At 42.0% G+C, this 144,179-nt stretch overlaps 7 protein-coding genes and 1 non-coding gene across 10 annotated transcripts in view; 5 read left to right on the top strand and 3 right to left on the bottom strand.

Moving 5' to 3' along the window:
• Positions 1–13,247, top strand: part of alg2 (ALG2 alpha-1,3/1,6-mannosyltransferase) — a 78,089-nt gene extending 64,842 nt beyond the window's left edge. Inside the window, exons 3-7 of one of the 3 annotated variants that reach the window (XM_030394531.1) lie at positions 2,550–2,683; positions 9,449–9,620; positions 9,708–9,845; positions 10,469–10,636; positions 11,680–13,247. In XM_030394531.1, the coding sequence (XP_030250391.1) occupies positions 9,450–9,620; positions 9,708–9,845; positions 10,469–10,636; positions 11,680–12,420 (1,218 nt within the window). In that variant the 5' untranslated portion in view covers positions 2,550–2,683; position 9,449 and the 3' untranslated portion in view covers positions 12,421–13,247. Of the gene's footprint in view, positions 1–2,549; positions 2,684–8,595; positions 8,760–8,845; positions 8,902–9,448; positions 9,621–9,707; positions 9,846–10,468; positions 10,637–11,679 lie in introns of those variants that run through there. The other 2 variants (XM_030394530.1, XM_030394529.1) reach the window with 2 other exon arrangements.
• On the bottom strand, positions 4,881–8,326 carry sec61b (SEC61 translocon subunit beta). Its single transcript, XM_030394533.1, has 4 exons — positions 8,168–8,326; positions 7,535–7,632; positions 6,228–6,332; positions 4,881–5,359 (listed from the first exon to the last, which is right to left on the bottom strand). Exons 1-4 carry the CDS (start codon positions 8,168–8,170, stop codon positions 5,272–5,274), a joined length of 294 nt encoding a protein of 97 aa, XP_030250393.1. The 5' UTR covers positions 8,171–8,326; the 3' UTR covers positions 4,881–5,271.
• A 151-nt stretch (positions 13,248–13,398) lies between the features above and the next one.
• LOC115567697 (phospholipase A and acyltransferase 2-like) lies at positions 13,399–15,410 on the bottom strand. Its single transcript, XM_030394532.1, has 4 exons — positions 15,287–15,410; positions 14,738–14,861; positions 13,632–13,933; positions 13,399–13,543 (listed from the first exon to the last, which is right to left on the bottom strand). Exons 1-4 carry the CDS (start codon positions 15,338–15,340, stop codon positions 13,454–13,456), a joined length of 570 nt encoding a protein of 189 aa, XP_030250392.1. The 5' UTR covers positions 15,341–15,410; the 3' UTR covers positions 13,399–13,453.
• A 15,335-nt stretch (positions 15,411–30,745) lies between these two features.
• On the top strand, positions 30,746–37,569 carry frrs1l (ferric-chelate reductase 1-like). The gene is made up of 5 exons (XM_030394979.1): positions 30,746–31,362; positions 31,736–31,820; positions 32,150–32,288; positions 34,816–35,062; positions 35,143–37,569. Exons 1-5 carry the CDS (start codon positions 31,134–31,136, stop codon positions 35,313–35,315), a joined length of 873 nt encoding a protein of 290 aa, XP_030250839.1. The 5' UTR covers positions 30,746–31,133; the 3' UTR covers positions 35,316–37,569.
• Positions 37,570–39,002: 1,433 nt separating this feature from the next.
• tmem245 (transmembrane protein 245) lies at positions 39,003–54,832 on the top strand. The gene is given in 20 exon segments (XM_030392721.1): positions 39,003–39,026; positions 39,029–39,076; positions 39,079–39,699; positions 42,227–42,344; positions 43,040–43,135; positions 43,796–43,903; positions 44,768–44,971; positions 45,090–45,259; positions 46,398–46,421; positions 48,755–48,859; positions 48,942–49,024; positions 49,121–49,211; positions 50,613–50,711; positions 50,818–50,949; positions 51,278–51,400; positions 51,664–51,809; positions 51,943–52,043; positions 52,151–52,325; positions 53,522–53,716; positions 53,807–54,832. Coding segments are annotated over 20 exon segments (2,712 nt in total). The 3' UTR covers positions 53,856–54,832.
• A 3,834-nt stretch (positions 54,833–58,666) lies between these two features.
• On the bottom strand, positions 58,667–109,633 carry galnt1 (UDP-N-acetyl-alpha-D-galactosamine:polypeptide N-acetylgalactosaminyltransferase 1). Its single transcript, XM_030392722.1, has 14 exons — positions 109,113–109,633; positions 85,854–85,966; positions 75,954–76,093; positions 75,686–75,854; positions 69,052–69,218; positions 68,365–68,492; positions 68,197–68,276; positions 67,643–67,813; positions 64,661–64,778; positions 64,165–64,345; positions 62,556–62,695; positions 62,236–62,334; positions 61,919–62,053; positions 58,667–60,884 (listed from the first exon to the last, which is right to left on the bottom strand). Exons 3-14 carry the CDS (start codon positions 76,090–76,092, stop codon positions 60,738–60,740), a joined length of 1,674 nt encoding a protein of 557 aa, XP_030248582.1. The 5' UTR covers position 76,093; positions 85,854–85,966; positions 109,113–109,633; the 3' UTR covers positions 58,667–60,737.
• On the top strand, positions 66,729–66,801 carry trnat-ugu (transfer RNA threonine (anticodon UGU)). Its single transcript has one exon. It is a non-coding gene; the product is annotated as a tRNA-Thr (tRNA).
• Positions 109,634–118,525: 8,892 nt separating the features above from the next.
• LOC115566713 (INO80 complex subunit C-like) lies at positions 118,526–121,337 on the top strand. Its single transcript, XM_030392663.1, has 5 exons — positions 118,526–118,837; positions 119,900–120,016; positions 120,112–120,223; positions 120,417–120,484; positions 120,590–121,337. The coding sequence occupies exons 1-5, from the start codon at positions 118,649–118,651 to the stop codon at positions 120,719–120,721; spliced, it is 618 nt and encodes a 205-aa protein (XP_030248523.1). The 5' UTR covers positions 118,526–118,648; the 3' UTR covers positions 120,722–121,337.
• Positions 121,338–144,179: the final 22,842 nt, after the last annotated feature.

The raw sequence follows: 144,179 nt of genomic DNA, 5'->3' as shown, positions 1-144,179 counted from the left end.
ATTATATCTTCCCCTCTATGTTAAACCACACAGCAGCTATGTGCTATGTAGAACAGAAAATACATGTGACCTATTTACAAGTCTCCTCATGTGCGTGTGTGTGTGTGTGAGCACATGCGTGCGCACACCTCTCTTTATGTAAGGGACCATCCCTTGTAAAAGCATGTGGTTTTCTTCACAGGATATGGGTTTCTGGTGAAAAAGACACAGAGAGGAAGCGCACTAAAGAAAGCTTCTCTTCTTTCCTTTCTCTCTCCTCGCTCACTCACTCATCTCTTTATTTCTTTCCACGAGACAAACGTTGCTTCTCATGTGGATGTTCAGGATGATTTATGTAGAACGGAGATACAGAGTTTGCTCGTCGGGTGACTTAACAAGCACCTTGATGAAAGGTGTAAATTGTAAATCCAGTTTAAAGAAAGAAAAGTAGTGTTTCCTGTTAATGTAGACCATAAATGTTGTATTTAATCTTAAATGGTTATTTATAGTGGCAGCCTGTAGGACTCAGCAGCCGACAAAATACTGTACTTAAAACGTGTAGGGCCTTCTGTAGAGTCAGTGTTTGGGTTGTCCATTCTGGGCTCCTGTCGAAACACGGTGGTGCAACATGGTGGACTCAGTAAAAGAGGACCTGCTGCCAAAGACACGTTCTAAGCTAATGAAAACAGAATGGAATAGAATAATAGAAAAAATAATTATGAATTTTAAAGGGGACATATCATGCTCATTTTCAGGTTCATAATTTCATTTTGAGCTGCTACTAGAATAGGTTTACATGCTTAAATGCACGTAAAACATCAGTTTTCTCATTCTGTCCAATCCTGCAGCTCTGTATTTCCCCTCTGTCTGAAACGCTCCGTTTTAGCTCCTGTCTCTTTAAGGCCCACCTTCCAAAAACCCAGTCTCCTCTGATTGGTCAGCTCACACACACCTGACCCAAAACAACAACTGAGCAGCTGTGCTAAATCAATTCTTACGTGCCAAACAAGAAAACTATGCAAATGTGATACATGATATGGAATTGTGATGTCACAAAGTCACAGAATTAAAGGCAGGGCTACTAAGGAGGCGTTTCAGGAGCAGCTTTACTGAGGGAGAGAGGAGCTTCAGTTGTTGTGGACTCTGACCTGTTTAACTTTCAAGACCTTTTACATGCACAAGAGCATTATATAAAACACTAAAGGAAAGGAATAACAAAAGAGCACAATGGGTTTACTTTAAATTCCATTTCTGACAGTAGATCATCTTAAATCTCACACTCTGGACCTTTAGAGCTTTTTAATGCTACCTTGTGTGCATACCTATGAGTAAAGTCTTCCTCTTCACCACCTTGTATGAATAGTGTCTACCGAGTGATTGCTAATTAATTATTAAGAAAACACACACCTTTTTCAGTAAGGTGCATAAAAAAAAAAAAAAAAAAACTGTCACAACCTAAAGTCCCCCTACCGTCAAAAAATATGTGTTTCTTCCTGCTACGGTTGAATATTTGAGCTTCACTGTGTAGGGTGATGTATGTGCATATCCCTGTGCTCAATGAAAATCCGATTTTAAGAGGCAGGGCAGCCAGCATGATTTGTGACATCACAAACAGTTTGTAAGCCAATCCTGGTCCAGTGTGATGTGGAAACGTGAAGCCTCCAGTGCACATACACTGAGAATTGACTTTACAGGGGAGCAGGAGACATCTATTGTCTATTCTTATTTTACTGGAATTTTTAATGAGGGAGAAGGAATAAGCGACATTTCATTGGATTTAAATGTAATAATTATACTTATTTTTCTCCTGTCAGAAACACACAAGAGATTTTTTTGGATGTCTTTATGTGGGAAAGTGATCTTTAATGATTGATATCCCCCCTGGTGCTACCATGTTTGAAAGAACGCACCAGAAGTGCCCTCTTGGATGTCCATGCGGTAGATAAAACATGATGTCCTCTAGGTTGCCCTTCCAGTGGACAAACTGTGGTCAAGTGCCACTCTCTCCCTTCCCTGCATTCATGTGGTGCCCTTTATAGTTTTTTTCGCCCCTGCTCCTCAAATATACTGAGTCTGCCACTGGTCTGAGGATCACATTTTTGTCAAACTGCCATTATTAAGAATAAAATCCAGTGATCACCTAACCAACATCAAGACTAAGCGGGGCAGGTTTGTCAAATTAGAGCTCTCAAGTAAACAGAAAACATTTAAGTGCTGACAGAGTGATTTAAGAGCATTATGAATTCCTGTGCCTGTCCAAAACAAAAAGATTGAGGACTCTTGTCCCAGCATTAAGGAAATCTAAAAAACACTGAGTTGAATTATATAGACAGTGTCAGGAGGAGTTTGGAACTACAGGTTGCAGCAGAGTAGAGGGTCACAGCGCTCCACATGCTGCCAGTCTGACTCCTGAACAATGAGGGACCGCTCCGCCATGGCTCTTTCATATTTAATTGTAATGTTGAATTATTCTGTCTTCCTGCCGTGTTGTGCCACCATGAATTGGGCCGTGGAGTTTGTGAGTGTATCTTAGTTTTTCTCTCTCTCTCTTTCTGTGTGTGTGTGTGTAGGACAGGGGCGAGAGGGACAGAGTGATGTGGCAGGAGCCTGAGTTTGCCACGAACACTGGAAGCCTGTGGGAAAGCAGAGCCATAGCAACAGAATGAATTAATGAACAGGATCCAAATGCTACGTTTAACACAAGGTACAAGCTCACGCACACTCACACACACACACACACGCAGCGAGATTAGCCAGCTTGTGGTTTCATATTCAACACAGATGACCCCGTGATGCAGTTTGGGCCAAAACTACCTCTACAACCACAAAACACTCGGCCAAGAGCTCATAGCTTCACATACCGAACATCAAAATCTTATTTAGCTTAATTTAAATTAATCAAATCCAAAGCTCTCATTCCGCTCCAGTTATGTTGAAAAAGGATTGACATGGAGAAGTCGATTACCAAACAGGTGAATGATTACACTGTGGGAACTGAGTATGGTTATCCACTACAGTGTTATAAATCAACACACAGCACGTGTCTACCTCAGTGAAGACAAAGTTATATCTTGATGTCCTCCGAGCCAGTGTAGTCAGAAAATAGTCTGCAGCGCCCCCCTCAGGAAAAAGCAAATAACACCTGGAGGGGAAATTCACACAAAGCACATTTAGGGTCTCTGAGTTATTTTTACAAGGGAAACAGACACGTGTAGATACATGCACACAATCTTCCTTATATGCAAATAAGCCTTCAGATTACCATCAACGCAACTCTAAGGCCAGTTTGTGCCCCTGAGAAACAGTTTCAATTGAGTGTCTTAGAGAATGATTTAACTACTACTGTCTTTTCAGTTGGTTCAGAGCATCATTCAACACTGAAGCCACCAATGCGCACGCATCTTGGCCAAACAGTTAATAAGACAGCACCTTTTCATTTTCAACAAGAATGAATCAGAAATGCAGCAACTTGCTTCATATAGTTTTTCTATATCTTTGCATATATCAGTTAACTTAAAAGCTAAAAACAAAGAACGAGTCCTGAAAATCCAGGACTGCAATATGACACTCAGAAGAGTGCAAAAAACCTCTGTCAAATCCCAGCAGTCCCTTTTTGTTCTCACTCATAGATACCAGCAACCTGAATAAGATTTTTAAGATTTCTGATTTTCTTCATCAAGATCCATGAATTTTTCCCTGAGAGACTAATAAAAATGTGGAAAAACTCCCCATTCGTATTGTTAGAGAGAGTAAGAAATCAATTCCTGGATCTGTCCCTTTATTTGGATCAGCTAAAAGTTAATGGGGTCTATTCTGGGCTGAGATTCATCCTCCTTCCAAGTTTCAGTCGGAATTGTGTGAAAACATAACCTCCTTGTTCGAGATAAAAAAAACAAACAAAAAAACCCATCAACAATAAACACTAAAAAACTAAGAAAAGGACACCTTGGCAGGCTTTCAGCTGAAAATTGCTATCAGCTATGTTGAAGATTAAATGTTGTAAATATTTGCGAAGAAAGTTTCAATATGATGGCTGCAGGCAGTGGATAATATTTGTCATCACCCTGTTTTGTTTGCGTTTTGAATAGTTAAATAATAAAAAACATTTGAAACATAAAGCTGAAATTAAACATTAAAACAAAAAAAAAAATGCTTCAAAGATCTTGCCGTTTTCAGGTGGTGGACTCCAAATGAGAGAAGAGTTCGTGGAGCTTGGGGGATGTGGCTGTTTAATGAATTTTGTGTGAAAAGATTCACAGTTCACTGTCACTCATATTGCCTGTCTGCAATTATTGAGAGCGGCAGAAAAAAAGCTTCAGTTCGGGTAGTGATTACAAACCCCGGGGGAAGCTGATGCCTCTGAACCTTTGAAGCGGTATGGGTACTGAAAAGTCGACACTTTCATCCAGTCAACAAAGACAAGTCAGGACTCCTTACTCATATAGATAAGGTGCATGTGCTGAGTAATCCTGTTACATGGATGAGACCATAAAAACATGACATCAGTCAAATACTTGTAAGTAGCTGGAACGTGTTTAAACCAATAGCATTCGATGAACCGTCAGTCACACTGAAACAACACGTTTCTATGGTTCTCCTTACTGTTATTCCTGCTGCTCTGTCTAAAAGCACAACCATTCAGAATGCAGTTTTTGTTGCTTTTGGCAAAAGACAACTTTCAATAGCCTGGCTGTGTTTAGAGAAAGTGAGAATACTGCATCACTTGTCACTGAAAACATGGTTGAGAAACATCTTTTCTCTTTAAACGAATGGGCTTAACCAACACAAAATGTCCCAAACACAAAATGTTATTTCAGAATACAAAAATAAAAGATAAATATCACATGAATTGATTTTTACTTTTTTATTGTACAATAATACAATTACATTTGTACAAATGCTGTTAACAAAAAAAAAAGAAAGCAATTGAGGATACAAGAAGAAATGTTTGCTGGGGCCCGAAAAACAACAATGTCCTTGAGCACTAAACCTTCACGCAGCAGTGGCGAGAATGGCTACTGCTGCTGCTTGGAGAGACAACCACATACTGAGGAGGCCCAGCATGGCTTCCACCCGTTCACCCTGTCAGATCTTAAAGACGCAGGGTGAGCAAAAGCAACAAGTCAGTGCAGATGAAGATCATCTACTGAAACGGTTGCATAAAAATCCAGTTTGTAGTGATATTGGAGCAGGGAACTCGGGGAATAAGGATGTTGTTCATTTGTTGTTTGGTCCAGGTCCAATGTGTTAAGAAGAAGCCGAGGCGCAGGGTCAAAGGTCATCAGGAGAGGTTTAAGAGCGAGTGTACTTTCCCCAGATGTGCAGCATGAAGACTGACGCAATGAAGAGCAGACTCATCACCAGCACTGGCACCGGGCCGCTGTCACAACAAAGACAAACTGATTAATACACACAAGCACACACACAGGCACACACACAAAATCCCATCATTTGCTGTAACCCCAACCAGAGCGCGAGTCTTAGTGGAGAGGCTGATTTTATTGATGAGCTTCGGAAACAAGGAGGGGCTCTCATCGCTGAAGGAGGGGCTGAGTGGGGGGTGGGGGTAGAGGGCGCATCGCTAAGTAGCAGCATTGCCATGCCAACCATCTCTTCAGCGGCCCCCCTCCTCCCCCTGTCAGGAGGCTGTAATTGAGTTGACCTTTCAGAGTGGATCCTTTAATGAAGCTTTGAGGCCGACGTCTAACGCAGGAACAAACACGCACTCGATATACAACACTGTATGGCGAGTATGCCCTCCTTTGACTGCTGGAGAGATGCACTCAATAACCACCACAGCACCATCGATCAACCACGGCCGGGTATGGCCAGGAGACAGGACGTCTTCTCTAATATTAGGGGCCGAGGATGCAGCAGAGTACAAGTTTACGAAGTTGCGAGTTTTCTAAATGTACTTTTCTAACACACATCATTTTGTGTGTGTGTGTGTGTGTGTGTGTGTGTGTGTGTGTGTGTGTGTGTGTGTGTGTAGCTAGTCCATTGCTCATGAATGATTCGTTTCAACACAGAGGCACGTCTGCCCAATTTCCTGCCATTAAACACTCCTCCAATTCTACGTGATGAACATAAATAACACTGATGAAGGACTAGTGTCGGAAATCCTGAGAATTAGTTTGTGTTTGCCAGCGGATGAAAGTTACACAAAAATGTCAGAGGTTAAGTTTGTGAGTGTGTATGCTTCTGTGTTCTTGTGGGGATCATAACTGCTTTTTATAAACTGCACTTACACTTTGAGGCCTGGTGAGTCTTCTGTGTAGAAGCGCCACATGCCACCGGTGCCTGCCGATCCTGTGGTTCTCCCACCGCTGCGTGTACCGCTGCTGGTAGCTTTCCTGTGGAATACACACCAATCAAGAGTATATTGACGCTGCAAAGTATTTCAGCACGTAAACATATCTCATTATCAATCCTTATTTAATTAGGATTTATTTTCCCAATGGAGAAATTGTCATGTTATAGAGTGACAAACTTAACACTACTTTATAAAGATGCAACAACTAATGGATCATATTATAACTATTAAAAAAATTAAGAACTATTTTGATAATCAATTTCTCGGTTAAAAAGTTAAAAAGTTGAGAAACACTAATTCACATTTTCACTATTTTCTGACATTTAATAGAACAACTAACGATTAATCGACAATAAAAGTAAGCGTTTGTTGCAGTCCCACAAGTTTGTGACAATCTGATAACTTTTACTCATCTAGCAGTTTTCTAATACCACAAACATTTTGATTAAAAACCTTCACAGCCAAAAATAAGTTTAAAAAAAAAACATGTCCCTTTCTTGATACCCTGTATTCATAATATAACTAACTACAGTAGCTGGTGATGAAAGAGTGCAGTGATTCATGGCTGCTTCACTCATGTGATGAGATTAAACGGAGGTTAATGAGGTAATGAAGAGGGTGATAGTAATGGGTAATAATGAGAGAGGTAACAGTGAGCCTCTGATTACACACTGATTAAGTCCACAGCTCAACATCTATCTGCTGCTCTAATCTACTGAGGGCACACAAATAAATGTAGGGAAGGGCCATCTGAACATCATCAATCACTTTTTACAGTATGATGACACGAGCAGGCGGGGGGGCAATGCTATGGGTACTTGGAAAAATTATTATGGAGACTGTGTGCAGGCAGTGATGACAACATAACTTATCTATAATGTGTAATATATAATGGTCTTCTTTTTTACAGTGGAGGTCAACATACAGATGTGGGATAAATGAATGGAAAGACTGACGAAGTGTCTAGAAACAGTGTCACGGTTAACAATAGAGACAGAGAGTTGCCACAGCAGCTTGACTCTTGTCATGGTTTCTCAAAGTTTGTGTACTGTACTGGAGTGTTGAACTGTGGTGGTGCCTTTAGTCCTGTATGGAATAATCTTCATTCATTATGTTAATGCTACAGGGGTTTGCAGGGCTTTCCTTTAATATGTCACTCATCTGTATACACTTACAGTGAGTTTATGAATCGGTCTACAGAAGTGTATAGAAAAAAGTTTGGTAGATCCTATGTGTGTGTACCTCTGTCTGACTGTGGATCCTGCTGCACGGGGAGCCACTGTCTTGCTGGGGGAACGGCTAGACGCCCCAACATTGGTTGCACTTGCTGCTGGTCCAGGCTGAAGGGAAGAAATCACGATTAATAGATATGAACAGGATCCAACTCTATTATGCACTCTTCCTGACCATCTGTCTGATCTGTCACACACTTTTAGACACACACAACACAACATACAGCTAAAACTAAAATACAACAGTCAGATAGATATATTCAACATGATGCTTGAAAAGATGACTTGCATTTTATAACTGTACAGTCTGTTTATATCAGAGACTGGTGGTAAAGGCCTTAGCCATTGGTCCTCACAGCTCATTCATTGCTTTCAACCTCTACCTAAGTGTTAACACGCAGAATATGAACCAAATGTGTTCACGGGCATATATATTTATGAATTACTGCTGGGCCAGCTCTAAATGCGTGTTTTCGGACTGTCTGAGCTTCTGATGAACAGCCACGTCCACAAATGATGAGCTGACGTTAGCAAGCTAGCTAACACTTAGCAAAACGTTAGCCCTAGTCCCTCGTTAAATGTCTGCAGTAGAGCTGGTTAGCTTCCCTGTAGTAAGACTTTAAGATGAAGCAGAGAATCTTACCATTTTGTTTTATTTGTCCCGATGCGAGCTGAAACCCTGAGTCTCTCTTCAAACTGATGTCCACGTCAAATGAGCAGCAGACAGTCGGCGTGTGAATTGACCAAAACTTGAGAAGAGGTCCCACAAAGCTGACGCTTGTCTAAAAAGGACACGACTGCAAAACACAAGACCAGTGTAGGAGACTCAACAGAAGCCTGACCGGCTCACCGCCTTCACCACAAAACCAATGAATAGATAATCATTTTAAGAGGCTGTTTTTGTACTGCTATAATAAGAAGCATTTTTCACTCTTAGTTATTTTTTTACTGTGTTAATTTTAGATATGTAATTGTACTTTAATATACAGGCGAATCATTTTCGCGCCTGGAGTGTGAGGGAGACGTGTCTCACAGGAAGCACCACCGTTGCATCTAGGAAACTGGCCGCCATTGTGGTTCTATCAGAGGCGTGTGTAACTTGACTGCAATGGTTGATTCGAGCCAACATGGCGTCGAAGCGATAGAGTTTCTTGACAGTTTAGTTGCTGCTACGAGCGTCTGGACGAGCATAATCACAGGTTTCAAAACTTGGATAAGCTAGTCAAGAGATTCAGGTAAACATAACTGCATTAGTATTAAATTATACGGAGATGTAGCTCTGGGTTAAGTTACAAAGAGAACTGTCTCTATAGTTTGCTACGAGGTTTAATATCGATAGCTACACACCAGTAGGCTAGTATGCATAATGTTATCCTTGTAAGTTAGCTAACATTAAAGGAACTCACCTTCTAATACAGAAGCAGTATCTTGTGGTCCCTCTTTAGTGCCAGCTAGAGGTTTTCCTCATAGTAGATATGATAGTAGTTATTGTCAGCCAGGGTGTATTGCATGAACTGAGTTGTAACTTGGGTATATGGTGTGCAGTTTTACAGTCCTGACAGTGCTTCAAAGGGTAAAAGTTATACATTAGGTTACAAAACCACAAGGTCTGACTGTACAACTTTGTCAACAATGCAGCTCTAAGAAGTCTCTTATTCATATGGATTCATAAACATCTATTTCTTTCTGCCGGAGAGACGTTTGAGATTGTGTAAATTGAAAACTAGACTTCTCTTTTTATAAGCCATGATTATGGGACTATTTGCAAACTGATGAGCACAGGACTATCTGCTCATCAGTTTATTTCTACATGATATGATAATCTACATGGCGTTGAACTGTATTCAAACCCTGTCTGAAAACAAGCATTGTGTTTGAAAAATATTTCACATTCAGCTTGAACTTTTTCCATTCTTGTCTGCAGGATGGTGCGAGTGGTGTTCCTCCATCCAGACCTTGGCATTGGTGGAGCTGAGCGACTGGTGGTCGATGCTGCCGTCGCTCTGAAGTCTCAGGGATGTAGCGTTCAGATCTGGACAGCCCATTACGACCCAACACACTGCTTCTCTGAGACCCTGGACCCTGACCTACCTGTGGCACGTTAATTTAACATTCACCTTACTACATCATGTTATCCCTCAAAAGATTTTTTCATTTAATTGTTTCTCTTGTTTTTCTTACAGGTGTGTGTGGGTGACTGGCTACCCACCAGCGTGTTTGGCTACCTGCATGCTCTGTGTGCCTACCTGAGGATGATCTATGTGGCCCTCTACCTGGTCTTCCTGAGCGGGGTGGAGTACGATGTCATCTTCTGTGATCAAGTGAGTTGTGTGAAACAGGAACTGACTACCTGTCTGTTTGGTCATCACTCAATTGACTTCTTCTGAGGCGTCTGACTGTCTCGGTTATTCAGAGAGTCGCTTTCATTGTCCACAATTACCGGTCAATTTGCATTGTCACACCCTTTAACTATACCATGCTGTGAAATGTGCACTCCCTAGGTTATTCTCACGTCTATGTCTTTCACACAGACACACATAGCCATTGCCTCCTTTCTCATGCTCATAATTACAGTCCAGAGAATACTCATTATTTAGATTTACATAGACCAAGCCTCACTTCTAACATCATAAGATTGCAGTCAACCAAGACATTTAATGAAGACACAGAGCGTTTACAGGATTTGTTTTAGGATATGTATTTCAAAATCAGATTCATTGTTCAATATTAACACAGTATTTCATTTTTTATTATTATTATTTTATAGAACGTTTAGCATTGTTATATATTTTTATGTCCAGTATTAAGTCGTACATTCTTTACTTTTTTCTGTTTTGATTGGGTTTTATTCCACTGCTGTATTTCCTACGTACTTGCCAGAAAAGAAGAAACATTTCTTAGGAAAGACAAGCTTTTGGTTTTAACCCTTGTCATTCCACTCCAGGTGTCAGTGTGTATTCCAGTTCTGCGACTGTCTCGTCAGAAGAAGAATGTTTTGTTTTACTGTCACTTCCCGGATCAGCTGCTGACCCAGAGGAAGACGACCCTGAAGAAGCTTTACCGAGCTCCCATTGATTGGCTGGAGGAACGCACCACTGGCATGGCTGATATGGTACGTAAAGGCTGAGGGCTGTGTCATTCTCCAGGCTGTGATGGTCAGATTGCAGGACAGGATTATGTTACTTTTACCATTGTGTTTTTTATCCCGATGGAAAAGCATACTTTTAAGCACAGTGGTTAAAATGACTCAAAAGTTTTGAACAACAGTGTCAGACATGTATCAGATCAGGCTTAAAAATAACTATGAATAAATTACAGTAGTTGTAACTGAAATTCAAAAGGTACTTGTCATGTGACCCAAGTTTTTTGAGGGCCATGATGGTGAATGCTGTGTTGTTTCATGCACAGTCAACAACTGTCAGAGGGTCCTATGTTAGAATTTCAAGATGAAGGTCCAGAGGCTTAAACTACATGTCTTTTAAGAATATATATATTTTTACTAATAGAATTTATTCTTTTATTATTTTGAACCTTTGTTTCTGCATCTTACACAGTAAAGAAATGAATGAATTAAAAAATGGAAATATCTGAATTTAATTTCCACCTCATGCACAAGGTTGGTTTATTACCCCAGACATTAAATCTCAGATAAATGCAGATAAACAATGTCATGATGAATGAAACAGCAAATCATCTTTTCAATTATTGCACAGCAAACTGGTAGTGACAACAACATGTAGACCTAATTCATGATCAGGTCACCAAGTAGACAGTCTGCCATTATCAACTTTTCAGAGCAGTAATGTTTATATATATATATATATATATATATATATATATATAAGTTTCCAAAAAGATGTCTTTGTGATTTTGTCTTCCTTCATTGCGACTCTGTCTCACTAAAGGTTTTTTTTATTTTTTTTTAACAGCTTGAATAAACCAAAGTGATCATTTAAAATGTGATGGAGCCTGATCTCGGCAGGCAGGCTGTTGTAAAAGCTCAGGGCTCTGATAGAAAGAAAATTACATTCTGATTCTGGTCAGACTTCAGGATAATCAAAGGCCACAGGCTGTCATTCAACTCATTGGGAATTAAATTGGCTGTGATACATATGTGAGATCCTCATGAACTAATCTTTCTGTACTGCCTCATAGATTCTGGTAAACAGCCAGTTCACTGCGGGCATCTTCAGGGAGACCTTTCTTGGTCTAAGAGGAGTCCAGACAGATGTCCTATATCCCTCACTCAACACAAGCACCTTTGACCAGCCGTCCACTGAGGCACAAGGCCTGGAGGGGCTGCTCCCTGAGGGAACCTCCTGCCTGTTTCTCTCTCTGAACCGATACGAGAGGAAGAAGAACCTGGGGCTGGCTCTGGAGGCACTTGCAGTCCTGAGGACCAGCCTTCCTTCAGACCAGAGAACAGGCATTCACCTGGTGGTGGCTGGGGGCTACGATGACCGAGTTACTGAGAACGTTCAACATTACATTGAACTGAAAGAGCTGGCAGAACAGCTCCGCGTGGACGACTGTGTCACCTTCCTGCGCTCCCCCTCTGATTCACTGAAGGTGGCGCTGCTGCAGGGCAGTGCAGCAGTGCTTTACACCCCAAGCAAAGAGCATTTTGGGATAGTTCCCGTAGAGGCCATGTATTGCTGCTGCCCTGTTATCGCAGTAAACTCTGGGGGCCCCCTGGAGAGTGTGGCAGATGGGGAGACGGGCTTCCTGTGCGAGCCCACGGCGGAGGCCTTCTCTAAGGCCATGGAGAGGCTGGTTAGGGAGCCACAGCTCCGCAGGGACATGGGACAAGCTGGGAGGAGGAGGGTACGAGATAAATTCTCTCTTCAGGCCTTCTCAGACCAGCTGTATGGGTACATCGTCAGGCTGAGCCAGTGATGAGAAAGCTGGAGGAGAGGCAGGAGACAGGGTAACGGCAGGAAAATGATCCTCTACTGAACTTGGAATTGCCTCTGTACGTCTAGGGTGTGCAGAGGGTTGGAATGGATGTTTCCTTACAGAGAGTGTATGTGGGTGGGGAGGGGGGTATTATGAGGACTTAGAGGACAATCAATCAGCATTCCCCAGGAGGGGTTGCTGAGAGGAAAAAAAGGACGGAATCTCTATACCAATTAAGAAAAGAGTAACGAGTTTACCTCGCCTATCTCTGGAAAAATACCACCCCTGCAAGTGTGTGTGTGTGTGTAATGTTGTATGTGCAGCCATCAAGGGTCTAGCAAACGAGCGTACCGAAAGGATTGATTGTTGAAATGTGAAATGTTTTGCACTGTGTATGTTTTTTTCTTTTCTACAGTACTCTTTGTCTTTGTGTGTTTGCGGGATAAAGAAGAAGAAGAGGAATGTAGTTACTGCCACGTGCCATCAGGCAGTGAACAGTCCCAGATCGATAAACAGGATGCTTTCCGCTACTTCCTGTCCATCCAGAGCTTTGTTCCCCTGCTCGCATTCAGAAGATGCTGCTGGCTTGTCCATGACTCTAGCTGCTCCGCAGAGGTTATTAGCAGATGATAGAGAGTGTTTGGCTTTATTAGATGTCTGGCTGATGGCCAGTGTGTCTTTGTCTGGGTCATTATCAATGGGGAGAATAGCAGAAGGTCATTGTGTCTGCACGCTGCCCTCCTCAGCCCTCCTACTATATAGAAATGCTCTTATTGACATTCTTGAAGTCTTAATAAACAAGAGGACACATAGTTTCCTGACTCTTACGGTGTTTGCTTTGTTGGTAAGTTTTTTTGGCCTTTAATAGAGTTGGCTAAGGATTTTGTGGGTGAGCGTGGAGGCAGAGAATGTTGTGCCATCTCTTTTTTCTTTTCATCCGACCGATTTGATTGTAAAATGAAACATTCTCAGGCAAAGTAGCAGCAAATCCGATTTATTTAGTCTCATTAACAAACAGGCACCACAGACGATCTTAAGATTCTGTCTCCGTCCGTTGCTGCATTATCATCTGCAGAGTTTGAGTCGTATCCTTGTTCATGTCATTTTTTTTCTTGAAGGGAATCTGAAAAAGAGTTTAAAGAATAAATAAATTAAATTACATTTTACAGGCTGATAAGCTGTAGATTGAATATCGGTGTTGTTAAGCCCACCTGGTTGGACACAGCCTCGCCGTATCGAACAAACGTGGCGAAATGCTCGCTGTTGAAGTTGATCAAGTCGTATTTGAACTCCTGGTGCAGAAAAGTTTCCCAGCGGCTCCTCATCATCTCCTGGGAAGAAGGAACCAGGTTGTGCTTGTTGTTGTTCACTCTGATGGAAGTTCCTGGAGCCACTTTGATGTCAGTAATACGCTGAGCGCAGATTCTGGTCTTCCTCAGCATACCGTCAGCTTTTTTCTTTGGAGCCATTTGTTGAAGGAGGGTGCGACAGGCTTTCTGCGTCAGGTTCTCATCTTTGAATCATGGAAAAAATAAAGTGGGAGAGAGGATAGAAGAAATACACTATTAGTCAAATAAATCTGTTACACTTTTAAGAAAGCTCTACTACCCTGATTCCAAAGAAGTTGGGATACTGTGTGAAACAAAAATAAACAGAATGGCACTCAATTGAAAACAGTACAAAAAAACTATATATCATTATAGGTTGGCTGATATTATTGGCCGATATGGGCCCATTATAGATATACTAGTATCGGCATATATGTTTCAATATAGTTTGATATAAAATCATAATTGGTAAATCACCAAAAATAAGCACCAGTTTCAAAAAGGCCAACTTCCTGTTGGGTTTAGGGTCACCAAGAGACTTTTTCATAGGTCGAGGGGTCATACACATAGTGAGCTGTTTTAGCCCAAACCCATAAAAATAGATACATTTTCACCACCTGTGAATTATGTGAAAGGTTTTGTGCGTTTTGAACATGCTCACGCCCTCAAAAAATGCGCTTCTTTTGGAGGGAAAATAACAATTCCTTGCATTCCAATAGGGGCTTCACACCAGTTGTTGTGAAAAAGAGGATGTGGTAATTTATAATTATTACATCCTCTGTGAAGTTTATTGTTTCAGTGCACTGACGTCATGTAGTATAATAGATAGATTTTTGTAGATATATGCTTATTTCTGAACCGGACTGCAGCAACGCGTTGCAAACAACATAAGAAACCAGGGACCAGGAGTTTTTATACAGCTTTCCAACTTTTTTGTACCTTTTCTTTTCAACCTATGCATTTAAACCAAACACATTTCAGTTTCTTACCTCCCACTCCAAAATGGATGACATGGCCTTCTCCGACATACACAGCCCAGAGAGACACTCCTGCCCATGGATGCACAAACTCAATCAAGTCTCCGACTTCTGCTGTGGACACAGTCTGATCAATCTAAAGAAAAAAAGAGTGAAGTCAGAACAGCACACAGTATTTATTTATTTTTTTCATTCCATTTGATTTCCTCACTGAATTCAAATGAGAAGAAATTGATATTTATGATTGAAGTCTGGAAAATTAGAAGAGCATTGGCATAAAATCATTTAATTTGATTTTGGAGAGCGGAGGGAGGAGAATGAGTGAGACAATATTCAGCAAACAAAACTGAGCTGCAGCCTTAGTGATGATCGTAAAATAACTCGACTCAACATGAATTGAAAATACATTTTTACTGTATGGCGCAAAATACCTTCACTCTGGACAATATGCCTGTTTAGCCCACCTCTTAAAGAGGCAAAGAACTCAAGCCTGCACATACCTTGACTGTATTTACTGCTGAATCAAGATAAAAACATATAGATATATTAGATAATGCTCACCCGTTGGATTGTCATTGGGGACAGAAAGCTGATCCAGTTTCCCCAAAGGTCCATTGTTGGTGTGAGCTGAGGTCAAAAGACAGACTGAAGTGCACTTTCCAGTTATTAGGTTGCTATGACCAGGTTGTGTAACAAGGCCTTTATTAGTCGCCTCTGCATTTTTTCAAGATGATAGCCAACCTAATATGTTACCTATTAATCTAATAGGTGCTCTTTTCTCACATCACGTTGAGTCAGACACTGCGAGACAATCATTCAAAAATAAATTATTCTGATGTTTGTCTGAGTTTGTTGAAAATGTGTGTCCAACCTGCATTGAGTTTTCAATTCCCACGTCTCATTATTGAGTCAGATATTTTTCTTCCGAGTCAAGTTCAGAATCTGAATGCAAAGAAACCAACAGTGATACTTTTTGTTTTTCAGAGCTGAAAAGGATTTGTCCCTATAGGTCCAATTAGTTCAGGTGGCCTTGGTTTAATATGAAGTGAGGTTTGGTCGAGCATTTCTGATTTATCAAAGCGAGAGACCTCAGTCAGTTTATGTTTCTGATCCTGATATTTTGATATGTGTGAATACATTTAAAGCACATATACATATTTTTTTAATTTAATGTTCAGGATCTTTATAGACTCAGGAATCCCAGAATTGAGCCTATATTTATATATTGTATATGAATTATATATATTAATATTTATATATTAATAGCTTTTGCTGTGAGTGGTTTGATCTGTGGCTGCCTGGGCGACTGATGATAGTCACAGATACATTATGACTACACGATGATATGTCGCAGCAGAAAATGCTTACGTTTAAAGGAGTCATATTATACCCTATTTCTACAAGTTAATCCAGTTCCCTGGTGTCCTAATGAAATGTCTGTGACATGCTTTGGTCAAAATACCATAAGGATGAAGCACAATAGCAATTCATAACTGTTCAATAACCCTGCCAAAACAGCCCTGTTCAGAACAGTCGGTTCAGAATTAGCCGGCGTAATGTGGGAGGAGATATCCAGCATGAGGGTGGGAGTATTCAAATCACCCGCTCTGTTACGTAACAGCGCGGGTGAAATCCAACTGGCTCCTTTAGAGACACATTTTCTGACTGCGTCCGTTTACAAAACATTGACTTAGTAGTCAAAAATCATTCTTAAGGGGTGGGGAGGCACTCCGGATATGCAAATACACACACTAAAGCAACGAAAAAGTGAGTTTTGCATAATATGTCTCCTTTAATTAGAAACTAGGAGTTATTTTGCTTTACATAGTGGAGCTAAAACATTTCATCAGTCAGTCTAAAGAATCTACTACTATATAACTATCTTTAACATCAAAAAGCCTCTAGCAAAGAATCAAGAAACTAGTCTGTATATACATCAATGATGTTTATTTGTGAGTTTGAATAAAAATGAAACAACAAACCTCATGACCATACTTGAGATAAATAACATAATAATAAAAAAAAAAAATTAACACATTGAAAGAGTTATGCATAAAACATATTCTTTGATGATTTATTGACCTGGTTATTTCAAAGGTGCACTGTAATTTTGGGGAAGAAGATTTAAACAGAAGAGAAAGATTTTCATTCATTGATTTCTGATACTGTTTTACTTTATTTATACGAGGCGGACCCTGCCACCTCTCTAGTTTCAGACACTGTTCTGGGAACCTTAATATCCTCTGAGAACAGCTAGCTTATTCAGTCTCGAAAGAGATAGATATTTCTAAGTTTGTATTAGCACATCATTGATATCGTAACTATTAAAATTCTGAGTTTGAATTTCTCTTTCAAAACTACGTAGTGCCCCTTCTAGCGAGCTCTGCGGTCCACAGTTCATTAGAATGTGTGCCGCTTCCTTCATGACCCAATAAAATGCACACGGCTTTTTTAAATAAACAAACACAAAACATGTGATTTTCATATGTAACTTTTGTTTTAAAAAAGCAGTTTTTGATTACAAAGCCCTTTATGGTTGACAAATGATACTGTTACTGAGCTTTAGCAACACGAAACACTGTTATATATATATTTATACATTAATAAATGAATATATGTTGCTCAAGATGAAAATATGAGTTTCCAGTGCAGACGACATACAGAGTAGGCTGTAAGTTAAAAAACAAATGGGACCTCAGACTTTAACCCAATAAAACATCTATGGACATACATGTCTTTTCCCATATATTTTATTGGACATATTGCTCAAATATAAAACAGTCAGGTATTTTATTTTCCACTGAAGATTAATCGGCTCATACACTCTCTCGCCTCAACTCGGACCTATCCAATCCCATAGACCTCTTCATGAGCAGAGAGCAGCTAGAGGGAAAATAGAGCAAAAAAGAACAGTGGAAGGTTCTAAATGAAATAGGGTTGAATAGAATTTTAGTTAAACTGAAGAATCACGGAATTCGTTATAATGAGAGTATACCAAGGGATGATACACAAACGAGACAAAAGGCAACCAAACAAACAAACAAACAAACCAAAACATCCATGGACATTTTCATTAAGAATGCACAATTATAGAGCAAGGATCAAAAAGCAGCAGTGTGTGTGTGTGCGTGCTTGCGAGCGTGTGTGCGTGTGTGCATGTGTGCGTGGGTGTGTGTGTTACGTTACTGCAGTGTTCCCACATGCGGAGGTGTTAAGAGTAGATGATGAGGAGGGCGTCGCTGCAGTGATTTAGGGGCCCCGCGAGGGGAGATGATAAAAAGGCCCCGTGGAGCCGGTAAGGGAGGGAGCGATGCACAAACACAACCACACAGCAGCAGTAAACACTCATCAGACTCCATTCACTATAAATGTGTCCCACTTTACTGCCAACACCGGAAGATGGTGTCTGAAGACTCTTTTCCTTGCTCTTTACAGAAACTGTCTTTATACCTCAAAGTTGTGAAAGAGAATCTATGTCCCTCCCTCCCCCCCACTCTCCCCCTCACACCCTGCCTCCCACTCTCTCAGTGCCCTGTGGTGGGGTGGTTATTGAGATCACGGTGTGTCTGAGTGGCAGTGATAACCGGTACCCAGGTGCCACTGGCACATGGTGTTTAATTAATTAATGAGACCGCGGGGTTGGTTTTTTAATTCCACCTAGCCAGCACCGAGGTGTGGGGGGGAGATAGCCACAAAATGTTTAGGTATGTGTTTTCAGGCGAGGAAAAGGGAGAGATGTATGTAGGAGTGTGTGCGTGTTAAGGGTGTATATCTATTTTGTTGGCAGTTTGGGAGCTGGCTTCCTTGTTAGTGGAATATTAAGTATGTATGGAATATTTTTACTCAGACTTTTAATCACGCCGTGTGATTGGGAGTTAATCATGGGCTAAATGGAGCTGATGATGAGAGAAACATAGTGTTAATACATCAATCTGAACTCCGGCACACTAACCAGGTCATGGACTCATTGCCCTCAAACAGAGAAATGTACATGAGATTCAAACATAATGCAGGTATGCAGGATGTAGTGTGTGGTAGGCAGGTTTAGATATAATGAAGTGTTGGATGAAGGGTTAAAACTGTTTGAGGATATTTACAAAAAAAGTTATTTTTCTCTGATAGTTAGTCGGGGTAATGCGAGATTTTAACAAATGTAAATGTAAACAAGTTCATATGTTTGATTGCCCAAGTGTTTTCCATTATAATGCTTTCAGCGTGGTGTCTAAGGTTATTTCATTTTTTAAAATGTACATATACATATATATATATATATATATATATATATATATATATATATATATATATATATATATATATATATATATATATATATATATATATATAGCCATCAATTATTGATGTGACTTTACAGGACAAATATATTAATAAAAACTTTTGGAACTAAATGTAGATCTCTACTGTGTGGCTTAAAGAGAAACAACAAGAAATATAAAAAATGAAATAAGATGTGCAACATTACAGTCACCCATCTCAATATTTCTTACATGATAAAACAAATTTATTTTGAGATTTAAGAACTCAAAGCTCTTTTGTCAGAGTTTTAGGCTGCTGCCCTCTCTGATTGCCATCTATAGAACAGAAACACTTAAAACTTTAAAATGGAAGTTAGAAGAGGAGAACACAAACACACAAACAGGATGGGGTAGCGAAAGTCACTGGGTTCAATATAACATAAAAATGTCAAAACTGTGCAAGTCTGCTGGGCAGCAGTAGTAAAATGTATAATATATAATAATGTAATATACAGAGTATGCATGTGCCCAAAAATCAAATCAAAATTACGTATCTACTGTATATTTCACTGTGTATGATTGTTTATGCCGCAATAAACTTGATTGGATAATACCGTAGACCAGATGTGCAATTTAAACTCAATGGTGAGGTATGAAGTTCCTTTTTCTGGATGTGTGGCAGCAACGAAACATGTCCAGTGTGTGGCTGTAAATCTTTTCAAGTTCTGTGTTCTACTATTTTAACAAACAAAAACATACAAAAATGAAATTTCTCTTGGGTGTATTAAAAGGTGTTTTAATCAGCGATCAGTTAACAGAGCATCAAAACTTTAATCTGGAACTACAGGATTACGTTCTCCCTTTTCTGCTACGGCTCAGGATGCATTACTATAACGTCACCTTCCGTCTCGCTCCATATTTCCTGTTACGCAGGAGAGACAGGAGGAGTTTTACTGGATAAATGACACGCAGGGAGAGAGCCTTCCTGCTCATGAATGATAGAATCTGCTTAAACAATAGAGAATCTGCATTTGTATTCACAGCTCATCTTTAAGAGCTGTTTTACATGGTACATGTTAGCAAATTATGTATTTCACTCTTTACTGCTTCCATAAACTATTCAAATATATTAGCTTACACCTCATAAATGTTAACGCCGCACAACTCTTATACACACACAGGCAAACAGCCTCAGGAGCTGATATCAGAGAGGAGAGAAATGATTTACTAAAGCTACATAAAACTCTTCTCTCTGTGGGAGATCACAATAAAACTTCTATAATCTGCAATAGTGGAATATTATAGATAGCTGCTATAAAAATAGCTTTACGGCCCAGCGAAGAGAAGCGTTACGACTCGTTTTACACTGTGTGTTGTGGTTTAAACCATCTTATAGCTTGAAGATAAACGAGTCCATAGATTTCCAACATCAGACGTCATCTAATTCACAGTGGGCTTCTCCATAAAATGTAAGGAGCCTTGTTTCAGATGTAAAGTTATGAGGAAATGTCCAGCAGCACTGATGAGGCGCAGTCAGATAAGAAACAACACAAAGCCGGCGGAGAGATAAACACAAAAGATTTTTGCACACTCTGTCCTGATACACCGATATGGATAAGGTAGAGTCATTAAAGTTTCCGACAAGCACTGGAGGGGAAAAAAGTTTGTTGTGAATTGGGAACAACAGCTGGAGGCAATGACTTCTTGTTGGACATCTTGTTGGAATGTTCCAGCAGATGAGGCCATGCTGGATTGACAGATAAACTGACATTTGTGACATTTCTCCTTTACGAATGGATTAAACGAACACGAAACAACATTACGGACAACTTTAGAGGAGTCAAGATGGATGTGCTTTTACGTTTGGATGTAGCTGTTTCCACCTGCTTCCTCCCTTGGGTTAGGGTTAGGCATCCAGACTTCTAATAGTTTCCCAGATCTCAGATTTCTTAAGCAGCGTAATTGGCGTGGTGTGCCCGATGACAAATGTTGCTGGTGGTTGGAGAAACGATACACGCGAGATTAAAGCATAACTCAGAACGTCAATGCCATTTTTCCTACATTGCTAGCTGTATCATGTACCATTATTGTACAAGCAACCAAATCACAAAAAAAGCATTAACGTTAGGCTCTTAATTGTTATTCTGAGTTACTGATATCAGACATTTCTGACAGCTGTGGTATCTTCAACTTAGAGAAGAGAACTACGCCTACGTAAGTGACAAATTGGCTGCAAAGCCTCCATCGCTGGAATCCGATCTTAACACTGACTTTATTCACGTGGCGGCCATCTTCCTCCTGGATAATGTTAAGCTAACTATCATTTTACCACTTCTCGATTGATCGGCGGCTGAAAGGATGATGGATAATAAAAAACTGGAGGGGAATCGAGCAGTATTCCAATATAACGCACCATATTTGATAACCCAAGAAACCTTTGTGTATTGACGTCTTCCTGTCACATTTTCACTGTGAAAGACATCGGGCTAGCTGCTACGAGCAAGCGCTACTGCAGCTTCTTCACCAACTCAAATTGCCTTTGGTGGGACAGATATGATGCTCGCTACTCATTGGTCAGGACAAATAAGAAAAAAAAAAAAAATAGTACTCCGAACAAGAAATCAATTAACATGAGCACAATGTCAGGCTGACTTAATGAAGCGAAGCAAAATGGCAGTCCAGTCTGATTATTAGCTAAACCTATTTGCCCCCTGGCTCCAGTTCCATCCTTGACACACAGACATCACGGTGGCATTGATTGTTCATATAAAACTCACAAAAAGAAAGTGAATAAGCAAAATGTTGAACTTCTCCTCAACATGTTGAATAGTCTGCTTAATTCGGAAGGTATATCATGAACTTTCTGCTTTCGTTCATCTGCTCTCCTGAATTCGTGCCCCAAATCAGTGTCCTGTACGTGTGATCGCACAAAAGCACACACAGATATCCTGGCTCCCTGGTTGCCCTTCCTGGAGCAGCAGGGTAATGTGGGAAGAGGAGGAGGAGGAGGAATAGGAGGGGGAGCAGGGGGAAGAGAAAAGGAAGAGGCAACAGGAGAACAGACCTCCCATTGAACTTGGCTCTCTTCCAGCACTCATTCCGCCAGTAATCAGCTGTGAGTCAGTCAGTCATACTGGCTTTAAACAAACACATTAACATTTGAGTGCACATTACACGAGCGCTCACTTGCGCACGCACAAACGCATGCTGTCACCGCATTAAACACCCACCCACACACACACACACACACACACACATTCTGCTGCACTCTTACCTGCTGTATTTTTCTGATTTTTAAAGCTTTTTCCCTCAGAAGGTGTGTTTTTTTTTTTTTAAGATGTTGGCCTGTCCTAGCTTAGGGCAACCTCAGGAAGGAGTGTTGTGATAGACAAAGGAGTGGGCTGACGTACAGAGGTTGGCTTGGTGCACCCTGATCAAGGGGTACCATCGACCACCTTTGTCACAGAAGGAGCTCGCAGTTGCCTGCAGGTTTGACTCTACTGTGCTGCGCAGGAGACGCAGAGCAGACCCCCGCACAGCTGGGGAGGATAACCTCCGGTGATTACACTCACAGGGGTGAATGTCAATCACGCTGTCTGCCTGAATGTGTGTGTGTGTGTCTGCATGTGTGAGACAATGCCCCTTGATTGTTGATGCAAGTATGCTTTATGTACAACTATGCGATCTTTGTGTGTGTGTGTGTGTGTGTGTGTGTGTGTGTGTGTGTGTGTGTGTGCCCAGTGCCCAGTGATGGCCCGCTAGATTGAGCTGTCAGTCAGCAGGCAGGCGGATGAAGATTAATGGAGCGTGCAAACAATAAGAGGCTGGCAATGATCATAAATATGCTAATGAACATTATCAATACACACTCACTGACATGCATAAGAGTGTGTGTGTGTGTGTGTGTGTGTGTGTGCGTGTGTGTACAGTATTCATGCAGCGAAGATTTGGGATAGGAGGTGATTCAGGTTACTGAGTTAAAATCGTTCTCCCTCCCCTCGGGATTTACACACACACACGAGCGCACACACACAACACACAGACACACACAAAAACACACATATTTTTCGAGTGGCGGTGTGTTGGCTGACTGATGGACGGGAGAGACGGGCGTCCCATGTGTTATGTTTGTGTTGTGGGCCACGAGAGGGAGGGGGAGGCGAGCTCATTGAGTAGATGACATGATTGGTGTCGCATTAAAATGTGTTTATTTAGTGTTTGTGCTCGTGTGTGTGTGTGGGTGTGGGTGAGTGAGAAGGGCAGTGGATATAGCGATGATGTCTGTGCCAAGCCTCTGATTAAGACTACAGGTTCAGCTAATGGCACAATGAGAGGCTGATTAAGAGAGGAAGAGATGGTGGAGAAAAAAAAGCGGGAGCGGAGGGAGATAAAAGGGGTAGATGGACAGATCTATTCACTAAACTGATGATGGGGCTCTTTGTTGTCTCATCCCATTCTGTGGTTCTCTGGGGGTCCTTCCTGTGTCTGCAGCATACGCTCATTTTTTAAATGAAAAACCTCCTTCTTTATCTCCCTCTGCCTCCCCTCCCTCCTATTTTTCTCCCTCACGCCCATCTGGGTCACACGGCACATAAGAGCAACACAGGCGCCCCCCCAACTGAAACCTGGTCATCCACTTCATCACCGGAAAACACACTTCTTAACCTCCTTCTACCTACTTTCCACCTCTCCTTCTCCCCCTCTTTTTTTCTGCTCTATGAGGGTCTGCAAGGTCCACCGGGGAAATGTCTGGGGCTCAAGGGGGCTCTCCGACCTTCCTTGTCCTTTAAACACACTCCTGCGGTCACAGACGCGCACACACCATCCGCCCAGTCCTGATGGAGAGTGTAATTTGTGTGTGGCATGGTGGCGATGGATGGAGCATGTAACGTAGACACAGGGAAGTGGTTATGATTGGGGCTAATGAGCTCACAGGGGACACTGGGATAGAGGAGGCTGGCCAATGACAGGCTTGGCTCAGATGCACCTCTCTGGAGGGTCCCTGCTGAGCTGAGACCCTCTAGGCCTCATGGGAATTTGTTTGTGAATGAGTCTGGGTAGTTCCCGTTTGAAAACCCAGCAGTCCCTGTGGTCGTTACGCATTCATTCTGCTGAGCTGGTTATTACTGCGCTCCACGGACAGGGGTACTTAAGCATTTAGATGTCGAATCACATCGGTCGTTAAGTCAAGGTCACTGCTAACTGGTAAAAAACAGAGGGACTCTCTTGTTTTTGGAGCGATTGAAAGCCAGAGCAAACTCAGAGAAACTCAGCGATGATTACTAACACTGGATCAGTGTAAAGTGTGGGTGTGTGCGAACAGGTGTGTGTGACAGTGTGTCATTCTCTGTGTGTCTCATTACCATGCATCGTGTGTCAGTGTTGTCCAGGAGGCTGAGCCTCCGCGCTGTGCTCCAGGGGAGAGTTATAGATTACTGGCTGGAGCAGGCAGGGGCCAGGGGAGCCACTGGAGCCCAGAGCCGAGAACTGTAGGCTGGGCACGGCTCTCAGCTCATCAGCCCGTCTCTTGAGGCTGCGGAGCTTAACCTGGAGCAAGGCTCTGATTAACCAGACTAATGACGGTGTGGCCCCCAGCTCCCACTGCCCAACACCATAATCACTGCTTAAGGCCCCGGACAGTTGGCAAGTCTATATGGAGAGAGAGCGGTGTCACAGCTTAATGGATAAGTCGTCTGACAACAAGCATTTTAAGTCAGCTGTCAATACGAGCTCTGAGAGCCACTCACGCAGCAGGACGCCCGACGTCTGAGAGGCTGGAATGAGATCAAATACATTCAGAGCTTAAATACATTTTTCTGTTTGTCAGCTGAATGTTTTTCCCGTGGATGAGTGTGTGTGGAGGTGTTTAATGAGTGCTGATCGATGTCTCATCTGTGCCGCCTTATCTCTAAAGCAAACATTTCATCAGCACAGTGGAAGCTCTCAGCCTTTGGTACACACGGAGACCCCAACAGACAAACTGCGTAAACCAAACGACATATGCAAATAAGACAAAGACAGACATTCTTTTGTCCTACTGTTGGAGAGAATCACCAGTGAGGATGATTGTCTTTATGGGTGTGAAGGTGTGAAGGTGGAGCTGCATTTGCTCTGCAGACAGGAGACGACGCCAACAGTGCTTACTGTCCTCCGTGAGCGAAGCAATTTCTGACAACTCCTAAATGAAGCCCTGGGGGGTGACAAGACCTGCAGCTAGATCACAGCGCTGCTTTATGAGCGTGTGTGTGTGTTTAAGAGAGTCAGAGACAGAGGTAATAGCTTGGCGTTATAAGAGGAGTTGAGTCGATAAATGATCTCGCCTCTGTCCGACGGAGAACGTGTCTTCATTGAGTTGAGATGCCAAAGTAAGACAAAACCGAGACAGACTTTATTTCTGCAGCTCCGTGAGGGAATTCAGTGAATACGACTGCAATAGTTCTACACATACAGTACAAACCAAGGGCCAACAAAAAGTGACAGAACAAAGAGGAAGTAGACCTTTATCGAAGAATTAGTCTAACAAATCAGCGGCCATGTTCATGTTGAGTCACTCTTAAACATGTCATTTCCACACCAGGCTTTGGTGGCACGAACAAAACTGTTGGTCGGATCGATTACCATAGGTTTTGTTCCTATCACAGGATTTGTTAACATTAGGAGGAATGTGGATAACAGCCAGCTGCATCCTTAGGGGTGTCAGAGGGAGAGAAGAAGAAGCAGAGCAGATATGAGTATGCAGGACATACGTTCAATTGGCTGGACCTCACCGGTCTACCGGGGCTGTTATTGACTGACAGCCCTGACTAAGCAATCCACACCGCTGCTGATCCCTCCATAACGTCCAGGGCTTACCTTGTGTGTCCGGACGTACTGTCGTGACTGCACCAGCCATGCGTTTGTGTGTTCATATGTGTATATGTGTTTAGCTCTGCCTTTTACGAGTACTGGTAGGTGGCTAAGCAGAGGAAGGATCCAGGCACGGGCTCGTAGCAGCTGTGTTTCTGAATGGATCCAGCGGCCATTGTTCTCCTGTCACTAACTCGTCTCTCAGGCCCAGGAGACACACCGCTGACATTTACCAGACCCTCCCCACTCTCTCTCCCCCCCCCCCCCCCCCCCCCCCCCGGCTGTCTCAACCTCACCTCATCTCTTCCCTCCCGCCCTCCCCTGCCTCTCTTCTGTCTCGTTCCCTCTCTCTCTCCTATAGCTCCCGTCAGGTCCCTCGCTCATCCTCTCTTTCCGTCACTCCATCGCTCTCTGTGGCATGATGTGCGGGGACAGATGTGTGTGGATATGTGTGTGTGAGTGAGTGTGAGTGAGACAGTGAGTGTTTGTGTTAATGAGTGGCCCTTTAAGGCTATTAAGATAAGATTGGTACGCCCAGAGTCCCTCATTACCCAGCAAGCATTGCCCCCTACACAGAATGGTAATTGGGAAGGAGAGAGAAAGAGAGAGACAGAGAGAGAGAGGAGTGTGTGGGGATGAAGGTGGAAATAATAGGAGGATAAACGAGGGATAATTGGGTGGATCGGGAGCAAGAGGAGCGATTGATCAGGTTGATTTGTGTCTACGGAGAGAGGCGCCGTGTAGAGACGAAGGGTCAAAGGTCACGCACTCTTTGTATGTACACACACGTATGTTCACAAGCGCGATACAAGAAACACACGTGTTTTACATTCATGAGTGGAGCCTCTTCAGACCTGCAGAGATTCCAGTGTGAAACTAGAATGGCAATCAGTAGAGCGCATACCTCTGCTACTGAAATACGGCTGATTTTCTTCATCAATATCCATGCCTTATTAAGTTAAGTCGGCGAAAGTGTTGAAATATCTCCTTATCTCACAAAGTTAAAGAATGCGAGAGAAAAACCCCTGGATGGGTCTGTTCTGGGCTGAGAATCATCCACCTTCCAAGTTTTGTGTAAATCTGTTCAGAAGGTTTGATTCAATCCTGCTGACGAACCAACAAACCAACCAACACATAAACAACACACAGACCGGGCTGAAAACATAACCTCCTTGGCAGAGGTAATCAAACGTGTACATATATTCATCAGACATCAGGTGTTTTGGATTTTGAAAGACACATTTACATTGCCAGACGGTGAGTCTCAATATGTATGTCAGTCAGCCTTTAATCTCTCCAACGGTCCGCTGTTCCCTTGTGATATTTTCAGTCTGCTTCAGATTATGTGACAACAGCATCACCTACAGGACACAGACATGAACATCTTCATTTAAACCTCCCTCGCCTGCAATCCGACAAAAAAGAGGAAATATCAGAGGATTTTAAACACTTTGCTAACCACTTAAGCCAAATACTGAACCAAAGTAAATGGTTAAAGTAACTTGTTGCATAATGTATTCAATCACCTCAGGCAGTTTGAGCGATTTAGCAGTACAAACTTGCTTTATATGTAAATAAAGGTGTGTGATGAAACATTAGATATGGTCGTATACTGTCTGTAGAGCTGCTACAATAAATAGATTTATGAATTAATTGATTAGTTGTCTACTATTAAGTAACTCAGCAAGTAGTTTGATAACTGATAACTGATAATGTGAATATTTCCTGGATTCTTTTCTCCTCCATGACAGTGAGCTGATGAGCTTTGGTTTGTGGACAAAGAAAATACGTTTGAGGACATCATCTTGGGCTGTGGGAAACACTGATTGCAATAATTTCCCCATCTTGACCGATTAAACGCAAATTACCCATCGATGAATCGAGGTAATAATTGAATGATTAAGCGAGCAGTAGTATTTAATGTAGGGGTTGTTGTCGTCATTATGATGTCAAGATTTAGAATGATTTCCTTTGTTCTGTTTAGATGGCAAACCGTGTTAAACTTTCACAATTCGATGAGTGTAGACCAAATGGACTGACTCGTTAAATATCAGATCATTGAGGAAATAACATGATGATGAGGATGATGACTGGTCACACGTCAAGTGTAAAGATATTCATTTCACTGTCACCCTCATGTCTTCCTGAGTCATTGTTTCTACAAAGGGCACAGCGGTGATCCATCAAACAGCTACAGATGCTGCAGATTTCTTCTGTTTTTCCAAACTGTGGAGATTAAGTGGTGCACTCATAATTTACCAGGATTTCATCTTTTATAAGTAAAAACAACCCCACAGAGGTTTTATAAGAATAGCAAGTATTTTATTATCCTTTTTTTTCCAACGTAAGAGAGCAAAATAAGGATGTTAATGCGCTGTGTATTTCAAAAAGAAAAAATCCTTTTCTGGTCTGAAACAAAGAAAAGTCAAAGTGAAAAAGTTAGTAACCTAAGAGGAGACTCTCTGCTGGTGTGAATAGAGGTTCCAACTGTGACTTTATATCACCATCAAGTGGCAGAACTGTGCACAGCCTGATGAAGACAGATGAGCGCGAGGACGGTTAGATGATGCTTTCAAGAAGATTTTGGTTTCCATATTCATCCATTCACACTACGTACACAATCATGTCCGTCTGAGACTTCTGAATTAATAAATTACTCAGGACTGTACCTACAGGGTCACCTGGACTGCTGTGGTTCCACACATGAAACACTGTGAAACAAATCCATACATTAAACCTGAGATGCACATTTTAATTCCTACATAATATCTCCGAGAGGCTTCACAATCCTCTATAGATTTTTAAAGTACATCTAGACCTGCATATAAAACAAATTATTAGATTTGTTTTAATGCAAGAAATAGCAGTGGGAGGAGTACGATAATTTTAAGAAAGACGTTAACAATTAGACACATGGCAGGTATTTTATAGGCTGATATCAGTATTTTTGGACCACATGACAGTACATCTAAATGTAGTTTTGTTCAGGCGTACAAAAATAAAGAATTTCTCCAGCATTTTTCCTTGCGGTGTAGAGAGGGCCTTGAAAGAGGAACACAATATCTAAAAAGAAACTGTGCTTTAACAATTGAATGACAAAAAATATGAAGAAAAATACATTTACTCCAAAAACTAAAATCCTTTTGAATATGATAATAATGTCCCAGTATTGCCAACCGACTCTATTTCATGTTTTAAATGTTTTTATTTCCTTAAGCCTAGTTATACTTTTGTTTTGCTCACCAGTGGTCCGGCTTCTTAAGCATCAGGTGGAAACAGGTTTGGTCGTCACACTTTTTACCGTCATCCTTAAAGAGGAATTGCAGCATTGTTAAACCTGGGCATCGACATGTTTGGTTGTGTAAATGATTCACACCTAGTTTTCCACAATAGTTTCAGACACTGTCGGAATAACAACCTCAGCTGGTCAGTAACAAAAACAAGCACTTTTAAGTGGACCCAGCGTTCACAGCCAGAGTCGCCCCAAAGGGAATACTTTGCAGCCACTGCAGCTGTATCGCAGCTGCCGGCTGAGGTGATCTACTGGACTGATCTTAAAACTTTTACACACCCACATATAGGGCCCGGGTTTACCTTAAATAGGTTCTCTCTCAATGTGTAGCTGAAGGCTGTCAAGTGTCAGGTAGGAATGAAGGGGCTTTCACATATGTCTTGCGTGTCTTGTGACAACCATTGTCATTGTGAAGTCAGTGCTCATACACTTGGTTACTTTAATGAGGAAATTTTTTTAATGAGGGGGGTCTTGAAAGTGAATCTAAAAAGATGAAGTTTATGCAACAAACACATCAGCACTCAAACAACTCAAACATGAAAAGTAATTCCTTAAAGTGCTTATTTTTCATTATCTAGCAGAATAGAAATAATACAAAGAACAATAATACTCATCTCGTTCTTCTGTCAGTCACACACTGTCATATATGATGACAAACGCTGAGGAGAACATGACAAGCATCCTCAGCTGGGGATACTTGTCACTTGGCTTGGGGAGTAACAGAAGACAGTACATGTAATAGGATTAAGTAATTGGGATACAAATACAATGTAACTGTACTCTGTCCAAGTAACAAAAAAAGATGTTATTAGATTACAGATACATTTATCAAAAAAGGGTATTAAAAAAGGTATTACTAACAGGATTACAAGAATGAAATACTAGTCATCACAAGATGTGTTTATTAAGATAAAATAAAAGTTATCATGTTGTTTTTTTCTATCAACAATTTACTCAAACACAAGTACCTCTACGTTACTTGAGTATTTCCATTTTCTACTTATATGTATAATTTTAAGTGTACTCTTGATACTTGTGTACTTTTAATATCAAATACTTTAAGACTTTTACTCAAGTACTATTTGTATGGGCAACTTTAATTTTGAACCAAAGAAATATCTTTTTAATTTTACCCTACTATGGCTTCTGGGTACAACACTGTTTCATATTAGCATAGTCCAAAAGTAACAGATAGTTAAAAAGTTACATTACTTTAATATAGTGATTAGGTTGCTATCTATTTGATTACTGTATTGGACTACATTTTTAAAGTGGCCTGTCCAGTCTTGTTTATCAGAAACTCACTGTGGAGAGCTGAATATTTACATTTTTACGTGAAACACTAAAAGCCCTTTCACCTCACTCTTGAAATAACCCTTTAGGTGACCTCTGACCCCAATTCTGAAAACAGTACCAACATCTTCACCAGAGATGTGACGAATGTGACACCCAGCCCTGCTCTCCTCCACACGACGCCTTAAATCCACCAAATCTCTTAAAATGTGAGCGCGAACTGCTGTGGAAATACCTCTCCATCTCTCTCTGACTGTGGGGGCATTAATCCCCAATCGATTGATCCCGATAACAGCACGTAGCGGCTCCTCATTGGACGTCACCGTGATTGGCTGAGGAGGAAGGAGAGAGGGAGGCCGGGCGAAACCATTCATCCGGACGATGCTGCGACTGGAAAATGTGAAGATTAATGAGCTCTAGTGGGCATCTAGATTCGGATTTCCAAGAGGATTACGGGCGTGCGTCCGCATTAGATAGCGAGGTTACAAATCGGGGTAATTTCGTGTTGGATTAGCCTGTTAATCTCGCAGCGATCGGCGGTGGATCCCCCCAGTTCCGCCCCCCCTCCCGCACATCCCTGCGCACAAACAGTCGAACAGACGCTGAGGATGCGGGGATGATTGTGGTGACGCTGCGATGGGAAACCTGCGAAGATGGATGGCGAAATACAAGCAATAATGAGGATCCGGTTTGAGTTTCTTTTCTAATCGCTGATTTTTTATTTATGAATTTTTTCCCCCCCGGACACTATTTGGCGATGATGAGGCTCGTGCAGCTGTCGGTGCTGCTGATCCAGAGCGGGTGGTGGGGGGTCGCGCCGAGCCCCACCGATGAAGGAGCGCTCCGGGCCGGCCACGGGGAGCACGGAGAGCCGGGGCACCAGGAGCCTCACAAGGACTCCTACAGCACCTTCGCCTCCGAGTTCCTGGAGTCCAGATATCTGTCCGACGACGGTGAGTCCCAGCTGATGGATTTTTTTTTTTTTTAGTTTACATCTCGTGCGCCATGAGCACACTCGTACAAGCCTTGTGGCAGCAGAATCACAAACAAGAGCTGCAGCAGGAACTGAACACGAGCTGCATGTTTGTGTCCTGCATTCGACCTGTGCCCATTGTGAGAGGCCTTTCAGCACCCAGGCCAGCTCCCCTGGTGGTAGCTGTCCGGCCCCTCACGCACACACACACACACACACACACACACACACACACACACACACACACACACACACACACACACTAGGTGCAGATGGCCTCCCCATAGTTGGCTCTTTGACTGCCTCCAAAACAAGCATACAAATTGTTTTCTGCTGACGTTTGCATTTTGCAGGTTATCCCTTCCCCACCGCCCCACCAGTGGATCCCTTCGCCAAGATCAAAGTCAGCGACTGTGGAGTTACCAAAGGCTGCATCAGGTTAGAGAAGGATGCATGTTTTTTTTGTTGTTTTTTTTGCCAGCTCTCCCCCTTTTCCTGAAAACAGCTCCACTGCAGCCCTACCCCTAACCCCCCTGCCTCCCCCGGGCTGCGTTATCCTAGATGCTGCTGTGGCCTGACTTCAGAAAAAGCTGGAGCTCAACACTCTCCTCTGTCAAGTCTTCACGTTCTTGTCACATTCAGTTAAACAGTTGCCCCAGTTTGGCCGTCACATTATTATGAGTAATCTCTACCTCACATTCTCACTCGAAACTTGTGGTGCCTTAAAGTGACTGCGCCTGTGCTTCTATTCATTTGTGTCTGTACAGATATGGGAAGCCGGGGTGTGATGCAGAGTCGTGTGACTACTTCCTGAGTTACCGCCGCATCGGGACAGATGTGGAGTATGAGATGAGCGCAGACACAGACGGCTGGGTGGCCGTAGGTTTCTCCTCTGACAAGAAAATGGTGAGCTGCTGCGAAACCTGTGTCTAATTTTGGACAGATCAACATTTGTTTGGGTCCACACAACCAGTTTCTCTTCCATTTATTGCTTTTACAGACAGTTTCTGCACATGTATTGTGTATATAACACATGGATGTGTTGAAAATTATGCATCTTTTTAGGAGCTTACTGTCATTAAAAGAGCACTATGTAGTGGGGGAAGACATTTTAATCAGAAGATAAAGATCTTCATCGACAAACTAATAAACAAACTCTCTTTGTTTTTATGATGGAATAAACTGAATAAACAAGCTGACCTTAAAGGAGAACTTTAGCCGTTTTTAACCCATATCCCTGTTGATCAAGGTTACCAAGTGCTGTCATTAGGAAAAATAACGAGAACATTTGGCACAATATTTACCGAGTATCAGAACCTATGGGGGCAGACATAACCAAAAGTGAAACTTAAGGATGTCTGGATGCTCCAAGCTCACCTAAAATTTCATTCACGCTCGCTCCAAGCTGGCTCAAATTTAAAAGAGGGAGCAATTCCTTACGTTGCACCTATATGACCTGTCTGCTTGCTTTTTGAAATATTTTACTTGGAAGCACACGTGAGTCTGTGTGGACTTGTGCATGCCCTAGACTCGTGGAGAGTGGTATCGGAACGGAACTGGAGCGAAACTGAACCATCATTCTGGCCTTTGGATTAAAACCCGCTCTGCGCTCCGACTATGTTTCGCACGCTCCGCTCCCCGCTCGCTCCGCTCACGTGCTCTGGCCCCCATAGGTTCGCTTTAGCTGCCGTCCTGATATCTGTTCAATATTGTGCAAAAAATTCATGTTATTTTTCCTACTGACAGCACTCGGTAACCTCGATCAACAGGGATATGAGTTAAAAACGGCCGAAGTTCTCCCTTAAAGGACAACACAGTTTCATACTGTTTTACTTTGTTTATATGTGGCGGACCCTGCCAACTTTCTAGCTTCAAACAGTGCTCTGGGACCTTATTTTCCTCTGATGGAAAAAATAAATATCTCTGAATTTGTATTATTACCCCATTAATGTTGTTAATATTACTACATAGAGCCCCTTTAAGTTTGATGTTTTTTATTCCACATACGAGCATTCTTTGTTTACCTTCTTTTCTTCTAAATTGTTTGGCTCTGATATAAAAAAGCTTCCACGTGGACATTTAATGTTAGATTACCTTTAAGGCAGCAGGGATCCCAAGATAATACTACTTTGGTTGAGCACTTTCAAGACTATTAAGGCATAAAGTGGTGGAACAAAATATCAATACAGACTTATATCATATCACTTCCTCTTGCAAAATGATTATTGACATTCAGGCGCCAAATATCTGTATTTTTATTACAACATGCAGGTGCTCCGAACAGGTCACCCTGACAGTGTGACATACCAGAGTCACTGCTTCCTGACTTCTCGTGTGGAAACTTCTGTAAACTTGATTTACACAGACTGAAAAGAATTCAGTGTGACATTCTTTTAAACAGTTTAATTTCAGAATTGTTCTGCTTTCTGGCAGTTCGGCCTTGTGCCAGTTTAATGATATTTCACATGATTTTGTCATGACTTGTGTAAAAAGGGGCAGTAAGCTCAGACTATGCACTTTTTAAATGAATTGTTTATACTTAAAAAAAGCAAAAAGCAGTGAATGTTTAATGCAATTAGACAGATATTCTGATATATTATTAGATCATTGTCTTACAATGTATCGATTTTTGCAGAATCGCCATAGCGTGTGACTTTCTTTATTGTGGGCAATGCACCATGAACCATCTCTTAATCCACTCCTACTGTTGCCCAAAATGATGTTTACTTTACTATTCATTGTATTTATCTGGTGATGCATATGTTCTTGGAGAGGTTGAAAAAACTATTTTGTTGAAATTGTGGCACGATTATCAGCATTTACAAACATTAAGTACAATTAAATGTTTAGAGCCTTGTAATAAAGGCTGAGCTCTATGACAGTATTTGTCATTTATTCTCTGATGTACACATATTTGAAAACACATTTATTTCAAATTTACCCTGAAAATTCAAGGCATTTACAACACATCATCAGCTAACATACAGTCCTTTAAAGCAACATTATGTAGAAATGTGTGCGATTTGGTGCCCCGTGCACTTGTGTGTTAAAGTAAACATGTATGTAATGCTGTGATCCTACCCTCAGTGCAGAAACAGTGACAGAGACACTATTCATCCTATTACAAGACACTGTGACACCAAAATGATTTTGAAGCTGTTATTTAAAAACTTACATAATGTAGCTTTAAAGCAAAATTCACAGCTGACCTGGTGGATTGCATTAGACTATACAGGTGTAACTTATAAAGTGGCTACTGAGTCTCAAGTACCTCCAGCTATTATGTGACAGCTCTCTGGCTTACTGTCATGAACAATAATAGTGCTATCTGTCCCACTTACTTTATTTAATACCTTGTGTCAGATTTTTTTTTTCGAGTAATGAATGTGTTGCACTTTGGACTAAAGCTCTTCACTCCCTCCTGTTTCCTCAGGGAGGGGACGATGTCATGGGCTGTGTCCACGACGACAATGGGCGTGTGCGGATTCATCACTTCTACAATGTCGGCCAGTGGGCGAAGGAAATCAAGAGGAATCCTGCTAGAGATGAAGAGGGCGTTTTTGAAAACAACCGGGTGACCTGCCGTTTCAAACGGCCACTATACGTCCCCAGAGAGGAAACACTTGTGGACTTACACCTGTCGTGGTATTACCTGTTTGCATGGGGACCTGCTATACAAGGTGAGTATTGAAGCTTTAGCATCAAGTCTACTCTCTTTGTGTGTGCATGTCTTTTACATTGTCTTAACTTTTTCCTGCAGGTTCCATCACGAGGCATGACATCGACAGCCCGCCCGTCAGCGACCACATGATCAGTATCTATAAGTATGAGGACCTCTTCATGCCTTCCACAGCCTACCAGACCTTCAACTCGCCACTCTGCTTACTGCTCATAGTAGCACTCACCTTCTATTTACTAATGGGGACGCCGTAATGAAGCACAGCAGAGCACAAAGCAGAAAAAACAGGGAAGAGAGGGTGAAGCAGCAATAAAGATTAGTTGCCATTTTTGTCTGATGCCACATTGAAATGTGCGATTTGCACAAAGAGACACTGTATTAGATATGATAAACACAATAGAGAGTATATATTCATTACTCCAAGCTCATCTTGCTAAAGTATTAAGCCTATAATCTAGAGGTGTCATGTACTGGTGTCAGTACGAACAAGAGGTTTGATAAGAGTAGTGTTCTAGTATAAATAGGCCAGTTATTTTCAGTATTTACGATAGCTTCCAAGCATTTAAAAAGAATATGAGGATGACACACGGCAGTAAATAAACTTCACAAGTCTTCAGAATACTGCATGCACTGGGAAATCTGGGAATGATTTCCAAAACCCACTGTCCACTGGTGATGAGAACACAGTGCCTCATCTAGAACTTGGCTTAAACACGAAGGTTTTCTGGGGGACAAAAGGAGCAGCTCACAGCTGATTGCACACACACTTCCTGTCCCTCTACCCCGTTATGTTAAAGTGGACATGACCCATTGCAAAAAGAAAAAAGGTTTATTTGTTGGTTCTCACAATCACAAAATATTTTTTTTACACAAGGAACAGTATGTGTTTACCATGTTAATTTGAAAGAAACAAACTTTTGTCTGTTTCCACAATTTCCTTTTCCTTTTAATGCCCCCCCCCCCCCCCCCCCCCCCATCATTTATCAACCACAGTGGCTGTTGGGTTTGTTTATCAGTATGTGGCACTGTTACTGTGTTTAACAGACAGAGAGAGACTGTGACATGAGTTACTATTGCCTTCAGCAAGCAATAACACACTGAACAGGAGCGAACTGTCGACTGAAGGTCAGTTTGCTTGCCTGGACATGGACTTATTTTTCCCCCATGCTGTTATTGTAGCCTTTTGATCTGTATTAAAAATGGATGTATATGTTAAAACTCCACTGAAACAGTCTGGTACAGTTGTGTTTATTATCAAATACCTTTTAAGGAACACAGGGAAATACAGCGCTGTGCATGAGCAGTGTGTAACTTTAAATGTTGGTGGAAATCAGGTGTGGCAAAAGTCTTCCAGGGTAACCACCAGTGACAATCCTAATTTACAATGAATAAAAATCATTTTTTTTCCAAATTCAATAAAATCATCATTTTATTATAAATTTACCATCAATTGGGTTACAAGAGGCCTGCTTTCTTGGCTTCTATGCACACTTTTTCTGTAGCATGCATAAAAAAACTAGACATTCAAATTAAAATATGTCATGTATTGATCAAATATTGGCTTTAACAGTAAGCTACAAGACAAAATTCTTAAAAACACCTGATAAAAACAGCTATTATCCATCCGAGCCACATGGAGGACTCCTGACCTCAGCATTTCAGTCTCACTCTCAAATTTCATGTGATTATAGCATCTTCCTTGTTGTTCTGATGCCATAAGTGATGAGCGGTGCTGTCATCCACACTGTAGGTTCTGAACATTACCCCTGTGTGGCACCAAAGTCTGAAATGAGAAATGCTACACATCATAGTTTTTAAAACAATAGACTTAATATAAAAGAATAACATGGACAGTATGTGTTATATATATAATATAATATTATATAATAGTAGTTATTACAATAACTCGAGAAGGCAAGTTCTGAAGAACATGCGGTTGTGAATGCTCCCTGTTGGGAAGCTGAAGCCAAATGTGCGTTGTTGGCTGTGAAAACGTTTTAATGTGGCGTTTGTTGAAAAACTAAGGCCAAACTGAATTGCTGGCTTTAATTTATTTGAAGTCTTGTCTGAATAGAATGAAGCTTCCTAATAGTTGGGTAAGAATGAAGCACTGAAAATAGAATATAGGAAGATCTTTGCTACAAACTGCAATGCTGGCTTGAATTTTTTGTCGAAAGGCAGCTGATGGAGTATGAAGAGATGTTACTGTGAGAATGAAACAAATACTGAGAAATTCAATAAATCTCAATATATCGATGATTGGGAACATTTGAATATTTAGATGGAGTTTCTGGCTTGAATGAGTGAAAAGATAATAGTTAAATATAGTTAAAATGTTGGGAAATATACTGTGTGTGTTTGTATTTGTGCGCATGTGAGTGCGAACTTAAGCATGCATTTTTAGCAGTGTATGTGTGTACGTGTACATGTGTGGTCATGTGTGCATGGCTACATGTACATATTTGACTGCATTTGTGTGTGTGTCTATTAAACCGACTCATTGATAAATCTGTCTCAGTCTGTGTTGGCCCAGTTGATCTTGCTTACCAGTGATGGTAACCAGGTTGGTCGTGGTAATGGACTGTGAGAGTTGATTTAAAAGTGATTTTAGCTGAGGCTCACCTCACATTATCATGCTTCTCCCTCCAAAATAGTAACTGCTTTCACTCAAAGAATGATATGGTAGAATCTATGAGAGTCTTGTGAGCACTTTTTGTGTGTATGCGCCGCGGTCAAAAATGTGTCTTGTTGAGCAGTTTAGAGATGTGGATGTGTTTGCCTGCCTCCAGATATTTTCCCTCTCAGTTTAATGGGACTTAAAGGTCAAAGGTCAGAATATTGTAAATGGAGTTTATTCATATCGGAGGTCATTGACTGAAGCCAGTTTACCGCCTAAGTCCAACTATGTGAAACCTTCGGAAAAGTGTCACTGACAGTGGGTACCAGTGGATTCCAAATGGCCCGAAACATGCTCCTAAACACCTCCTAGAGGAGCTTGTTTGGAAATTGAACATTTGCCACAATGCCACAATGTCTTTGGTTACTAGTTGAATGAGACTCACTTGTTTTTATTGAATTTTGATGGAATTTCTATTTTTCAGTGGTGGTAGTTACAGGGGTTCTCTGAAGGCAATTGGACAAAAACATATGGCTTGATGGGCTTTTTAATGACAGGAACACTGACCAACTGCTGCATTAAGTCCTATTAAACTGAGAGGAAAAATGGATACTGTCAGTTTGCTAACTTCATTCAATGAATGTATTATTTATTATCATTATTATTATTATACATGCTGATGATGATGATGATGATGATGATGATGATAATAATAATATGATCAGTAGGCTAATAATAATAATAATAATAACTATTATCATAATAATAACTATTATTATTATTATTATTATTATTATTATTATAATAATAACTATTATTGTTATAGTTTTTATAGTTATTATTATTATTATTATTAATAATAATAATAACATTGTAATAATAATAACAATAATATTTATTATTATTATTATTATTAATAACAATAATGATGCTGATGATAATAATAATAATAATAATAATAATAATAATAATAATAATAATAATAGTGTTAACTGTAATAACGAAATAAAACAAACAAAAGAACAAAATAAAATTACAATTAATATATTTATTAAAGGAAATATTTCTACATTATTTAGGGCATTTAGCAGACGCTTTTGTCCAAAGTGACTTACAGTACTTCTGACGGCGGTGACTGCCATGCAAGGTACCGACCAGCACATCAGGAGGAGTTTGGGGTTCAGTATCTTGCCCAAGGACACTTCGACATGCAGACCAGCGGAATCGAAGCAGCGACCTTCCGATATCAAGGTGCTGGCTCTACTCCTGAGTCACAGCCACCGCAAATAATACGGCGTTTTATTTTACCTACACTACATTACCCATGATGCCCGTGGGCATTTCGCCCTTTGCTACGTCACATGTTTTCCTCCTTCACGCGGTGGGTATTCGGGTAGGATACCGAGGCGGAATCGGAGAACATGGCAGACGAGGAGGACTCGGCGCCGGATCCTGCCGCCGCCTCTCCCCCGGAGAGCCCTCGCCGTGAGCGGCCTCATACTGTCTCTTTCTCCGAGAGCGTCCAGCCAGCCGTCGGGATGGTGAGCCAGCTGCTGACCCAGCCGTCGTCCCTGAAGTTTGATAAAAACATCAAACAGGCCTTCTACAACACGGGGGCGATGATCTTCGTGGCTATCTGCTGCGGGGCGGCGGTGCTGGTCTACTTCATCCTGGAGGCCTTCCTCCGCCCGCTGCTCTGGGCAGTGCTCTGCGGGACCTTCCTCCACCCCTTCAAGCACTCCCTGGCCCGGCTCGGCCGCTCGTGGCTCAGCGGCCTGCAGGAAACCGGGACGCCCATCGTGGTGGGGACCCTGCTGGTGCCGGTGTGGTGTGTGAACTACGGAGTGGAGGCGATGGGCAGGCTGGTGCTGGAGAGGCTCACGGTGCTGCTGGTGATCGGGGCCGGGGCGCCGCTGGTTTACTTCTTCTACCTGTTCTGGAGCGTCATCGGCATGCAGGTGATCCTCGGGCACATCTGTGGGATCATCGGGGCCGTGCTGGACTGCTTCCACACTGTGTGGGTGAGTGACAACTGGCGACACCCCCCGAATGATAACAACGAGCCTCTGTGCCACTGTGTGGGCGCCTCTGGGGTCAGATCTGTCAACCCGGTGACCCCGGACGGGCTGCAGACAGCTCAGGGTGGGACACATGGATACAAAAAACAATATCTCAGTGTTCATAAGAATATTTTCAGTATTGATTATATAACTCTAATTAAAATGATGTAGTGCATGGATGTTGTCATATGTTATTAGATATGGAGGTAAAACAACATGAACATGAATCAGCAACAAGTCTGACACACAAGTTATCATTTAAGCCATGTTTTAAAGCAAACAATCCCAAAGTTCACTGGTGAACAGCTGCAACATCTGTCTTGTCACTTTTCACTTTCATCAAGGACTGTAATAGACCACATTGCTAAAATGGTATTTTACGGCGAATGATACTAAAAGTAATAGATTCTACTCAAACAAATGTTCCCAGGTTTGATGAAGATAAGTTCAGGATCAAGTTGTGCAAGTTAATCCTAACACAAATTTAATACTGAATTAAAGATACTGCAGGAGGACAAATAGCTGGAAAAAAATGTCTGAATTGCATGTTATCTCATTAACCCCGATGCAGGAAGTATCTTTCTGGGAATTTCTGCGTAAATTTGTACCCCAGCCGATGTAATCTCTTTTAGTTCCAGCGTCTGATCGTTCAGTACCTTATTATTCCTAAACAGCTCCGGGGGCCCAGAGTCCGGGCCGAGCTCTGACCAGATACAAATTGCATTAAATGTTCCTCCTCAGACAGTCTGTCCTTTCTCTAAACGATAGAGAAAGACTGTCACACGGCCCCTGTCTATAAATAGGACGGAGGACACTATATTAAATTACATCGAAAGATGTCTTTGTGTGCAGTGGAACCAGTTTAGTGACTGGCTGATGACGGACTGGGACACGACAATATTTGATGCTTTTCGTACCAAGCGGCAGCAGTCGGGTGGTGAACAGAGGCCGGGGCTGTTTCACAGTTTAGGAAAAAGATCAGTCACGTTACATTCAGAGATAGAAGCAGACACTCGTTTGAATGATAGATCCAGTGACATTTATTCATTTACTAATCATTAATAAATCATTAATCTATTAATCGAGGTATCGTCTGAGTGGTCTTGGTGACCATCAGTCTCTCCAGTGATCTTAATAGCTGTGTTTGGATCAATATCAGTGTTTACAAGAACATTCTTCAGATATGACGACGTGGCAAGTGAATGCAACATCACATGTTAAGTAGGATGTTGATATTCAGTGTAAGGTTTTGTTGTTATGCATTATATTAGACACAAGTCTTTAATATAGTGATCTAGTGATCATCTTCTTTATTGATTATTCATAGAAAAATAGTTTCCTCTATGAAATAGTGGAAAAAATTCGCCATCACAGTTTCCTAAATGTTCCAATTATTGCCTTGTTTTGTCCCAGAAATTTGAAGACGGTCCAAAACCGTGAGAAGTGAGTGATATCATTACATGTATTCAGGAGTGGTGCCACATCTAGAATGTGACTGCCACAGCTAGTTAAAATGGAAAATTGAACATCATGACCTAGATGACAAAACAAAACACCAACAAGCAACAAGCTGCAAGACACGTGGAGAGGAAACAGTCAATATTCAATTTGCAATATCAAAATATGATCTTTCCTCATATTTGAGAAGCTGGAACAAGAGAATGTCTCGCCTTTTTTGTGAGAAAATAGAAGTAAAATAGCTGCCAATTAGTTTTCTTTTGACGCTGTTGACTAATCCAATATGGAAAACTGAATAAGTGTTAGTTTTCCAGTTAAACTGGCAATAGACATTTTTTCTGCCCCAACATATCAGTATGAAGTAAATGTTGATTGTAATGGCTACAGTGTAATGAAACCTTCTGCGTTTACCTTGGGTTCGCTGTAAACCTCGCTATGCTGTTGTCTCTACCATCTGACACTTGGGAGAAGGAAGATTAATTGGCGACCTATTTCTGTTGCACACCATGATGATTAAATAAGCTAATGTTTTATCCTGTATGGTTTTTATTTGTCACTCTGGGGGAAAATGGCAGTGATCCAGTTGTCTTTGCGGAAGTGGCGCCAACAATTACGCCACTTGGATAAGCTAAAAGGGAAAAGTTGTCTGCTTCCACTTCAAATCTGCCCGGGACATTTTTTGTCAAATGATAACACTATTTTTTTATTTATTATTATTTTTATTTATTTGGCCAAGACGGTAGCACAAAACAACACAACACAACAATGAACAGAGAGACACTAGGATAAGGGCCTAGAATTACCGGGAAATACCTCCCGACTCGTTTGCTGTAGAGGTCTAAAATCAGGCTGCAGACCAAGTCCCTCAGTCAGTTCAATACCTGACTGTCATGACGCAAGTATTTAAGTATTAAGCTAATAAATCCTGCTACAATGTTTAAAGATTCTGGAATAATACTGTCTGTGGAAGAAGCATTGACCTCCTGTATCTGAATGCACCCTGTCTGTTTGTGGTCATGTCTTCTCTCAGGTGTGCACTGTGGTGATTGGCTACTTGTCGGCGGTGTGCTTCAAGTGGAGTCCCCACACCGAGCACTACCTGAGGGCTCTGGCTCTGCCGGTCTGGGCAGCCCTGCTCTTCTACATTGGTGAGTGTGTGTGTGAGGACGAGGAGGAGACGGAGGTGGAGCCTGCTCAGACATGCTGGCTGTCCTCTCATACTTCTATGCAAACACTGCTCTTTGCCCCCCGGGGGGGATTTCTGCACATTTCGCAGATAGTTGGAAGCAGGCTGCAGAGAACGAGGCTGAACACTGTGTTTTTCCGAAGGTGAGGGAGTGAAGTTAAGATATGGCACCGTCTCTGCCGGGTCCACAGGTTTTATTACACAGACCACATGCAGACCACATACGTAGTAAGATGAGGAAGTGTTCAGTATTTTTAGAACACTTAAGGCGTGGTAAGAAGAGGTGTTGACCTTAAGGCATTAAATGTTAAATGTAACTGTGAGCTATTAAGAAGAAGTTCTACTCAAGGAGGAAGGCAAATGTTCTCTGTCTGGCATGTTGCCTATATCAAAATGTTGTGTATAATCGGCAGAAATGAGCAATTTTATTACTTGGTTCCTCCTGACACATTTTCACTGTTTTATGCTAATAAAAATCCAGAAATATGTTTCTGCTGCTCGGACAAGACATGCTGTAGTAGTGCAGTCGGAGTCAACGTTGCTGCCAAGAAATAAGAAAAATTAACAAAAAATCTTTCAGTTAAAAGATCATCACGTTTCTCCACGATGACGGGAAAAATAGATATTCATCACCCTGATGTCTGGATCTGTTTTTAGTGTCTCTGACCGGCTCGTGGAGGGTACCCATATTTGTGGTCGTGGTTGCTCTCCTTATCGTGGGCTCCCAAGAGAAACCACCTGTCCCTGGCAGAGGTGAATATTTATGGACACACACACGCACGCACGCGCGCACACACACACACACACACATACACACACACACACACACACACAGGAAGAAGCCTCCACATCAGCTGGGCTTTCATAAATATACTAAAGTAATTCCAGTAAATGTTTTTTTTTAAGCTATAGAAGTGCCGGTGGGTAGATTTTGTTGCCTTCACTCAGACTTTGGCTAGTTCGTTTCCTTTGATCACAGTCTTCATGCTAAGCTAAACTAACCTGATGCTGGTTGTAGTTTCATATTTACTGTACATGAGAGCACCCTTGACCTTCTTATCTATCGCTTAGCAATAAAGTAAAACGGTGTACTTCATAAATGTTGAACCATTAGTTTAGAAGCCAACAGAACCAGAGAGAAATAATCTTGTGGAGCAGCTTTCATCCTAGTACATCCACTATAATAACAATTATAACTTTTCTTGTCGTTCCTTAAATTCACCCAGCTTTCAAATAAAGTAATAACCTTGTTTTTCTTTGTCCAGTTTAACCTAAAAAATAAGTATCTTGGTGGACAGTTTGTCCTTCAGACAGGTGTGACCCTTAGACACACACAAACACCCATATCAGTGTGTTGCTTTTTGCTCTGCTGTTATGTTTCACTGTTGTTCTCTGTCTCACGTATCTCCTCAGGAGAGCTGTCTGGGCAGGTGCTGTCATTCGCTGCTAACACTATTTACATGGCGATCTCCTGTAGCAACCTTCAGGTGAAAAGTGAGCCCAGTGAAAACTCTACTTCAGGTGAGATACTGCCAGCTCTGTTTGTCACAGAGGAAGTTCGTTATGGATACGATTTGTATGCTGTAATATTTTCTTTTTAAATTTCAGTCTTTATTTCAATTGATTTTTCAAGGGAATCCTGATGAGATACAAGTCATTTTAAGCAGATATAAAACAAAAAAGACGCATTACTACAATATAAAACAAAGTGCAGTACATGCATTCAGAGAATTAAGTTTAAGCACCGACTATGAGCTACTATGAGCGTGACAATGTAGACTGATCCTGAACCAACTTTCATGGTTAATCAAGCAAACAGTCCTTAAAATCCCCTGTTCTAAAAGTTTTTATATCTCTTTAAAGGTCCCTTGTTATAAGAATTTAGATTTCCATGTCTTCTGGATTACAAAGCAGGTCTACATGCTTAATAAATACTTGGAAAGAATCTAAATGCTCAATCCATGGAGAAAATGCACACAGCTGTATTTAGAAGGACTTATGTCAGGTTGTGATGTCACAACTATACAGTAAGGCCCCCAGTAACGGTGTGGTGGCAAAACAACGTCAGAGTGGATGCCGAAACATGGTTTGCGGTACCTGCTCAGACCTGAGAGAGCTGACCAATCAGAGCTGACGGCATTAAAGCATGTAAACATTCCACGTTTCCACTGAGCATAACATGGGACCCAGTTTTTAGCAGCCATTAGAGGAACTGCTTTGGCATGTCTGCTTCTGCTTCACCATGCAGAAGTGGTGGTTGGCACTTTGAATATTCACTTTATTGCCCCATAGTCTGCATTCGTAAAACACGTAAAACCTAGAGTCCAACAAATGTCAATTCTCTTCCTCTTTCTTGCCGCCTCTGCACCCTCATCCCTTTTGAAGATGGCGTCCAGTCTGTTGGCCCCGTTCCTTCGACGCCCGGATTCCCTCGGGGCTCTCGCACATTACCAGCCGGCCTCTTCCAGAGAGAGAAAAGCTCTCAGAAAGCCAGCGATATCTACTTTATTCTCCTGGTCTGGGCCATCGTACTGGTTCAGGTCTGGCTCAACCTCTGGATCCTCCAACTGCTGCCTATCCCTGTGGCTGGTACACACACACACACACACACACACACACACACACACACACACACACACACACACACACACACACTTTTCGCATGCAGATCTGCTGTACTCCGACTAACGCTGTAATGATTCTTTAGTGTGGGTGCTGAAGAAGCTGGTTGTCCACTTTGGCCTGAAGAGCTTCGCAGAGAGGACGCTCGCCTCGTGGTGGGCGGTGCTGGAGAAGCTGGGACGCGAGCGAGAGGAGGCCCTGCTGCCAGGACCGATCAAAGGCCTGGCTCTGTTCCTGCTGCGAATCGACACCAAGGTAATGCCTCTGATTGATCTCCAGGTGCCGCCGGCGGTGCAGGCGATTCCCTTGTTTCCTCTATCTTTGATTTCTCACATTCTCTTCCAGGCACACACACACGTCCTCTGTTTCACTGGTACACAGTATATTCATTAGTGTCCGTCTGGCCGATGAATGTTGAAGGACAGGCCTACTGGGTGCCTTTATCACAAAGATTATAGAAAATAATCTCTAAGTATTGGAATAGCTTTGAAAAAAACAGAATTCTCTACAACAACTCTGAGGTCTGTGTGTAGTAGCACTGTGTTCACCAAGAAAAAGACTTCTCACATTGTTTGAGGAGAACAGCAAGACCATTTTCTTGACAAACAAATTTCACAGTGGTTTTGGTTACCGTGTGGGATCCTTTAATTATTCCTGATTTTTTGAGACGCGGCAGGCGGCAGACCACACTCGCAGTCCCAACACCAAAAGGCAGGCAGACATACTTGTGAACTGGCGAACACGTGGAGCATTTGCCCGCCAAAGAACCAGAGCTAAAAGAGAGTCAGTATTGTTTTATGAACACAACCAATGTTAAGCGGCATCTGTTGGATGTGTAAGCAGGCAAGTGTTTGCTTAACATGACGGTGAAACATGAAGCATACGCGTCACTGCTTCATGATTACATCTCGAGCTAGGCTAATCGGGGATCGTTACAAAAACACAAAAGTGTTTTAAAAGTAGTAGCAAGTAGTCAGACGGTGAGAAAAGTAAATCATGTTGTTGAGCCCTCGGAAGCGGGATCAAATCATATCGTCAGCTGCTTAGAGATTCCCAGCCCTTAATAACAGAGCATGTTGTGCTGTTGTTGGATTAACAACACCTTAAAGTAGAGCTGCCTGATTGAAAAAGCACACCTTTCACACTGAAAGGTGTCGGATCCTGATGTCTTTTAGGATGTAGCTATGTTGTGTATTTGTTATCACAGTAATATGCATCCCACTGTGCGCCCTGTGCACACTGCCTGTACGGTCCGTAGTTTAATCCTGCCTGCCATGCTCCACTTCCTGATCCCTCAGGAGGTTGTGTTCCTGTCGCACGGGTACATGTGATGACTGCTGCACAGATCTCTCTAAAAATAATCTTCCCGATGTCTCTTTGTCTCCTCCCCAAGCTCTGGCATTGGCTTAACAAGCAGGTAATGATTCGGAGGAGCAGAGTGCTGAGAGAGACTGACACAAAGAGTGTGTATGAGAGGAAGATCAAGAAATAACCTCTGTGTGTGCGTGTATGTGCGTGAAGGCGTGAGCACTCCTTGTAGTAGCTTGGACTGGCACTTTACCCATCCGCTATCCTCACCCTCTCATCACGTCTGTCCGTCTGTCCTCCTGCTGCTTTCCCGCTTCCTGCTTTTATTTTGACAGGAAGCTACGGTCGGGGAGGCGGGACTCTTCGGTCCCTCCTCGTCCGTACCTTCCCCGCTGTGAATTAACCGGCCGGTTTCGGCTTGAGAGTGTATGAGCTGCATGGAGAGATGGCTGACGTAGACAGAGCAGAGCCGAGCGGGAAGAGGGGGCAGTGTTTCTGGATACGTGTTGGTCGATGAGCCTGATGTTAACGATGGAGGAGAAACACTGCCCATGGTCTCCCCGAGGGAACGTGGTTAAGCTTCAGGAGCTTTATTGGGTGGGAAATGGGGCCGGGGAAAGACAAAACAATGGAAACACCTAAGAGTTTGTCAATGTGAGGCTAAAATTTTACTTTTCGAGGAGCTTTACTTCTTTTTGTGGTTTCATATGAGGACTATACTGTATGTGGTTGCATAGTAGACATTTACTGAAAAAAAAAATATTTAAAACACAACATGGAACAAAACTTGTGCATTGGACGATATGTTCCATGCGCTTAAATATCTCATAAATACCACGAATAATTACTAAGGCGCTGAGTTTGTTGTTGAATGTTGTCCCCGATCAGTTTGCTTTTCAAAGAATCATGTATTCAGTGTGTTCAAAGGGGCTCTGATTGCTACAAACATGGCAAGGACGTTTTATGGAGGGACTGATTAACATCGTTAGCTTTGGTGATTTCATGAGATTTGTTGTCGATAGGAGAGAAGAGAAAAAATGGCAACGTCATTCTTTGGAGATAAAGTTAAGATCTTGAGCCATGGCATTTTTATTGCAGGTTTTCTGACATGACAGGTGAAGGTGAAGTTTCACAGTCCACAAAGCATTTCTGGAGCTTCACAGTGAAACAGAGTTTGGGCATTTTTCTAAACAACTGAAGTAGATTGAGACCTGTTTTAAAGACATAAAATGGCTCCATACAGCTCGTCTGCAACACTGTTTTGCTGCCAAGCTCCAGAAATGTTTTGTGAACTACGAAACATTCTCCAACTTTCTGTCTGCCTCAGGGCGAGTAGATGATGACTGAATTTTTGTATGAACTGTACCTTTAAGAATCATAGAAGTGTTTGGTTCAGTCCCATGACTTCTGAATAATATATGTAGTTTGTTATTGTCATTTTTTTATTTTTTTTTTCATTATCGTGTTAAACGCCTGCTGTGTCTTTATATTATGTGATCATGATTTTTGCGACTCTTCTAAAGCTTAGCCAAGCTGCATATTGGTTCTCAACTAAACATGCTCACCATCATGCTTTTTAATTGTCTGTTTGAGTTATTCAAAAAATATAAAAGTCCCTGCTGATGGTGGTGTTTCCATTTTTTTGTTAAACAATTTATCACTGTTCTGGATTTAATCAGTCAGCAGGCTAATTACCATTCTTGTCTAAGGTAAGGCTTCATTCTTAGAGACGGTGAGAAAAAGAAAATGACTAATATTGATGAAAAACTGTTTATTTTGGACTGGATCCCATTGTGTAGCTGAACCACAGTGAGTGGGGCCTTAACAGCCATATTGTTTCACCACAGCCATAATGACAAACCATTAGGGGATGTGGCCTTGTGGGAGAGAGGTGTCCATTAACAAAACCTCTCCCGGGAACCTCCCATTGACTCCAGTAACTTGACTTTAACACATGGCTCGTCTTGTGACCGTTACTCAGAGACTAAAACTGTAATACGTTGGCTGCTGATGCAGTTTTGGAGCATTGAGAAACCTGAGTTAAGAATTTCACCACCTTTTCAACACAGTGAAGTGATGAAAGACTGACGTGCAGGTCTGCAACGGTTTAAAATAAAAAAGTTACGGAAGGAAAAATCGTGCATTCAAAAGCACACAGCCTGAGCTTCTCACTTGCATGTTCCCATGTTTAAGGATGTTTGCATGCATGTGTAGAGATCTCCTGGCTGTTCGTTAACTTGGGCTACTACCTCACTGTTCTCAGGGCCCGAGGGAGGCAGCTTTTAGATCCAAAATGGCTTCTTCACGTGGGAAGGACACAGGTTTCTCTATGTGTCTGATCACTGTATGTTTCCAACCTCTTCAGAATTAGACTGACTTTGTATCTGTACTCTGTCTCCTCCCTTTCTCCCCTCTGTTTCCTCCCTCTCTATATGTACGCAGATGGTCGTGTGGCTGGAGCGATCTCTGGATAAAATCATCAGCATCTTCATCATCTTCCTCCTGGTCACAGGGACGCTGCTCATGGCTCTGCTGCTCACCGCTATGGTACTGTCTTTGTTCCTTTTGAGCCACTTCTCTGTTCTTAAAACATCGTCTTGGATAACAAACGTAACTTTTATCCCCCTAGGTTCACCATGAAAGTGTTCACATCATCGACGTAACCAGTAACCTCATCAACGAGACCGTGTCTAACCATCCCGAATGGGCCAAGTATGACAGTTTGCTCTAGTTTTATTTGTACATTTCTCTTTTTCTCATCTGATGAAAAACTTTGTGTCTATTCTCTCTTGCGTCATTCTCCTGTAGTTGGCTTCCAGAGGCTCGTGTGGTGCAGAAGGCTCTGAATTCAGCTGCTACTAATGTGTATCAACACGGTCGAGAATGGATAACACAAAAGGTAAGAAAACACTTTATATTAAAGGCCCCCACACACCGCCCAGACGTCCAACTGCCTTATCCGACCACTCTCCGACCACTCCGTTGCCACTTGTCTGACCCGTTCGGCAGAAGAGCGGCATTGAACACACCGCTTCGACGTGCTGCCTACTCCACACAGTAGCGTGTACGTTCTGCGCTTGCGCGAGATGCAATAAGCGGGTGGCGCTTGTGTTGTGAGTTGTAAACGAGAGCCTTGTGCACGCAACTCTCTTTACTTTCGATCAAAACGAAACTTAACTATTTCTGCTAAAAACAGCTGCATACTAAACATGCAGCGAGGCATTACCAGACGAACAAGAATTAATTCGTCCTGAACGGACATAACAACTAGTCTGGTGCCAGTACTGCAAAACATGAAAACGGGGAATGATGGAACGGAGTGCATAGAAAAACAATGCGCACACAGTATTCCGCCCCTCCCACACACGGCGCTGATTCGCTAGCACACCGCCAATCAGAACGTCCATTCAGCTGGCACACAACCAATCAGAGGATCCAATGGCTCAGACATCCGACGGCCCTCCTCCTCAGACTTCGCATGCTCAGTCGGATCCGACAACGTCCGCGCGGCTCCGAAAGCTTCTGACGCAGCTGAACACACCAAACATATTTGTTCCCGACCTCGTCCGAGTCTCTCCAAACGCTTCAGACGTCCAACGGTTGGGCCAGTGTGTTCCTGCCTTAAGGCTGCAGCCAACTAACAGTATCTTTTAGACTGTTGGCTATTTTTTTAGATGAATCAATTAAAGGTGCAGTACGGAAGAATTGATCACTGATGCTAACTGTAGCTGGCGTATGCTAGTTAGCTCAGTTAGCTGTGCAGCTAACATGCTGGATTGTAGTTTGGAGAAACAGGGGGGGTTTAATGTTAACACCACCAGCATAGGAGCTTTAGGCCTTGACGAGTCAGGGCAAGCTGGTTAGCATGCTCATTTGAGAAGATATCCTTACATCACCATACATTAACGTCATCAGGCCAGAACTGTATGTCCCATTATGTTAATCATTTTCCTCTTTGAATGTTTTCATCTGAAATTCTTACATCTTGTCCCTCTAACTGGATGAACTTTGAAACACTGGAATAAACATTTTCCACTTTTTTCTTGGGTAAAGTCTTCAAGTGTCGTGTTCGGTCAGTCCAAAACCCAGACATATCCAGTTTAATGATATAAAACTGAGAAATCAGCGAATCTCCGTATATGAGAGGCCGAAAACAGAACTTCTTACATTTTTTAAACATTTAATCGATACATGATCAACCAATAGATTGGTCGACTAATCTTTGCAGCTCTACCATTGATTTGTTCACTGAACACTCAAATGCCCTGTTATGCAATTCATCTTTTCCTGTGTTGTGCAGCTCCATAAGATGTTAGGAGACAAGGTGAACCACACGGCTGTGATTGAGAAACAGGTTTTGGAGCTTTGGGACAGACTGTACCACTCCTGGTTTGTCAAGGTAAGGTGAAGAGGGTGGAGTACATGCCAGTCCATTTAACTTCCTTATCTCTGTGGGGGGGGTGAAGAGAATCTCTCACATACAAAATATTTTGTGCATTCTCCAGAACACCACCCACACTGGACGCGGTCGAGGTCAGAAGATGATGACTCCGAGGCAGAACAGCTGGCTGGGAGACATCCTGGACTGGAATGACATCGCCTCCTTCCTGCAGGAGAATATTGAGACTCTGCTGTCTGTGAGTTTGAGCGGGTTTGGGATTTGCATGTATTTTGCTTTACATACATCCCATGCAACATTACAGACACTTTCCTGAGCACTTTAACTAAAGCCCAGTCAGTGCCAAGGGGCGTAGATCACCTGTTTGTCAGGATATTTCTGAGAAGAAGGGAATATATATTTATTAACAAACGTAACGCTGCTTGTCAGCTCTGCCCTGATTGGCCTTTGGTGGGTGATACAAAAACAACCATAAATCGTTGATACATTTAGAGCTGTGTACCTCAGAGGGAGGTGTACAGCTTTCCTGTGGATTACATGTTCACTGATGCCTTGTTGCTTTGTAGATCCTGGAGTCTCTGTGGGTGGTGATGAGCAGAAACGTTGGCCTCCTCTTCTCCACCACCACCACGCTCGTAACGGTCCTGTTCCACAGCGGCACGGCTCTGCTCAACTTTGCCCTCAGTCTGGTATGAAACCCTGACCGCTGAGAAGCACCTAGAACATATTAGCTCTCAGTCCTCACTTAACCTCTGCAGCCTGGTCTTAATGTAATCATGCGCAGTGGATCTTGAAGCTCGATACATATCCGAGTTATAAAGGGCACGATTATTTTTAGCTGTACATACTTTGGCGGTGATGTGTGAGTGAAGGCGAGTCTGCATGCTCTTTACTGTGTTTGAGAACCTGGATCAGACTTGCAGCATCGAACCTGCTCCTCGTGTTTGTGCAGGTGATTTTCCTCACCACTCTCTTCTACCTGCTGAGCTCCAGCGGTGAATACTACAAACCTGTCAAATGGGTGATCAGCCTGACCCCCCTATCGCAGCCTGGACCCTCCTCAAATATCATAGGCCAGTCTGTGGAAGAAGCCATCAGGTAGTCTCGCACACACATGCTAAACTCATTCCAAGTGTGCAGTAACATTTAAACACTTCTTGGAGATATTATTTTTGACCCTGTGTGTGTGTGTGTGTGTGTGTGTGTGTGTGCGTGTGCGTTTGTTTTGAAGGGGAGTGTTCGACGCCTCCCTGAAAATGGCCGGCTTCTACGGCCTCTACACTTGGCTCACTCACACCATCTTTGGCATCAACATCATCTTCATTCCCTCTGGTGAGTCGGCGTGTTCACAGCAGAACTGGCTGTCAGTATACCTGCAGCTGCCCGGTCACAGTCGGTGTCGTCTCACCCCCTCTGTGTCCGTCTCTCCTGACATGAAGCGCTGGCCGCCATCCTGGGTGCGGTGCCGTTCCTGGGGACGTACTGGGCCGCTGTGCCGGCAATGTGTGACCTGTGGTTGGTGCAGGGCGAAGGCGTCAAGGCCGTGCTGCTGCTGATCTGCCATCTGCTCCCGACGTATTTTGTGGATACAGCCATCTACTCTGACATATCGGGGTACGTGTGTGTGTGTGTGACAGCGGTGTGTTTGCATAGATGCATTTGACTGTCGAATGTCAACAAACCAAACCTGCTGGTTGGTATCAGATTATGGCTTTGTTGACATAAGTGTCTATAAACAGTGTGACCATTTGCCTGAGCCAGTTTCATCAACTGTCAGCTGTTTGAAATAGAAAACAACACCAGACTGTGGGTCGGAAAATGCTTCATCTCAGCTGTTGTTGGCAGCCAGGCCATGTGTCCAAGTCAGTCTCCCCTTTGAACATTGTTTCCTGTACTAGCAGCCTTCTAGTTGGGACTTAATTTAGCTTAACTTTCTAAATATTATCGAAACTGCAATACAGCTGAGAGCAACATCCAATTCCGTGGAGTTTCACAACATAGCGTTATAGATGAAACATTGTGGTGCTACAGAGATGCCTACAGCTCAGATCACATCCTCCAGATGTAAGAAAACACGCTTTAAAAACTAAATTACCATTCCCACTAAAATCGTGACTCATATTGCAAATCTGTCAAATATTGTTGCATATCGTTCATCTCTGATGATTAGGTGTCACAAAAAGGACTAGTGGGGATAAAATGAGGAGAAACAGACTACAAACATATTTGTTTATGTTTTTAAATCCAAGACTCAATAGCTGCCATAAAAGTGTGTTAATAATGTACATTGTTTAAAGGTGAAATCTGGAAAATAAATCTCAGATGTTTGGCCATGCTTGCGCCGAAATTGAGAATGCACAATAGCATCCGCACATCGTGAGTTTCAGCCGATGAAGGCTTTAAAATGAAATGTATGCATTATCCTGAGGTGAACATTTCTGCCAGTGTCACAGGCCGATAAGATGACGCTTTAATTGTGCTCATGTGAGGTGAACCATTGACCAAGTAGTTTCTTATTTTGTGAATTTGTACATTTTGTAAAGCTGTCTGCGTCGGCCTTCACGATAAGATTATTGATGTTTTCTGCAAAAAATATGTGCTTCTGTCAGCATCGACAACCAGTCAAAATGACTTAAACATTGTGCATTCCTGACAGAAATAATGCAGCTTTGACTAAAGAGTTTTGAAATGTAGTAGGTCTAAAATCATTTGGTGTGCGAGTAACATGAGAGCCACATTACACCTACATTTTCGAACATATTTTCTTGGCATTTCTTTGTCCTGATCCGTGTCTCGTCTTTGTGTCTCAGGGGTGGACACCCGTACCTGACAGGTCTAGCAGTGGCAGGCGGCGCGTACTATCTGGGTCTGGAGGGCGCCATCATCGGGCCCATCCTCCTCTGCATCCTGGTAGTTGCAGCCAACATCTACAGCGCCATGCTGATGAGCCCCAGCTCCGCAGCGCCGACACCGGTGCAGTCGAGCTGGCCGGTCCACCCCATGAGGTAAAGATGAAGCTGAAACACGGAGTGCTGATTTGAATATTCAGAAAAATGCAACAATACTCTCACTGTCCTCTTCTCCGCCGCTCTCAGGACCTTCGCAGAGTCCACCCCCTCAGTCCTGAAGAAGACCAGTGAGTGAGAGCCAGAGGGTGAGTCCCTGCGGAACGTCACCCGGCCTCCTACTGGCTGACTCCTCAGGGGAAGTGCTGTCCTCCCCGAAGCTCCTTCCAGGAAGTCAGCCCCCCCCGAACCGGGAAAAGAGGAAGCAGCGTTTTGGCTGGTCACCATGATGCTGTCCACTTACCAGCGCCGCTTCTCTGAGCAAAATGGCGCCAGCTGCTCTCGCTGAAGACCCTAACATTAGAGATGCGAGTGTTGGTTCTTATCCCAAACATGGACCAACGCTGTCATATTGAGCTTCATGATTATGAACGGCGGAGACGTTGATGCTAATCACATCACCTCTCAGAACGTAGTGCCTAAATTGATTTTGTAATGTGTAAAAATGCTTACACTTATCGTGCGGTGAATTGTAAGATATTTTATCTACAAAGCCCCTGATTCCCACCCTGGCTGTGTTTACGCAGTGTTTGCACTCCCTACCTCTCTCCTCATGGAGGCTCTAGTAGAGTTTGTAGTAAAAGGCTGGTTCGTGTTCATGAACTGAACACCTGGCTCCACAGAACCAGCCGGTGACTGTTCATTTAGTTTAACTTAATGTGTCATTCATGATTCTTTCAGCAGTTTTTTTTTTTCCTCCTCACACACCTAAAGTTAATCAGAAATGTCTTTATATTTTCTACCGGCCTCGTCCACTCCTGCACTTCCTCACGACTCCAGTCTGAGCACTTTTTTCGGAACAGAGAGTAAGAAGTAGTTTACATGGCTCGAAGCTTTAACGAACGAGCTGCGCGGATGAATCGTGTTTTGTAATGTGACACATTGATCATACATGGCTACTGTGTTAGCTGCCTGTGACAGCGGGAGGAGGGCTGTGATGTGTTCTGTGCAGGAACAAGCATGTAGTTCAGCAGCGGTTTAACTGGATTACTGTAGTTTTTATTTGGTACTTTTATTACTGGATGCACTGACACAATAAACATCATTTTAACTGTGGCGGCTTCGTCGGACGTCTCGATCTGTTGTTTGCTTCTTTGCAGGAGGTCGGGCCGCACTGACGGTTGTTTTCACTGTCACACTGTCGCTCATCAAATGTTTGGTCTCTAAGCTTTGAGGAAATGGTGAATGACGCCACAACACGTCATAATTGACATGGTCCACATGTCTAAAACCAAAGATAATGATTTATGATAATCGGAGAAGTTGATCCATTTCTGTCGATCGATTAATCAACTCTTCGGCTGAAGAGGGTTTTTTTTAATTTGATCGAAGAAAAATCTTCTCGTTTTCAGTCCATGCGAGCAGGTCTGCCGGGAGATTTGAATGTTTACTGATAAACAATCATCTGCTGCTAAACTAATTTACCTGCAAGCACTTATTGAAGCGGAGTACTGTTCTGCCTGCAGTGGATGATTGAGCTGTGCCGGGCAGCTTCCAGGTGGGATGATGTTGAACTGTGCGAAAATAAACGGGCTTCAAACCCAGAAGAAAGAGCGTGCGTTGGAATATCTTAACGTTCCCTGGACGACTACAAGTCAAAACTTCCCTCTGTGTTTGTTTGTGTGAGCTGAGTCAGACGGCGTCAGCTGTTCTGTGAAGGCTTTACAGATTGTCAGTGTGTCAGCGCGGCGCTGCACAGATGGACCGAATAAATATCAGAGCTGCAGGAAAAGCGACGGTACGGCTGCTGAGGGAGCCAGACGCCTTTCAAATGAAGTCTCCAGTAAACTAATAAACAAACATGTTGAGCACAGGAGGATGCTTATGTTCATGCTCGTCATTTAAAATCTTGAGTTTTAAAAATGTTGCCGGAAATGGAGAAAGTAAAACCTTGTATAACTCGTAAACTTTTCACTTGAATTATTAAGCTTAAATTATCATTTGTCTTGAAAATAAATTAGTATAAGCATAGGTAAAGCAGTCATAACAAATGCAAAATAGAAGTCTTTTGCATTTTGACCCTACTGTATATATAGAGTCGGTGCTGAAAGCAGGACACCAGAAAATGTAGGATGTTTATGACGAATACTGAACTTAAGCTTCAGGTTTAAATGTTTTGGCAACGGGAGCAAATGTTCTCTGTGAAGCTCGTTGTTCATCAGGTGTTGTTCTAAAAGCTTGAAGTCCAGACGGATGTGCCTACCTGAGAGACTTCCAGGTGACTTCACACTGATCATCTGTAAAAAAAAAAAATGTTTTAAAAAGGCAAAGATTTTAGTGTTAGAAAGACCGTATCCCAACACCAGAGACTTTATCCAGTCATACTAACTCAGAGGAAATCGAGCAGAAACATAAAACATCATATAAACCTGAGTTGTTCTCACAGGTTCAGGCTTCAACAGTTTAAAAAGAGCACTGTGGCTCATAAAACCTTCTTAAATGAGTTCTGTTGAAGCAATAAATCCTCATGTAATGACACATTTTACTGTATGAATACGCACTTGGTTAGTCATGTGTTCATAGGAAAAGTACAGCGCTATATTATTTAATCTGTGTGCATTTTAAATTGTATTTTATTGTGTCTTAAATTATTCAGATCTAGATATTTAAATGGAAAAAGAGATGCTTTCTCCCAAATGTTAATGAGGTGAAACCACTGAAGAACCTTTGTTTTTGTTTGAAGAAAACATAAATATATAAACCTTAAAATCATGTCTTAGATGGGGCTTTTCTTTCTTAGATTTTTTTTTTTGTTGAACATCATCTTATGTAGGTAGTCGATGTTCTTTTCCCTTCTGTCTGGGCCCCCACGCTGGCAACGAGGCCATGGGCAGGTGTCTAGAATGCACATTACCCGGTTCTATCGACCAAAGATCTGACTCTTAATGAATGAGATTAAGCGCAGTGTCTTAATAATTAAAATAGAAAGCTGATGTCACCAGCAGAGATCAATAAAACACTAAAAAGAAGAAAAAAACAACCTCGTTAAAGATGGACATCCTTCTGCTTTCAGATATTCACTCTGTTCCTCCGTACGTGCTCGGTTGGTTTCCCTGCGGGCCACAGTCTGACTCGGCTTTGATCCGTCTCTGCACATCAAAGTCTCCGCACAGTTCTTCACTGAGACCTCGCAGCTCTAAATCTCCTTAACGGCAGAATCCCTCAATCAGTTCAGCGCAGAGCGAACAGGGGAGGAGGTGCATCCTGGAGGAAGACTCTTCTTGGACGACAGGGCAGATTAATCTTCGTCGAGGAGAAAATCACTCACAGATTGGCTTTCTCGCGTCTCAGTTCTCAGTGCCTGACATTTCCTTTTCTTGGGAGACAAAATTTCAGCTAGATTGAATCTGTGATGAGAAACAGTCGCAGTATGAAAACATCCCAGTGTCTCATTTCCCATACAGGAGACGAGGTCAGAAAACAAAAGCATCCTTTATTAAACATGTGTATGCAAAACTCTGCTGTCTAATATGTCTTCCTGATGGCTCTCGTCGGGTCTAATCCTAGCCAAATGAATAATTCAGCAGATCAAGTGAAGGAGTTTGAATAATCCACTCAACACAAAACATGGAGTGAGTCTGCCGCCCGACACTATTACCTTCACTGCACTGTCATGTTTGTTAAAAAGACAGAAGAGTCCCGTTCTCCCACAGGACTTTCTCTGGCTCCTGCCCACACTCAGCTCCTCTGCAGCGCTGTGGCAAGATAAAAGATTATCATCTTTTTAACACCCATGGGTGCCTCATGCAACTGTGGTCACACTTCACACCCCATGCTGGTGTGGTCGCCACCAGGCCCAACTCTTCCTCTTTCCGCGAAAACCAAACTATTGTTGTAGTGTATTAGTGTATTTTGTTTGCACACTGCACACGCATGAGGACAAACAAGCCGGTTTCACACTTCTCTACTGAGAAAACACAAAGAAAAGCAGAAACCGGCCAACAGAGGCGACTGCAAACTAGTTAACATGGGTGTTAATCAAGTGCAGTTTCAAATATTGAAAAAAAAAAAAATCACATTTTCCAATGATACGTGAGGAAAGAAATGCATCGAGATCCTTGTCAAGCCTCGACCCTGCTGGAAAAACCAGCATAGGTCAGCACCAAAACACAACATGATGTTTTTTCCCAGCAGGGGAGGATTTGCATAGTCGATGTAAACATAATTTTAGTTTGTTTACACAAACCTCCAGAGAGCACCGTTCAGCAGAGTGTTTCTGGTCAAGAATCTTTGAATCAACATTTGTTTATTGAAATAAAAAGGATATTGTCCGATCGGCTGCTTTTAGGCTCTCACATCTGGATATTCGCCTCAAAAATTCACCATCGGACTATTCAGTTCATTGCCAAGTTACAAAGGGAACGCTGTGTGAAACAGAATGTGATAATCTACTGAAGATCAGTTGAAAACATTACAAATAGAATATGTAATGTTTTACCTCGTTGATGTCATTGATTTTTGTAAATATATTATTGTTATGTTTGTCACCCCTGTCTGTTTCTTTGTTGGCTGGTTTACCAACAAAAAAAAGAAAAAGAAAAGACCACATTAACCTTTGGTACTGATGCAGGAATTTTTGTTAATCTTACGTAAAAATGGGGCCCTAGTGACAGCCAATCAACAGCACTAGAGGATCTTTGCACTACAAGAATTCTGCGTGCACATTGGCTCACCGATGCTTTTTTTGACATTAACTCCTCAGGTGTGAAGTAATTTTTCGATACTATCAAGGCAATTTGGTTGGTGCCATAAAAGTTCAATACCCAGCTCCCACCTGTAGTTTACAGTAACGTTGAATGCCAACATTTACACTGGTTTGTGACCGAGAAGAAAGTGTGTGTATATGAGTGTGTGTGCAGACAAAAAGAAGAAGGAGCAGAAATCCACATGTTCCTGGTATCGTTCTGTAAACTTTTTCGCCTTTATTTTCTACATTTGGATCAGCTCAGTGTGGAAGCCTGGACATGTCGGTTATCTTCAAACCCACCACCTGAACAACCGTTACTCTGCCCTCTGTCTCAAGGTCAGAAAAGAAACGTTCACATCTTCAGCACACAGTCACTCGCTCAGACATGAAATCAAACGGCCTCCATGTCCACAACAAAGACGAACCGCTGTCCTATGTGTAAACCCCTCCTCCACTGGAGGAAGCCCAAATGGTTAAAACCTTTATGAAACTCACCTCTCCTGCTCTGACTTGCAGCCGCAGGAGTGATAGAAAATAAAAAAGAAGGAGAATAGAGAGAGCATGTTGGTTGGAATGAGAATGACACGCTGATGTAACTGCTCAGCTGTCTGCCTCACTGTGATATGAATAGTGAAATACTGCAGGTGAGCTTTCAAAGTGAGATATGTCATCATGGATTAAGATATGCCTGCTGTGATCCACAGTTCAACTCTCCACTCCCTTCGGCTCTTCACAATTATCATCCTGTCCCTGATTTACTTTCCTAAACACACCTCGGTGACTTCTCTTTGATATCCTCACAGCCGATCTCCAGGCTTTTTTTCCCCCCTACTGTAGATAAACGTCCCCGGGAGAGCGCGGACACTCTGCTCTGTTTAGAAAATAAAAGCAGCGTTTCGCTCTTTTGTACAACGGACGCAGTGATGTGCTGATCCGCCGTCAGTCTACGCTACGGGCTCTTGGTTGTCCAACAGCGAGGGAATCTGAGAGCTGTTTGTTCAGGACTGGGATTAGTACTGAAGACACACGCACACACCCACACATCCATCCACACACTCCACCGGAGGAAAGAAGCCCTTGGAGTGTACTTTTTTTTTTAAGAGGTCATTGAGAGGAAGATATGAGAAAATGGATTTAAGTTTCCTTTTTCCTATATGTATACAGAATGTGTGTGTGTGTGTAGTGTCTTGCGGGAGAGTTCCCTATGGTTTGACACTACGTTAGGCAGTGAACATCCGTTACATATGCAGAGTCCGCTGTGTGTGCGTGTGTGTTTGTGTGTGTTAGCTCTACTGTATGCATGTTAAACATCTTAAAGACAACAGAGACAGACAGACAGACTAGGGTTACTGCTCTGTGGCACTCTCACAGGACTGTAGAAACAGACGAAACCATGTAAAAACTGGACATAGAAATCTCAAGATATCACAAACATCATATTTCTCTATCTTCTAGATCTCTGCCGAGGGCAGACGTAGGGTCCTCATGTTCGGTCCTCTCACTTTTTTTTTTAATGTGCAGTCCTCTGGAAATCCCTCAGCGAGAAGTCTGTAGGGTGAAATGCCGAGGAGTAACACCAGAGGGAGACACGCACTGCTGCAAGACTGTAGGAGGGGCTCTGACGGACTCACACGTGACACATCCACGCATGACACACTTGCTCACACATGCATCCTTCTTCATAGAGTTCACCAGAGTTAATTTTCAAAATCCATTACAAAATTAAATAAAAAAAAGAAAAAAAAAAAGAATTCAGCTCCCTTCTCAAAGCATACATTCATCTCAGGACATGACACACACACACACACACACACACACACACACACACACACAGACACACACACACACACACACACACACACACACACACACACGAGTCAGTCAGTAAACGTTAAGTGATGAGTTGAGGGGTGGACTGCTTTGTCCAGGGAAGCCGTGAGTGCAGAACCAGCCAGTCTCATATCCACGCCCAGAAGCGAGTCTCTCTCCTCTCTCCGTTAGAATCTCTTTAAAAACAATAAACCAATAAAAACAAAAACGTCAGCCATCGTCTCCGAGAGGGAGTCTTTCCTCGTGTCAAACACACTCCTCCCTCTGATCTCCGGCAGAGGTAGTACCGTCCAATACGTCCGTCCTCTCTTCCCGAATCCCCTCATGGGAAGTCTTTCCTTTCCTCGTGCCCAATTATAACAAACGCTCTCCGTTCCCCCGATTGCTCGCTCTGGGCCACTGTGTGTGTGTGAGTGTGTGTGCTTGGAAGTATGCGGAGTGTGGTCAGAAGACCTCTGGTAGTGTGACGTTGCGGAGTAGCCACTGTTGGGAGCGTGTGTGTGAGCAGTCTCTGACGCTGGGCACTTGGCTGTCCTCCTCGCTGGCCTTGTCCAGACACTGGTTACTGTTGACGTGGATCAGGGTCAGCTTCTGCTCGGCAGGGAAACAGACAGAGTGTGTGTGTTAGCGTGTGCTTGACGGGATGCAAAGATCATTTCATTATCGTTTCATTTTAATCTACATGGCTATGCAAATAAAAACGTGTTGCTCATATTCTCAATTTCTTTTTTTTTGAGGCTCGGTTTAGTCTTGTCTCAGGGGACAGTGTGAAACATGCTGTGGTTGAGTTGGGTAATTGTCATCTAGGATATATCACCCTAAAGCTGAAGACAGTAAATATGTCACAATGACAGCTCTTCATCTATGTGAGGATTGGGAGTGTTCTGGGTTTATTTAAGGTTTAAACTAGAATTACCCACTTGCACCAGTCACGTTGCAGTTTTGATTTTGAAGGAATTTAATAAAAGGTAGTAAGTGGAGTTCTTGGTGGAGCACTAGTTATCGCTGACATGTATGATTCCAGTATGGAGAAGCACAGAGGACGGTGAGCTCTGTCACATGGTGCAAGACAATCACCTGAAGCTCACTTAACAGCTTATAGTAGACTACTGCTGTTTCTCTATTAGTGAGTAAGTTCACGAGAAACAAAAAACAATCAAAATCAAATGTGTTCACATGCTTGGCAATTAAATGATTATGACTGAACAGGAGAAGCTGCAAATTCTAAAAACGTGGTGCTTCACCCACATCTTCAACCTGGCAGCACAGCTTCAAGGTGAGTACCCAAGATCAGTGTCAGTGATTCAGTTTATAACCAAATGTTAAATACGGCAACAGTTCTGTTTGGCGCTACATATTGACTCGAAAAAACATTTTGTAGAACATCATCATCATCATCGTAAATCTTTTATTTATGCCAGTTTAAAACAGAAAATACAAAAATTACAAGGCTCAGAAATACACAACTTTCAATGCTATTCTGGCATAAATGCAAGAATACATTTACTGCACCAGACCTGAATGAGATGCCTCTGCGTGGGTTAATATGTGCATGTTTACTCCACCACTAAATCCGTGCATGTCTCCCTTCCTCAGATACTGTGACATCAATTTCTTCCACTCACCACGGGGTCGTACTCCCACAGCTGGTTGCCTTTGAGGTGATGACACTTGAGCATCATGACGGGTCCGTTTAACTTGGACACGTCTAGACACAAGTCGTCTGTCCTGATCTCTTTATTTGCCGTGTAGGAGAAAACCTGCACGTCGCACAAACAGATACACACTTTAAAACAAGTCTTTTCCTACATTTATCCTCCAAAACATTCTTCCTTGCACTTCTGTCCTTCATGAGTACTGGCAGGAATGACCCTAATATCACTGTGGAAAATAGTTTTTACACCTTTTTCAATGAAATCTCTTTGTCTTGGTCTTTAGATACCTGGTTGCCTCCCATGCCGTGGCAGTTGAAAATGCCGACTTTCTCATTCTCCTTGCGAGCCATGTTGTCCAGGCACTGGTTGGTTTCAACATTACGGATCTGAGCAGAATACACACACAGAAAACACATGAAGCTACAAAATTACCTGAACATAAAACCACAGCCTTTGAGTCAAACAGGTTTCAGGTTTTAAAAAAGAAAAATATATGTCTGCTTGGATTTCAGCCTTAAGGGAGTGAATCACAGTTGTGTCTGTGTATCTAAAAGTTTGTGAGTCAGAGAGAGTGTGTGTGTGTGAGTGTGAGTGAGAAAAAAAGTACCTCTCCCAGTGAGTAATAGTGCCTGGGGATCTGGGAGTCGGGGTAGACGTTCTCCAAGTACCAACTGAAAGGTTTACATTGAAGCTTTTGTCTTAGAGCCGAGCGAGACGTGATGTCACCGTAGTCCACTTTGGTCACACCTGGACACACACACACATCAACACAAAGGTCAGTAACTATGGCGCTAAACTACATTCATGCAGCCCAGCGTTTGTTGACAGGCCGTTACAGTCATTTTCCATGTGCACATTATTTAAAAGGTTTTCATTGGTACTAAAATGTAGAACGAGGTCACACATTGATCTGAAGCACCCAGCTAGACCCAATGTCACTGAAATGCAGGGCTCGCCATCTGACGTCAAGAACTGCCGAAGCTGAAGTGACACTTCAACAGAAATCTATTTGTTGAACATCAAACGTCTGTAGAGAAAGTGGAGCAGCTGTAGTTGGCCCTGAATTCAAGACTGCAAAAAGAAAAACTTCCATGAAATGATCAAATTTTTGGAAACACAACTTTCAAACCAGTCTTGCAGGATAATCTAATGATAATCTTTGTTGTCAGTAATGACGTTTGGTCAATATGTTCTAAACACTGAGTAGAAAGTGTATGTGTTGGTTTGTCCACAATGTAGAACTGACCTCCTGCTCCTCATGCTCATCAGTCCCATGACTTTTTATAGGATGTGCAGGGTCAGACCAGAGTGAGTTATAACAGAGCAGTTCTCCTGACTCATGAATGAGCAGAAAAACACTAGATTTCATTATACGGCCTGTCTCCAGACCTCAGAGATGCTCTCTTGTTTAAGCGACTCAAAATAGTCCAGCTTCATGTCACTAGGTGGAAACAGCTCTGTGGGTGGCATTAATAACTGGGGCATCTTCAAGTCAGAAAGAATAGTTCAAGAAAAAGCCATAAAGTTTGTTGTGAGTATGTATATGTGTGTGTATATATATATATATATATATATATATATATATATATATATATATATATATATTGTCTAGAAGTGCCGCAATCAGCTCTGGTAACCGTGTAGTGCCCGTAACGTGGTCTGGTGGAATATGGAGGTTAGTGTTATAACTGCAGTAGCTCTTTGCCTGTAGTTGGCGACATCAAAATATTGTCTAAACTGCCACTACAGATGTAATTTTACTACCTCGTAACTGGTGCAGATTTTGAACTGGTTTGCCAGCAGTCACCTGAACAGCTCCCCCTCGTGGAGAATCTGTCTGCTTTCTAAAGAAAAGTGAACGATTGAGTTTTTGAGTGAGTTCCAAGCCTGTTCTAAAAAGAGCTTTGCATCTAAAAACATACTCTCTTTAAAGAATTTACTTTTGGTTGTCTCTTCATTGCCAGCCTGTGTGTGTGTGTGTGTGTGTGTGTATGTAAGTCAATAAATGCTTGGTAGCGTGAAATTACTTGCCGCCCCCCGTCCCATACTGTTGGGTCACCACTGCAATATCGCACTGTCACTGGGTTAATGGATAGATCACAACTGCCACAGAGATTAGACTTCACACACACACACACACACACACACACACACACACACACACACACACACACACACACACAGCACACGCACACGCACACACACAGCCAACTCACCAGGAGAGATGATATAGAAGAAGTTTTTAAATTCATCCATCCAGACTTCAGCCAGGCGTCGGTTGTTTTTGTTGATGATCTGTCCTGTTCCTCCAGGAAATGTGTAGGGAGTAGCCTTTCTGAACACATGACCCACATGTGAGCATGTGACGATCTCCAGGGTCCCACCGCACTGCCAAATCTGTTTAGCACAAACAACACATTTTCACAGTTTACAGTGTAGAACAGACATAATGTAAAGTCTGATTGCATGATGAGCAAAGGCTGCCTGGAGAACTCTGCTGAGAGATGGATGACGCAGATTGCTTCTGTCTGTGTTGTGAAAAAAGTTTGCCCGTCAGAACGACGCCTGACAAAGTATTAGTCAAGTCAACAATTTAGTCAGAAACTAACAAGTTGTCATTTTTGCATGTGTGTCTTAGCAGACACTCCTGACTGCCTGCCAGTGGATGGAAGAAAACAGTCATGTCGATTGGCTGCGGGTGTGTTCACTCACTCTGAAAGAGATTTCCAGGTTCTCTCCACCCCAGATGTCCATGCCTGCGTCATACGTGCCGATCTCCTGGAAATAATCTCTGTCTATGGAGAACAAGCCGCCTGCCATGGTGGGAGTCCTGCATAGGGACGGGAGAGGAGGGTAATTTAAGAGCGAGGTGCCACTTAATTCACTGATGGCCGGCTTTCTAAAAGGTCACACAGTATCTACAGATTCCATCGCAGATCCCACAGTTTTAGATTTCACAGCTCTCACCCCCTGTGCTTCACCGCTTTCCTGTTTTTATCATTCTCTGTTTTTCTGCTCAGTTCTCTGTTGGTTGTGTTTAAAGGCCTTCCCCTATTTCTCCCCCTCACAGAACGGTTTCCTCCTCCGTAGATCAGGCGTATTTTCCTTACTGCCTGTTATTGCTTTCATTCAACATTCAAGTTCACTTACCAACACACAATACATTGCATACGAATGGACAAACACAGATGAAACACATCCTGAGAGCATGCAGTGTGACAGTTTGTTTGCAGCACTGGGCTGAGAGTGGGAAATAATAAGCAACAAGAACACTAGCTTGCTGAACAACACACATGCTGTTTAACAATCCCAGATAATAACAGAAGAATGAAACCATTGACAATATCATTCTTGGACATACATTTTCTTTTTACTACAAACACATCAAAGCTCTCTAAACTCTTCAGCTGACAGTTAAACCACTATTTTTACAAGACTCAACACATAACCGAAAAAGAAACAAAACCTACTAATTTGTGGGAATCCTGATATACACTGTAGTGCAACACAATCTTTAATCGAAGATATTTATCCAAACAGTGAGTGATACACATAGTGTGTGAAGTGATACACACAAAGATGTTTATAGCTTGAACAACACTGACATCGAAAGAAAGCAAAGACTGCAAAGAGTAAAAAGGCAACAAAATGTTTCTCTTGGCTCATCATCTGGAGGAGTAACTGTCAAACTGACTCCAGGTCCTTTAATATGTCATTTAATAAGTCTACTTTCGACCTTTGATACTTCCGTTCCACTTTTTTTCTGTCCAACAGCTGTAACCAGAAACTTTCTGAGTGACCTCAGACTTTTGCACAGCACTGTAAATTACAAGGTAGATGAGCCTGTAACAACCAGCTTAGCTGCTGACATTTCCCCGTTTCGTCACTCCAGGAGGCTCCTCAGAGTGTCACGGCAACAGGCCTGTAATTGCTATGTATTAGCTAATGAAGAGAAATTCCCAAGGTAGTCGTATTAGCAGCCATTTAGCACCAAATGCACATGTACAGACACATCTGTGTTACTCTGTCTTGACTTGTTCTATTGTATCTGCTCATTTCCCACTGGCATACTCCACAGTACAAGAGCTTCACTGGAACTTGACTGAAACCTTCTCTGACTCACTGTGACGCCTACTGTGGTTTTAAACGTAACATTGGTTGCCTGTTTCAGGCGAGATTCTCCTTCCTTCAGTTTGACTATTCTCAAAACCCATGTCGCTATAGTAACAACAAATTTAAAGCTAGCAACGCACATGTTGAAAATGCAAAATTACTTAAACCCTAATCTGGTCACTAAAGGTATGACTTTAAAAAGGCTATCAGCGGTTATTTTTTCTTTTGCAAGAATTTTGTCATTTTGAGCAAAACAGCATTGCAGCATTCCCCTAAACAACTGAAGAAATTGGGAACTTCTTTAAAAAATAAAATAAAATAATAAAATTTTTCAGAGGCTTAAAGAACCCTGATGGATTTGAAGAGAAAATGCCAACACTTTTAGCTCAGCTGCTATAGTGAAGAGGACATAATGTCGTACCAAATACATTTTTGATCCCAAATCCACAGTATTACGCCGGATGTGCTGTTTATTCAGTTGCTGTTGTTTTTTTTTTTACATTTTAAAATGTCTCCATTTACTTCATTTGTCTGGGAGAATGCTGCTAGCTGCTTTGCTGTGAAGGGAGAATACTCCTGTAACTGGTTCATCTAGTCTGGCTCCACACCCATGATTGTCTATTGGTATTGCCTTTTCATTCCTGCACTGATTGGGGCCATCAGCAAAGGCTCTATAGCTCAGTGGTTAGAGCACTGGTCTTGTAAACCAGGGGTCATGGGTTCAAATCCCATTAGGGCCTGTTTTTTTTACTTTTCAATTGTCAGTGGCCACAAACTACCACCTGAAACATTCATTTGATACTGAAAACTTGTTTATGTGTAATGCAGAACTTCTTCGTGACAGGGTTTATGTAAATCATGTCATTAGCGTAAAGTGCCTCTTAATTTCCTGCCCTGACACTATATCCCATTTTTGTTTTTTAGGCCACTTACAAGACACCCTCAGGAACATTTTGTCACGCAGAGCTGTGAAAAACAGCCGAAAAACAGGGGCACAGAGTGTTACGTCAGATATATTATGTGTCTGACCTTGAATAACGGCTTCAAGCATGCTTCGAAACAAGAGCAGGAAGAAGAGATGATAGACAGGCAAAAATAAGCTATTGAATTTAGCTCCCAGGCCCGGACCATGAGAAATGATACAAGGAACAAAATGACACAGAATCTTATTAACATCTTGACTTCAGCGACAGAGGAAAGTTCAACTGATTCTTAGACTATATCTGCCCGAGGAGCATTTTATGATTATTAACTGTGGTAAATTAAATGGTGAATTGTGATTACTCCGTGCACATCAATTGTGAATGGCTATCAGCAACGCTACAGCTCACAGGATATAAGTTAGTTTAAACAGCTGACTGGCTGACTTAGTGTGTATGATTCATGTGCTATTTAACTAATGATTCAATTATGTCCCTGCAGGGAAATTCTCTTTTCACTTGACTCAACAGAGAGGTCAGGGTCAGCTGCACAGCAGCAGCCCGGAGCTGGTGGGGATTAAACTGGCTGAGAGACACTTCGATACAGCAAGTCAAACCCAGATTGTCTTATTTGAAAGTTCATCCTGCCGTTATCACCAACCTGACGGGCAGCGTGCGGTCTCCTTTGCGGCGGTCCATCTCTCTCTGGGGCACCGGGTACCAGCGGAAGTTGAGCTTCCAGTTGAAGCCGCCGTATGTCATGTCAGATCCCGCCATGTACTCGAAGGTATCATCGCTGATCACATCGATGATGGGGCACACAACTGTTCTCCTACAGCAAACGCGCGCAAACACATACACACACACACACACACACACACACACACACACACAAACAAACATCTGTCAGACTGCTGTTTATAACCTCAAGTGGTCATCAATCATGAAAAAGTGTGCACCTATGATGTTCCGCAGCTCTAGGACCACACGCATTTAAACAATGAACCATGCTGTGACTTCACATCAGCCATTAGCCATCAAGTCTTTGTAAAGCCTCTGTGTGTCTGGTGTGTGTGAATAACAGAGAGTGAGTAATTAAACAGCAAATAAACGTAAGGGCAAGGCCCCTGCATACTCAACAATACTTAATTGAATTTTTTATGTTTGTCATTGGTCGACTTTCCTTTTTTTTTTTGTTACGTGCGTTTGTCTTACTTGTCTTGCTTGATGCGGGCGAGAAGCGGTTCCAGCCACCCAGTTGTGCATTCACAATGAGCATCCAGAAAGGTGATGACCTAGAAACACAGAGAGAGATGCTTAGACAAACCAGCCAGTGCACACACCATATGGAGAGCAGGTCACTGGGTAGTGGGGGTTACGGACCTGGCCAGTAGAGAGGGATGCTCCCTTGAGGCGAGCGCGGATGAGTCCAGACCGCTGCTCCATCCTCACCACTCGGACAGGGACTTCCAGCCTTCTGACGTACTGCTCCAGTGGCCGCTTCAGGAAATCTTAAACGTAGAAATAAACGCATAGAAAGGAGTTTATAAACACACAAGGCAGAAAAAAACACACACAAGTGACTCCACAAACATTTTGTTGCGTGTGTTTTTTGCTTGTTTGAATGTGCCTGAGCATGCCTGCCGACTTTTCTGCCACCTGCAGACAGCTCCCCTTACCTGCATTCACCCCAAACACACACACACCCTCTGACGTGCAACATCCAACCTGAGGTCCCATAGGGTGAAATGATGCTGTGTGGTGGCGGATGGGGGGGATTGAGGGTAATAACGGAGTGTAATCCCTGCGGCTGGCGAATTAAAGACCTAATCTCCCCCAAACAGGGATTAGCAGCATTGGAAAGGGTGGAGTGGCACACACACACACACACCATACATGCTGACTGGCTGTTGGGCATCAGTGCAGACACACTCACACACACATCAGCAACTCATACTCGGCAAAATCATACAGTAGCTCTAAAAAAAATAGGCTAAGCCTCAAACAAGAGGCACAAGCACTGACGGAATTATCTGCAATGTGTGTGTGTGTGTGTGTGTGTGTATATACCTCGCTCACTGGCATCGTCCACCAACACAATCTCCTCCAGCAGTGTGTGTGGAGAGCGGTCGATGACGGAGTGGACCGTTCGCAGCAGCGTGCTCCACGCCTCATTGTGAAATACAATCACCACGCTTGTACGAGGAAGATTATCTGGGTATAACTTGTTCTTGCACCTACGAAGACAATAAAACAAAACAATCAGCGGAGTTAATGTGAATAGGGATACAAAGCAAATTTAAATTGTTAAGATACTGAACAGACGAAACATCGTCAAAAAGGACAAGGCACAAGAAGTGTAAGTGTGTAAATTGCATCACAATTCAACACAGACATGGTTACTCAAAGACATGCGCAATAAGTGAAGTTGTAGGCTTTGAACACAAATAAAACTGAGCTGACAGAGACAGAGCAAGAGAAGAGAAAAACTCTCTAGTAGAGACATCACAATGCAGCCTCTGTCTGATTGTAAGAGACTGTTACAGAGAGAGAGCTGCAGCTAAAGTGAGTCTACACAAGAAAGGGATGAAGAGAGAAATAGCTGCAGCTTAAACATCAACTAAACCGCATTAGTCAGTTGTGAGTCGCTGCATTTTCATCGTTTATGGCTCTGTGAAAAAAATCACATTTTTATCGACTTCAAATAAAGAAAAAACACTGAGGGTGAATAATGAGCAAGTAACCAAGCATGTATCCTCAAATTTAGATGGAGAAAGACACACACAGAAACAGCGGGTCAGCGTAATGACAGTTGATTAGTGATGCTAATTAGAGTGTGAGTCATTATCATAGCAGTGTGGAGCACACACATCAAAACCCCCTTATTGAGACACAGAGAGCAGGCATGAGTGGAGATGGATATTATTGAAGTGGAGACGGTCACAGCTTATTGAGATAATCCCCTGAGAAACATTTTCTTAAATGATCATACTGGTGGGTTTGCTTTGTTTAAGCCATTATCTATACTTTTTTTGTGAAGTTTTAATTACACGTGAGATCTTTCCAAAGAATAGTTAAAGTTTTAAGGGCGACTGTATCTGATTTCTGTGTGACAATGAGCCTGTTAGCCTGTTGAACACAGTGAACCTTTACACCAGTTGCCGTTATATTTTCAAAAAGGTTCTGTCATTGTCTTATGCCACATGCATAACGATTCCCAAGTGAATTTCCAGAGGATCTACAGCAGTATTTCTTTAAATGTACCCCTTTATTACAGGCTACATCATATACTGTAACAGAGTGTCACATGTTTAGCTCATAAAAACGTTTATTACCTTTGCTGACAAAATCAGTTTGGGGGATGAAAGAAGAAAAAGATTTTGTGGTTTCCCACAAAAGCTTGATTGATGGCATTTTAGGCACTTTTATTTCAGTGTTACCATATACAGCCTACAATAGATGGTGATTCTGATAACAGCGGCACCAAACGTGCTGACAACTCAGCAGCTTAGAATGGATATTAATGACAACAACAAAATAAACCAAAAGATATTCAGAAGAGAAAAGGGTTTATGGAATTCTGCAAAGCTGAGATGAACAAGGACAATCCAACACTCAACAAGAGTTGTTGTACATATAGAAATGTAATGAAAAATTAGTGGTTATAGTTGTAGCGTGGGCTCGACAAAAACAATAGATATTTATAGTTGTTGTTAAAGTTATAACTGCATGTGTTAAAGACAAAATACACTGCCATTTGTAAAGTCTTTAACAAGGGTTGTCACATTATGTATACGGCTTCTTAAGGCGTACAAGTCTTGCTAATAATCTCATCAACCAAAATTATCAGATATGTTTCCAGGAAACATATCCGATAAACCTTTCTCTAATCAGTGGGAAAAATACACATATTACAAATGGACTGATTTGCACAACAGATGGCAGAAAATATGGACTTGTTCAATTCCAAATGAATGTTAAATATTGCTCTCCAATTTTAAAAGAAAACCAAAACAAATTAGGCACACATCAGTGTAATTGGAGAACACGATTTAGAATCAACTGTCATCGATTGACGACAAATCTGAAACCAGCTTGTGACGTCCTTCCTCCAACAGACTCAACCCGAAATACAAAACAAAACAGAAAATGATTCCTCTTCCACCATCTTCAAAACTCCCTCCTCTCCTTGTGCTTCCTCTCTCTCTCTGACAGAAGGAATGTAACAGCAACAGAGGAGAGGAGGTCAACAATGCACTCCATCCTGCAGCGTCCTCTGGAGCATGTTAAATAACACACACGCACGCACGCACGCACGCACGCACACACACACACACGCACACACAGTGATTCTCAGTCTGTGTGCATGCCCACACGCTCTGCAAGGAAGGGAGGTCGATGAGCACACAAGATGATTCACTGTAAAAACAGAGACACCCTTTGAGTCCTATAACTGTTACACACGTCAGTTCATTATTTCTCTCTTACAAACATAACGACCAACACTTTCCACTTCTCAAAAACAGGACCTCTGTGTGACCTAAAAACCAACATGCATTGACACATGTGTGTCCCATGATTTAAAAAACTGAGGAGTGGTTGTTCTGAGTCCTGTGTGTGTGTATCCAAACAGTCAGAGTGGTGGAGCAACGTCTGGCAGCAGCAAAGCGGGGTAATGAGTTACAGGCTGTTTCTCTAGCCAGTGGATTGTAGGGATACTTGGGATGGGCGGGCAGACTGTTTCTGATTAAACAGCATCAGCCATGCAGCATTAAACACACACATACATTGATGTATGTATTCTCATAAAAACATTGCGGCCAGGATCTTAAAAACAGAAGTTTTCTGAAAGGTGTGGTCATGGAAAGTGTTTTCATATACTGCAGATCCACCCAATTACATGTACACACACACACACACACACACACACACACACACACACACACACACACACACACACACAGGCTTGACTGTAATGTCAGAATGACCTGGCCCCTCTTCTTTTCTGTACTCAATAACTGCACTGCTGAAAAATAAAAATAACCATCAGTGACTTTCTCCTTCAAAGTTTCAGCTAATGATGATGGCCTGCTTGTCTATGATGAACTCATTCAGTTTCCCTACACCTGCCTTTCCACACACACACACACACACACACACACACAAATAAACACAAACCTACACGTGCCTTCACACACAGACACGTTGCCCTGCTCGATATTGACTCTGTCTTATCTCCTAATTGGAAAAGCAGATAGACGGAGAGAAGGCTGAGTGAAAACACACCTAGTAATCAACTCTCGCTCAAACACTAAAACCCATTTCACGGATCAATGTCCTCTTTCTTTCTTGCCCGTCTAGTGTGCATGTGCCCCTGTCTGTCAGTCTTGTGACTGTCAGTCAGTCTTTCTGTCTATCGCTCCGAAAACCTTCATTACTGATCTGTGCATGTTCCTCTGCTGAAGTGCAGAAAAGAGATGAGGAGTGGGGGGGGGGAGCTGGTTTCCACCTGCTTGAACTAACCTTGACATTTCTTCCGAGCTGCTGGACGGATGCACGCCTGTCTGCTGTTCTGACTGCCCTGTTGTCTCTCTGCCTGTCTGAAGACTGACTGACCTGCAGCCACTGGCACTGTTAGACACTTAGGTAACACTTAAATCCTCATTATAGAGAAGAAGCACTCTGGAATCACAACATAGTATTAACTGAAGCAAATAAAAGCGGTGTCTTTTCGCTAATCATTATCCTTGAAACTGACTAGTGTTTATTTTTGTTTGGTTTTCTTGACTTTTTAGTAACTACATTGTAGTGAGCTTAAAGTGAGGTACGCCTCACTAACTGTAGGGGCTGTTACCTTCAAGGTATCAGGAAATTGTATCATTATTTCATTAATGTGATGTATTTCCTGCTGAGACAGGAGAGTGAGAGAACAGTCTTTAGGGTGAGCCAAAGGGCTATTAGACATGGATTAGAAATTAATCATACTTTATTGGTTGGACCTTTTAGTAACACATGCTGGTGCAGCATGAGGTCACCACATAAAATCTCTGGCAAGCTGTGTCCCAGTTCCATTCTCTATGATACTTCTTGGAGAAGGGGGGGCTTGATCGGTCGAGTGGTGGCCAAATCTGAAGGTCAGGGGTTTGATCCCTAGCCCCTACAATCTACATGCTGATGCTGTGCCATTGGTGTGTGATTATGTAGAGTATGAATGGCTAAATGCTGCATGTAACGGAAAGTGCTTTGAGCGTCTTGGAGTCTTAGTCTGGTAAAGCACTATATATATATATATATATATATATATATATATGCAGTCTACTTACCTGAGCAGGATTTAATAATGATAAAATATACTCAAAAGACACTGTGGAAGGGCACTATCACATGTGTGGTTTGGTTCATTGGGTCCAGGCCACAGGAAAAAACATACAAACATTGGATTTTAGTTCTCGTCCAGTTCATGTTCATGCTGGTTTATTACAAACAAACTAAGAGCAGTGAGCTTATAAAAACTGACACAGAGGATAGTTTTAGACACTGTCATTTGAGGAAATCAAAAGCCAGCAAGTAGACGCAAGTCATGCTCTACTTCAGTACTTCTCTATATGTTAATTTAGGTTCCCTGATTTTAGTTAATGACAAAAAAGACATGTCAGCAAACAACGCTTCCTGTTTTTTTCACAATAACCCCCCCCCCCCCCCCCCCACCGCCAAATATATAAACTCTCAAACAGGGAGTTTATTGTAGTCGCATCAGACAGTTTGTTTGTTATACAGAACAACTGATAGGATCTTTTCACTGTTGATCACAGGCTAATTTTAACCAAACACGTCAGCAGCAGGAGAGCACTACCAGTGGTAGTTAGCCTGTTAATTTCCAGTCAAAAGAAGAGCGAACCCATCTTTTTCCATCAAGAAAAGCCTTCAGTGTCTTCTTTTCCTCTTCTTTCATACATCCAAAATTGTAACATACCTGAGGCTATAGCAGCATTACCCTAACCTCTTTTAGCTATTCTTGCTGACTGTCACACTTAGACCACCTCCTTATAGCACGCTGATTAGTCCAAGCCATTGTGGTTTGCATTGCTTAAAGCCTGGCAAAATGGATGCCTTAACAATCAATAAAATGTTAAAAATATATGATGTGTTAACGACTGACATGATCTAAGTGCAATGCAAAATCAGAATAGGCTACATTTGGAGTTAAGAGAACAGATCAAGTGAAAACCAAGTTACTTGGATGATAAACTAAACAACACAAAATAATGACTTCATTACATTCACATGTCTGTTGCTATTCAACAACTGACCCTCCAACACTGATTATCAATTCGTATGGAACATCCTGTATTTTATACAACAACAAATTACTTGTGTTTTAATCAACTTTTCATTCAATTTTTGAAGTTCTGTTTGTGCCCATCTCTGATTGTCAGTGAATACATTTTGTATCGGTTAAATCCGTAATGGCGATTAATCGATCTAACTGTTCCAAAGATTAATGTCCAGCCACAGAACAAACAGCCACGTCAAACAAACATCAGATAGGCAAAAACAACCATAGCCTAAGACCATCTGTAATGGCCTTCATCAATGTCATCACGGTCCAGGGTGAATGTCAACAATTATCATAAAAAATGCTACACATCCCCTATATCTATTTCCCATCCTCTGGCCTTTTTATTTTCTTTGATTTCATTTGATCACATGTCCTGTTTCATGGAGTTATTGCCATGGGAAAAAATTATAATAAGTAACATTCCTGAACAGTGTACAATCAAAGGACGGTATGATAATAGTTTAGCTTTTGAAGTAATGACAAAATCACATATCTACCAAGATAAAATCCTGCTGTGGTCTGTTTGCTTTCGGATAATAAACAACACCAGATTTTGCGGTTTCAGTGTATTTGTTTAGTTTAACTGGAAGCTTCCACGCCAGCCTAAACATATCACACTAGACTGGTCAACTCACCCGAGTTTGTTTTAACCGTGTGAAAAGAAAGAACAGGTTGATTCTTTAGACTTCTGAGTGCCCAGGGATCATATTGTCCCAAAACACATTGCACAAGGGAAGTGGTAGGGATGCTCACAGCTGGGAAAAATCAAATGAATTATGGATGATAGTAAAATAGCTTTGTGAACACCCCAAAAACAACTAATAAATCTTTGGGAAAGGTTCTGCTGTCTGCTTGTGTGCTGGTATTTCAAAATTACAGCTTGACTGGCAAATGTATTGTATCATCTTAACAATTTCTTGTTTTAATTATTACAGGAAAAGTTTACAAACACAGTATTTTATACTTTCTGTGTATAATCGGTTAATGGAATTGGGACACCGTTTTGCAGGAAGCTGACCAGCAGTGTGGACTGACCCAGCAGTGTATCCTCATTTACACACCTCAGGAACAGTACACATCAGCAATCAGATTCAACCAAATTACAGATAAAACTAAATGACATCACCTATTGGCAGATTGAACAAAGGTACTGATTAAATGCAGTTAGATCTGGCTGAATTTGCTAGAATGGCAGTGTGGTTGCATTGGAATGGATTACGTATGACTATTACCACACCCGCATTATCTGTTTCAGAAAGAATGTCGATCAGTAGACAGAAAGAAACACTGACTGGAGGGGGGCTTTAATGAGTGGATTCAGAGTAAGTGACAGGACATATGATTAGCTGTAGGCAGGCTGCTCACCCTTCCAGGCGGACGTCAGGCAGTGACCGATTGAGAGCAATCATCTCAGAGGCCATGAGGTTGAACTGGTTGATCTTAAACATCTCCTTCATCTTCTCCTGGTTCTCCTTTGGGATCACCACAGGCTTCCCCCCTTCACCAGGCCCGTCCCGCGGCCTGGACAGGGCATCTGCAGTAGACACACACACATACATACAACACACTCAAGAGGATGCTGCAGAATGTGAGTGTGTCCTTGTGATCACATGGGGGGGCAACACACACTCACCATCTCTCCCAGGTAGTCCTCTTTCCTTTTTATCGTCACACTTGTTGCACTCACTGAAGTAGAGCAGAATGAACATGTCCAGCATCACCCACACCAGAGAGGTGGCCAAAACCACCTTACAGTAGGCGAACCTCCTCATCCTAAAAATGTAATAAGAACAAGAAAGAGAAAAAAAAGAGAAAGGTATGAGTGATAAGTCCTGAGCTGCTTCACACAATCACAGGCCTTTCCAAATCTCTGCAGAGGAGATCACTCCGTATTTCTTCTCATATTTCCCTGACTTTCTCCTCACTCCCTTCAACCTCCACCCTTCCTACAAGTCTCTTCTCAATGCCATCATTTGTCATACTGCCTGCCTGCCTGCCTGCCTGCCTGTCTGTCTCTGTCTGTCTGTCTGTCAGCTGTTTATCAAAGCCTCTCCAAATGACCGCCTTCACACTCAGAGAGAGCCTCAAAATTAGCTCAGAGGACAGCTAGGTTTCCTTCTATTATCGCTCCAGTAGAGTATGAGAGCATTTGTGAAAGTTTATCAGTTAGGCTGGTATCTGGCATCATCACAAGTAGTGTGAACACTGACATTTGTGTTTTGGAGAGGATGTTTCACAGTATCTAAGCAAAGCTTTAGCTGCTTTCAAGTTTCAAGTGGAAAACACACATCCTCTGTATCAGAGTTCCCAAACACCCTGCAGTGTTCAAGCCAATCTACCCTTACATTTAACATACCAAACCCGTGTGTGCTTGACACACACACACACACACACACACACACACAAACACACACAGAGCAGAGAGAGAGGAGCTGTGATAGTAATTGCTTTTCTTTGGCAGGCAGCGAGAGACAGACACAGCCACATTAAAATTCCTCTGCTCTCCTTTCCTTCTCTCCTCCAGCACCATCTCTCCTCTCTTTGGCTGATTCTCTGCCTCAGTGATCCCTCAGGTTGCAGCAGCACAAGCAGAAGGGAGAAAATTAATTTGGCCACAGTGATTTCTCTTGTGCCCCTGGGAGGGGGGAGCAAAAAAGGTGTTTGTGCATAGCTAGCTTAGCTTAGCTTAGTTTATCTTTGCATAGTTGCCGAGGAGGATGGCAAACTGCAGACGAGCTTTTCTAATTTCCACCTGATAGGATTCTGGTAGCACAAAGTGCCTGGCACAGCAGAAAACAACAGCGAAAATCTGTCTGTTCCCTCAAAGTTTGTCTTTTCTCAGACTTTTATGCCTGTGAAGCTAAATAGTTACAATGCTGTGACGATAAGGTTAGTAGTAGTTTGAGCACTTCTACCACATAAAAACGATGTACTGTGTATATAGTAATGTCAAAACTATTAAAATATTGATACTAATTTTCCACAATATGGATACACCCATACAAGCTGGGCTTGTGTATGCTCTCTCTTTTAACAGTGAGAAACACACACCGCTGCAGTGCCCACATTGACCCACCTCCTCCACCAGTGAATTAAACTTAGACACTGTTGTGCTCAACACACAGTGCATCAGCCTTGTAAAATGTATCTTTTTATAAAAACCTAAAATTGTATGCACTCAACGTTCATTTTTCTCTGTGCTTTCAAACATGGTATCGATTATCAATATTTCTTAAGGTAATTTAACAAAACTAATAACTCCAGTGATGTATACCAATGTGTAGTATGTATTCTGCATCAGAGCATAAAATCCACACTTAGATATATTTTCATGCTGGGAAAAACAGAACTAAAATTTCTCTCAGAAAAGGGCAGAAATATACAACAAAATAGGGAAACATAACACTGAATGTGGCCCGAACACAAATAGCCTCTACAATCATGAAAGCACTTCAATGAGAGGTGAGAGCTGTAACCGAATAGTCAGTAACAATGAGCACGAGGTCATGCCATGTGCTACAGTTTGATAAAAACCCAATTACTGTTCTCAGATGCAAAGCTGACCCTGATTGGAGACTTAAATTCCAAAGCTCTCACTTGTCATGCGATTCACAGACTTTTCTAACCTTTAGAGAGATTTCTTGTCAGGCTGACAAGGTGAAACTGGTGCTAAGAAACCTCTAGTGGCTTAACGCTACGCTCTGATCGTTAGTCGCCTGAGAAGAAAATAATTCAATCTAATGAATTACAACTACAGCAACATGGGTTTTGACAAGGTTAATCAAAGTGCATCATGTCACAGCAGTTTACACTGGCACTCAGTCAAATACAGATTTAATCAAATTCAAAATTTGTTATGTCTCTCAGTGGACTGGCGTTTACATGATTCTTCGTGTCTGCGGCTATTTTAAAAACTCTATCAGCATTTAGCCTCACCTGTGGAGCTTTCTCTCTCAGACATACTGGAACGTGAGATGGTTCAAGTTGGAAGTTAGAATTTTTTTGTTTGATTTAGACGTTCAAATGATACATATTACACAGTTTTACATATAGTATACAAAGTTTGTGTTTACATTGCGTTGACACAACTATTATGTTTATTGGTTCGCTTGACTGGCCAGCCTTATGATAAGCGACTTATTGTAAGTAATTCCTCAAGCAAAATACAACAAAAAACATTCACAGGAATCTCCTATACATTTCTTGAGTGTTACCAGTGCAGCATGTTCGCACCTTTGACTGTTGTCATGGTACACACACACACACACACACACACACACACACACACACACACACACACACACACACACACACACACACACACTCTTGTTACTCTTAGTACTGCATGTGTAAAGACACAGCACATGGCAGATGACTAATTGTATAACTAATTCCTAAATTCCTTTCTTTAATATATATTCTGAATTTCTTCTGGAAACCACAGTAAAGTTCGTAGGTATTCTCCTCTGATACACACTCAGGACAGCTGAAAGCCAACATAAAACAAAATAAACACGGTATAGAAGTCAATTCTATTCCTTTAAAGTAACTGGAAAATTCCCAGATCCTCCCGGATATCCTCAAAGAATTCATCAGATTGCTTGTCTCACTGCTCAGATCACTCCTCTCAAAATTCTTGAAATTCCAGGAGCAGTGGGAAGCCTGAAATTCAGTCCCTGCTCTACAATCACTTCTCTCCTCTCTTTTGCTCTGTACCGGCCTCGCTTGACCTCTACGCTGTAACATGACATGACCTGATATCGCAGCAGAAACTTGGATATACTTAATTTTTCTCCTTTCCTGGTGCACAGGCAGAGCCTGGCACATAACAGAGCCAACATGGCAGCGCTCTGTCAAAGAAACACATATATTCCTGCTCACAAAGTTGTGTCAAAATGCTGTCAGAGAGATGTCAACTGGTTTCCCTGAATACTATGTGATCACAGTGATTCTAAAGCAAGTAGACAGCAGTGCTCCAAGCAGCAGCAGTAGCAGCAGCAGCAGGAGAGAAGATATATATGCGTGTACATTGAGTAAATACATGCAAACACACTTTCCCATCGCCGTCTTCCAGCCATGCCTCTCCACTCACTGTATTTCTAATCAGGCATGGCAGCGGACACCTCAGGTCTCCTCTGTGCTCACGGCAGCCCCGGGCCCAGCTTCATGTGTGTGTGAGTGTGTCAGTGTAGTTTATGCTGGGTGCTCGGCTCTTTGAAGTCTCTTTTAAACAGCCTGGCTCCCTATGACATTAAACAGACACACAATTCACCATCGCTCCATCTCTGCGCTCTCTCCCTTATCCATTAACATATCACGTTACCTCCATCCTTCTTTTATACCTCCATCCTGGGCATCTCGCTCTTTTTTTCTCTCCCTCTGCCACCCAACCCCCAACTCCCTCGTTCGTCTCTTAGTGATGTCGTCTCCTTTCAAGAGCGGTTGCCATCACTACTCCCCGACAAGAACACAATTTCCCCCCTCACATCCTTCTCTGTGTCTCCCTTCATATCCCCTCCTCATCTCTTCTCCTCTCCTCAGGCTTAATCCCCCTTTAGAGATTGCACAACCAGTGTTTCTCACAACCACTTGGAGACAAACTCTGAAGCGAGAGGATCGAGAGTTTCACTCACTTTGCAATTTATGCCTAGGAGCGAAGAGCCTCCCTTCTAGGGATTTTATGTTTATATGTGTAAAAGAAAATTAAGACAGTGGGCGGAAGATCGTATATATGAGGGAGTGGCAATGAGAGAGGAGGGTTTGTGTGTTACTAATCAGCAAAAAGTTAATGCTGTTCAGTCTTATAATAAACTACAAAGAGAGTTTATTTGTTTGCTCTCTTTTTGGTTACACTAACCACTTTCTCTGTCATAAACAAGCGTGTTAAAATAATGCTGTCTGAAACATCTCCAATGAGAAAGCCAAGGGTGCTGCTCAAGTGTGCTAGCTGTCCTTGGGTCATGTGTGCTCGATAGGCTCAACAGTTTCCAAGACTACGCTGATAGCCGCTGTGATTTTCTGAACAGTCGTAATGCCTCTCAACTGGAGCAGAACAAGGCACAGGCTAATATTAGTGAAGTGAAACAGAACAAGGCGGCCTGAAGCACAGTCTCTATTCCTCTCTGTGGAGTAACCAAAGTACATAGCCGCTGCTGGCAAAAAGGCTGGGGTCACTTCATTTCCAGGTCATAACCTTGAATGCAAAACACGGACTGGCCCTGTAAAAAGAAGGAGGGCAAGAAAAGTACTGGGGCAGAGAGAGAGTGAGAGTATAGAAAGAGTATACGTGTCTGAGGATATTTCTATAGGATGAGTGAGTTTTAGAATACATGCAATTACAGGGTGTGCCTCTATGTTTCATAGAGGGTCACTTCGGTTAAACTTTACTAACATCATAAAAGTCACTGCACTTTTGTGAAATACAACATTGGCCTTTAGTGAAAGAGAGCGGAGGTATCGTCCACAAACCTTGAATTATGCTTGTTAAATTTTTTCATGTGACTCATTTATAGTATTGAATATGTTGATAATTTGAATCATCAGAGACTCCTGACATGAAGCTACATTATAAGCTACATCATTATAGGTAGAGCAACACTATAAACTTTTATAAACCTTCTCTTATACTGTAATGACTCAGCTACAAAACTGAAATAAAGAAGAACTGGATAGAAACAGTGAGGGCAACAAAGGGCGCAAGCAGTATAACTCAATTATGTCTGCTGCTCAAATGCTCTCTGCTCCGGAGCTGAATGTAACAGAAGTCAGCTTAACTACTTTTGAACCAGACATTGGCTCAACCTCCTTTACGGCACACTGGCTTCCAGTACAATTTAATCTTTGGCTGACTGTCAGCAGCCACACAAGGAAATCTGTTTCACAAACAGATGATGAACAAAGGCATTAAAACATGTAAAACATGCAGCTCATGGGGGCTGTCACTCTACAGATGCAGTGGCCTGTGCTGTAACTAGGCAAGGCATTAAACAGGACATTGCTATGAAGGTGAGCTTTACAAACTTTCATTTTGAGTTGATTGTTCTGCCAAAGTCTTTTCTCTAGGGTTAAGGTTCATATTTGTAAGAAAATTTGATTTCTTTTGAGTCTCCCAATGCTTTTCTTACAAATAGGACCTTTAACAATGATTTTTCATACCACCCAGCTTATTTCTAAACGGCTGACTAATATATAATAACGAGCGTTTGCAGTTATGACAACAGAATCAAAAACCAAAACGTGAGGTGTGCTTTTTTGGTGACCATATAAAAGACACTGCTGACAGGGGAAGCAGATAACTTTATTGGGAAACACAAAGGTGAAGCAAGTCTGTGTCTGTAGATTCCGGTGGACAATTAATGCAACACTTTCCAAAGAACACAGCTATTCCGTAGAAAAACACTGTGCCATGAAAAACGATAAAGTCCAGTATTGAGCAGACTTTAAAACACAAACACTCATTTAAAAATTAACAAACTCAGTGTAAAGAAGGCCAAGAGTAAAACAAAGAGAACTGCCCACGGCAGCGTAAAAGTCCAAGCTGAAATTGATTACCAATGCAAAACTTGGCAGAGGCGCAAAGTGGAATTAAACACTTCAATCTCCAATCACTCTGGCATTTTTGGCCAAAATCAATACACATTATTGTCACGGCGGGTGTTCCCTTGGCGACTGGAGAGAGTGCAACTGCTTGGCTTTAAAGTACCAGCAAACCACAGACACACAGGCAGGCACACAGGACATGTATAAAAATAAACCATTTACAACAGGAATCAGAGCTTCTTGGTCTGTGTGCTGTAATTGTTCTTTTAACAGCTCATCATCCCACATTTTATTTCCATTCATATTCATTTCTGTTTCTAACAGAAAGCCTTTTACCTCACAAACATGGCAGGGGCCATCCACATGGAAACGCTTTTGTGTCTAAACGCACATGTTTTGCATCGTTTTGGCTGATCGACTACATGGATCCTGTAAACGCTGTGCCTGTAAACACACTTTTTTGAAACCTCTTCTCAGGGTGGAAAAATCCGAAAACGCTGCCCTTGCGTTCCCGTGTGGACAGTGAATCCGCATACGTATCAATGACGTCATCACCCAACCCCTCGACCTCTAGCCATTATCGGTCCACACATATGATTCTGGTTTCCTTGCACTAGCTATTTTCGTCTTCTTCTTGTCGCGTTCGGTTTCTCCTTCTACTGTCTCCTTCTACTGTCTGTTTGTACACAGTGCTCAAGCTTTATGCACATGCTCCGTCTCTTCTTTGTTTTCGGTGAATTTCAAGCGCCACCTATAGGCCTAGAATATGAACTAAAGTGTGTTGAGTCGTTTTCAATGGATCCATTTGGATGCAAATTTTCTTGAAACGATGCCAAGGAAGACGGGGGGGAAAAGATGAAAGAAAGAAAGAAATAAAGATCATTTTGGTACATATGGACATGGCCGCAAAGGTACAGAGGGGAGGCTGTGATGGCACTTTTGGAAGACACAGTTACAAAGTTACAAAGATATAAACGACAGTACTTACAAAAATGAACACACCACCACAGACTGTGTGTTAATTGGTGTTATACAACAAGTAGTTCCGCCAAGCAATCTGATTGGTCAACAAGACATTTAGACCGTGCTCAAATCAGCATGACAGCACGCCTGACTCATTACTCAAAATATTACTCCACCAAGTCTGTGGCAATAGTGTATCCATCTCCATGGCAACATAGTAACTGTCAGAGCTGGAGCAAAAAAAATAAAAAGTACGGCTTGAAATTCGAACTTCCTGCCGTAAAATATGCAGAGGAAAATTCGGGAGAAGCAGCCGCTAGACGTTTCTCTGTCGACCCCAAGAGAGTGAGAGATCGGCGATAATATAAAACGGAGGTGTCCGAGGAGGACAGCAACAGGGCCAGGCTGCCTGCTGGAGGGAGGAAGAAGGCCAGCGAGGAGCCTGAGATAAACATGCGGGAATTAGTTATCAGCAAACGGGCACACCACGAGAGAGTGTCCCGCAAAATCATCAGGGCGATGGCGAAACAAATGTACGCCACCGTGAGTGACAGCAGAGATGAGGAGTTATCTGTGAGTGCTGGTTGGCTGAATCATTTCCTCCACCGCAACAACTTCACTTGCAGAAGACAACTATTGCCCAGCAGGATGCCGGAGAATTCACAGAGAAGCTGGCGAAGTTTGTGACATTTTCATCCTGGATTTTTGAGAGGAAGGAATTAAACGCCTGTCCCAAATTGCCGCATGGTCCCAAATAAATGCCTGGTCTGATAAGTGATTGAAACAAATAAACGCCCTGGCTATTATTTATTTTCCCGTCAGTGTGAGAGACACTATTGTGACCGCGGTGAAAACGTTTTATAAAAAATATAAAAGAAAAAAAAAACATCAACATCTTTGTTATAACTTGGGCGATAAAAGTAAGCATTTTCTGTTTATCTGTGCAGCATTGATTTAGTTCGGGAAATTCTGAGACCGCGATAAAACATTAACGTCAGCTCAGAGTTCACTCATCAGGGACAAGAAAATCCTTTCTGTTGTTAGGTCGTTACTATGGGTTGGATTATTTGCTGTAGTGGTAAACTACGTTCCATTACACATGAGTCTACTGACGTGACTGATTTTGTTTCAGTTATTAGTCCGACCCCATGTGTGTCCATGGAAACGCGACGCACACTCGCAAATTGTCCATCAACATGGATATATTTTGATTATACATTTTATTTTTGTTGGCATTAGTTGTATAATCGCAGTATTACCCTCGAGGGTGTGCTTTAACGTCATTTGAGCACTTCAGTGCTGCTTCACTGTCCGCATCACTGTCGTGCTCAAATGACGTTAAAGCACACCCTCTCGGGTAATATTGCTTAATTAACAGATTCACAAAAACACAGCCTGATCAAATCACAATATGCTTGAGCTGTTTGAGCCAGCAGTTTTTTCTTCTGTATGTCAGCTGCTCTTAGCACTGATACTCCTGCTGCTACTCGTGCCAACCAGGTAGGATCTATGTGGCTCTGGCATTACAGCAGGGTTTCCCTGCCTAAAAACATCTGGAATATTGAACCTTGACTCACATAAAAGCGTCACAAATGTGACAGACATTAGACTTTACATTACATTAGATTTTACACAAATATTTGTTCTTTCTGAATTCTTAAATAATTATACTGGGAAACATTTCAGGAGAGAAAAGAGAGAACAAACTTCTGTTTTCCATTTCTTAAAGTCTTTGCATGATGTTTTTGCCTTTTTAAAGCCCCACAAAGCATTTATTATTCACGTAATGGCCAAATATTTTCCAAAACATGCTAAATATTTGAAATGGGTTTCCTTTTTTCGAGCTTCCGGGTAGCTGTTATTTAAGATGAATTTTGATACAGCCCAACAAAGCAACTGGCAGGGACTTGAAACTTGACTGAACACTGTAATCCTTTACAGTAAATACATAATTTTAAGATGCTTTGTACAAAGTTATGCATGACGCTCAAACACTTGAATTCAGGGACCCACACACTAATCAAACATGATCAATGCTAAAAGGCTAATGTTGTTTTGACAGCTCTTCAAACTGAAAGTCTCAGCAGGCAAGTATTGTACATACTGTTGTTTATATGCATCATTATAATACAATAAATCATAATAGAACAATGCCTTTATTCATCAATATGCCAACCATAAACCACCATGGGTTTCGTAGCAAATCTGTCTCAGTACAAACGCTTCAAAGTAAACAACACTACAGAATTAGGAAGCATGTTTTGCATTGGTGATACTTTGAAAATGTAACACCTAATCATTGAATTTGAATATCACCTAGTCTGAACATGCTTTCTTTTTGTTTGGGTGGTCTGTAGCCATAGTCCATACTACAGTATTTGCTGTATTTGATTGTCACCAGCAACAACAAACTCTGCCTTTTCATTTCATTCATTCGAGAAAGATGGTGTACGAAGAGCGAGACGAAGATACTTCTTTGTACATTTCGTAAATGGTGTACATGACAATTACCCAAACTAGATGCACAATGGCGCTCTTGCTTGTGGTTATTTTGAGGAAAGACTTCTACTTCCAGCTCACGGCTCCGGGAAAAAAATCTCGAGCCTGCGCAGAACACAAAATCCAATCCGATCTGATGGAACATATACATGCACGAGTAATGCGACTATCAATTGAAAAATCTAGGTGTTTTAATCCGACTATGAGAAATCCAATCCGGTCCGATTTTAGTAAGACTAATGTGTATAAATGCATCTTAAAAATCTGATCATAGTCGGACTAACCCAATAATTTGGTTTTCTCGAGTGTCATGTAAACGCACTGAATGTCAAATTAGCTGCTCTTAAAGGGAGCTGTTCAAGAAACCTAATCAATAAGTAAATCCCAGCATAATAATACATGAAACACAGCATACAGAATTAAAAGATGGTTTTAAACAATGACAAAAGAACTGTTGGTATGAGGGCACCATCAGAATAATAGTACAGACTGTCAGATCCATTTAAAAAGGCATAACCATTTGCACACTCACCTCTCCTAATAACTAAAGGGGTCTCTGGTCAGATGTGCAGGGGGCTCCACCAGTAGAGGGGGCGGAGCGTCAGAGATCCCACGTCCTCGTCTGGTCGTCACTCAAACATGCTCCTTGAGGAGGAGAGAAAGACATAGACCAAATGGAAGTCAGGAAATACTTTAAAGGCATTTTCATTTCATTCATCTCTAACATTTCTGTGAGAGAACTTTGATTTGGGACTGTGTTTTTTTCAAAATGTGTCAGCAAAGAGATTTAGAGCGTTCCGATCGCACCTTAGGGATGCAAAAACTACAAAAGTAACCACAGGAAGACCCGAGAGAAGCTGTTACTCACAGCCTCTGACATACTTCCTGGCTATGCACGCACAATAACAATTCTCTCACTTAATCACACAGTCAGAGTCACATGTCACCAGGCATTTTTCCAGTTGTCAGTCATTCACACGCTGTCAGCGTAGCTCTGCATCTCTTTGTATTTTGTTAGAAATCCATCATCCTCCATCCTCCCTCCTTCCGCACCCACCCAAAGGTCAAATATGACCAAAGACTCTCTGCCAGCCTTGGAGATGGATGAAAAGAGAGACAGAGGGATGGAGGGGTGAAGGGATATAGGGATGGACAACTGACAGATTCTCAGAACTGCTCATTTCTACTGGATTAATCTGCTATTTTTGAAAAATCCGCAGAGAATGAAGATGAGAGTGAATATGACTCAGTTTGGGCATATGTGTATGTGCATGCGTGTTTCTGTGTGTCCTTCAATCTGGTCCTTGGCCTACTTTAAAGCCAAGTCATCATTCTGGTCCACTGGGGCTTCGGATTGCCAGCCTGTGTATGCATGTGTATATTAAGAGTTTGTATTACAAGAAGAGCCACACCATAAATCTCTTCCTGCCTGCCGGCCCACACACTCCTGCATTAGAGTGAGGAGGCTGCACTGCAGTGCAGGTATGCTTCAGGATGTGAAGGTTCGTGGCCACCAAAGGTGTCTCTCCAGGGTGAGTCATCATCTCTCATCTCCTCCCTACGTCTTCTCCTCTCTCCTTCTCTCTCTTTGTCTAACACAAAGATGTCAAGCTGTCGCTCTTTCTACCTCCCTTTTCTCTCCCATTATCTTATACACACCTCTACAAAGTTTGAGTGGAATGTAATCCATCTGCAAATTGGAAGCAGGACAAGCAAGAGCTTCTATAAATACTCACCAGATTCCCCTGACAATCACAAAATAAACCTAGAGAACCACACACACACAACACTGCAGTGAAAATAGCAACCCATCTCTGTCTCTGTCTGCAGACCGAACCTTTCTCTCCTTATCATTCTGGTTTCAGCCCGTCTCATGCCATAGTGACTTCATGACTGCAATATGTTGATGAGAAAAGAGCCAAGAAAGGAGAAAATTTAATTTACTGAGGCATGAATGAAAAAGCAAACCTTCTATCACTGTACCTACTGTACATAATCATGATGTTAATGACATACTGTATACTCCATGCGTGTGTGCTTTACTGGTCTCTCTCTCTCTCTCTCTCTCTCTCTCTCTCTATTAATTCATAATACTGATATGGTGGATTTACATACTAGATAAGCAGATGAAGATATGCACTAACTTTTATATCATATGGGTCATAATTCTTGTTCCATTTAAACCCCGACCTAAGTCCTTATAAGACACAAAATCAGCAACAGCCACCAGTCAAAAGCTGATAAAATCCAATTGACTGGTGAATTTGCTTCATTCCTCAGACCCCGAAAAAATAAATACAAAAATAAACCTTAAAGTGAAACTCTCGCCAAAAGGCAACCAAGGCTTTATTTGTGATTGAATATGAGTCAAACCTTCGGGTAAATGCATAATTACGAAAGAGGCACTTTTAAGATTTACCGTAGTTTCGATTTCGGGCAAGCTAATTTTGAATGGGAGTGCATGGGGCAGGATACGATGGCATCAAAATCGCTATTTTAAAAACACTAAGAGGGCTCGACACAACATGAAACTTTGCTCGTAGCATCACCAGGGTCTCTACACATGAACACGATCATTGTGAACATTGTTTTGGTACATAGAGTTTATGAAAAAGAAGGTTTTTGAACTACTCACGTTAGCTGCTGCATCCCCGGCGCGTGGCCGTCATGGCAGGCAAAAGGTGTCGATCCACAAGTGCGACCATCAGGAAGGAGAGTAATGGTGGGACGCTTCTCAAGCTTAGTTCCATATGAATGCATGAATAATTGGGTGACTTTTCCGGCTGCTGATTGTAGAATTGCTTGTAATATGAGGCTCCCTTTTCAACGTGGTTGTCAATGTTGCTTTTCGCTAACGACAAAACAATGAATTATCTGTGCATTCATATGGAACTAAGCTTGAGGAGCGTCCCACCATTACTCTCCTTCCTGATGGTCGCACTTGTAGATCGAAACTTTTTGTCTGCCATGACGGCCGCGCGCCAAAGTGAGTTGTTCAAAAGCCTTCTTTTTCATAAACTTTGTGTACACAAACAATGTTCTCAATGCTCGTGTTCATGTGTAGAGACCCTGGTGATGCTACGAGCAAAGTTTCATGTTGTGTCGAGCCTTCTTAGTGTTTTAAAAATAGCGATTTTGATGCCATCGTATCCTGCCCCGAGCACTCCCGTTCAAAATTAGCTTGCCCGAAAACGAAACTATGGTCAATCTTAAAAGTGCCTCTTTCGTCATAATTATGCATTTACCCGAAGGTTTGACTCATATTCAATCACAAATAAAGCCTTGGTTGCATTTTGGCGAGAGTTTCACTTTAAACAACAGAATGGTAATTTATTGAGGGCTTGTAAAATGTGAGCATTCACTAGCCATTTGGTTTGTCGATGAAAAAGTTTGTCTTGCACCCTGGTTGTAATAACTACTGCCCGATTTCAAACGCACACAAACATACTGGCTGTCAACACAAAGAAGCGCACACCTAGTATATCAATATGTGATGCCTCAGTGGTTAGGCTAACACAGTGGTTCTCAATTTTTTTCTCCCCCTAGAGAACAGAAATGTTTTCGCGCCCCCCCCCAAATTGAAATACTATTGTGATCTGATGATATTTATTTATCTGTATAAACCACTGAATGAGTTGCAGCATTCTGCATACAATCACCTGATTATCAAAATGGTTTTATGCTGTCCTGCCAGAGTTTTTAGGCATAAAACACAAACATGTCTTTCCTCATTTCCGACCATGTTCACGGTAAACCCAAGGTCTATGTAGGCATCGTCATATTTCCTGCTGCATAGTTCCCGACCAAGAGATTAGCAGAGGAGCTTGTGTTTGTCTCTTTTTAGAGGTGTCAACACGGAGTGTTTCATTTTGAAAAGAAACAGGATGTTATATTGTTATTTCGACACTTGACTTCCTGTCTGCTCGGTGCAAAATTCAGCTGAATTGCTGCGTCGTGCTCCGGCATCCGCCAGATATATAGAAGTCCTGCGTATCTGTTCTGGAGGGCTCTGGACAGCCGGAGCTGGACGGAGCAGACACGCAGTGCAGCGGACCTGGTGGAAGTTAATACATAGGCTAAAGTGAAAGTGGCACGTCCTGCCCTGCCTCTGACGCCCCCCCTGAAACCTCACTGCGCCCCCCCAGGGGGACGCGCCCCACCATTTGAGAACCACTGGGCTAACAGATGGACAGATGTCAGATGTGTAATGCAGAGCAAGTGAGCAGAGACAGACCTGTCCAAACATTAAGCTGTGCCAGAGGAACATGTGATGATGTACACCATCACTAGACTGACACAAGCCTCCATAGAGAAGAGACAGAAATACACTGTATGTGTGTGTTTGTGTTTCCAGGTCAAGAAGACTGGTGTTGTCAGGTGCAGTAACGCACCAATCCCAAAACATGTATTTTCTGTGGGAATGGCTTGATGCAATCTGTTGGATTGGCAATGGTGCCGATTAGGGGTGTAACAATACATGTATTTGTATTTAACTGTTTCGGTACAGGACGTTTGGTTCGGTACAGGGCAGTGCATGGGTGAGATCCCGGAACAGAAGTCGGGTATGACTATTTTCCGCCTGCAGCTACACGTGCAGCCCGTTCACGTCATGGCTAACGCTAGCGAGAAAACAGAGCTTAAGACCCTCCTTTGTCGCTAAAGTCTCCTGCTTGGGAACACTGCGGCTTCCCCATTAAATATTGCAATGGAGAAAGACATGTTTCTGGTGTGACAGTTTAACTGGTGTTCATTTTAACTGGTGAGGGTCCCAGATGTGCTGGAGGTGTGGTTTGAGAATCCTGTCTCGAGATGGGTCCTCGGCCATGTCCGCTAACCAGGAAAAACATTCCAATCACCCTGCTCATCGATACAAGTCATGTATATGTATATTCATTTTGACGTGGCTTGAACACTACTATTTCACACGGAGATGCCGGGGGCTGGGACCTGCAAACCGATTAGACGAGTGCTACAGAGCACACAGTGACAGTGTAGGTGACTGTGTCGATGCCTGTCCAAAAAAACGCGACTGTCAATAAATCGTCCAAAAGTGCGTATTGTCGTCCTTATATCTTTGTAATGAAAGCCTGTACTCACAAATAACTCATGGGTGGAGTCAACATAGACAAGTTAGTCTTTCTGACAAAAAATATGAAGGCAGGGTTCTCCCCAGACGGTGGAACAGTGGCGCTGCGCCGCTATACCGCTAGGTCAGCGCCGCTATACTCTGCACGTGACAGTGACGAGCAAATTTATTTTTATAATATTTCATATATTATTTGTTTGAGAATGTTTCATTCATGGGAAAGCTTATTTTACATGTATTTTGTTTATTTGAGAATAATTTATTTAACTTATTACCAGGCAGCATTTTACAACAGTATTCTATTTTTTTATTTTATTTTAATAATTTGTATAATGATACAATAAATTGTTGATTTACAAAAGTTCTGAATACACAACAAGCAAATCTATGTTTTGCATTTTGTTCCCATACTGTACCGAAAATGAGCCGAACCGTGACCTAAAAACCCAGGTACGCATCGAACCGTACAGTTTTCTGTTCTTCTTCATTGATTTGCATCAGCATTCATGTGTTGATGTGTTAAACTCTCAAGTCAGGTTACAGTAAGATTTATACTGATGTTTCATTATGGTTACAAATAATCTCATAAACTGACTTTCAGACTATAATTAAAACATGCACAAAGTTAAGACACTTGCAGTTATGTACAGTGAGACAGAGTTATATAGATTCTAAACTTGGGAAAATAAACCACTGGTAAAATATTCAGTATTGGCAGATACAGACTTCAGATAAAAGTTGTTTTGGGGACTAATCAAAAGTTGGATCAGAACATCCCTAACTCTCTGACTATTACAGTCTCAGCCCTCTGTCCATTTTGTACAACTCCTTCTTTACTTTGTTCCAGCTGTGACCAGCTGAGAACCAACACAGGGAGTGCAGCACAGCAGCCAAAAGGCTGGGTCCTCATCGTCCCACCCTACTCTCGCTTCTATCTCTATCCTACAGAGTACTCCTGTTATTAATCCACAAAGTCTGTCTTTCCATTCTGCCTGGGCCAACGTAATTCCTTTCGTAAATCCAAAAAACCTGTGACTGAGGCAGCCTAACAAATGCAGAGGTGAATAGGAGCTTATGGGTGGACTAATGATGAAATCTTTGCTCGCAAGCACAAGTTGTCTTTTCAGCAAGCAGAAATCACCTACCACAAACATCATGTGGTTTACAGCTTGTATGTCTGCACCCATCATCACATTGCTAGCTAAAGCTGGCATGCTTAAAGCTTGAGAGCTCTGAGGCTTCAAAGCAGGACTGGCGCCAAACAAGGTTGAGAGGCTCTGAAATGACGTTTGCTCTGGACAATTTAGGGACTGGTGTGGTCTGAGGTAAAGCTAACAGACAGTCAAGTCAGTCCTTCACACTTCCCCAAGCTCAGCGTGAACTCACTGTGATCAACCAGCCATGGCGAAGGATTAAACCTACTGTTCCGCTCTCTCTCTCTAAAGGCTGCCGGAGAAAGACACAGAGAAAAGAAACTGGGTAAGGCAGGAAGAAAAGTGTCTTTCTCAAAACCTTGATAGCTTGCTTTGAGAATCCGTTGTCTGTGTGTGTGTGTGTGTGTGTGTGTGTGTGTGTGTGTGTGTGTTTGGTGCCCAGCCAGAGCTTCTACATGTGTTATACTGTTTGTAGCGTATGTTGTAACAGAGGGAGTCCAAAGATGACATCTTTGGTCTTAGCAACAACAAGCTGTGTTGTGCCAATTTACGTTGTGGTAAGAAAATTAACTTTGTAGATTTGTTTACCTACTGCATTATGGTCATTGGAAATCTCTATATTTTAGGTTGATATCAATTTTTGTGTCTGTTAGATAGGGACAATATGACAACTTAATGCCACGATTATCCTGGACAAAATAATTAATATTTATGGTAACATCCCGATAGTAAAGGTGCACTATGTAGTTTTGGGGGACACATTTTAATCAGAAGAGATCTTCATTGACTGATTTTTTATGCCTCAATAAACTGGATAAACAAACTCTTCCTTTTTTAAGCATGTTGCTTTTGTTCTTCTTATTCATCATCTTATCTTTCATGTTGGCAGATAACAAATCTGCAAACACCTTATTGGAGCGTGAAGATGTCATGCTAGCATGCATTGCTCCATAAAAACCGAAAACAACTTCTTATCATCATCAATATTTATCAGCTACAATTTCACTGATAACATAAATAGTTGAAAAAAATTCCTAAAATTACATTTATTGTGCATGTCTAGCTTTTTTGTGAGAGATACAACAGGATTTTGGAATCACTTATATTCACTTTTATCTCGATTCACGACTCTCCCACTATTGGGAATTCACCACGATAAACTTATCCCTAGTGTTTTGATAGCCATAAAATCTTTTATCCTCCAATCCCGACTGTTAAGGCATAATATTTTGTTAAACTATAGTAAAGCATCTGATCGACCAACATAAACCCTCTCTGTTGTCATTCCTTTCAGGGTCATTGTAACTGATAATAACAATAATTGTGTAATAATTAATTAGGGTTCAAACTGTATGAGATTTCATGGTGCAACCCTCCCCCTCCTTCTAGGTCTCCCTTTGACCTCCTTCACTAGCCCTTTTTACACAGCGTCTCCGCATTATCTCCGGAGCGGTGGTTCGCCAAGTCTCCGCCGATGGTGATTCAGACAGAGCGAAGCATTTCCGCCTTCACGCGTGTAATTCACACAGAAAGCCGGTGCTGCAGCTCCTAAAGAGGCGTCATGTTGATGACGTAGGTGTTTCCCCTGTTAATCTAAACCTGCTGACAGTTTATAACCATATGGATGCTGTTATAATGTGTCGTGATTGAGATTCTGACCCACCAAACATCCTGAAAAGTGACGGAGTTACGTTTTTTGCGCTAAATTACATAATTATACATAATCACCATCAGTAAAACGGAGGACGTTTTCTGGGGGAAAGTTCCCTGAAGTCTCTGTCTGGAGAGCTGACGGTCGTGGTGATTTATTTTCGTCACAAACACTCGGTGAGTTAAAGTTTTTTTTCCGGTGACAGACGCTGTTTTTTGAGCAGAAATGTGAGTAAGAGTCGAAGGACAGGCGGGAGGACAGACGCTTCTCCACGTACAGCTGCTGTATTTGTTTTCCTCATATAAGTTGCCAAAGACAGTTACAGTTACTACGTTACTTTTGTTCGGTCCTGCAACGTTGCTTTGTGGGGCATTTCTCTGTATTTAGTTGAGTGAAGGACCTGTGCAGTTATCAAACTAGTCAGACCACACGGCCCCGCTCCGCGCCTCTGGATTATCCGTTTACACTGGGACGGCTCACCAATAATGCGGCCCCGATACTACCTCCAGGGGCGGATCAGTGCTGGAGCGAAATTTCCCCCCTCTCCGCATCTGAAACTTTCACACAGAGGAGGGTGCGGAGAATTGGCACAGGATCCCCGCATGCAAACGGCAGTGTGAAGGGGCTACTGTCAAACAACCCACGTCTTCAGTGATGTGGGAAAGGAAAGCCGTGAGGGGCCTGCAGCACCCTATGCACGCACAAAACACTGAATCCATGCTAAATAGGGACTAGAGGAAAAGCAACAAAAGATGACAACAACAGTATCACAGGGAACTGTAGCTGTAGCTCACCATTTCTGACAGCTTTCCAGGGGAAGCCCAAGGAGGAAAAACAGGATTGCTAAGAATAGAGCAATGAGAAATAGGTAAGAAGCGGCTGCTTCAACCTCCCTGGACACGCCACTGTGTCACACTTTTCCTGGATGAAAAGACTCGCACGACAGCCTGCTTTGCTTTCCATAATAAGAACGTGCTCTGGGAGCTTGGGGGCCTGTCACTTTCTAGATATACTGTATGTTAGGGGTGGGAAAAATAATTGATTCTTAGATTAATCGCGATTCAGATGTGGATGATTCTGAATCGATTCACAAATTTCAAAAATCTATTTTCTACTTGTTAATTGACAACGTAATGTTGACGGAATGCAAGAGGTGGAACTCGGAAGTGCAGCACCCGGACAGTCGACGGTGTGCACACAACAAAAAACATGGGAATGTCGTGAATGTCTGTACTCACAAACAACTCATGGGTGGAACAGTCTGAGGCATTTGTTTACGCCGAGCGGCTAGAGAGCGGTGTGGAGACCGCTGTTAGCTGTTGGCTGTTAGCTGTGGCGTTGAGTGCACAGCGTCCAGGTTAACTTGTGACACCTGTAACTATTTCTGTCATTCCGCACTGCGTTCAAATGGTTACTTAAAGCCATCGTTCTCAGCCGCATACATCGTTATTAAGCTGAATCCAAGTTGATGTGAAAACTGTACACTGTCATACAGCCCGCACAGTATGTTGAAATCCAGCCCGCACTCAGTGTGAGGTCAGTCAGCAGCGGTAAAGTGTGAGACGTCCAGATCAACCTGTGATACAAACACCTGTATCGACCGTCGACCAGCTGCAGCTGTATTAATGTACTACATGTGTGCTGCTACAGGAACACTTTTCTTTTCCTTTTGGTTCTTGGCAAAGCAGCATGTTTGCTAGCAAATGTAACCTTCCAGTTGACTTGCCACATTTCTTTCATTTGTTTTATTAATTAAATATATTGGAAGTAAATTAAGTATGGATCATTACAAATACTTTGGTTTGAAAGTGCCAAGTAGTCACACAGTGAGAAAAAAGTAGGAAGTGATTAGCAAACTCAGATTTAATTATTATTAATTTTTAAATCATGCATGGAAATGTACATAAAAAAATAGCTGCATCGGGAATCGGTTTAGAATCGAATCGTTGACCTCTGAATCAGAATCGAATCGAATCGTGAGGTGCCAAGAGATTCCCACCCCTACTGTATGTACTCACAGAGGGAGGCAGGGTGGGAAGAAGAAGAAAGAGGGACCCAGAGACCGACAGAAAAGGACAGATGAAAGGAGAGTCGCAGAGAAAGAGGGATCTGTTTCCTGTTTACAGAGAGCAGAAAGCACAAGAAACAAAACAGCAGGCTGCTAGACTACAACACACACACACACACACCACACACCACACACACACACACACACACAACCTTCCCTCCTCTGTGTCCTGATTGATTACACAGAACAGATTTAGCCCCAAACTTTCCCATCTATCTCTGTGTGTCTTGGTGACATCTGGGGGCCTGTGATTTGTTCTCAGTACCATATCCTCCCGCTGTCCCTGCTCTGGCCAGCAGCCGTGTTAACAGGATCAGGCTTACAGTAAGTGCGCACCCCTCGCCAGCTGTGTGCCCAAACACTCCCGGCAACATTCCCAATCCAGGACAGACTTCCTAGCAATTCTACGCAGCATGCAGTCTCTTCCTCTTTGTGGTGTTGGTGGCAAAGAGTGTTTTTTCTGCTCCACAGAAGCGGGGTTTTAGCTTCATACATTGCAATAACATTAATGATCCAAAACTTTATTTTCCATGCGTCACTTAAAAAGAAAAAGGCTTTTGATGTAATGGCTTCAATGGGCCCAAAGTTAGGATGACATGATTCGTGTCCAGCAGACATCTGGAGACCCCATATAATAAAACCAGTGAGCAAAGAGAGCGGCTGGGTCACTTCAAGTGTGTATAATATATGTATACTGTAGTTTGCAGCATCAGCCTTCAATGAAAAAAAAAACTGTAGGTCATGAAAAATTACATTTGTTGTCATACAGTTCAAGCAGAGCCATTGAAGGCTAGCAAAGAAAGATGTCTATCAGTTGATGTCATCGGCAGTCATCATGCAGCTGACTTGCTTGTTAGCACACTTGGTCCTCATTTATCCCATTTAATACTACTGGTTTACAGTTAAAGCTGTTTGATTTATGAGACCATATTTCAAAAAGTGGACCCTAAATCGCCAATTGGCTGCTGCAAAATATACAGTCAATCACTGGACAAAGTTCTATGCGCAAACACACATGCATTTCCTATCCAAGCTAGTGTTATCAATATTTCATTTAAGCAGCTCCGTCAAGAGGTCAATAGCCCCTACAGACACACACACGCACACACACAGTCACACACCTAGTCACACTACATAACATCCAATAAGCTTTCACAGTGAGTTCCAAACGTTCAGCAATAACTTTTGCTTAATGACTGCAGGTGAAATCCACTATGAGCCAGTGGCATGACTAATCTGGCCATCCTCTTTCCAATCTGGCCTTGTTAAGAAGTCACACTGATTTTCATCTCTATTTCTAACACTGTGCCTCTGAGGACCCTGTTCTAATAAGGCTAACGCTGCAAGCAGTTTTGGAAAATTTCAAGCAAGTCCATCTAAAAAAAGCCAAATAATTTTACAGGCAAAACGCTGTGTTTCGGGGTGTATGAAAATGCATAGCAAATGCAAAAAATAAAAAAGTCAAATCTCAAGTGCAGTTTAGCTCCTGCTTTTCCTGCATTTTTTAAGCCAGGCTAGTCCCCCTACAGTAAGTACAGAGGCAGTATCCTGCTGCTGTCTCTCCCCAGAGAGATGTAGCCACACTGACCCACATCCCAGCCTCTGGCAGATTACACTGCAGCACATGTGACAAACACACACACACACACACACGCACACGCACACGCACACACACACGCACACACACACACACACACACACACACACACACACACACACACACACGCACACACATGCACACACACACACACACACACACACATTCCCGAGTTACATGAGCACAGTGTGTCTGACATTTGTGGCTTGTAGTAATGCAATTTCTGATGGCTTAGCATACAGGCCCGTGCATGCACACTCAGAAAAACAATGGGCCTGTTGTTCTGCAGTCCATCAGAGAAGAGTATCTGGTGATACAGCTATCAGAGTGACCGGGCCAGGACAACGCTCAAAGAGTCCTCAGACATATAAACACACAGACCCACACACATGCACACAGACACTCAGAGTAGCAGCCTGGTAGCAGATAAGAGCTAGAGATGGATGGCTGTGTGTATGCAGGCCCAGGGGGGAGTGCTGTACCTTGGTCAGGGTGAGCCTGGGGCAGATAGCTCGCTGTCACACAACGAAGACAGAGCACAGAGCTGCCACAGCAGGGTTTTGTCCTTTCTGCCCTCCTCCAGCTCTCTTCCCTTTCAGTTAAACAACATGTACTGATGGAAATTAAGAGTGCAATCACACTTTTGACAGTGTAGTCACACTTCTGATTTCTTCTCTTCGTGGAAAAGACAACATTATATTTGTTTGGCGTCACAGTGCCTTAAAGGGATATTCCGGCGTAAATTTAATCCATGGTCTAACACATCGTGACACTGAGTAAGACCCTCCTCGAGAGAGTTTTCTGACCGCTATAAATGCTCAATTCCGTTCTATTCCCTGTCAGCTCTCGATCATAACTGTTATAAACTGGTAGGCAAGACACATATGAACTTTGATTGCATTTCCATGGAGTAATAATCATACATTCGGTTCTCTGCGCACTCGGTAATTGACTCGTCAGGGCTTCCCCACAACAAGCGTTGTGTTCTTGGTCTTTTCTGAGGTTGCTAAAACTACATAAGCTAGCGGTCACAAAACTTGATCTCTCAAGGGTGTGTTAGACCATGGATTATCTTACGCCGGAATATCCCTTTAATTAGAAACAACCCTGTAAACAAAGACTAAACTAGAATGTCACTTAGTAGAGCACATACTTTTGCCAAGGCCCAACAGTCCTCTTTAATTCAGTCAAGCCTAATCTGATATCAAACTCAACAACCCTGAATCCCTCATAACTACTTAACCCTGATTTAAAGGGATAGTTCGGGTTTTTTGAAGTGGGGTCATATAAAGAACATATCTATAGTCGATCTGTATTCCGCCGCTCGCAGATCAGCTGTTGCCCAGTTACGCTAGTGCGTAGGGATATGGGGGTTCTGCGGTTGAGAAAATGTAGTGCCAAAAGAAAGCGCGGTCTGACGGCAATGTAAAGCGGTGTGAATTTTACCTATACAACGTACACTTGAACTTATATAGATTTTTTTACGTGAGCCTTGTTTAAGGTTGTTAATTTCGCTTTTTCGCTGGACCCCGTTCACTGCAGTACAAAGCTGAGTGTCTGGGCTGGAGCGGCTCTCTACTTCTCCAAACTGAGGCTGCGCTGATCGGCATTTACGGTAGAGAACAGATCGACTATAGACATGTACTTTATATGACCCCACTTCAAAAAACCCGAACTATCCCTTTAAAGCAACATAATGTAACTTTTTTACCTTAAAATGACAGCTTAAAAATCATTTTAAAAAGGTACATTGTCTTATAATGGGGTGAATGGTGACTCTGTCACAGCAACTCCTCCACCCTATCACTTGTTTCTGCATTATGTAACTTCAGTGAGAAGGTAGGATCACAGCATAACATATATGTTTACTTCGACATACACGTTTTTAACACATAACGTTATTATGACATAATGAGTTTTGTTTGTAGTTACATCTACGTTATATCTGAGAAATTGTTACAGACCTGGGATTTGCATTTATGATGGTGGTGTTGCACTCTGAAACTGTGGGGGGTAACTAAATTCTACTCATTTCTACCTAATGTTGCTTCAAGCTCTCCACATCTAGGATTCACATCATATTAGATACCAGCGACCTAAATACGTGATTTTTTTCCCTTCGAAATCCATGCATTAATCCCAATCCATGAGATTAATGAAAATGCTGAAATCTCACAACATTAAAGAAAGCAAGGAAAAATCAATGGATCCGTCCCTTTATTCAGAACAGAAGTTAAAGCCGTCTATTCTGGGCCAAGGACGATCCTCCAGCCAAGTTTTGTGAAAATCTGTTCGGTAGTGTTTCAGTAATCCTACTTACAAACCAAACAAATAACAAATAGACTGGGATGAAACCATAACCCTATTAATACCTTACCAGTAGGGCTGACTGGTGGTGACAGGCCTGTTTCTGTAGGGAGCTGCCCCTGCCATTGCCCTAGACCAAGGTACTAGTTTTAAAACTAGCGTTAAACCCCCTCCACTGCACTGTGGCTGCCTGCTACTGAAAAACAGTATGGTTGGGTCAAATTCAGAGGACAAATATCCCCACAGAGATAAATAAAGTGTAACTCAAGGCCACTGTGCACACACAAAATACCCTCCTTTTAAATGAGTTACCGCACAAAGTAATTTTCTTTTGAGATTTAAATTCCTGTTTCACAAACAACAACAAGCTTATGAACAGCTGGATGGAAAGGCCAACGCACACCCACAAACAAACAGTGTCATGCACATTAAAAAGGCACACAAACAAACATTCCAGGCCAGAATGAGGAGAGACATCTGTGTGCAAGTGTGTGTCACACAATTGTTTCTTCACGAGTCAGCAGAAATTGGACATATTCCACTTCCTCCTATGGCGGGTGTGGGAAGGGGGGTGGGCAAGGAGCAGGGCTGTCGCCATGGAAACTATGTCTTTTCCTGTCGGGTCATATCTCAGACTGAAACAGATGCTGTGAGCAACATACGGGCACATGAACAGCACACTATTACAAAGAAGGGAATTGTTGGAGCCAAGATGAACAGTGTATAGAGTTACTCAACGATACCGGGCTGAGCTGTTACAGACCTTTTTGTTTCAGTTTGTTCAGGTGTACAAGGTGCCTCTTACAGCCTCATACTATCCAAGCACAGGATATGTACATGCAGTCAACCACATCATTGGATGACTAGGAAGTGCTAGGTAAAAGCTAACTGCAACAAGCCAAACACAATTTCATTCAAGCTAACAAAGTTGCATTGACATATCCAGGTGTAAAAGGAATGTCGAAAAATAGGATTTGGCTATTTTCCTAATGACACAATGAAAGTAGGGCTAACAATTGAGAATACATGTCCTGTATAGACATTGAAATCTACTTTTCCCTCACATAAGCCAGATCTGTATGCATTTCACTCACACCTTATAAAATGTATGTCCCCAATATTGACTCATCTAACATGGTCCCCAACCACAGTATTCCAGCTACCTTTAATCTTTTTGATACTAAAGTTGTAGATCTTTCTGATCCAAACCATTAGGTTCGGTTATTGCTTCCGCCCACAGATGACCTCAAACCTGTGGTATATTATTTTTGGGCTACTTGGGAAAAGCTGTAAACAAAACAGTAACATATTACCTATTCAATTGATGTGACAAACTTGCTACAGCAGCAGATACCTAACTGCATTAACACATCATTCTCACTCGTTTGACAAACATTGTCTGCCTGTCGGATGATGCAGGGGCCGGTAAGTGTGTTGTTTTTTTTCAAAGCTGTTTGAGAATGATGATGTGAACCAGAAAAACAAAGCAGCATCCCAGTAAAACCAAACTAATGTGCTGAAAGAAGTAGGGCTGCTACTAGTGATTAATCTAATAGTTGACAGCTAATCAATTAATTGTTGCAGCTTTAGAAAGCACTTGGCTGAGGAGAATTTTAGAGTTGTCAGATAATTCTCTACAGGTTAATCACTAAAACTTGACATTACACCTCACACATCCAATGATCCTTTAAGTAGAGATGCAAATTTTAATCAATTAGCTGTCAACTATTACATTTAATCACCAACTATTCTGATAATCAATTTGAGTTATAAGAAAGAGGTAAAAAAAAAAATATATATATCTTAATTATGATTCTTAAATGTGAATATTTTCTGGATTCGTTACTCTATGACAGTAAATTCAGTATCTTTGGACTGTGGACAAAACAAGGCACGTGAGGACCATCTTGAGCTTTGGGAATCAAATTCTTTTTTAACAATACTTAACATTTTATAGCTCAAACTGCTATTCAATTAATCAATAAAATAACCAACAAATGTATTGACAATGAAAAATATTATTACTTGGGAACCTCGCTTTAAATATTTTTACAAAATGTCCTCCAAGATCCTGCAAATCCCACAATAACGTCTTGTGTGTTAATCAATCAAAGTGCTGAGAAGCATTCTATCCTGTTCTCAAAGAGAAAAGAGGGACCCATCATTCATTTACTGGAATGTGGATCACTCGCAAGCTGAGACTCGCTTCTTCAAAATATTTATGTATTCCTATCCACAATCATCCATCACAGATTTTAGTTCTTCTTCCGATAAAGTTCTTTAACAAAGCTATTTATTGTGAAGGTTCACACAGTCAACACTGTGGAGTAGATAGAGTTAATAATAAATACAGAACAATATTTACAACTGACTACTTGAAAAAATGCCCATTATGACACCTGGCTGGTTGCAGTAGAAAGTGGGGACAGACTATGCTGAAAGACTTTCTCATTGTTAGGAATGAGCTTTACAACATTATATGACAGTGTGAGAAACACTTCATTCAGAGCAGCAGCTTTTATTTGTATTGGATGGAGGTTATGAGTGATCTCTGCCATATTGTGCAATAATTTAGTCTTGTGCTATGCTTATATTGCTGTCTACATATTCCCTCATGATGTCATCTCAATACAACAGTGGAGGGGCATAAGCCAGCATATTGAGAAAAGAAATAGACCATTCTCTCCTTGTCAGAGGAGATACATTGCAGAAAACAAGATACTGCAGCTATGAGATGAATTAAACCTCTGCTGAATAATAGGCTAAATCCTATTTCCTTATCATTAAGCCGGCAGAAACAGTGTGTCCATCCAGCTGAGACACACTGAGTGTGACAGACTCTGAATCATCTGTACAGGCCCTATATGCACTCTAAATATACTGCACCATAGCGTAGGCTTGCTTTCACAGCTATACAGTATTTCAGTTTCTAGCAATGCTGTTAATGAGGAGTCAAAGTACAGCGAACAAGGCAGGGTCATTGAGGGTTATCACAAGGGATGACAAACAGCAAAGATCATACTCAACATGCCCCTCACATGAGCACACACATCAACAATTGATGCCCATAAAGAACATATACACTGAACACACATGCACACAGCTTAGGTTTATGTGTTTGTGTTGGCCTTTAGCTGGTTCAAGCCTCAGGAGAGAGAAGGGAGCTGGCAAGACTCCCTGGTGGCACTGACTGACCCACTTCTATGCAACTCTATCCCTAATGTGACCCACTGGAGAGCCAGAAAGGACACACACACACACACACACACACACACACACACACACACACACACACACACACACACACACACACACACACACACACACACACACACACACACACACACACACACACACACACACACACACACACAGAATTGCCTGCCTACAAACCCCAGAAGACTGAGAAAAAAACTACTAAATGCTGCTGATGGCATCTCTCTCCTTCTCATCCCTCTCTGCTTTCTGTTTCTCTCACTTTGTCTAAAGATCAGCCATTTAAGTCTCTGCTATCTGATCTAGCTAAGCTAGCTATCAACATCCGGAGTGAGTTTCTGTCAAGTCTGAACTAAATCTAGGCCATTAGATTGGCGTAAAACAGTCTATCTAATAATGCAAAAGGCAAGACAAAGGTAGCACACACAAACTTGCTTTTCATTAACAAGATATGTATGGTCTAATTATAAGTAATCACAGCATCCCAGGTTCGCGCTCAATCAAGGACCTGTCTTGCATGTCATCCTTTATTTTACGTTTCCTGTCACTCTCAGCTAACTCATCTAATCAAGTCTAAAACTGCACCGACATGCTTGTAAATCATGTCATAGTACACATAAAATAGCTAGACCTGTGAGAAGTAAAGCTGCTTTTTGCTGCAATGTCACACTGCCAAAAACCATTGATGCAAAGTGTGGAGATGAATCTGTCTGATGTGTGCTGTGATCAGACAACATTATTAAAAACAAAACCCACCTCAGAGAGGAAGTAATTAGACGTCTTGCTGACAGCTGGTGTTTGCGCAATGTTTTCTTGTGAGAGTAGGATTTGATCAAAACGACAACTTTGAAGTAAACAAAGTCAGACTGACAGTTCCACTGCGAGAACAGACGCAAGAGGTGTCACTACACTTGCTCTAGTCTTTTGTGCAAACATTAATGAATTCAAATTGAAACTGAAATTTTGATTTCAAGGTTGCAGCTTTCAGTTGCCTCAAACTCTGCCGTTTCTTTGTCAGAGAACTGCACCTTCAGGCTTTCAGTAGTTGTCTCAGTGTTGTGTTCAGCCAGTTTGCGCAGCTGCTTTTCAAGACGGACTTCTAATTGCATTGCCTCTAATTCCTTCTGAAGGCCGTCATTCATCTTGGAGCATTTGAAGAGCTGTGATTCAGTCTCCTCTAACATCAGATTCTTATCCTCATGCATCTTTTGCAGTGTGCCTTCAAGAGTCTTTCTATAAGACCTCTGTACTTCAAGATCATCCAGAGTCTGAGACAGTTTCTTACAGAGCATTTGGATCTGTGATTTCATATCCTCGCTCTCCATCTTTGAGGAGTGGAAATTAGACTGACCCTTATTTAGCTGGGATTTCAAGCCACGTTTCTCTTTCTCCATCAGCTCTTTCTCATGGCCCCATGTTTTCTTTTCTCAAGGATAATCAAGGATACAAGACAGCACATCCTCTGGATTTCCAATTTGACTCTGCCCTCAAATGCAACTTGGGTGAGCTTCACCTTGCTGTCCCTCAGCTCGCACCTTATGCTTCTTGGAAGGGAAAGCAAAGCAAATTCATTTCCTTTTCCCCATGTCTCACAGCTTTGTCTTTTGCTGGACTTCTGTGTTTTATCTCAGCTGTCTTCTCTGTCTTCTCCTTGCCTGCATATGTTCTCTCCTCACTTCTCTTCTATTTCTCTCTTCTGAATCTGAGCTTGATTTCTCATCAGGCTTCTTTCTCTTCTCTTACCTTCTGGTGCTGTTGTTTCTCACCATCAACAATTTCACTAACCTATGGTTGGAGACCTAAAGTACATCAAATAAAATGGCAGAAACATCAGAAATGTCCGAGTCAACCAGAAGTGACTCGTGCTGCCTGCTGTCATATTGTAGTGATCGGGTCTAAGAGGATACAAGTTGTTTGGATATATGAATGATATTAGTTCAAACGTGGACCAACATTTTTAACATTTAGCTTGCCTTTCTCTTTAAAATTTCTCTTTGAAACTAAAAAAGGATCTTCCATGGATTGGGGAGCTTCTTTCAGACTATAGGAATAAGTTAAACATTTTCTTGGCAATGATTTAAATAAATTACTTCAGGGGAGACTTATTGGATTTTTTTTTGTTGCATTTTTTGCAAACTGGCTCAGTTCTTTCATTGTGGTTGATGAACCAATGTAGTTTTTATTATTTTTATTATTGTTATGGATATAGCTACCACTGTGACTATTAACCTCTTTTCCATATATTTATCAGTGTTAGATTTATTGCATGATATGCTGGTGTAATTCAGCCTTCTGGGCACCAGTTGTCCAGAGGGTTGAATCACAAATCACAACATTTCACTCTGGTTGACTCCTCTTTCCAGGTGCATCCTGAGGAAAACCCAGTGTGGGGGTCCAAACCACTAAGCAATTTTCTTTTTGTAATCTTTTACTCTGATATGTCCTAAATAATAGAGGCTTTTTAACTAAATCCTTGGCGTGGGGCAACTGTACCTAAAGTAAGCCCGGGTGCTTCTGTTTTCTAAGTAAAAAAGAGTAAATCATATGCCATGACCCCTGGGCTGGTTTTCCTCCCTGAACTCAACAGTGGATACAATTTGTAAAGGTGAAAGTCCAAGGATTAAAACACTCAAAAAAAGCCAAAACTTTACGACAGGCTTTATTCACCAAACCTTTATCACTAGTTCCTCTCGCACCAGTTTCAGTGCACCCTACACTAGACTTCTACTAGACTACACTTCAAACAACTCAAAATGCCTGGCTTGATATAAAACTAACCATCTGTGAGGATTTCCCCATACAGATAATCGCATTCAGAGATTAATAAAGACAAAACCCACATCTACTTAAAATGTAACACCACAAACATGACTCTCTCTGCCTGGTGGAAAGGACATAAAATACTTAACCTCAAGCTATCTCCTTCTACTCTCATTCCTCTCAGGCCTAACCCTGTGTTTAAAATCAATAAGGAACCCATCAACTTCACTGTGTGGAAATGGAGAGGAGTAACCAGCCGGGGGCACCTATTTAGTGGCAGCACTCTCATGACCTTTGACCTTCTCAAACATACATACTTACCCAACCACTGTCATTACCAGTACATTTAGCTGAAAGAGTGCATGAAAAAGAAAATTAATATCCATTGAATTGCACAACTCTTCCCTTACAGCTTAAACTAAGTTCATTTCGACCCCCCACCATTAATATGCTGTTTCAATACTGATAGGCAAATGGAAAGCTGACTTGAATCAATCAGACACCAAAAATAATACATTCTCCACGTCATATAACTCAAAAACGTAATGAATTCAATACAATGTCCTGCACAGAGTACACATTAACCACTCACTAAACAGGCTTCACAGACAGCAACACCTTTGCACTCTGTCCCACTGCAACATACAGCCACTTCCAGTCATTCTGGCTCTGTTCACCAGTTGGAGATCATGGGAAATCTGTCAGAGATCCAAAGCCTCAGAATACTCCCCCCCCCAATCTCTCTTGAAAACGATGATACCTCACTCACAAAACCAAAACACCCCCAAACCGTCCTCCTGATGCCATTAACTGTGGCCAAGAAAACCCTATTATTTAGCTGGAAAGACAGAAGAAAATTACTATTAAACCACTGGCTCAGTCTGTTAACAGACCACGCAAACCTGGAAAAGCTTCTTTCAACCCCAAAGGAAAATATGATTCCACTCCATTAACACCTGGTCTCCTTTCCTTTAGCTCATCTCAAGCGGATATTTCTCTACACCGCTTCAATCAATCCTAAATTATTGCAAGCTGACAAAAGAATATTCTGCTGGGTTTTTTCTGAGCAACTAATATCCAGGAATTTAAATGGTAAATTCTACCACTGACTTCAGACACGGTCCAGCAATGTTTCTGATGTAGTCTTGTTTGAAATTACCCCAGGCATCTTGTCCTGCATTATGTTTTTTTTTTAAGTTTCAATGTGGCCAATTTCGGTTGATAATATCAGCTAACTGATATATCGATCGGGCTCTATTCTGTAGTTCTGCTGAGATGCCCTGGCCTAGAAATCGAAAAAAATGTGCAGCGAAAATAACGAGCAGCCACTCAGAGAAGCATATTGCTCTGCTGCTAATATCAGGTCTCAGTGGCTGAGAGAGAGAGAGGCTTGATCTTTCTCTGTCTATTTATGTAAGCAATGACGATGACACAAAGCATGGTGACCTAAGTTTTGGGCGACACACAAGCTGGTATGAGCTCCTGTGGCATACTGTGTACTAAATGTGTGTACATGCATGTGTCTGTTTATGTGTATGTGTGTGTTTGCATGTGCGTCTGATCCGGCAATAGTCTGGAAGGAGGAACAATGGCATTCCTGTGCTCTGAGCTCCAGGTGGCTGTGGAAACCCAATCCCAAACCAAGCCTTGCTGGCACACAGAGTGCCGGGAACGCCGAATGCTGCTGCCTCCCTCCGGAGACGTGGGCCAGAATAGAGCTATTGTTCCAGATCAGCTCGGAGCAATAAATGCACCACAGCCACCCTCTATGACAAACACATAGAGTGGATGTCAGAGATTTTCACTTAACTTTCACTTTCATATTTAATATACTGAGTAACAAATCTGAGACAAAAATGAAATTTTACTCGTATCTGGTGACTAAGAACAGAGAAAAACAAAACATCTTGGTTGTATTTGTGCATGCGCTTTATAGTTGGGAGTTTTGTAAACAGTTAACTAATTATTACATTCCAGAGCATGCTACTGTCATGATTATTACCACCTGTATTACCACTTGCACAGTGGAAACGTGACGAACTTGAGCTATTACTTACACATATCCTTTGTATGGGCAAAAAACACAGTGACGTATGTATACTACACACACAAGTTTTGTCATTGATGTCACTCAGTTAATAGCACAGCCGTGTTTTATCCTAATCCACATAACCGCCTCTCATTAAGTTAGGTCCTGAAGACTGGTCAAAATGTTCCCAATGTGTGAAAATCTCAAATCAGCCCTCACAAATATTTGAGTACTGGTACACATACACACACACAGGCACATCTGCCGACGCCTGAACTCACACTCAACACACACAGGGCAGGAAACGCATCATGCCGACTCCATGGCCTTGAAATGAGGAACATGATTCATTTCCTTTCCATGCTGGACAGTCGTGGCTTAACACAGGGCTAAGTTCAGATATAAACCACTGAGGCAAGGCCCTGGACATGACACACATACAAAACCCAGGTCTGGAAAAATGCATGTGCTGCTGTGAACTTGCAACTCACATGTACTGTGTTCACTTTAAGGCAGCAAGCGTTTTCTTCTTTTTATGATGCTGACCTTCATGGTTAAGCGAAGTCAGTGCTTCTTTTATGTGATTTGGCTGCAGATGTTCAAAGCATTGATCAAAGCCATCGGCCCATGTTCGGGCACTGTGGGACCAATTCTACAGGTAGTGCAAATGTACAGCAGCTTCCTTCCAGCTACACAGCAGATTCTCCTCCAGCACATGTACAGGTAATGCCACACACACCCAGACACACACGCACTGGGGGATAAATAATACATGCTCCTCTTTTCTCTCCCTTTAAAGAACATGACAGATTAATTTAATTGGCTCCCTGTCAATCCTACCTCTTCATCGGCTCTGCTCAGCAACTGCAGACTCTTGCAGGATTGATAGCGAATCCATTTTCCTATCTCTTGAGATAATTACAGCATTGTTAATGCATGCTCACACTAGTGCACACTCATTCTCCCTTCTTTCGCCCGCTGAAGGAGTCTATCTTTTGCGCACAGAGGTCAAGCCCCACATGCTTCAACCAAACCCTGTAAAAAAGGTCTTTAGTGATTGAGTTACACAAAACGTAATTAACCTCTGTTCACCAGAGGACGGAGGCCCTTGAAATCTGCTGCCCTACAAAAGGAGAGAAAGAGGTTCATTCTGGCCACTGGATATTCTCTTCCTGCGTGTATAAAGCTAAGCTAAATCATCTGACCTCTATCAGGACACAGTAGACACAACAGGCATCCAGGGGTTAAATTCCGGGTGTACAGCTCATCTTTCCAGGCTGTGATGCAATACTCAAGCCCTGAAGAAGTGTGCAGGGATACATGAGGAAGCCTCCACCAGGAAGAGTTGTACATACACAGTCCATAAAATCAGCATTGTGTGCACAACTTTCAACATGGACTGTTTTTTTTTCTTTTTGGTATGCCTCTTGAGGCGAGCTGGCGGCTGATAACTATCTCGTCAGTCATTTGAATAGACGGTTAAGAAAACTCGATGCAGTCAAATGCGGCAAGTGTGAGATATACCGTTAACCTGGCAGTGGCCCATTCACGGCAACTCGACAGCCAGGAGTCAACGCGAACATAAGATGGCTAGAGAAGTATTTAACGAGGATATAACCGACGGAATGGGCATGGTTTCATTCAGCATGCCCCAGGCTGTGTAGAGCAGCGACCGTCGGCTAACTAGCGGTGAGGGAAAGTGACATTTTTTGTGTGTTTAACGGTCGGTCGCATCACATCCCCGTGGCTTGGCTGCTTCTGTCAACAAGCACCTCTCTGCCATAGCGCCAGTCTGCGGCTACCAGATAACGTTCAGTGGTCCGCTGCTCAGAAACAAGCCAGCGTTTGACAGTGTGGCTCTCTCAAACACACACACACAAAACTTAAATGCGGCTTTTTTAAAAACACAAAATGTTAGCTTACCTTGAGTGACGAGGCGGCTCAATCCTCTGCTAGACCCGCAGGAGACCGCAGGCTAGCTACGAGGCAGAAAACTGACGCCGATACGATACAAAGTATCACAGCTAAGTTAGCGGGCTAGCTAGCTTAGCGAGCTAACGATGGAAGTGGGGGTGAAGGGGGGGAGGGAGTGTGGTCCTCTCTGTGTCGTCGAGACAAACCAGTCCCCTGAATTAAATTTAAAAAACACACAGAGACACACACACACGGGGGATGTGGTGTTCTCACGTTAAACGTGGCTACGAGAGCGCAAGCAGTCCGGTGTCAAAAGGATGCGGTAAGAGCGGAGACATCCGTCAGAAAGGAGAGCGAGTGTGATGACTGCTCGGTCGGCAGTGCAGCTATGCGGTGTGGGCTCGCTCTCTCTCTCCGGGCGGACGCGCTGCCGCTGCCTGCTGGCCTGGCTCTGTCTCACTGAGAGAGAGAGAGAGAGAGAGAGAGAGAGGGGGAGGGAGAGGGGGAGAGAGAGAAGGGGGGAAAGAGGAGCCTGGCTGCTGATGTGCGGAGCAAACAGAGGCAGCATCACTGCTCATCCCTCCCTTCATTACCTCAACCCGGAAGAAATACTATAACTGATCTCCTGCTATTTTACATAGGCGGAAAAATCCGAGAGCTGCATGCAGACTGCTGTCATCAGTGTTGGTCTGCTGCAATCTCCCGGCATCTTTGAAAATGATATTGGCAAGACTTGAGTCAACAATAAACACATGCAATCATAATATTTATTTGACAAACAAAGCTTGACATAATGAGACTGGTGCAGCCAGTAAGCTGAACTGAGTGAGTAACAGTGATTTATACAATTTAGGCCTAAATGTAATCATACCAATAACCATGTCAAAAAAGTTCAGAAAAGTCAAACAGCACCAGTCAGATAGTATGTATGTTATGTGTTATGGGTGTAAATCTCCCATCATGAATCACAATATGGTCAACAACAACAAAAAGATAATCATATTGTGATTACTTTGTTTCATTTGTTGGGGTCTGTACCAAAACAAACATGTTTTCTCACATCTGGAGAAAAAAGGTTTGTAGGCCAGGACACTCTGCAGCACTACCACACTTTCATTAGGAAGCTGCTTTGTCACACATTTTGCCTTTTTTCCAGTGAATAACTGCAGCCCTACTGGAGGGTTACATTTGATCTTGTTTGAGGCAAAGTTATAACCTCTAAAACTGCAGGGAGGCTGCAGCTTCACATGTACAAGAAGGGAATTTCAACTGTTCCATAACTTCCATTCTTTTATATGAGGAGAAGACAAAAACATCTAAACACGAAGACGAAGCTATTTAAGACAAAAGAGACGAGGCATAGGTGTTGAAGAACCACACGGATAACCAAGTAGATCATGCCAATATCCGAGTAAAAGATTTATGTCACCCGCTTTTTGGCATGAATAGGCAGTATGAAGTATTTGTATGACACCAGCGGCTCAAAGACCATGTTTATCCTGTTTTATCCAACGATGAAAAAACAGCAACACTTTGGCCCTCAGGGAAGCCGCTGCTGTTCATGCGGAAAACATGACTTGCAACACCCACCCAAAAGACTGCTTCTTTCATTAGCAGTAAATGTTGAGACTAAACGGAATTAAAACGTGCCTTCTGACCTCGTTGTAGCGTTTATCGAGTGTTAGTGCGCCTGTTAGAAATACAAGCACCTCAAATATTCTCCTCTACAAGTTTGATGTTCATTTTTATTTTATTCATTTTACTTGAGGGCATTGCAACGTTTCCTTTTCGCTATAAAACTTTAAACTTAGTACTACAGTACTTTAAATTTTGAAACATATCACAGCCCACAAAAACACAGGATATGAAAAACGTTTACAGGATCAGACATCCCTGCCATGTTTCTTCTATTCTTAGTAATCCGTCTACCTGCCTCCTGAACCTATCCGTCTATATTAATCAAAGCTGCCTCATGTTGCCCAAAGTCTTAACAGGCCATTAGCTGATACCATCTTGACTGTGCAGGGAAGTCTCATCTGAAGTAAAACTTTCGACTTGACAATGCACACATTTCTATGAAATATTACTGTGTTTTGGAATATGTATGTAAACTGCAAAGCACTGCTGTTAACAGGGTCCGTATGGCAGAGGGCCATAACTTCCAACTGTTTTTATGAGCCACTACTTGCAAACATGCCATCAATCTGATGGGACTTCAGATGCAGCAGAGAGCTTGTCATTTATTGCTTTATATTGAGGATCAAAATTGGACTGAAAAAGTAGAGAGAAGAGAGTGGAAAGAAAAGAAAACTGGCTCCACTTTTCCACAACAACGTATAGGAGGGCTGTTTATGGATCAAATAGGATACTCTCAGTTATAAGAAGCCATAAATAAGATGTCAACAGTATTTCTCACTATTACCTGTACCATCGGGGGAGTGTTTAAATGCCTTGACTGCAGGCATAACCTTTTTCTCGTCACAATTTATTACCAGAAAAGGGAGAAGCACTGGGGAGAGCTCAGTCCGTTGTCGGCGCCAGGCAGAGCTAGCAGCCTGACTCTATGACTTCATTTTCTTCCGTTGATACCATTTTACCGACTTGGGAATTGTAAATACTATTTTTGATTGGCAATACATCTGCGAGTGTAATTCGGTTAAGGATTCCAGGCGACCATTATGTGATGTGCAAGATATGGTGTCAGTCCAGTTTTACAGAGTTACACATGCAAATTGTTTTGTGTCAGCATCGCTGCCAAACTCCTGTTGCACATAATGAAGTCAGTGAACGGCTGTGTCTCATTTTTATGACTCAACCTGCAACCTGCACAGACAGAAAACACTCTGCTCAGACTTGATGAGATGGGAATCGCAATACAGCTGCATTTCTAGGTCAGGTCATGCAGAATGTATTCAGGAAGCAAGATTCAGCATGGTGAATGATTAAATATGCGATACACAGCGTATTTGCATTCTCCCCCTGACAAGCTTGCCATCTTGTATTAGTCATTATACATCTGCAAAAGTATCTTACAACCTTGGGGTGTTTCTGTTGTCTGTAATTATAATCTTTCATTTGGAAGGGAAAACCTACTGTCAGCTGCTTTTGGGAAGCACCAAATCCACTTTAATGCTGTGAAGGCTTTAATTTGATTTCTGTTATTCTTTAGACACAAATATTGCCCACATTCTTTGTACAGCACGTGTATATGTAAAGGGAGCAGGCTTAGGATTGAAATATTCTATATTTAAACATACAAAGACAAGGCCAGGCCCTTCACAACCTTCAGAATAGGCTCAGTTAGTTGTGCAACTAGCGGGCCAGACTGGGAGTGCAGAGAGCCGGGAAAGTGTTGGTGTTTACACTTCTAGCACGGGAGCTCCAGCTTTAGCTTGACGGTCGAGACGGGCTGGAGCTAGCTGGTTAGCATGCTAACTACTGTGAAACAACACACAGATCAAAACTGTTATTTCCTCACATTCTGTTGATAATCTTAGCATTTTTTTGCTACCCAAGACTAGTCTTACCCACCTAGTTAGTCTGTTAGTTTTCAGCAGACGCTTTGATAACCCTTTCTATGAAGCCCATCTCTGTAATGCATTATGAACACACTTATAATACTTTACAGTGTGCCTATAGCACCGTATTGTAATTGTTAGAAGCACTCATGAATATTCATAATTATTTAACAACAAACATTATCAGACCAATGTCCAGTATGCATTATAGACATTTGTATATTGTAGTGCAATGCCCCCTATAGGACCCTACAACCAACTTGTAATGTATTACATATGCCTAAAACACAGGGATTTAACTCAATGAGCACTTACAGTAACTTATAATCACATTATAAATTATGATATGATTATAATGTATTACAACTATGATTATTTTAACACAGTGTGATGCTAACAAATTAGTGCGTGACCAGCAATTCTGAAATAGTGATGTCTGACCTAACAGATCACCATCAAAATATTTCACGAGTTATGATTATTACTATAAAGCATGTATGAGTTCTTATAACTATGATTGTACAGCACTACAGGTGCATTATCGTGCATTAGGAGTAAGTCCATAATGTCACAATGTCACAATGCATTACAGACATGAGCTTCATAGAAAGTGTTACCGACCGACTCTTTTAATGTGCACTAATGCGACATAGCCCCTGCTGAAAAGTTGAAAGGACACTTTCATGCGGTGCACACACAGGCACACACACACGTGCATGCATGCATGCAGACATACACGTGAGAGCCATCCATCCCCATTACAAACATTGACTTCTATCCAGCACCAGTCAATGGCCTGCTGACACAGATCAATACATTGGTCCTCGGGCTAAGGCTTACATGTTAGGCTTGAAACCACCCGGAGTCACTAGAGCAGAAAACTCCACTAACACACTGGCATAATGTGATTTAAAATGAGATCCCTGGCAGCGTGTATGCTTTTTTGCGTGTGTGTGTGTGTCTCGATATGAAAATGAGCTTCACGGTGAAAATGCTTTTTCTTTGGCTTTTTTCAGCAGCGGGACAGTTTCAAGAGGCTCACAGGCAGCTTAGCAGAACATAAAAATAGCTTCCCTTGTTTGACAGGAGAACTCTGTGTGGCACCCAGGTGTGTTTAGACTGTAAGCTTTAGTACAGCAGGGGCAAAATCTTTGACTTTGATGTCGCTGGTTCCAGCATGCTGCTTCAGCCGGCTGTCTGTCTGACACAGTAGGTGATGTGTTTATAAAGAAAAGGGGTGTGTGAGTCCAATGCCCCACAGTTACAGCTCATAGTTTAACTTCACAAATAAAACATTCATATCTGTTTGCTATTGAGCTCAAGCAGAGTCTCTAGATATACTTTATTCATGTAGCTGGCAGCAGCAGTGTGCCAGTACTGAAAAATGGATGAGACATTTGGGAAGACCTTCCTCTGAATCAGCAATTCCCCCTGCAAGTGTGGTCCTCGAGCCTCCGTAAGACAGTACAAGGACAGCAAAGTAGCAGTAAAGCTTCTCTGTGTGTACGTCTCAAATACACCCCCCACACATACAGTATTACACCAGCATCCATCTCCCATCGAGGTCTCCGCGGCAGCTCAGAGGGCACCGTGCTGAATCTGGATGCGGTAGATCTCTTGTGTGGTGATGTCTGGATGCTGACAGGTTCTTCCCTCGTGGGCCAGTGCAGAGTGATGGATGTGCTGGAGGCACTTTCCCCTCAAATGTGTTTGTGTGAAACACTGTGACTGAACTACAAGTGAATAACCCTGTACCTCCGAAAGGCACAGCATTTTGTTATAATCAACCGGCAGATTACCAGAGGCCACATCAGCCTGCAGGGTTATTCTGACAGGTAAGCTTGTTGAATTTTACCTGAACTACTTCAGAGATCCCTGTAAGGGGAAAGTTTTCCTCTCTTCTACTCCTGGCAGGTCAGATTTACTGAAGTGTCTGGTTGCTGTTATTTAAATAGAATTTAAGCCTAGAATAAGTATTTAGCTGCGCTTATAGGCCTATTGGAGTGCTACTACAGTGCTTCCTAACCTCACTGTCAGTGATGTATCACACCTTCTGATGAATATGAGTTGTTATACATATTTAACGATGATGTGAAGCACATTGTCCTAAAATGTCTGTCTTTAAGTGTAATTGTTGTAATGTTGTTGTTGTTTTTGCCCTACATTTGCCACAGACACAAAACACATTTCCTAAAGGATACTAAACGAAAATAACTGACTAACAACCTGCAATGTGTTGCAAGACAAATGTGAGGGTTTACAAAGTAATTCATAGTACATGAAACAAGACAAATGTTTATGAATGTTTAATGTTTTGCTACTCAGTTTTAGATTATTTAATTTTTTGTGTAACTTTTCTTTGATCTGTGCTTTTTTCATCTTGTGAAATACTGGATCATCTCTCCTCTTCAGCCCTAAAAACACTTTAAGATTAAGATGAGACAATCAGTTAGGTCAAACTTGTGGTTAAAAACTTATGTTCTTCTTATGATCTGCATTGTCTAATAAATTACCTGGAATGTTCAATAAATTGAGTTAGCATCTACTTTTAAATACCTGGGGGGTTTTAATCGATGACCGCTTGACATCAACCTGATTAGAAAAAGGCTAAATAAAATAAATGTTAAAAGGACAAGGACATATTCTCTCAGGGAAGCGGAGAAACAAGCAGATGCTGCTTCATTTTAGAGATTAGCAGATGAAAAGGTTGGGACAATTGGTCACCAACATAAATGACAGCATAGGTCACATCAAGTCGACTTAACCAAGAACATTTATCAAAGCAGATGTATTGCTTGTATTTGGCTTGTTCGTGTACAGTTTGTACACTGTGAGAGCAAATGGCCACACATAGCAGGTCTTTTTCATTGTAATCTGAATGGTGATTACATTATTGAATAATAACTTTTTTACTTGGCTTACCATGTAAGCCAAGTAAAAAAGCCTCCTCAGTTTCCTCCATTAGTGACTGAATAATTTGACTGTTCAACCTCATTCCGGCCCTTTAAGTAGATAAAAAAACAGAACATTTGTAAGTTTAGCCCTTGCTGGATGTGCAGGCCTGCTTACTTTTGTCATAGTTGTGGCTATGTGGTTTCATGAGAGAATGTAATGACAGTCAAGATAATTAAAAATACTGCTGTGTGTTTGAACATGAATAAAGCTCAAAGAATGGAACTGGGTGAAAGCCCTTGTGGATCAGTGCAACAGAGGGCAATAACTTCAGCCTGTGTTTGTGGGTCACCATCTCCTAAAATACCATCAATCCAACTAGGCTTCAAATGCTGCTAATGGCTTGAAATTGTTCTATTCTGGAAATTATTAAGGATCAAACTGGATTTTAAAGGTATTTAAAAGCGGGATGGGGATGAGATCTGGCTCTTTGGTTATATATTTAGAATAATAAATCAGATACAAGATCAGTAAAAGGCTGCAAATTAAAAGTGCAGAGTGTCAAAGTACACTGTGAACCTTTACAGGAGGGTTTGCAGCTTCATCATCCGGGTCCTCTGAGGAGCTGAAATGTCTTCCATTATATGATCCTCCTGTGTCTAGTAAGAAGAGTGTGTTTGCAGAGATTGCCTCCAGCTTTCTGTGTGTAGAACCTTTTATAATACACACGATGGCAGCAGCACTCCACTGACAGCAGTCAGCTGCTGAGTCATCACTTACCCTAACATTTGTACTGGTTTCGTTAAAACTCCTACTTGATTTGATTTTCTTATTCATTCTGTTGTAATTGTGTTTTAATACATTTTTGTGCCTCGTAGCTCTTTCAATTTGACTACTGTAGAACAAATGATCTTACCTGTGTGTGTGTGTGTGTGTGTGTGTGTGTGTGTGTGTGTGTGTGTGCATGTGCTTACTGTAGATTCTTCAAAATGTAATTACAGAGCTACTGTAAACAGGTACTCACTATGCAAAATGGCCCCTTTTAGAGCAATGCATTATGGAGCCTTAAAGATACTTTTGTTAATCTTACTAGTGCAGTGCCTGTAGGAAATATGTATTCCTATAGAAAAGTGGGAGGTTAAGTAGCTTTTTCATGGATGGCCAAATGAGGCTGTGTTTGAAGGTGGGGCGTCAGGGATATTTAGGTTTGTTGTGAAATCTGATATTCCAGGGTATAATTGGCCATTTTTGACTATTTTTGATTTTGCCATTATATTTCACTTTAAAAACTATTTACTTGGTGTCATTATTTTCAGCACAACCTCACATGTGTGACTGTACAGTAATTTTTTTATTTTGACATACTGTATTAACACAATGGACCTAAAATCACAAAAAACCCATAAAATCAAGTAGAAAAAGTTAGATTTTTTTACTGTGAAAACCACAAATATGTTTAACAAACCATTTTTTATTACTTATAATGCAAATATAAATTGTTGTTTGCTAAATATGTGCATACATTTTAAAAATTTACAAAGTTATATGTAACTATTTACATTTAAATGCAGGCAATGCTCAGGTCTGCCTGTGCTCCTTCCAGCTGAATGAAGAGCTGCACTGCCTGCTCCACATTCAGCTTCTCCTCATTGTTTTGACTCATTAAACAAAAAAACGACTCCACTACTCACTAAACACACTACACCAAGCACTACATAACACACTCACTACACACTCCAAACACGCTAAATGTCACAAATCTCTCAACTCTCAATATCGCTGTCTCTATCGCTGTCTCTACACCGACCGTCGTTGCCTGTCAATCATCCACCTCTGTCCCTCCCACAACTTCCCGTTCCTCAACAACCAAACTTGCTGCTTGGACACTTTCGTGACAAAAGCCCATTTTTACCATTTCTTCCTGCGCCACACACAAAGCAAACGTGATGGCAATGTTCGCGAAAAAGCGTAGCGGACATTATTTACCCTAAATCCGGTTTTGGACGTGCTGGTGGGTCCGGTCCGTCGACTCAGGAGGTGGGCCGTGTGGGAGGGCAAGCAGCTAGCTACACACGAACATCCACAGATTCCGATTCCACTTTGATGTCCGCGCATCTCCGGATCTCCTCAGGCCCGAACAGACTCGGTCCGGAATCTTTCAGTGGCATTAATCCACAACAGTCAGTTTAGATGCACAGAACAGAACGGGACTGAGCTGCTGGCAAAATCCCGGTCCAGCTCGCGCCGCTGCAAGTATAAATCCGCTTGTTTCTTAAGGTATGTCGTGGGCTAGAGCTCTGCAGTGATTGGCTCTGGTGCGCATGTGACTGTGGTGGCTCCGGTGGACAATGCTCGCGGAATTTGTAAAGCATTTATGAAATAATTTATTAAGGGTATCATTGCAGTCCAAACAAATCCTACGTCACACACCCTTGAACCAAGCAGCAGCCATGTTGAAACTCTCAGGTCAGTCTGATCCTGATCCGCAGAGATATTTGAGGAACACATACATACACACACAGACAGACAGACAGACAGACAGACAGACAGAGATTCCTTGCTTTTATAGAGAGATGAACACAAGAAAATAGTTTTTGGTTTCTCAATAATTTTTTTGGTATAATTCTTAGTTTGTCATATGCACAATTCTCCAACAATGCTCAGTTGTATGAAAAAGAAAACCAACTTAATGAGAAATCAGAAGAAACAAATCTAAGACATTAGACATAGTACAATGCTAAATTAAAATGTATAAATGAAATACGATTTATTAAAAAGAGAATAAAGTAAAATATAAATATGGTGCTGTGGTAGACAAGTAGTGATAAAATGAATACACTAACAAGTGAAAATGTTCTCATTCTGTATATTCACAATGAGAACAGGATGTCCATAAGTATATAGACCGTATATATAAAAAAACATCTTTTTATTTTTGCAATTACACAATTTTTCTAAATGTACTTAAATAAGAAATTTTAGCTGTTTTGAAGATTTCTACCAGATACCACCGGAAGTGAAAGAGTTCCATATCCGGGTCGAGCGATGTCTACTATGACGGACGGCTAATGCTAATGCTAATGCTACGTGCCGAGGGAGAACGGTGCGTTTTAATGGTTTATTAAAGTTTATCAAATGGCATCTCAGGTCCCCATAACCGTCAGAGCACCGCCGACAGCCGCCAGCTCTGCCGCTCTCCGGGGGAAGAAACGTCCCGGCAGTCCGGCTGTTTGTGCCGCTCCGCTGGCTGCCGGGAGCAGCAGCAGCAGCAAAAAGAAGAAAGGACCGCTGACAGCTCCAGCGACAACACAGACACAGACACAGGTCATTGATTCATCTGTCAATTAGAGTCCGGATCGATCATTTACACTCTACTGTATGGACTATTCTTATTTATTGAGCGGTCATGTTATTGGTTACACTGTTCATGTCTGCAGGGAGCAGCTGACAGTAATGTAGTGTGATGACTGATAACTCACGTTAGAGGGGAGATGAGTGAATTAATAAATAGTAGGCTAACTGAGGTGCTTTCTGTCAAAGAGAGGGACAAAAGGAAGAGACCTCACATTGTGGCAAACCCTGACACATTTACGGAAGTAAGAAAAAGATGAACTTAAGGCTTCCTGAATTGTGTTTCCCCCATGGTAAGACATTATCTTGAGATACAAATTCAAAATGATCAGATAGAAAGTCAAAATTATAAGATATAAAGTATACTTTATATCTTATAATTTTGACTTTCTATCTCAGAATTTTTCATTTCTATTAAAAGTGAAAAATTCTGAGATAGAAAGTCAAAATGCTGATAAAATGCAGTATTAGTGGTTGTTGGTATTAATGACCCCCCCTAGATATGTATTATTTAACTGCTTTCATGGGAGCTCAATGCGAAAATATATGTAAAACTTCAAAACTATCTGATATATTCAGTGTGTTTTTATTTGGGATTGACTGATATGTTTTTCTAAGGACCATAACTGAATAAAAAAAGCTGTTCTCAGATGAAAATAAGGTCACCAGAACACTTTTTGATGCCCGAAAGGTGGCAGGGTCTGCCAAATATAAACAAAGTAACAACAGTACGAAATTGTGTTGTGAAAAAGAATTCATCAGTTCGGGTTTTTCTCCTCTGATTAAAATATTTTCCCCAAAACTACGTAGTGCACCTTTAAGTAAACACGAGCTCGGTGTAAAATCTGAAATAAGTGTGTTATTGTAAGAGTTACAGAGAGCGAGTCATTCAAGTGTATATTTGTGTTTCATGTTACACTGTGTTTAGCCAAGAGTCGTCTTTGTTTACATTCAACAAACACGTGATACAAGTAGCTCAGAATCAGACGTGATAGCTGTTTGTCTGAAGAGGTTTTGTCTTTCACGTTTCATCAGGCAGCAGCAGTGGAGCCGGTGGCTGAGGTGAAGGCGGTGGGAACAGCTGACAGCGCTCCGACCGTCGCCACAGAGTCCACAGCAAAGCCTCCGCCGTTCAAAGACCCCACGTTCATGGTGAGTGACTGTGTCCATCTGGGTCATTGAGTTTATCTGCTGCTGTCTCTTGTCTCTCACTTTCTAACCATTTTTTTCTCTCTAAATCTTGGCAGCATTCTGGGATCGGCGGAGCAGCAGCAGGTAAAAAGAACAGGACCTGGAAGAATCTCAAACAGATCCTGGCTTTGGAGCGGACTTTACCCTGGAAGCTCAGTGATCCCAACTGTAAGCTTCTGTATTTAAGTTCTACCACATCTGTGTTTATATTTTAAATCATATTAATGAAAGAGGCTTTATTTTTATGTTGTCGCTGTATAATATTTTTACACTATAAGTGAGACTGCAGTGATGACTCTGAATTACTTTTACAAGAAAGTTAACAATAGTAAAGCTTAATCAGCTGTTTCTGTGTTCACAGACTACAGCATTGACGCCCCTCCCTCCTTGAAGCCAACCAAGAAATACTCTGACATCTCTGGGCTTCCTGTCAGTGATCACTTGACACACAAAATCCTCATTGCACAATTAACAAAATGGCTTTAAATTCACAAATAAATCATAAGCTGAATCCTCTCTCTCGTCTGTCCTCAGGCGAACTACACAGACCCTCAGACGAAACTACGCTTCACATCCTCTGAGGAGTTCTCCTACATCCGCCTCCTCCCCACCGATGTCGTTACGGGCTATCTAGCTCTGCGAAAGGCGACTTGCATCGTACCCTGACAGCTGAACAAGGCTTGAGATCTGAAACGATTTCCATCCAGAACTGAACTCGTGTCAGTGTAGGAAGCTCTTGGGCCAGCAGAGAGACTGAGAGAGCACAAGCTGCTGAAAGGACGGCTGCAGCTCACAGGCTGGACACTGCTGAATATCTGCACTACTGTCTCCAAGAAGATGAGAAGATGTTACTGTGTGACAGAATCAGTGCAATAAATGTGAAATGTTTGGAGTTTTTTACTTCTTAAAACATGGAACATGGAAGTGATGAATTCATTCAAATGCCAGTAAATCAAATTGTATTTTTCTTATTTGTTAAAAGACATTTCCTAGTGTCGTTTATGATGTTTCTTATTAAGTGTTCCCTCCCTCTTGGGAAAGTTGACAGCTTGAGCTTTGGAGGACAAACAGTTGTTTCTCAAGTATGAACACAAACACTGCTGCCCGGATGCCCCCTTGTGGTCAAACATCTGTTTCCAGTGGGGGGAGAGAAAAGTAGCAAAGCTGTTGGAAGATGTTTGTCTACTTCAGATGAACTGTTTTCATAAGCAGCCTGTTAAAGCCAACTTGAAAATGAACCCTGAATAAACATATGCATTTCCTGTTAAGAGGGACAAAATTACTTGCTGAAGTTTGTTTTAGTCACACTTTTGGGCTGTAAAATACGACTTTTGACAATCGAAATCCCACACCAGAACCTCCACACCTGCGACTGTAGGCCAGCGTGTCTGATTCTTGGATCTATAGTCATATGCATCAGCCCACGTGTATGTAAGCTATGTATATGTAGCTGGGCCAAGAGTCACAGAGCAGGACTGATTTCACGCGTGTCGTATGTAAATGTAAGAATCGGTTCCACATGCTTTTAATTCCACAGCTGCATCTGATACATGATTTGCTCTCTGACTGGTGGAGTAAGCGCGCCTCATTAATCACACATGGCAGGTGTCCAGGATCATTTCCATGGTGGGTTTTACGCTTTCACACACAAACTTGATGAATGAGGACCAGAGCGCTTCTCGTGCGATTGATTCCTATTATGCACAAACAAAGAATAGAGGCACTGGAACAATTATTGAGGATCAGGAGCTTGAGTAAAAAAAAACCCTGCGCCCTCAATAAGTCTACCTCTTTAACTGGCAAACTACGAGTCCCTCCCTGCTGCGCTTTCCAGGATAATAAATAATTCTCCGGCACCTGTTCTTTGTTAAAGCTTTATTTACATACAAAACACACTACATGGTCGTCTTTATTCACCACAGCCCAGCTCTATGTGTTGCCATTTACGGATAAAGGATAAAGCAGGTCATATTAACAATAGATTGATCCTATTAACAAAAACTATATACAGGTTTATTCAATACATTCGTATGTGCCCTAAGGTCCCAAAATCTATTAAAGGGGACAAATTATGCTTTTTCATTTTTTTCTTTCCTTAAAGCCCCTGTACGGAGTTTTAAACTGGATATAGAAAAGTCTCTGGTTTCTGCTGATGTGTCTCTGTTACCTACAACAGCAAATGAGCCCATCAGCGTGAAGATACGCTATTTCTAAGTAGTCTAATTCTATACCTCTGAAAGGCCTTGGTCGGGTCGGACCACTGACGAAACGATTTACGGCAGTCAGACCGGAACTGACGACATTCAGGATACGGCATAGCTGTTTTGTTGCTACGCTAGCCAGTGCTAACCGAGCTAAAACTTTTGTCATGGCTGATAATGAGACAAAGAAAAGAAAAAGAATTCGAACCGAAGACCAACGAAAGGCCAAGAGGGAATCCGATCGAGCTAGGGCTAAAACACGGATAAACATTGGCGATTCCTTCCAGAGATGGAGAGAGTTGCGGGGCTTGAAGGGAGGGTCGGATCCAGAATTTGCCCGATTCCTCCTAGACAGGTTTGTACATTTTATTTCATTTATGAAATGTAATGCGGGACGTAGTTTACAGCAATACATGAATTTATGTTGTTACAACAAAGCTGGCTAACGTTACCACTAGATTAGCTCTAGTTACTACACTCGTGAAAACGACAACAAACGTCTTAGATCACGCATCCATTTCAGCTGTGTGTATCAGCCCAGCCGACCTGCAACGATGCATCGGTAACATCCTCTGTCATTATAAATGATTCAGTTTCTTACTTAGAACAAAATATCCATCACAATCACTGTGACTTTGCTGTAACGCTAGCTCTGTAGCACCGTGGGTAATATATATAGCTGGGAAATTTCAGTGCAACAGCAGCATTACTTTGTTTCACCGGCGGCATATTATATTAAGTAGAAATACAAATAGACACATTACCTCGTCCATATGCACGCTGCAGATAGCTGCTAAAAAAAAAAAAAAAAAGTTTTCAAAGCAAGTCCCGTCGTCTTTCCGACGTTTCCAAAACAAATCTACACGCGCCGTCCAGACAAACGTCTTCACGACAGTGGGCGCTAGAGCTCATGGTAAATGCAGTCTTCATTCCGGCAAAACACTACCGCTTTCGTCCAGCGAGGCCGCCAAAATCAACACTAAATGAAAAGTCTGTACAGGGGCTTTAAGTGTTTTATTGTCCATAGAAAAAGATCTTGAAAGTTAAAAAGTCCAACTGAAGCCCCTCTCACCTACAGAAAACACTGCTCCTGAAACAACTCGTCAGTAGCTCCGCCTTTAATTCTGTGACTTTGTGACATCACACTACATCACATATTTGTATAATTTATGCCTCGCGGCTAGTTTGGCATGCAAGAATTGATTTAGCACAGCTGCTCTGTTGTTGTTAGTGGTGCTGGGTCAGTTATGTGTGAGCTGACCAATCAGAGCAGGCTGGCTATTCGGGGGGGGGGGGGGCTTAAAGAGACAGGAGCTTATCAAGCGTATCAAACAGAGAGGGAATGAAGAACTGCTACACCGGACAGTATGAGAAAACTGATGTGTTTTCTGAGCAATAAAACAAGTAAATCTGTTCTAGCAGTGACCCAAAAGAAAATGATGAACCTGGAAAGTAGCGTAATATGTCTCCTTTAGAATAAACAGAAATAGATGACACTCTTTTACAGGGCGACATGTTGCAGAAACACAAACATACAGTAGTTTTTCCCTGCAAACGAGCAGCCGTTTTACTCACGCCTGAGTGCTAATTTCCCCCAGCTCTGGACTTTTAGCAGAGCTGATGAAGGCAGTATAGTATATCTATGAGAGTCAGACCAGCATTTCCATTCCTGCTGTGGCATCAAAACCTCAACGTAGTGATTAATGAACAGTGCCAGGGCTTTCTGCTACCCAAGCACCAACCCACCAGAGTGCGTCTGTGAGTGTGTCTGCAAGCATGTGTGTGTGCGTGCTCTTGCGTTTTTGGGCATCATTGCCACGTTTGTCCAACTAAAAAAGTGTACAGTTTGTCTTTAGGGCTATTACCTTAAATCAGGATTAGATTAGTATTTAACGATTGAATGGTATCATTTAAAGTCCTGTGATATGAATGTCTATCTTTAAACATTTATTGCATTTGTCGTGCTTAACTGAGTCTATCTGATACAAAACACATGGAAAAACAGAGTAACATGCACTACATGAGCCAAATTCAACTCCTCATGTGGCCGACAAATCCTGCATGTACAGCTGTCCTTGAAGTCACACTGTGTCACCACCTGGGTGCGCCAGAGCTCTGTTTATTCTGCCATCCAGCCTGGCTGAGTCCCATAATGAGTCATGTCAGGTCTCACACTTTGTGTTCAATTGTACTGCCTACCACACATCAGCAGCTGATAGCAAACACTACCAACCAGTGAAAGGCTGTGAAGTGTTTCAAAAAGTACCCAAAAGCCACACTTGAGTAAAAGTAAAGATATTGTGCTGAATTATTAGTTTCTTAAAAGTGAATCACCCATACGAATAGGGCTCAAGCAGAAGCCTTAAAGAGCTATTGCATAGTTTTAGAGAGGAAATTCAAACTCAGAATTTAAAAATGAACAATATTAATGAGGTAATGATACAAACTCAGATATTGGCTTTTCCATAACCGAATAAACAAGCTGTTCTCAGAGGAATATAAGGTCCCCTCAAAATTGTACTTAGTACAGTAAATGTATTTATTTACATTCCATTACCGGTCATGGTGAAGAGGCACAATACAATCTAATTTACCATAGATATTGTAAACAATGTTAATGTGTAGCTGCCAAACATCATCATAAAAGTGGCATATACACTTTATCAAACACTGATTTAAGCAGGCTGATCACAATCACTACACGTTTCCGCATGGGCACAAAAATGGATGTAAACAATTCAGGACCAGAGTTCAATCACATAATAACCGTCATTATAAATTGATTGTGATGTGCATAAACCAGCTCATCTTCCTCTGATGGAGGATTTGGCACCTGCCGCACTTCACAGGATGTGTATTTTCAGAGAAGACGCACACACTGACTGATGAAATCAATGAGTCACTCCTCTGCTGATAATACTTTCCAGACGATACTGGTATACTTTGCTGAACTTGTGCTGGCAAAGTTTCTCTGACGCTGGGGAGATTTAGCCGGTGAACAAACGTCATGTTGGTGCTCATTTAGGTCCTCTCTGCCCGCAGGTTTTTGTCATTTTGCCACATTTTAGTGATGATGGAGCATCTGTGCTGTTTAATGACTACAGACAGTAATGATGTAGGACTGCTTCTTCACCTGTTTGTCGTTGGGCTTACCGACTGACTGAAGCATCATCATTTGACAAATGAAGCTTCTACAGGTGTATTTTGGACAAATGAGCACATTTGATTTCCCTGAAGTTACTGCTATACGAGCAGATCAGATCCACAAAGTTGTCTCGACTGCATAAGCACAAGCCTTTGACAAGAAGTTTGGGGTAAGCCGTTGGTGGGAGCCATGTTGCATTAATCATCTGACATGTCTGATTTCTTAAAATATATGAGAAAAATTCATGAGAACTCTCCTCAAATGTCAAGTCAGAGAAATGGACTGCAGCACCGGCTCTGGTGAGCTGATCGATAGACCGACTCCAGTGCCTGCTGAGGCAGCAGGGGAACTTTCATATTTATGTTTTTGACCTATTGGAACAGCAGAAGTAGCATGGTGAACTTATTTACTCCCTGCTAACAAAGTAGTATCAGTCGGAATTTGTCCGATGCTAGTTCGATGTGCCATCGGTGATTTCTCTTCAGCAGTTAAGGCACAGCGTTTATGGTGGACTCGGACTGAAGAAGCTCCAACATGACACTGATCAGCTAACGCAAAAATGTTAGCACACCTAAAGACATGTGGAACGATCAGATTTTTTAACGTTGGGAATGATCTTCCCTATGAGTGTAAGCAAATGAGGACCAAGCTTTAAGTTGATGTCCAAGCAAAGACATCTAGGAGAACGGAGGACTCGTCTGCACAATGTAAAAAATACAGTTGTGAAGATCTGCCAAGAGATGTCAAAGGACCACAGTTCAGAGTTGCTTTAACGGGATGAACAATTCCTTAAAGCAACAAAATGTAACTTCCTGATAACTGTTTGTTGAGCCTTGTCCGCAGATCATTAAATAGTGATGCTTTGGTTGGCATCTCAGGTCGAACACCAGGTCTTGGGATTAGATTAAACAATCAAATATTTTTATCCAGAAGTCTACATTCGGTTGTAAACTCAAAGCATCAGGAAAATATCAACATACGAGGTTGTGATACGTATATTTCCCAAAATGTCAAACCTTTCCTTTAAAGGTTTTTTTCCCCCGCCTTGTAACACATTACAGGCTGAGCATAAGTGATGCTCAGAAAACTCTCCTGCCCCTTTTCGCTTCAACATCCTCACAAATTCTGCGTGTGTGGTCGTCTTTAATCACTACTTGTCTTTGTTTGCGCACTTCTGTCTTCTTGGGAAGCCTTTGACCTTCACCACCTCCATGGCCGTACTTTGTTACCGCTCCCTGTGATTTGTCCCTCTCTTAACGGGAGCAAACCACGTGAAAACTGATGTTCAAGCCATAAGTGATCATGCTATGGCTGCCCACACAGTGACACCGTTTCATGGTTCATTTAGCTGAGAGAAAAAGCACAGATCACTGCCTCAAGGAGTCTCCCATATTTTTTTTTCCCTGTTTGAATGTGGCCCTGGCGAATGTGATGAGTTACCAGTTGTTATCGGGTTGTGGAGGTCAAACAGCAAAGTGTCATCAGATAGCTAATCAACTCATTCAGATATCATTACACTGGGCTAAATCCCTGTTAATCCCACTGAAGATTCCATCAGTGTTCCCTCACAGGTCAACTTGTTCCTCTGTGTGTGTGTGTATGTGTGCTCTCATGTGGGCATAAGGGACGGAGAGAAAGGTAATTCTTCATGTTGATAGACAATGATTGTCCTTCAATGCGCCACGTTCAGCATCTCCTCTCCGTCCTCCACCTTCTCTCCATTTTCCTGTCCTGTCCGCTCCTATCTCCCCTCCTCACCTTTCCTGTCTTCCCTCTCCTCGCCGGGCTCCCCCTTCTATCTCTGTTGGCTGGAGGATTAGCACTCTACTTTGGTCTTTGATTGGTGAGACTTCTGTCAGTCCATCTGTCTCTCTCCTTGTATGTTTGTGTCATACCCGCACTCACAAGCATGCTCTGTTTCTGGAGAGAAAAAAAAGAAGCAGAAGAAGAAGAAGAAAAAGAAGAAGCGGCAGTGTTCAGGCCGGTTTGTAAGTGTAAAAGTTGCCTGCTGTGACTGTTGCCTGTAGAAAATAACAGACACTGGCTATTACATTATCTGTTGACCTCCAGCTAAGCTTGTTTGAGGTCCAGGGGTTTCTGGCACATTGGTTTTTGTTTCTGAAAACACATGTGGCCTCTTGTTTGGCAACAGACGATTCCATTCATTTAGATATTTTCAGTGACTACAGATTTCTATTTTTTTAAATTTAACAGTTGGCCATGAGTTCACTTCTTTAAAAGCTCCTCACACAGTCAGTACAACAGAAGTCGACGTGCTAAACTGTGGATCACTTTTCATTGCTTTGAGACAAAATGCATCTTTCAAAAAAGATCTCTTAACCAGCATCAAATCTCTGTGTATTTACCAGTGTGCAATTTCCCATTTATGAAATGTATGTATATACAGTATGTACAAACCATACATGAAACCAATTACACAAATGTGTATGTTTATGTACGTAAATGACATATTTTGGCTTCTGCTTTTGTCATGTACATGATTACGTATACATATAACATATATATGTACTCAGGCCATATATACTGTATGCATGTAAAATCATGCACATATTTATGAAAAATGCATTTTTATTTTATTATGTGTAAACTGTATGTGCCATTTCAATATGGGTTACTCATAGTTATTCTGAATTGCATAATGCAGCATATAATACCCTAATACATATATTTCATATACATACATATAGAAATTGTACTATGGGTATATACAAATTATACATATATTACATATATAATTCTTGTAATATATTTACTTTTACTGTGTAATGCACATATGTTATCTATCTATCTATCTATCTATCTATCTATCTATCTATCTATCTATCTATCTATCTATCTATCTATCTATCTACTTTTACTCACTTCCCATCCCTCTCTGTTGCTCAGATTAGCTCCATCCATCGCGCACTGCCAGACCTCCATCCAGGTGAATGGGGTGTCATTGGACAGCCGGAGGTAATAGGAGGGATGTGACCCTGCACCCCTCTCCACAACAGATGGAGCCAATCTCACCAATCCGAGACAGACCATCTATTCATACCTACCTACCTAACTGTGGTGTGTTTGTGTGTGCGTGTGTGTAATGATAGCGGCCCATCCATTCACACGGTGATGCAACTCAATGCTCAGTGCTATAGGGTGTGTGTGTGTGTGTGTGTTTGTGTGTATCTTTGAACCTGTGTCTCACACCTGATATTATATCACCAGCTCAGCTCCAAAAGCCAATTTACTGTCTGAGGGGCTTGGTTGTGTGAATTTCAACCGCCGACTGGGAAAAAAAAATAATCTTGGATGACTTTGAATGAACTTGTAAATGTTTCTCTCTCCCCTGGGAGTGTGTGTAATGCTTATTTTAAGAACCATTACGCCCCACGTCGATCCATGCATTACAGTGGTACATAAAACGGGAGCATCCAAACTGTTTTTTATATTGCCAAAATAAAAGCGTTTTTGTGAAATGACAATAAAGCACCGGCTTGCTGTGAGATCCCCCTAACCCTGCAGCGGTGGAGGAAGTTTATATTGATACTGAGGGGCTTTATGAGCTACAGCATCTTCAATAACTACTCCCCCCTCTTTCTCTCTCTCTCTCTCTCTCTCTCTCTCTCTCTCTCTCTCTCTCTCTCAGACACACACACACACACACACACACACACACTAACTGCATGTCTCCTAGCCATATTCATACATTGGATACACCGCAGAGAGAGTTAAGAGGTAATTGCATTGAATTTAGAAGTAAAACAACTGTCATAGGCTTAGTGTGTGTGTGTGTGAGAGAAAGAGCGAAAACCCTTCATCCATCCAAATCACTGTGCGTGAGAACGCCAGTCCATTCTTCCTCATGCTCTTGTTGCCCTTGGAGAACAATACAGCACCCAGTGATTCCAGCAGATATAAGCTGCTCTCACGTTCACTATCATTTACCTCCTAAGTATGTGCTTGTGTGTGTTGTGCTTGTGTGTGTGCATTGCATTTGCTGGTGTGAGAGAAAGATTGAGAGGAAGAGTATGTATATGGAGAGGAGAAGGAACGACCCTGAGTGCACGCAAATAGGCGCACACACACACACACACACACACACACACACACACACACACACACACACACACACACACACACACACACACACACACACACATTCAGATGCACAGTTAGTGTTTTGGGAGAGTGTGATGGTAAATGACGCGTGAAATGAAGAGTCAGAGATGTTAGAACATTCCTTCCCCAGGGAACCTCTACAGCGGACTGACACAGACCGGGCCAAGATGGATCAGGACGGGCCAAAGCCAAACCTTTTTAATCTCACTGCGTCACAGCCCGCCCCCTGGTGGACAGGCTGTGAGGTCTCCTATCATGTATATGGGCATTTTGTTTTGTTTTTCGATTTATCATATTTGTCTTTTTCACTTGTAACATAAAGATCCACAAAGTAATAAACATAAACATTTATTTTTCACTTCATGTACACCATACCAACCCGATAACAGTCCAACAGTACAGGAGGTTGGGAGAGAAATGGCTGTTTGGCACACCAACTGATGGTTTTCACTGTCCTAGTGTATCATAGAGGAGGACAACCAATGACCGACATGGGGAGCACAGTGTCACACGCAACATTCCAGACTCCATTGTTCGTTTACCCTCCTGAAGAAACAGGCAGGTCATGAAAGACGGCAAGCTGTGATCAATCATGGCCTGTAGCCCGGTGAGGATTTGTGTATACTCAATAACCATTGATTCTGACAAGTGACCATCTTAACAGAACTAAAATATTGCGTTATTTCAACCTGGCATTAACCATTTTCTGTTTGGGGTCGGGAGGATGATTATGTATTATTTCACCCTGACTGTATCCATACTGCAACATCATTTTCACTTGACACAGAAGCTGCAGTAGCGTTTGCTCTGAGCAGTTATTATTTCACTGTAAGTCCACTTACAACCTCTTGCACAGCTGAGTTGAAATGCGTGCGCGTTACAATTAGTGAAAATGTCTATGTTTTTGTTTTTTTTCTGGTGCAGGAAGATGATCGCCCTAAGGTGCACTTTGTAATTTTGGTGGGGGAAGTTTTCGTCAGAAGAGAAAGATCTTCACTGACTGAGTTTTATGCCTAAACAAACTAAATAATCAAACTTTCAAACACAGTTTCATTCAATACATTTCAAAGTTTTTGAGACAAGTGGTTTTCAAGTACAAATTACCTGAGGAGATTTTTCTGCAGTGCAGATATTCTCTCCTTACCCCAGTCTAGTAACAGTGAAAAGCACAATTGGTTGTGTTTGCAGTACCACTATGCTAGCCGAAGGTAACCAGTTACTTTCAACACCCCGCTAGTGCTTGGGACGATGTGACTGTCCTATCTATGAGGGAGTAACTTGTCCAAATACAGACCTCAGCCATATGACTGACATACTCCAACATTAAAAGCAAGTGGTCTTCCCCTTTAATAGCCATTGTTAACATTATTATCCCAGACTTGACTGCCGTAGCAGGTCATCTAATTCTATTGGAGACAGCTTCAGCCTTTCTCTCCTCCACCAGAGTCCATTACAATCGGGTCTTATCTCCTCTAATATGCTCTGCTGTTAATGAACAATCAGTCCCGTTAATGTCCTGCTAATTAATGGCCCATCAGCCTCTTCAGAGTGGTAATTAAGTGCCAGTTGAGGCGTCTAATTGGCATGGTTTCTGATTGGATCGAGTCACGCTCGACCCTCTGGGACACAGGAAGTGAATTATAGCGTTGTCATCGTTGTGGAGAGGACTTTCACAAAGACTGCTGACTTGCTTGTTTAAGAAATAGAATCATCTTGTTAACCTGAGTAGAAGTGAACTGAATGACAGTTTCACTTGAGTGACTCTGTCAGAGGACACTCTGTCAAATCTGAATTAAAGAACAATCAATGATGACGGCCTCCTCTCTTCTACACTGATTGAGAGCTGTCACAGGGGTGGTTTGACATACATAAAATCACACGAACCACTTTAGCTTGGTCTGTGCCCACATCAGCTGGCATAAGGAGGCAGTAAGTGCAACATATAACATATTGAATCAGAAACATATTTAATAATGTATTTAAATCAGATTTTTGATCACCTGGCAACAGTACAAGCTGTTAATACAACATTGATATACAGTATTGTCACATTATGATGATGTTATGTTGAAAGTGTTAGTAAACTCAAGGCAATTGTTAGCTTAAAAGGGTCTTTTTTAAACTCATACCATGATGTTTACCTAAACCTAGCCAAGTATTTTTTTGCCTGAACCTAAACAAGTAGTTTTGTTGCCTGAACCTAAACAAGTAGTTTTGCTTTCAAATTAGTCCAATTTTGCAAAATCCAATGTGTTAACTAGCTCATTGATAACTTGACAGAATACAATTGGTTGATCAGAGCAGACTTGTTGGCTGTAAAAACAAAACAACCAACCGAGAGACACTGAAACGCTCCATAGAGCTCAGTAGAACTGCGGAGTCTAATGATAGTTGTCTGTGTTATACCGTTTACGTCACATGTGATAATTTTAACCAACAATGTAAATGTTGATATGTAAATGTTGACTAAAGTTTAAGTAATAAAGTGAAAATAAAAACGAAACAAATGTTAAAAAAAAGGACTCGATTCAAAATCCCTTAATGACGGACAGGACAGAGAAAGCTTGTGGCCAACACAGCTTCGGTCCAAACAAGGCTAAACAAGCTTCATGCATGGCTGACAGTGAGCTCCTTCACTAATTAGTTATACCGAGAGAAAAACAACACAATAGAAAAGATTTCAAGGCAAACAGGAGTTCAAAACCTGCTCGCATTATGAGATAGATACACATATGGCTGAATACTGGCTGCGAGCTGCTCAGTTAATTAGTTTTACTGTTAAAAAGAACAGAAATAGCCAAAGGTTTAGGGCAAAGTTTAAGGCAAAGAGCAGACTCGATATAATACAAGCTAACAGTGTGAGGTGACAGTTTTCACTCACATATGGCTGACTGGTTGCTTCAAGCTGTTGGATAATGAGTGAGAGAAAGGTAACGAGAAGGGGAAGAGAGGGAGGGGTGGCGGGGAAAAGGAGGTTGAGAGTAAAGGGGGAAGGAGAGGGGAGGAGGGAGGGGGAGAGAAAGAAAGGGATAGGAAGAGGAGAAGGGGGGAGAAGGGGATAAAGTGGTTTTATAATGAGGGGACAGAACAGACAAACACCTGAGTAGAGAGAGGGAGAAGGTTGGAGGCAAATAAAGGCTCCATTTGGCAGCTACTGTACACACACACACACACATACAGCCACACACACTCACACACAATGCACAGTATACTGGTTGCTCGGAGCAGCTTGGGATAATAAGAAACACAATAAGGTGGTTTTTATAATGAGAAACAACAGCTGAACCACCGATGGCAGAGAGAGGAGTGAAGAGGGTTGCAGGCAACGGACAGCTCCACTTACTGTACGAAACAAGGTTCTGCACGGAAATAGAAAGTTGTTATATGACACCTATACTTATTGAAAGAGAAGTATGGAGGCAGAAATGGTTAATGTGTCCCTGACTAAAAGCCTGGCCCCACATATGATGGGTACACAAACTGGTGGCAGGTGGCAACACTAACAAGTTGTAGATATAGTGAGACAACTGAAATCAGTTGTATGCTACACTCCATTAACCGCGACAGAAGATCCTGTGCGGTGTAACCAGTTATGAACAAGTTATTTCCAGAGTCTCGGGACCAGTTACCACTGAGCACACTGAGGTCATGTCGTTCTTTTCCAGTTAAACAGGTGTTGTATTCTTGTTACTACCGTTGATTGTTTGAGCTTCACTGTGTAGAAGGATGTATGTGCAGAGTTAGACACTAGAAGACTAGTTTTCACACCCATCTGTGGAAAATGTAAATGTAAATGTTAACATGGGTTGCCGTGTTGACACATCAAAAGTTTCTCTGACTTTCAATCATAAAAAGCTGAAACATGGAGGATGGAAGCAAACATTGGACACCTACACTATGCCAGTAGTTGTAGTGGAGCCACTAGTTCCTCATAGGACGCTGATTGGTTGAATGCCTGTGCGTTGGCATTGTTTGAATCCTGGCAAGATGGATTTGCAAGATCACATGATCTTACGATTCCAGCTGCCTTGAAAGTGATATTTCCATGCCAAATGTGTAGTTTTTCTAGGATAGTTCAGACATTGGATAGGACTCAGATGATCTCAGTATTTCTAATATCCAACCATCAGGATATCAAACCCTGCTTTGAACTTTAAGCCCATTCTTGGAGATTCATTAAACAACCAGTACTTTCTGTGAACTTTAGAAAGGGTAAGCCTACTCTTTTTCTAACTAATTAAAAAAGTTAACTTATATTTAATTTGGGTTTTGTTTTACATTATCTTTGGCATTTAGTCTTTCTTTAATGGTGACAATACAGACAACCACGAGGAGAGGGAGAGTATGACATGCCACAAAGATCTATGTCTCTTTTAGTTATCTGGAACTTTTTATATCATTGATTTGTGGAGGAAACCTTACAAGAAATATGTCTATTATTGCTATAATTGATGTTTTTGTTAAAGTCATGATTTATTGCTATAATTTACACATTTGCTTTATCTTAAATGTCATAACGTATTCTTAGACCTCTGCAACAGATTCTCCTCAGAGCCTATAATGAACCTCTATCAAAAATGATTCTAACTGTATTAAATGTACAGAGTAATTGTGTTGTTGACATTGTAGCAGGGACACACAGCCCAGATAGATTACTTGACGGATACATTACTGTGAATGTGTGAGAGTTAGAGATGGACTCACATGGATATCATGAGACTAGGAGAAGGACATTTAAACAAGGTGCACCCATGCACGAGTTAAGAGGCTTGTTTTTCTTTTTATGTCCATACATGTGGGCCTATATACTGAATACTGAGGTGTGTGTGTGTGTGTGTGTGTGTGTGTGTGTGTGTGTGATCAGAGAGCTCTACAGCCTTCTTCTTTTTTTCCCTCCTGGATAAGCACTTTGTTGTCCTTGGGAGACTGCTGGTGCTTGGCTCCTCGTGCACAGTCACCAGGCGCTGTTCCACTGAGCTGTGCACGTGAGGTGACCTTCCTTTGCCTCTGGCTCCGTCACGGACACACACACACACACACACGCGCACACACGCACACACGCACACACGCACACACACACACACACACACACACACACACACGAACAGTCGCATGCACACACATACGGGGCCTCGGGATAACACACTTTGTCCCCTGCGATGTTTCAAACTGACATACATCCTGTGTTGCTCACTTTAATGGACCAATAGAAACACAAAACTACCATCTTTACACATGTGAACACATACAAAACCACCGCACATTTACCCTTCCCCCACCACACACACAGATACACACGCCAAGTAATGTACAGTATGGCATCTATTTCCATCTCCAGGGGGCAGAGCCAGGAGCTGGTCACACAGGTGTCTACATGAAGACATCCACCTTCCACTGGAAAATCCACACACTCACACAGATTTTTATGTCAAACAGGTTACCAGGCTGCAGAACAATGATCACTTACACAATCATTTATCAGGTTTAAGGATCTGAGAAGAATCCAGCCATCTTTAAAGTGTGTTAAGGACATTAAAAACAGCCCTACTCTCATACAAACTTGAGAAAGGTTAGTGATCATTTACTGGAAGACCACAGCAGGGCCTTGGTTAGAAAAACAGGTGCGGAGCTGGTGGGGTGTGTCTGCTCAGTTCTGTGAGAGCTGACCAATCAGAATGCAGCTTTTTCTGGAAGAGGGCCTTAAAGAGACAGGCACAAAAACTGAACGTTCAGGCTTAGGATGAAAAGAGATGCTGCACGAGAAAAATAATGTGTTTTAAATGTTAAAACATTCAAGTTTTTGGTACAGAAATTAAATAAAATATTAACCTGAAAATGAGTGTAATATGGGGATTTTAAGCAGTTTGTTGTACACTGATTTAAACACAGACTTGATTTGATTTGACTGCTGTGAGATTTTACTCCCTGAAAACTGGACTTGGAGTCCAGCTCCAAGCTGAAATCAATAGCAAGAGTCAAGTAAAAAGGCAGCGACGGACAGGCTACATGTAAGTACACATTTTGAATATAAAAGCAAAAGGCCTTTACACTGAACAAGGGTGCTCTCAGCTATGTAAAAAACAATAGTTACCAAAGTTTCCCTAAAGGAAGAACAAAATCATTTCACAACCTCCACTCCACCATCCACTCTGACCCTTACATACATGTTTGCTTCAAGGTACAAGTTTTCAACACATAACATTGTTATGACATAATGAGTTTTGTTTGTAGTAAACACCTATATTGCATCAGACAAATAAGTGGGAACAGCTAAAATGGCACTCAGTAGACTGCATACCTCCAGATCCCATCAAGCCTTGTACAAATCAAATAAAACAAATTTAAATCTGCTGGATACTGTTTTTGATTTTATTTTTATTTGAAAAAATTACTGACTCATAGATATATATATATATATATTTATTTTTTACATTTTAGGGCATTTAGTAGACACTTTTGTACAAAGCGACTTACAGTAATTCATACACGGATGGCAGTGGCTGGCATACAAGGTGCCAACCGGCACATCAGGAGCAGTTTGTGGCTCTGTATCTTGCCAAAGAACATAGGGGAATTGAACCTGCGACCGTCCGGTTACAAGAAGCTGGCTCTACCCCTAAGCCCTGAGAAATTAATGAAGATGTCCTATCTCGCTATGTTAAAGAAAGTGAGGAAAACAATTCTGGATCGACACCAAAAGTTAAAGGGATCTATTCAGGGCTGAAACCCATCCTCCATCCAAGTTTCATTGAGATCTGCTCAGTAGTTTTTGTGAGATCCCGCTCACAAACCAACATTTCAACAACCCAACGGGGAAGACATTAACTTCTTGGTGGAGGTATAAAAAAACAAACTATATTGAAAATAATACTCTGTATTTGAAATGCCTTTCTTAAACGTATCTCTCAGATAAATCCCTGCCAGCAGTAACAGTGTTACATAAAGTACCAGTTCACCTCTGTTGGAGCATTTTAATGACAGAGGCTATGAAAGTGTTGCAGGGTGTGACAGTTGTTCTTTTAGCCCAGATGTTGACCTCGCTGTAGAGCCTCAGAGCTCCTGTGAACACGGGCAGAAAATCACCCCGGGTGTTACCATGGTTATCAGGTCTGCACTGACAGATGCTCATTAGAACAAACGAGCACATGCGCGCACACAGAGCCGATAACTTGATAGCTTCTCCTCACTCGAATAGTTCGGACTACTTTCTTTGAGTCTTTGAGTGTCAGGACCTCTGGAAGCTGCTCTGAGGAGAACTAACATCACCGGTGCCACTTTATTAATCTTTAAACCACTGAGACCCTGATTCATTATGGATTCATACGTCCTGAGAAAAAAAAATAAACCAAGAGCATGCAATATTTTTTAACAAGGGTGTGAGGAATATCCCTGAAATGTTTGGCTCACCGGCAAATGTTTTACGATTCTCATCCTAACTGTATATTTACAAACACATAATCAGAATGGGAGGTGGGGAAAACCTCTTCACAACTATGGCTCCCAGAAGGATGATTATAATCTGACACACGTTGTTTGTTTGCCGCACCGTTACCTCAGCCTTTCGTACTTTTGATTTACAGGTCATCAACACCTCTCCCGTTGAAAGCGATGGCTGTATCTGCGATTTAATTGTGAATTCGGAGTATGGCCCTGAGATATATTTGTGTTTAAATCCATGTTCTCTCCTATTCCCCCCCCAAAAAAGTGACATGTTTTGTTAATATTGGTGCTGCAATGTCCCAGTTTCTCTGTGGAGATTATAAAAGTTTAATCTCTCTTCTCTTGTCTTCTTTCCTTCTCTAACTGGCCCTGTATCTCCGCTCAGTTAAAGACATGCTTAAGCAGTGTGTTTTGCAAGCGGAAAAGAGAGAGAGGCTGCACATTTTTTTTCCCCCAGCCTGCATTGCAAGCCAAGTGTTTCGCTTGTTTCAGAATAAGCAATACAAACTATCTTCGCTGAACAGTAGCAACGGTGAGCGCAGAGGAAGAAGGGGAACATTTTTATTCTCCACAGAGGCAGATATATTTATTCATAGATTCACTTCATCAATGTTTAATGTGATAGTGATTTTTTTTTGGCCATCATGCTACAACCGAATGTGACAAGAAATATTCTCCAGACTTTTGATCCGGCCCGCGCATCTTTCGCAATACACCTGAGTTTCATTATTCTGCATTTAAAAGCCAGCAGTGGGTCATAAATGTACAGCGGATTAGCATACAGTAGCGGCAATGAGCAGGCAGACAGGTGTTAATGATCCTCCGAGGACACAGATATTTATTCATGGATTCACTTCAGCCTAATTCTGTTCCTATATCTAAATGCACTGTGATGGCCCACCCAATTTTCGCTCGGTTTTGATGTACCTTTACTGCATCTCAGGCGCAGGACGCAGACAGAAAGTGTCATATTAAATCTTCATCATCGTTTTCTAATGGAAGCTTCTGCCTCTGTTGCACAGACGTCTTTATGCGCAGGAAAACATTAAAAAACATGGCGATTTTCGTCGAGACTGAGATATTGACAGATTGAGTCCATCACTGGTCTACTGAAGATAATAACTTTGTTCCATTGTTACATTTTATATGATGTTTTATTTAGTAATTAAAGGTGTTTAATGCCTAAACAAACTAAATAAACAAAACCCTCTTTGTTATCATGATCGAATAAACTGAAGTTACAAACTGACCTTAAAGGGCAACAGAATTTCACACTGTTTTACTTTGTTTATATGTGGCGGACCCTGCCATCGTCCTAGCTCCAAACAGTGTTCTGGGGACCTTATTTTCTGCTTGTTTATTCACTTATGGAAAAACAAATATTTGAGTTTGTATTATAACCTCATTAATAATGCTAAGTTTGAATTTCGTCTCCAAAACTACACAGCGCCCCTTTAGGATGTATTCAGCTTGGCCTCACTATGCATTTCTTCTATTTAGCATTTGCAAGTTACATAACTTGAGGCCAAATAGAAAAAGATTGAAGTGTATGAATAATTATTATTCTCCTGTGTGGGAGATAAAAAGACACTTTCTTCTGTTTTTCACTGTAGACATTTCTGTGTTTGACGGCTTATCCGAGCAGTCAAGCTTGCTGAAATAACCTTCTTATTTAAAGCAAAAGCCGTTGGGACGATTTTAAATTGACTGATTGTCTTCTTCAGGGATTCTCTCAAAATTGTGTTGTCATTTTTTCTGTTTTAATTAGAGGTTAACGCACTTAAAATGCACAGCAGATTTAGAGTAGACCGACAATACTAAATTGTCCTCTGTGTTTCACTGATGAGATTTATTCTTCTTCTGCTCTCTGTTGTGCCCCAGTAAACGAGCAAAACACTGTGCCTTTAAATGTATGAAAAGTACAATAAGCACATTTTCTGACACAATATTGAGATATGTTTCAATTAACAAAACAACCGACAAGCAGGAAAACAAACCAGGATGAAACGATCGACTGTGAAAGTTAATATACAGAGGCTTACCCTTTTCACTTGTTTTTAATAGTGGGTCACGTACCTTCATCGTACAGTAGGCACAGTAAGCAGATAGACGGGTGTAAATAAGCCTCTGTGGCCTCCAAATTTTTATTCATAGATTCAGTTTACTCTAATTTTGCCGGCTCATTGTTGTGTCTGTTGCAGGCCCCTCCCTGGCGGCAGTATGGCTCATACATATTAATGAGCGGAATCTGCATAATTAGATGCAGTGTTATCATAATAATAAAGGCCTACAGTATATAGTATCTCTTACAAGATCCGAGACCTCATATCACATCTTTGAGCTTTGACCTAGAAAAGAACAAAGATGAGTGTGTGACTGCCAAGATCCCGCTTTGGATCCGCAGCCATGGGCAACGAGAGGCACACACACAAAAACTTTAGTGTCAGTAAGTTGTCTTTGAGCCGAGCTCCTCTGAGTAAACATGATAATACATATATGTAGAGCATTACAGAAGATCTGGTGCAAGAAGAAGGAGGAGGCCAAGACGGGCAGTTTCTTTCTTTCTTTCTTTCTTTCTTTCTTTCTTTCCATTTAGGTCACTAAAATATTGTCTATATACCTTCATCCATGCTTTGTCTCTCGACCTCATGATGCAAGACACACACACACACACACACACACACACACGATAATTATCTAGCCCACAGGGGGGCTGCCAGCTTTGAATCTGGATTTAATGTGGTTTCAGAGTTTCATATTTAATTTCAACACTTGACTCCACTGACTCACATGCATACAGATATCATAGATACCATGGATGCAAGACACACACGTGCACACGCAATCGAAATGCACAAAATCACAACGAGACGCACACATGCACGTAAACACATTCACTTATGGGCTTTTACGGTCAAAATCAAAAGCACATGAGCATGCAGAGACACTCACATACACAATATACAATACATACACGTGCAAATAATCTCCTTTACCCCCCACCCGTCTGTCTCTCTCTCTCTCTCTCTCTCTCTCTCTCTCTCTCTCTCTCTCTCTCTCTCTCTCTCTCTCTCTCTCTCTCTCTCTCTCACACACACACACACACACACGCTCGCTGGCTGTGTCCTGTGGTCTGTGTGTGCTGATAAGGGTTTAATCCTGATTGGAGCCTCAGTAAAAGGCTTTGTTATGAACACTAAATAGACTGGCCCTCGGCGAACACACTGGGACACTGCTGATAACATATACACATGTGCACGGACACACGCACAAATGGATGCACATAAACACACGTGTGCACACGTCTGCACGTAAACAATGCATAGAAACTCAGGTTGTATGCATTATATACCTGTGTTCATTTTCTTCTACACAAACACGACCGTCCTGTGCAAGAAACATGCACACACACACTCGCACCATAAACTCTCCCCTTAAAATCGCGTGCGCGCACGTGTGTCTGTATGTAAATGTGCGTGCGTGCAGTTTATCAGTGGCTTGATAAAGCTCTGGAGAGCGGTAAGTGTTGGCAGACCCAGACTGAATACGCTGTAAATAGACTACTAATAGAGAGAGAGATTAGGTGACTGGAGGAGAGGACAGTAGAGGAGAGATATGAAAGAGAAGAGGAAGAAGGAGATGAGAGGGGAATAGTAATGTCAGCAGAGCCACATTTTAACTCCGGTTTTGACCAAACATGGGAGGCACCGCTACCAGGTCACACCTGTAGCAGCGGAGTTGAACTTACAGCTCTTACAAGCAGAAGTGTGAAGGTTATCTCTTTGTTTTTATACCTGTTAGCTGCCCAACACAACAGCAGGAAGCTCGTACATGTCTTATACAGCGTATTGTTTCCTCTTCACATTCTGTCTTTGTTTGCCCCAAAACTGACCTTGAAAACATTCAACAAGCTGAATCATATCTAGTTGTCCTTATAATCAAGCTGCTTTTAAGTAGGATCAGTCATCCCAGTTACTGCTTTCATAAAAAAATTTATTAAATGAGCGGATTCAATTGCACAGTATGTGATTTCTGCCACCATGACTCTCTCAATCGAAAAAATAATAACAAAAAAAACGTGAAAACATGTGTTGTTGTCTTCACTGTTAAAGGATTAATCCACCAACGTTAAAATGCGTTTCCTGGTTTTGGGAAGTTTAAGTGAAAACAGTAGTTTTTGCTTTGGAGGACACTGCATGAAATCTGATAAAATGGCTACATTGATGCCACTCAGTGGCAAGTTGCATTGTGGGAAATGTAGGCACCAGGTTTTGAAACATAGCATTGTGCTCCTATTATACTGCTGGACTCATCATGGATAGTTTTGAAGAAATTATCAAAATCGATGCAGCAGAACCAGAGATATCATCCAACCACGGAGTGACATTACTGCAGGCAATTTATCAGGTTGCATGTAACTTCCTCTGGAGCCACAAAAGACAGCATACCATTAAAATTTTTTAAAATAGACCGCAGTACTCCGGAAGATCTGTGAACACACTTTCACGTGTAAAGTCAGTGGAATTACCCTTTAAACTACATGCTGATGTTGGGAGGCGAAACAGGGCTTTCACACCAAAAGCACAAGTTCAACATTATACAGGTCAAGGCCATTATTTTCCAATGTAAAGAGCGGTTATGACTGTGCTACACAGAATTTCCTCGAGGATTTGCCAAGGTTCAACTAAACTGACCCCAGTGGCATTGTGCCATCAGTGGAGAGCAGAAGTTATAATGCTGATCATTCTACTGTAGCAGGGCATCATTGAAAAGTTAATTTTGTACATCTCTAAAATCTTAAGCGTGACAGAAAATATCAGAGAGGACAAGGATACCAGGCAATTACCATCCTAATGTAGTTAGCAGCCAGTTGACATAATGTTGTGTTCAAACACTGCAGAGCCCTCTCATACATTTCAATGAGGTCGCTGTGCTGGCACAATAAATGGGCTCTGGCAAAATACTGCAGGATTGTCCAGCAAAAAAAAAAAAAACAACAAAAAAAAACTGAGCCTGGTTCAACGTTTGCAAGAAAATATTATGGAGTCATCTGTCCTCTGTGATGGACAGTCAAAGCCAAGAAAGCACACATAAATGGTTGCCATTTCATTGTGGAAATTCTACTAATAACCGTCTGTAATTGAGACGGAGAATAAAATGAATGTCGATGTGATAAATATAAGGGATTGTAAGATACTCTCTCATTGCATTATCGATTACTGTGCAGAGTTTCTGTATCTGATATGGCTTCAAGCTCAGTGATCTATTGCTCAAACTGGCCCTCCTGATCGTATTTTTGAAACCACACCCAAAACATCACCACTCTAGTCTTACAGCCTGTGCAGTAGGGTGCTCTGCTTGGCTGGTTGTGCAAGTCTCCGTATCATCATTAGCCATTTGACTAAAGTTAGTTTAAAGGTGCACTACATAGTTTTAGGGAAGGAATTTTAATCAGAAGAGAAAGATCTTCACTGACTGATTTTTTATGCCTAAACACAAAAACAAACTTTCTTTGTTTTCATGACTGAAAAAACTGGAATAGACAAAAGCAATTTCATACTTGTTGATGTAGGTTCTCAGTCTTCTAGGTCATGGTAAATGTAAGCGCTGTGTCGTAGGCAAACTTGTCCATCCTACTGACAAAACAGGCATAAACAGAGTAATTTAGTTTATGCTGGTCAATGTAGCCAGGAATGCACAGATTTGTACATTTTGGAGACAAAGCAACCTCTCCATAAACGCAAGGCAAGACACAGGAGGGACAACTCCACGGTTCAAGACTCTGCTGCCCACTAACATCTGAAGGAGAAAATCCTTCCTGTGAGGACAACAATGTAAACATATTGGCCAGAGAAGACAGATGGTTTGAAAGAGGAGCAAAAAGAATCCATCTACGTCAAAGTGGAACGACCGTCTTTGAGCAGAGGAGGTGGCCTAAGCGTTACTTATCACCAACCTACAATCCTGTGCTGAGTTCCCTTCCCAGACAGCTTAACGACCATTCACACCTGGGATCACCTAGCCCTAACAACCCACATGAGTGCTGGTTGAGTCAACAACCTACAAGTGGCCCTAACGACCCAGAAACTCAAAGCTCACACATGTCTTTAACAACTCTGTAAGGACGCTCCCACAATGTGTAAGGACACTCCCACACATGGTTTAAAAGCCTGCAACTCCCTTCAAGTTAGTTAGAACGGAGGAAGCCTTTTGGATGAGAGGTGAAACGTCTTCAAGGAACTGAAACAAGTCCAGCTGCCTACGATACAGCACTAAGTTCTAACAATTTCACACTGTTTTACTTGGGCAAGCGGACCCTGACACCCTTCTTTTCTTATTCATATTTTCCTCTGAGAACAGCTTGTTTATTCAGTTATGGAAAAAATATTTAATATAATATATAATATTTCTGAGTTTGTATTATTCTCTGTTTAATGTTGTAAATATTTTGTTGAGTTTGAATTTCTTCTCCAAATCTACAAAGTGCCGCTTTAAAGTTGACCTCTGGCAGTGTTCACTTGGAGAACCAGTGAGCTCAGCATAATTTAAGTTTGGCCAATTCTGAACCAAGTATGAAAAATCATACTTGGTTCTTGTCATACATTTCCTGCATGGTTGCAGCAAAGGTGGAGATCAATCCATCCATCCATCCATCCATCCATCCATCCATCCATCCATTTTCCATATTCACTTATCCTGCTCAGGGTTTCCTGTTGCAGCATGCATGGAGCGTGAGGCAAGGTGCGCTCTGATCAGGTCACCAGTCTACTAGGGTCATGTGTATCTGAGTTGACCTTGTTATATTGTGACTGCTGTATTAAAGTTGCTGTCTTACTCCTAAGACAGCAAGGCAAACAGAAAGACAGTGCATCTGGATAGCCAGGTGTTCAGGTAGGCAACATACATACTTAGTAATGCCCTTTTCTCTTCTGGTTATCACACCATGATAAGAAAACAGCGGATGGAAAGCTGAGACGACGATAGGAGGGGAGGAAGAAGGAGGGGAGGAGGGGCGATAGGGATGAGAGGAGGAGCAGGAGGCAAAGGGGGGGAGACCGGAGAGGAGTGGGGAGATAATGTACTGTAGGCTGATTAATGTCAAAGGCGCTGAGTCCTGAATACTTATGAAGCAGATGTCAATGGAGCTTTACCCCGCAAGGTTACACAGAGGGAGGGGTGGGATGGAGACGGGGAGCGGGGGTGTCAGAATCAGAGG

Source organism: Sparus aurata, chromosome 17 (assembly GCF_900880675.1).
Source record: "Sparus aurata chromosome 17, fSpaAur1.1, whole genome shotgun sequence".
Taxonomy (NCBI): Eukaryota; Metazoa; Chordata; class Actinopteri; order Spariformes; family Sparidae; genus Sparus; species Sparus aurata.
Note: the sequence above shows the minus strand (reverse complement) of the source record. Positions and strands in the feature narration are given on the sequence as shown.

What these genes read in the sequence shown, in the direction of transcription:
- sec61b (XM_030394533.1), bottom strand. An exon ending in GGATCCACAGTCAGACAGAG is followed by an intron (nt 6,333 to 7,534) that starts GTACACACACAT and finishes TGTATTCCACAG; the next exon opens with GAAAGCTACCAGCAGCGGTA. An exon ending in GACTCACCAGGCCTCAAAGT is followed by an intron (nt 5,360 to 6,227) that starts GTAAGTGCAGTT and finishes TTGTTGTGACAG; the next exon opens with CGGCCCGGTGCCAGTGCTGG.
- LOC115567697 (XM_030394532.1), bottom strand. Translation starts at nt 15,340, where the DNA reads ATGGACCTTTGGGGAAACTGGATCAGCTTTCTGTCCCCAATGACAATC. An exon ending in CCCCAATGACAATCCAACGG is followed by an intron (nt 14,862 to 15,286) that starts GTGAGCATTATC and finishes TTTTTTCTTTAG; the next exon opens with ATTGATCAGACTGTGTCCAC. An exon ending in CATCCATTTTGGAGTGGGAG is followed by an intron (nt 13,934 to 14,737) that starts GTAAGAAACTGA and finishes CATGATTCAAAG; the next exon opens with ATGAGAACCTGACGCAGAAA.
- frrs1l (XM_030394979.1), top strand. Translation starts at nt 31,134, where the DNA reads ATGAATTTTTTCCCCCCCGGACACTATTTGGCGATGATGAGGCTCGTG. An exon ending in GTTACCAAAGGCTGCATCAG is followed by an intron (nt 31,821 to 32,149) that starts GTTAGAGAAGGA and finishes GTGTCTGTACAG; the next exon opens with ATATGGGAAGCCGGGGTGTG. An exon ending in TCTCCTCTGACAAGAAAATG is followed by an intron (nt 32,289 to 34,815) that starts GTGAGCTGCTGC and finishes CTGTTTCCTCAG; the next exon opens with GGAGGGGACGATGTCATGGG.
- galnt1 (XM_030392722.1), bottom strand. Translation starts at nt 76,092, where the DNA reads ATGAGGAGGTTCGCCTACTGTAAGGTGGTTTTGGCCACCTCTCTGGTG. An exon ending in GGACGATGCCAGTGAGCGAG is followed by an intron (nt 68,493 to 69,051) that starts GTATATACACAC and finishes TCTACGTTTAAG; the next exon opens with ATTTCCTGAAGCGGCCACTG. An exon ending in GCCCGCATCAAGCAAGACAA is followed by an intron (nt 67,814 to 68,196) that starts GTAAGACAAACG and finishes CGTTTGCTGTAG; the next exon opens with GAGAACAGTTGTGTGCCCCA.
- LOC115566713 (XM_030392663.1), top strand. Translation starts at nt 118,649, where the DNA reads ATGGCATCTCAGGTCCCCATAACCGTCAGAGCACCGCCGACAGCCGCC. An exon ending in CAACACAGACACAGACACAG is followed by an intron (nt 118,838 to 119,899) that starts GTCATTGATTCA and finishes ACGTTTCATCAG; the next exon opens with GCAGCAGCAGTGGAGCCGGT. An exon ending in GAAGCTCAGTGATCCCAACT is followed by an intron (nt 120,224 to 120,416) that starts GTAAGCTTCTGT and finishes CTGTGTTCACAG; the next exon opens with ACTACAGCATTGACGCCCCT.